Source organism: Patella vulgata, chromosome 5, assembly GCF_932274485.2.
Source record: "Patella vulgata chromosome 5, xgPatVulg1.2, whole genome shotgun sequence".
In the NCBI taxonomy this organism is placed as follows: domain Eukaryota; kingdom Metazoa; phylum Mollusca; class Gastropoda; family Patellidae; genus Patella; species Patella vulgata.
Window position 1 is genome coordinate 72,673,963 of NC_065883.2, and position 123,422 is coordinate 72,797,384.

At 36.5% G+C, this 123,422-nt stretch overlaps 1 protein-coding gene across 1 annotated transcript; it reads left to right on the forward strand.

Annotated features, from left to right (window-relative positions):
- Nucleotides 1–18,029: 18,029 nt before the first annotated feature.
- Nucleotides 18,030–96,959, forward strand: LOC126822341 (B-cell lymphoma/leukemia 11A). The gene is made up of 3 exons (XM_050551182.2): nt 18,030–18,893; nt 73,487–73,876; nt 94,777–96,959. The coding sequence occupies exons 1-3, from the start codon at nt 18,842–18,844 to the stop codon at nt 96,885–96,887; spliced, it is 2,553 nt and encodes an 850-aa protein (XP_050407139.1). The 5' UTR covers nt 18,030–18,841; the 3' UTR covers nt 96,888–96,959.
- Nucleotides 96,960–123,422: the final 26,463 nt, after the last annotated feature.

Below are 123,422 nucleotides of genomic sequence, written 5' to 3' on the forward strand. Positions count from 1 at the left end.
CTCGGGAATCCGATGGCATCGAGAGTTGATTGTGGTCTTGTCATGTTAATAAATTAATAATTTATATAACATTTAAAGAGAGAGAGATGGAGGAAGAGAGATATTTTGGGACTAACATGGTTCAATTTTCTATCAATAATTCGCTAGCGCGTAGGGGTCTTTAGCAGTGGGGGGGGGGGGGGGAGACTGGAGAATCTGGAGAAACCCCACGTTGTTGGACAGGCGACCCTACTCCTTGTCAGGTACAAGCGGGGAGTCGTAACAATGACGGACCTTATGATTTCACGCAAACGCGTGGTTGAGAGAGAGCGAGAGAGAGAGAGAGAGAGAGAGCGAGAGAGGGAGAGAGAGAGATATTAACGTCCACTTGACACAAACTAGGTCATTTCGGGACTAACATAGGGGTCTTAATTAGCTGTCAGAGGAAACTGGTGGAAAACGCACTAGGTTGGCGTATATTCCCGTCTTTATTAGCCCAGTCGGAGCAAAAAGGTAGGACGTTAAACTCCATTTCATTTCATTTCTTTAATACAAAAAATGAGTATTAGCCGGAAGCCTTTTTCCCGATCGAAAGTACTGTGTAGATTTATTTGTGATAGTTTAATGACTGGGCTGATATTTATGCAAATAAACTGAAGTTATCTATATGGGTCACAAGACTTAGCCTTTAATGCCTGCCTCTCAACCTCGAGGCTAACATGTACAAATAAAAATATCAACTCTACTTTCTATTGATCCGAGAGAGGTCTATGTCTTAAACTGTGGTCATAAATTATACAAGTGTCTACCTTTTATGCAAATATGAACGTTGCTGTATTAATCATGCGCATCAAGTGTGGGTATCCAGATTCAGTCATGCATGTATGAAGGTTGCTGGATTAGTCATGCGCATCAAGTGTGGATATCCAGATTCAGTCATGCGCGTTATAAAATAATCTGTAAATGGATTACATGACAGACGTCCAATAAAATTCTCCATTATTAAAATTATTGACAAATAAAGGATAAACATTATGATCTAAATTAAGCAGATTAAAACAAAAATCTGCTGATGTCGATGAAAGCGGGAAGATATTCTAAACTGAATTACAGACACATACAGGTTAAACAGTGGGGTCCAAATTAAGTTGAATCTCCAGTTGTACGTGACAAGGAGTAGGGTCGCCTGTCAAACCTCGTGGGTTTTCTCCCGGTCCTCCGGTTTCCTCCCACTGCTAAAGACCCCTACGCGCAAGCGAATAATTGAAATAAAATTAAAACCATGTTAGTCCTGAAATGACCTAGTCTGTGTCGAGTGGACGTTAAACCCCATTTATCTCTCTCTCTCTCTATGTCCCTTTAATACCTCCACCGAATCCAGACGATCTAACAAAAGATATGTGCGAGACAGAGAGAGAGACAGAGGTTAACGGTCATTTCTTTTATTTTATGGGGGATTGGATGGCCGAGTGGTTAGCGCAAACGCGCTGTATCATAAAGTCTGTCATTGAGTCAAATGGCGTGGTTTCGAATCCCCGGTTGTACGTGACAAGGAGTAGGGCCGCCTGTCCAACCTCGTGGGTTTTCTCCCAAGAAAGCGGCGACGAGCAGAGGGACGAACAAGCGGGAGGACTGCAGTATACCAATATTGAACACCGCAGGTATCTTTCGCTGCGCAATCCCAGACGAAGAGAAAGGCCCCAAGACCGCGAAGTCGTCGGGCGATTCCCTCACTAGGCGTACGAGAGAGAGAGAGAGAGAGAAATGGGGTTTAACGTCCACTCGACACAAACTAGGTCATTTCGGGACTAACATATGGTTTTAATTTTATTTCAATAATTCGCATGCGCATAGGGGTCTTTAGCAGTGGGAGGAAACTGGAGGACCCGGAGAAAACCCACGAGGTTGGACAGGCGACCCTACTCCTTGTCACGTACAACCGGGGATTCGAAACCGCGCCAGTCGACTCAATGACAGACTTTATGATACAGCGCGCGCACGCTAACCATTCAGCCATCCACCCCCCCCCCCCCCCTAGGCGTACGAAAGAATACGCCTAGAAAATCTGTTGATTTGAACTCTCTTCGAATTACGGAAGATTAGATAATCTACTGATGTCAATGCAAGGGGATAGAGATTCTATCTGCATGTGAATATCAGAAGATTAGGCAATCTGCTGATGTCAGGTAGAGCAACGAGGGGGTGGGGGGAGTGTTTTCAGGGGTGCTGTAAAAGTGTCGGACAATGTGTATCAATTTTTTTTTATGGTCGACAATTTTTTCACAGGGAGGACGAAACTTTTTGCAGCCCCCCCCCCCCCGCCCCCGTTATGGGCCTGAGGTAGAATTCAGATGACGAAATAATGTAGACTTACACCCTAAACGGTAAATAATAATTGATGATCAAGATGGGTTGTGTATTTATGGGGATGGTCATAACTGACATTAAATCTTGTATAGTCATTTGAGAGATTTTTAATCTCTTAGCAACTACAATCTTTATAAGAAACACGTTTAACTGAATTAAACTTGTCCCATATATTAGTCCAGAAATGTTACCCCTCTCCTCCCTCTCTCTCTCTCTTTCTCTCTCTCTCTCTCTGTCACTCTTCCTCTCAACGCTATCGATTCGTTTTGAGGCATGCCAGAAAAATAATTATAATCGTATTTTAGCCTAGACTCGCCATTACGTTATTAGAATGACAATTATTATTAATATATGTGTGTGGATGGGTGTGTGTGTGGGTGGGGTGTGAAATAGCTTTATGTAACATCCGCTTTCACCGAGGTGAGATTGCCGACATTAGTAATATATTAGTAATAACTATATATAGTGACGGTGTTGTACACAAGATACCCTTTCTCATTTAAAGGGACGTTCTCGATTTTAACAGAAATAAAAGTCCGTGTACGTATGAAATTAAAGCGCCAAAATATAGAGGAATGGTGTATTTAGCTTGTCTCAAAATTCCAGCTCCGGACACTACCCCTTTTAAGGTTTCGGGTCAATTTTTTCGTTGCGTGACCTGATAAGCTATTGCCGTTCCTTTAGAGGGCTATACGATGTATGACCCATGTGCTGTGCTTGATAAGGAAAGGTAAATTTCAACTACACGTTATTTTTATAAAATAAAAGTCTGGACCCTGTTTCTCGAAATCTTAACTAAAGATAAAATCCAAATTTTAGTAGATAATTCAATTTTGATTGGCTAAGCACTAAAAACAATCTAATATTATCCAATCAAATTACTAAAATTTGGATTTTTATCTTAGTTGAAATTTCGTGAAACAGGCCCCTGGTTTTATCCAGACACCGTATAATGCAGCTTGGGACACCTGTCTCCATTTCCATATGAAGACTGGCGGGTTTAGATATGCATTATGCAAGAGCTAAATCTGCCTAGTGCAGGTCTTTCTTTAGGCCTGAAATGTTATCTAAATTATTAATTAGACATTAATTAACCTATCCAGACCATAATCAATCCTGCGATATTTACTAGATTAGGATCCGATTTGCTGCTCAACTTTCATCCATGATTAAATCATGAAATGGATAATCGAGACTATGTTTTTTTATCGTACCGACTTTAGTAATGATGATCGAGGCTAGACCGAAAATTAAATCCTTAAATTCTCGTTTCAGAGTGAATTAATTTGACTGAAAGTGCCTTTACATGATCTAGTTTTTAACTATTATAGTGAGAACTGCCAGCTCTTTATCTAATCTCCCATAATGTATCTTTAAGCAGTTTTACTCTCCAAACAAAAAAATCGAGATTGACCCTTTAAGTTCACATAGGTAAATGTTACGGTTAGTAGTTCTACTGTACCTGTGTCGCACCTGAACAGAAACTCTGAACAAAATTATAACCAATGCAATAAAAAAAAATACCTGCAGCATATTGTGGATGACTCAGTCTACGTAATGATGCATAATATTCTGTTGTAACAGACGATATTGAAACCGTCTTATCGGTTCATCCATGCATATCCTATTGCTACAGAGGTAATGAATGCCCCATGTTGCAGCTTTTATAACATGGCTATAACAAGAGATGGACTTGTTGAAAGGCAGAAGGCTTAACATGGCTAAATCTATTTGTTAAGGCCAGCTCAATTTTCGTCAAGGTCGCTGAGATGTAAATAAGGTTAGAGTACGTGATTGTTGGCTAGATTGTAGGTTTGAGAATTTCGGGGAGAGGTTCGTGATATTTCCTAGTTTTATTAAAAATACATGCAATACGTTAGATTAATATACACAGTTGGTTTTCTTGGGGGGGGGGGGGGCGCTGATGGTCTTCCCTCGGTGTCGCTCGTGGTATTCTGGTATTTTGGTTTCTAAAAGAATAAATTTGAATCTCAGTGTGTTTCCTACTAAGGATTTGATTTTCTAAAAAATGTTTCTTATAACTAGTTGATTATATTTACTAAGGGCTAGGGTTTGATATATTCTTTGCTTTGGGTTAGGGTTAGTATTCCCCTAAATACTCATTTATATAAAGCGGCCATTTTGGACTCCGGAAATTCAGGAACCTCCCCAACCGAGAGGGGTTCACTAGTCAAAGGGTTCACTAGTCCGTCGCTATAAGAAATACTATAAAGATGGGTATCAAAAAAACCTAATCCAAACCCTAACCCTTATAATAGATATCGGTTGACTAATAATTCGTGGATTAGTGCACTCTAACCCCCCACCCCCGAACCGGCCTATAATTAGCATCTCCCAATCCCCCCAGTGCCCCTCTCCCTCACATTTATTCATTCATTCATTTTTATTTATTTATACATAGTTCATTTCTATTGAGTTCAAAACTCCATCTTTATTTGTTAAATATAGAGTTAAAGCCCTTATATTAAAGTCTTGACTATATATATTGGTTTACACAATATTTTATATGGAAACCTATCCATAATTTTTACATGATGTTTCAACAAATGTTGGGGTGGATGGCCGAATGGTTAGCATTCGATTCCCCGGTTGTACGTGACAAGGAGTAGGGTCGCCTGTCCAACCTCGTGGGTTTTCTGCGGGTCCTCCGGTTTCCTCCCACTGCTAAAGACCCCTATGCTCAAGTGAATTGAACCATATGTTAGTCCTGACTTCGTGTCGAGTGAACGTTAAACCCCATCTCTCTCTCTCTCTCCCCTCTCTCTCTCTCTCTTCAAAAGTGTTCTCGTGTCGTTTTCAAGCACGAATGTATAATAAATAGATATTGTTTTCCATATAAATAGAGTTGTGTTTTTAATGTAACCAATCGCTAAATGCCACTGAAGGCAGGGGCGTGGTGATCCATGATTTTGAATGAGGAATAAGAGATCCCCTCGGGTCCCTAAAAAACAATATGTATATGTGTGTGCGCGGGGGAGGGATCCCAGTGCCATCGAGTAATACTGCGCTGTGTAGAACATGCTAGAATCAATTGGTAGAATATCTGACCCACGATATAATGTTTGACACTGGTTAAACATACATTATGCAAGAGCTTAATCTGCCTATTGCAACTCTTTCTTAAGGCCTGAAATGTTTTCTAAATTATTAATTAGACATTAATTAACTTACCCAGGCCATAATCAACTCTCGATGGCATTGGATTTCTCCGATATTAAATAGATTAGAACAGATCAGTCATATTTTGAGTTAAGCTAAAAATGGAGGAGCGAGACTTAGCTTCGAACAACCAGTACGGTGGTTGAAATTATTGTACACGTCTTGGCAAACCTCCAAAGGCTAATATCTTCGCTCGCAATAGATTAATTTGAATGAAATTTTCAAATTATTCATTTTACATTATCTATTTTCGAACTATTATAGCAAGAATGGCTAGCTCTTTATCTAAATCTTGAATAATGTATCTTTAAGTATTATGATTATAATTATAATGTTGAAAACCGCATTGAAACAGTGTCATTTTTTGCCATGTGCAAAAACTCAAAACCATGATGCAAAGCTCGTCATTACACCTCTCTCACTTAGCCCCTGACTTAAAAGAGCTAAGACGCTAATATTTGGGATCTAGAAATTGACACAAATGGGTCGCAACGCATACAATAATGTAATATGAATGTATATAAATTGATTGACATTCAATCGTTTCTGTTTTTAGCGTCTGGTTTTTCCAGTCTACGCCGATAGTATTTATTGGGCATGCTCTCCAGATAAGAATATAGCGTCACCGTTTGACATGACTTGTGGAATATGCCTAGCCTCGTTTTTCGAGTCCCTTATTACAAATAGCGCTGAAACGCATTATGGTACACGATTCGTGTACCAATTGTAAAATGTTTATTTTGTCTTAAATATTGAATATCAGAAGCCCATCTTTTCCCGGTAAGATCACAACATCAATGTTGTTTTCAATGTCGAAGATTTTGGATGATATTGAGTTAGAGACTTAGCTACTTTAAGGATTATAATAATTTTCAAAAGGTCTCTCTTTCAACAACATATGTTTTATTCAGCATAACCAAAGACAATCGTGAATTGATATGGTTTGTGTTCAAAGCACATATAAATCTGTATACGAATCATTAAACTTGGTTTCAAACAAACAGATAGATTTAGCTTCATGGCTATTAAGGCCTATTAATACAAACAATGTGTGTAATAAGTACGAACACCAGTCCTTACATATTTATATCTCTTAATGTATATCAAATACATCATAGGATATACAATCTTTGATTTTATTCAATGGTAGGTTATCGTTTTGTTAGACGAGTACAGCCCATAATAGTAATTATGATCTAACGGTGACAGCTGGGCGGCATAAAAGGTCACTCAAGCGAATGACCTGAATATTTCTGTGATCGGACCGCCAGCATTCTCGATAACCAGAAGTTTTGGCGGCTGAAAGCGTCTGTTTAGATCGTCGTGTACTAAATAGGGTTAGTACTCCTCTGGGTGCTGGAAAAGGTATATGTCTGTTTGAAAATTGAGAGAGGTGAAAGCGTTACGCCATTATATCACACGAGTACAGTACGGTAATGGGGTCGAAAATAATAATAAAAATATAATATTTAATATCCAACAATCAATGTTTACCAGGGCGGAGAGAAGATTACATTTATTTCTGCTTGTATCGTACAGGTTAGACAATTAATACATGCATGAATAGTTTTATGAATAATGAACGACATTGCGCGCACATTAACCAATGCGCAGTTTACATGCAATGTAAATGGGAGAAAGAAATGGCACTTTGTGGATGAGCAACGCTGTTGAATATAGAATCGAGGAGGGAAAAAAAGGGATCATTATGATTATTGAATATGAAATGAAATGGAGTTTTATGTCCTACTTTTCTGCTACCCTCGAGATAAAGAAGGCGGTGATACACCAGTGTGCTATGAGGGAAATGTGTCCAGAGATCAGCACTAAGGTCTACTCTTATATCTAATTCCAACTGAGGTCACGTTAACATGACATGAAATGAAATGGGTGTTAAATGTCCTACTTTTGTGTTGCATCCAGGCTAATGAAGACGGGTATATGCTATGCAGTGTGGTATAAGTGGACATTTTGCCCAGATGGCGCTGCGACTTACTCTTATTTCGAGTTCCAACCGTCAAGGATTCTTTTAAGTGCATGGGTTGACGTTAATAACGATGATAAATATGGGTTGTGTAATGACGGATGTCGTGCATGACGCAAAGCACCTATTCTAAATTAACATACATGAAATTTAAAGTAGGCTACCCGGTAACAAAATGTCTATACTAATATTTGTGACTGTCGTTTGTTTGTCTGTCTGTCTGTCTATCTGTTTTGGGTTTGCGCCTACACTACACTCTCCCGAAGATGAAATTTGGTGTGTAGAGGTAGCTCGGACCGGGGAGTAACATAGCCCTAGTGGCAATGGCCTATCACTTCCGGTTTCGGATATATGCTACTTCCGGTTCACGGCTATACCCCTGCTACGCCGTGGTCAGTCGCTAGTTAAGTTATAAAAACCAACCACGTTCAGCCTTTTCATGGGGTTAAAACATAATATATCTTGGTCATCTACAAACTTACTATCGAATCTTACGGGGGGTTGGATGGCCGAATGGTTAGTACGTGCGCGCTGTATCATAAGGCCTGTCATTGAGTCAACTGGCGTGGTTTCGATTCCCCGGTTGTACCTGACAAGGAGTAGGGTCTCCTGTCTAATCTCGTGGATTTTCTCTGGGTCCTCCAGTTTCCTCCCACTACTAAAGACCCCTACTCGCAAGCGAATTATTGAAATAAAATTGAACCATGTGTTAGTCCTGAAATGACCTAGTTTGTCGAGTGGACGTTAAACCCCATCTCTCTCTCTCTCTCTCTCTCTATCTCTCTCTCTCTCTGTCTCTCTCATCTTACAAACCACAATACTTTGCTATTTTTGAGGCAGACATTGGTAATTCTTTATTCCTATGGTTACCTGACGCGACCTTGGCAACTTTGGACCCCATTGGAAATAAGCAACGGATGTTATATACGTCAGGCTTTATGGGCTATCCTAAGTAAAGGTCTCTTTATGACACCATAGCTATCATATTTCTCTATGCTTGTCTCATATGGCATCCCACATTACAATGTAGCACATAGTTCTTATTTTCATATACATATCTGTATTTATTGTTGTCACTTTCCCAGTCGTGTAATGCGACACTAGTTCTTATTATAATACATTAATTTATTGTCATGTTGTAACCTTTACTTGAAGAATAAATAAATAAATAAATAAATAAACCTATGGGTTACCTATGGTTACCTATGGCTACCTGTACAATGCGAGGTAGGAGAATTTTGCCCTGACAACGGCGTTTCCGCCTAATCGTCTTCGATTTCCAACTGCCAGACGTTCTTTTACGAAAACAATTTGGCAGAAATGCTTCTGTCCGAGAGAAATACACATCATACCAAACACATCATATGCCCTTCTAGATTGGCCCCGCCCCGTTGATGGAGAAAAAATGACGCTAAACCCCATTTCATTTATTTCTATATATTTAAATTTTCAAATAGATGTAATATTTTCACAAAAGTATTTTATATGTTGGAGAAATGGTTTATTTTTAGAAAAAACATTTGTACTAAAATATTTGTTCTCGTTGAAAGGGAAACATTTATTAAAAAGTGGGGGCAATGCAATTAACATACTAAATTCTAGGTAAGCATACGACATAATTATCAACACCGTTCGCAAACAATGGCGTGCTTCAAAACTCTGCAGGAAGGTCCAGCTCTTTGTTTTTATGAAAGGATGTCAGACAGAGAACAAGCTGCGCGTTGAACGAGAATGGCGGAACTCGCCAAACAGTCAATAATGTGGCAACAAATTGACATTCACAATAGGTCAGCAAATAATATATAAATATTAAAAAGGCCTAGGTCGACTGGTAGGATAATATTAAACATAATGGTCAAATAAGTAACACAACACTGAGCAAGATGAATAGAAGTCCTTAAAGCCAGAAGCCACAACCCTTCCTTGAATAGATCAGCCCACCGAGGCCTTTCAACAGAGCACACAAGTATAATTTTTATAGTGGACAATTTTAGAAGCGTCAAAATATTTATTTATTAAATTAGGAAAGATGGCAGATGTAAGAATTTTATTGTGCTTAATTTTATAGATTTTTTTTTTTTAGACGGGTAGTTATTTGTGGGCCAGAGCAGCAAACAGTGGCGGGGAGGAGGGGCGAGGGGCGCTCCCGGGCGCCTTAGTGACGGGGCGCCAATTTTCATCTGGGCTCTAGCCCATGATATACCCTTTAATTAATATTTAAACCCCCTCCCCTTTTTTCCAGATTTATTTTTGTGCTCCAATATAAGTGACAATATTCAGATTAGGCTTGTTATAATATATATAGGGACTTTGGAGGGGGGGGGCAGTGGTTTAATGCGTGCGCGTAAAACTATAAGGTCTGTCATTGAGTCAAGTGGCATGGTTTCGATTCCCCGCTTGTACGTGCCAACCTCATGGGTTTTTTCCGGGTCCTCCTGTTTCCTTCCACTGCTAAAGACCCCTACCCGCTAGCGGATTATTCAAATAAAATTGGACCATAGATTAGTCCCGAAATTACGTAGTTTGTGTCGAGTACCCCATTTACGATTGTGCGCTTAAATTAATGCCTAATTGATAATTCAGGATACTATTTAAAAATAACGGCACTTGTCCACTTTAGTGCACAGTAGGACGTTATACCCCATTTCACTTTATTGCACTATAGCCAGCGCCGGATTAAGGCTCTGCTGGCCCTAAGGCACATTTTGATAGGTGGCCTGAAAATTACAGATATGTTGGGCTCATTGACAAAAGGAATTAAGTTAAATTTAGCAACAGAAAATTTATTACAAACAATTTCAGAACATTGACAGTACTGTATTTACTATAAGTAGCCTACATATTCCCATTCACTAAATTACGACAAACGCGTAGATGAAGAAGGGTGCAATTTATTTACATAAAAATAAAGGCAAGCATTTTTGTCACCACCTGATAATTATCAAACAAGTTTTACTTTATTATTTTGTGGCCTGGATTTTTGGCTGGCCCTAAGGCACGTGCCTTATTTGCCTTATGGTTAATCCAGCGCTGACTATAGCATCCTCAATTTAGATAACATTTCAGGCCAAAAGAAAGACCTGCAATAGGCAGATTTAGCTCTTACTCAATACATCTTTACACCTGTTTAATTTCAGATTAAGACAAGGAAATGGGTTCTCGATGCAGGAACATGGGAGGGGTGGGTCTCTCTGGTGTATGGAATACAGCGACCAACAAATTGGTGGAACTCGATTTTTCTCCCAGAATTTATTGTATTAATTTGCCATGTTTGCTTATCCTTTTCAATAATTTGATCAAATTTATTAACTTTCTAAATAGATGTCAAAGGTCAATGAAAAATAGAATTTGTTGTCAACAGACGTGTCAACTCGGACCGCCATTTTACCGAGTTTTGCTGATCTCTGTTGACCAGTCAATGCCACAGGGAAATGATTTCGCTGAACAAAAAATAATTAACTCTTATTTGCCACAATCTCGAGAGATACGAAGCTGAAACCAAGCGACCTTTGTGCTCGGGAGAGCAGTGACGTTTTTTTATTTAATGATCACCAAAATGGTGGATGGAGATATGTGATTATAGATGGAGCTTACAAAAAAAGAAAACTATTTATCGCTAATATAGAATAATCCACCAGGCATCGAGTTCACTAAACATTCTCAGACTTAATTTAAGAATTTACTCAAAATTGTTCGCCTTATTTTAACTAAAGTATAGCTCTTTTATAAAACTTTTGTTGGTTTATTATATCAAATACATCAAAAAGAAACTATGTGCAATGTTTTGTGTTTCTGGATCAAAGATATTTCTCATAAACAGTGAGTGAAAGTTGAGTAAATTCTTAACTTAAAAATTCCCATGCAAACAAACTACAATGACTAAGGTTGCTTTCGTCATACATTTAGGTAATATTTTGTGCTGACGTTATGTTTACTTATTATACAATCTGATTAAAATACAGATCTATATTTCGTTTCGTTTTATTTTATACTTTCGATGGCCTACACTACATGAAGATCTGACAAGTTATAGCGATAGGTCACGTCAGGGTTTAAAAGACCGACTTATGACCCTATGACGTCAGACATTTGATTAACCAATCAGCATTGATGTTACTAGTGGATTACCCACAGTTCCGTGAAAAACACGCCTAAAGCTCGCCGTAACAGACCGTTTCATTGGCTTATCCCTGACACAATTCAGAACACGAGTTAAATAACAACTCTTCCAGATCAAAGTGTAGTAATGACAAGTAAAACGAAATTTTGAACTATAAAAACGAAACGAAATAGGATCTGTGTTTTAACCAGATTGCTTATTGTAATGTTCTGTCATCCAGGAGGTACGGGGAGGGGCAGGGGAAGTATAGGGCGGAAGGGACAGGGACGTACATGTGTTTGCAGGGGTAGGGGCAGAGGAGTCGCTGACCCCGGATATCCATTTCAAGGGCTAACCGGCTAAATTGAATAAAAAGTTTATTTCATCTTTATTCTTAACGTATTTAAAATGTCTTGCTTTGTGACATTTCTCAGTACAATGCCCTAAATACTTGAATTTTTTTCGGGTATATACACGCCACATTGACATCTAATATTTTAAATATACTTTGAATATATTATCCACAAATTTTGTATGAAAATGACATAAATAATGTACTTATGACACGTTTTAAACTGCTTCGAGCTTTATAATTATGTTTAAATAAACTTGGTATTTTGTTAGAATGCACTTTATATATTTTTGTCTTGATATCCTCAAAATAGAAAAGAATAAAAAGTTTGTTTCTATTACAACAAGTGAAGCCATAGTGGTTCGCTAAACTCGACGTCCCGTGTTCGATCCCTGCCTTGCCCAAGAATGTTTATCGGGATTTTCCGCGGTGTGGTTCCCCATTGTCAGTGGTGCAGGACTGCTGAGGATCTAGGACAATGTATAGTTGTTCGGATGGGACGTTAAACAGTGGTGCCTTCTTAACATTTGGCGTGCACGATAAAGATCCCATGGCAAAATTTCCCTCATAGCACACTGTATAGAGTACGCCCGTCTTCATTTGTCCAGTCGGAGAAGAACAGTAGGAATGTTGTCATCTGTTCAACTTTAAATTTATATACAGTATTTGTATTCACCAGATGAAGAAGCCTATTAGTATTGATTTCATTTAATTACTGCCAAGGATATTTGCCCTTGATAACTTTAAACAATCATGTAGATGCTCAAGATTAGTTTATTATTCAAGTGCCTTTATTTTTATACGGAGTAGGGTCGCCTGTCGAACCTCGTGGGTTTTCTCCGGGTCCTCCGGTTTCCTCCCACTGCTAAAGACCCCTACGCGCAAGCGAATTATTGAAATAAAATCAAAACATATGTTAGTCCCGAAATGACCTAGTTTGTGTCGAGTGGACGTTAAACCCCATCTCTCTCTCTCTTTATTTTTATACACTGCATGTTTATGCTTATAAACTAAGAAGTCTAAAATTAATGTCAGAGTTATTACCCTTGATCACTTTTCAAAATCTTGTGGACCCTCTAGTGGTTAAAGTTATTTTCCGGTTTATTTTGAAATGACTACCCAGTGTTTATGTCATGAAACCTATAAATTTTCAACAATGGTTTACTCGAACCGATAAGTTTTATCTTTGTTGCTGGTACGTGCGCGCTGTATCATAAGGTCTGTCATTGATTCAACAGGCGTGGTTTCGATTCCACGGTGGTACGTGACAAGGAGTAAGGGTCGCCTGTCCAACCTCGTGGATTTTCTCTGGGTCCTCCGGTTTACTCCCACTGCTAAAGACGCCTACGCGCAAGCGAATTATTGAAATAAAATTGAACCCCAAGTCATATTATCTCTCTCCGGTTTCCCCCCACTGCTAAAAACCCCAACGTCAATCGAATTATTGAAATAAAATGACCTAGTTTGTGTCAGTGGACATTAAACCATCTCTCTCTCTCTCTCTCTCTCTCTTTCTCTCTCTCTCACTTCCGCCTTTTCTCGTGTTTATCATTACAAAAATACCATCTAATTGATGGGTGTGGATCACTTTACTCTTTATTCGTAGCCTGGTTTCACTTGACTTCATCACTAAGATGTTACATATTATATTGCATATTTTTTTATTCGGCTTTGACCCCATAATATATACATGCATTAATATAATATACAATTCTACGTACACCCAAACCCCACATTTTAAGTGAAGCGTAACCTATGGGAAAAAATACCAGACCCTAAGTTGACAACAGCTACTCAGACTTAAAAGGCCAATCTCGATAATATTTTAGAGAATAAAACTGCTTAATTTTGTGTTAAAATCCCTTAAAATCCTCTACGTAATGGCCGAGCAACTAGCTCAACAATATGTTTTCCAACTTAAACCCGTCAGTCTTCATCTGGAAATGGAGACCGGTGTCCCAAGCTGTATTAATATACGGTGTCTAGATAAAACCAGACTTTTATTTTATAAAAATAACGTGTAGGTGAAATTTACCTTTCGTTATCAAGTACAACACATGAGTCATGCATTGAATAGACCTCTAAAGGAACGGGAATCGATTATCAGGTCACACAACGAAAAAATGACCCGAAATCTTAAAAGGGTTACGTGTCCGCATAAGCAGTTTTGACGTTCACGTCCAAACCACTCATTATTTTGAGCTGAAATTTTGAGACAAGGTAAATAAACCATTCCTCTATATTTTGGTGCTTAAATTTCATACGTACTCGGACTTTTATTTTTGAGACTCTGTTCAAATCGGGATAGTCCCTTTAAGTTAAGGATTTACTCAAAATTGTTCGTCTTATTTTAACTAAAATATATCCCTTTATAAGACTTTTGTTGTTTTAATGTATCGAATACATCAATAAGAAACTATGTGCAAAGTTTTGTGTTTCTGGATCAAAGATATTTCTCATAAACAGTGATTGAAAGTTGAGTAAATTCTTAACTTTAGTCTGAATGCTTTGTGAACTCCAGGCCAGGGGCCTGTTTCACGAAATTTTAACTAAAGATAAAATCCAATTTTAGTAGATACTTCAATTTTGATTGGCTAAGCACTAAAATCAAATTACTAAAATTTGGATTTTAACTTTAGTTAAAATTTCGTGAAACAGGCCCCTGGTTATCAGTTTTATATTTCGTGACTTCTGGCATTCTCTTTTGAATTCCATAATGGATTGATTTTCAAATTTTATTTTTAGGAATATACAACAGACCTGGGGCCTGTTTCACGAAATTTTAACTAAGATAAAATCCAAATTTTAGTAATTTGATTGGATAATATTAGATTGATTTTAGTGCTTAGCCAATCAAAATTGAAATATCTACTAATATTTGGATTTTATCTTTAGTTAAAGGGACAATAACACTCTTGCTGGCTTGAAAGCTCCAGAAAATAAATAATATCTCTATCTTAGTACTAGATGTTTAAGTGTCCTACCTGTTGTGTAAATTATCCATTACATCCTATTTTACTTGTCCAGAGGGTTAGAAAATATTTTTAAATCGAAGTTTCATTTGAAAAGGTTTACGTTAGACGTTTCAAACCATTATGTTGAATTTTTCAAAAATTTTAAATTAGGTGTGTTAAGATGAAATTTGTATCATCAATTAATTGGAATATTGTAAAATAGTACAATTTGTTGACCAGAATAAAGATTGGGACATATTATTCAGTTACAACAAGAGTGGTATTGAGCCTTTAAGATTTCGAGAAACAGAACCCAGAGTTGTAAAAATGAACTGAAATGGGGGTTGAACGTCGTTATACTGTTTTGCTCCGACTACAATAATGAAGACGGGCAGTATGGAGTACTCTTATATCGAATTAGGGGGGTTGGATGGCCGAATGGTTAGCATGCGCGCGCTGTATCATACGGCCTGTCATTGAGTCAACTTGCGGGGTTTCGATTCCCCGGTTGTACGTGGCAAGGAGTAGGGTCGCCTGTCCAACCTCGTGGGTTTTCTCCGGGTCCTCCGGTTTCCTCCCACTGCTAAAGACCCCTACGCGCAAGCGAATTATGTAAATAAAATAAAAAAAAACATATGTTAGTCCCGAAATGACCTAGTTTGTGTCGAGTGGACGTTAAACCCCATTTCTCTCTCTCTCTGACTGGAATAATGAAAACGGGCACTATGGACTACTCTTATATCGAATTATAGTACACGCAGATGTATAAACGGGACCTAGGTATTTCGTACCACCCGAACGACTACAGCTGTTCTTGTCAGACCCTCCGTCCTGCACCACTGACAAGGGGAAACCACGTCAGAAAATATCGATGAACTTTCTCGGACAATGAGGGATCGAACACGCAACCTCCAGGCTAGCGAGCAAGCGTCTTACCCACTTAGCCACCGTGGCTACTATTTAGAATATAATACCGTTATCTTGTACAGGGAGGTTGGATGGCCGAATGGTTAGCGCGTGTGCGTTGTATCATAAGGTCTGTCATTGAGTCAACTTGCGTGGTTTCCATTCCCCCGTTGTATATGTGACAAGGAGTAGGATCGCCTGTCCAATCACGTGGGTTTTCTCCGGGTCCTTCGGTTTCCTCCCACTGCTAAAGACCCCAACGCGCATGCGTACGTGTCAACCATACCCCCCCCCCCCCAAATGACGGGGGTTGGGGATGGGAAGCGGGGTGGGTGGGGTTCTTAAGCCGTTACTATATGTGCTTCCCACATTATGTTGGATATTCTTAAGAATGTAAGAGATAGAGAGATGGGGTTTAACGTCCACTCGACACAAACTAGGTCATTTCGGGACTAACACATGGTTCAATTGTATTTCAATAATTGGTTTGCGCGTAGGGGTCTTTAGCAGTGGGAGGAAACTGGAGGACCCGGAGAAAACCCACGAGGTTGGATTATTTAAAATAATATAAGTCTGTAAACGCTATATTATTAAAAATATTTCTCTTAAATTGTCGAACAAGTAATTGTAAATGAATGAATGAATGCATATATGTAAGAATGGATAAATGAATGGATGAATGAATAAATGAATGAATGATTCAATCAATGAATGGGTGAATGAATGAATGAATGACATCTAATTCGTTAAAAATATTTTTTGATAAATTATAAAAAATAAAGAACTTCGATAAAATGGATGGATAGATGGATGAATGAATGAATATATGTAAGAATGAATGAATGAATGACATATAATTCGCTTAAAATATTTTTTGATAAATTATAAAAAATAAAGAACTCCGACAAGATGGATAGATGGGTGAATGAATGAATGAATATATGTAAGAATGAATGAATATGTGTAAGAATGAATGAATGACGTATTTAATTCGATTAAAATATTTGTTGATGAATTAAAATAAAAATAAATAAAGAACTCTGACAAGATGTTTGTGTGTAAAATAAAATGCCCGTTTTCTATTTTTAAATGTAGGCCTAATATTACACGAATAGACGAAAGTACCCAGACACCAAAGAAAGAATAAAAAATAAAAAAAATAAAAAATATCTATATATTACAAAATAAAAACCTTAAAACCAAAACAACTCATTATAATCAAATTCCCCCAATACTGTGCAAATCCTTTCAACTCTTTCTCTGCGCAAAAGAATCTACTCAATTTTAGTGATTTAGAGGCCAGCCTGTAGGCTATCATTTAATTTATAAAACTTTTAAAGATGGTTCTTCAAGTTGTTAAAATGCACCCACTACAGATAAAAACATTCTGCTCGAGACCCAACTTGTCGTAATAACCCAAGTATGTGCATTCAAGGTCTACTCAGACAATCTATGGTTATCGTTTGGCACTTCAGCTTGTCTTGATTCCCCCGACTTCTGCAAGAAGAATGAAGCCGAAGTCTCTTCACGCCGTATGTATATGTAAACTGAGCTCCGCCCACATGCGATGTTAGAACTCTTTTTGTTGCGTGATCATCTTCTTAACACGAGATAATGGCGAAATTTAAAACTGCATTTATTATCTACCTTTGTTTATGTGTGAATTAAATAATTCAGTGATTTTTTGATAATTATTTAGAGTGTTTTGCCATCATTGTTGTCCCTTTCTACGACCCGTACACTAATGAGCTTCTCGTGTCAATGTTATCGCCTATATTAAGTAGGCCAAGCAGGCATACATACATGCATACATTAAGTCCGATGACTACTGCACTATGATAAGCCATACCGGCCTACATCACAGGGGGTCACTTTATTGACATTAACCCGATAGGGGTCAAGCGATGACCTTATCGGGACAGTAGGTTAGTGGGCAGTGGTGTTATGGTGGGTTACGTATAATCGCCGTAATGTCCTGTCGAACGAGACAGTACAACACGAACCGTGTGCCCTAAGGCTGAAATAGTAGACCCATTGATGCATGTTGCCTAATATTACCTACACTGTTGGCCATTCACCGTGCAATATATAAGGCTATTTACCTATAGTTGACTAGGAGAGCCGAGCAGATATATAAAGCGACGACCCGTATACTTCTTGTACAGGCGAGTAACATGAATAATCTATACAAGTAATGTGGCTCGAGTCGGGAGATCAACAAACAACCTCCAACCAGACAACATGTGTATAGACGTAATCATGATATAACGTTGTCCACGACTTACTCAACCTCTCACCCCCGGTAGAAATAGACTTGCCCGGTCTGCCGACGAGGTCACTTAACTGTAGAACGCATTATAGGGCAGTACGCATCGGTTGACCGCAGTATTGAGGCCGTTACACGACAGACTACCCAACACTTCGCGCCAGGGTTTTTTTAATGTACATATTTATTACATATAAACCGAATGGTTCAAGATTGTTGGACTTAGGCGTAAAGCTTCATAACGTGTGAACTACAACAGGAAGGGGGCACGGACAAACGCTCTATTTACCAGTTTTGTTAACTTTTTTTTGAAATATAAAGGATAATATTACTTATTAGTTCATACTTCCTGACTGTTTTTGTTTTGTAATGTTTGATTTTTGATTCAAGTGTTTGTTATGTTATATATTATTACGAAGAGTGTGGTCAATGGATTTACAGAGTGTGCGTTACAGATCGTAATCGCCTGACTGTGTTCTATTTATAACGCGCGGCGCACGGACACTGGTCAATCACGGCTAATAGGCAGGAGCGGGGCCGGTCAGTGGGTTGACCTTAGATGACCGTTAACTGCTCATATCATATGTGATAACTAAATTAACAGACAGAAAAAAGTGAGACAGGAAAAAACGAAGAAGCAGGTGTAGACTTTATTACTTTCCCATGATTCAAGAGAGGTCCGCCATATTTGTTGCTCTTTGTCCAGATGTAAGACGGACACAAGTATTGAGATATTAATGTTCAGGCCGGAACGATGTCACGGCGCAAGCAGGGCAGACCACAGCAACGGAAAACAATAGATTCTTGTGAGTACAATTCTCAATAATATTACCGATTAATTTTCACGTTATAACACTGCCATTTATTCACACGAGACGCGCGTGCTCTGTATATACCCCAGTCAGGTCCATTCCACCCTGGTCAGGCAAGGTATGAATACGGCTTGTTTTGTTTATACTATAGTAACTCGTTATTGAATATTATAATATTATTTCAAGTTCGGTAACTCTTATAAAATAACATTAAAGGTAATAATTGTTGAATAAATGGATAAGGGAGGAATATATATTTTTTGGGGCCGAGGTCTTGAAATAGCCCTCACCTTACTCGCAGCTAAATATATCCCACTGCATATATTATTACGACTTCGTAATCTCTTCGCCAGTCGCCTTCTCACGCGAAAACCCCGATAAACCGGCTGTTACGTAATGAAAAAAAAGCAGAAGTAGAGATTATTAATATTCCTGCATGGAGTAAGTAATCGTTTAAGGCTCACATCCTATAAATTTCGTTATTCAGGCATATTTCTGTTTTAAAATAACCCGGTAGTATTTAGACGAAGTGCAGATTAAGAGTCAGTCCGTCCCCTGTCAGATGAAAAACACCGATTGACAAATAGTAAATATTGTCCTTATTCAAGGTATCAAAATAAAGTGTGAATAACTCGCGTTATTAATAACTGCAGACGTCATTAATTAATAATTAATCAATCGGCAACGTTTTGTCGGATATTATTATAAGAATTTGAAATTCTGTGAGAATAATCTTGGTGAATAAATTCCCAGTATGACGAGAGGATATATACCACTCGGCACTCGCAAAGAGAATCAGAACACGTGATTACATGTTAGGTTCATGTGTACGGTTTTTGACTGTCAATCAAAAAATCGTTCCTCAAACAAATTAAGAGACTGAGAGAAAAATCTTAGCTTAAAAATCTTTGAGTTCTTGTTATTTTTTAAATTTATATTTGAAATTATTAATTGTTGGTTGTTATGTCTGCTACTTTTGTTTTTTTTTATATTTAAAAAAAAAAAAATTGTGGTCTTTTTTCTTGTCTGGTGAAAACAATACTCTTTTTTTGTGGTCTCTAAAATTAATGATTTCTTTCAAAATGATTTTTTTTTTAACATATTTATATAATTTTTAGTTGACATATTGTATTTGAAATATGAGTTATACATAATAATAATTGTGCAATATGAATTATACATGAGAATAACTGTGCAATATGCTATATACCCCACACTAATATACCACAGTAAATACACATATACCACAGTTGAAACAAAGATATTAGAATATAATCATGTTCTATTATTTATTACATTGTAACACTCAAAATAACCCTTTATACTCCTCTACCAAAAAACTAAATTTTGAAACAATGTAGGTATTATTTGTGGGGTACATTTTTTAGGAGGGGAACATGTCTCCAACTATTTTGGGTTTTAATTGTTTTTGTTAAATGGAGGTGGGTTGAGATTTATTTTGAGATGAATTGTCATTCAGACAAGATAATGCTTTTATGAGAATTTGCTTGTAGAAATTAATTTGGCTATTTCCTGGTCCTGTCCAAAATTAATGCCCTTGTGCATTATGAATCACTGCATAGATGAGTCTCACATTTTTTAAAAAATTGTTTGCTTATTGGTTTTATACTTATTCTATTTTTAGGCCAACTTAATAAATTATTTGAATGAATTTTATAAAAATGAGGCCAACTCAATTATTGATTTGAATGAATTTTGCAAATCATATAAATACATGTACTTCATTCTTATTTTTCAAGTGAAATTTGATACAGTGAATCAATTAGAGTCTATATTTATTCTAATGAAGGCAGTTAGGTAGGCCGATTCAAATTGGATCCAACACAAATATAATCAACTTTTTTTAATTTTACCCCAGAATTTTGATGAATTTGCTAAAGACCCCTACTTGAATTATTAAAATGAAATAAAATTGTACCATATGTTAGTCCCAAAATTACATACATGTAGTTTGTGTCAGTTAGACAGTAAATCTCCCCCTCTCTCCCCCCGCCTCTCTCTCCCCACCTCTCTCTCCCTCCCTGTCCCTCTCTCTCTGCCCACTCTCTCTCTCTCTCTCCCCACACCCCACACATCTCTCCCCTGCCTCTATCTCTCTCTCTCCCACTGCTAAAAAACCCCAACTATATGATCATCATTTTCGATTGGAATTTAACCTCATTTTTCCTTCCATTTCCTTGAAATTAATTCTTTGCCAAAAAATAAAGACCCCATCTGTCTTGTTAAGACACTACAATTTAAAATTTGAACTCTTATAAATTGTGTATCTACTCGAGACCACGATGGCTTACATACAGTAACATTAAGCCTGTTAAATTACAGATAAAAAAATAAGAAATAAAAAAAACAACATACAGTAGACATAAAACATATTACATTGCTGCTACACACCAGAGTAACTCCTCTCGGTGTTAATAAGACGCACACATTTTTTTTTTTCTCTCGCTGACAAATGACCAAGGAAAGATCTGACTCGTGTGACATTTGATAGATTAGACTGGTGTTTTTTTTGAAATAGATAAATGAAAGACTGAGTGTATATCGGATTACACAAGAAATGCCTGCAAAATGCAGCTTTGTTTTTTTTATTCAATTTGCAAGTGTTACTTCGGAAAGTGGTAATCGCCTGACTCACGAAATGGACATATATTATAATTGCATGACCTGGCCATGTGTTATGTTGTAAGGTTAATAATGATATATGTCACCCAGACGGCAAATAATAATTATTTTAAAGCGACTATCACACTTTTTGGATGTTTTGGAAAATTACTTTTGAGATCACCTGGAGATTACTGGTTGGTTGTCAGAAGTCCATTTTTTTTTTAAATTTGATTTTCAGAAATGATATTTGATCAGTTTGATGAAATGTTAGAGGTTAATGTCCTTAGGGGTGATTTTCTGGTTGTCAGTGGTGCAGGATGGAACGCCTGACAAGGACAACTGTCTAGTCTTTTGGATGGTATGAAAAACCAACGTCCCCCGTATTCATTGGCATGCACGTAAAAGATCCCTTGGCAGTTAGAATTCGATATAAGAGTAGGCCATATTGTCGCTGTCTGGGTAAAATTTCCCTCATAGCACACTGTATGGCGTATGCCCGTCTACATTAGCCCAGTTGGATATATACATATATCATTTAAAGCAATGATATCCATGTAATCTGTGCCAGGGATCAGACAGATTAGGCCTGGCAATGTCTTGTGACAGTTGCCTAACTACGAGGCAAGTAGTACCAACTTCAATATTTGGATGAAATTGTGTTTTGTATAGTCTTTCTTACCTGGGGGGTTGGATGGCCGAATGGTTAGCTCATGCGCGCTATATCATAAGGTCTGTCATTGTTAGTCCCGTAATGACCTAGTCTGTGTCAAGTGGACGTTTTACCCATTTCTGTTAGTCCCGAAATAACCTAGTTTGTGTTGAGTGGATGTTAAACCCCATTTCTTTCTCTCTCTCTCTCTTACCTGAAATTTTAAAATTCATTTTTTGGGGCATTAAAGTAAACTAGTCTGATTTTCTTATAAAATCATGTTAATAGGCTGTCTTAATAGATCAGAGATCCTATTCTCGAAGTAAGTAGTTCTCTGTGGGCAGAATGCTTCATAAAGGAACAGGTAGCTTGGACAACTATCACTCAATTACACACCGACGACGTCCACGAATACACCAGTTATATTTAGCGACCAGAATATTTACATTGGCTATTAAAAGATTAGTGAAAGGATTAAATTCACCAGTTATGATTTTTAAGCAGGTTTTGTGCCCATAGTAAATAAAGGTGACAGGGGCCATATTTTTCTTTTTAGCTGGGGATATTTGCTGTTGTAAAACATTGTTTGAGTTGAGCTCATTTTGAAAGACACTTGGGCAGTTGTCATATGGTGATACCAGTAAGGATGCTGCTCTGAACACATTTCCTTTATTTCAAAAATGACACTTAATCAGTTTACAATGGAGAATTCAGTGTAGATGCTGCCAGGGCAAAATTCTACCTATTCAGAAAAAGGGCCAGTAGTTATGAAAATAATTAACGTTGAGAATATGATTTATTTCATTTGAAAATAATTCTGACATTTAGAAAATAAATTAAGAAAGAATTCACAGAATACACTGCCTGGTGTATGTACATCTTCATCAGCCCGACTGGAGCAGAAAAGTAGGATGTTAAACTTGATTTCATTCATTGTAATATATATTTATTTAGCATCCCATGTGTATTATATATATAATACAATGTAATACAATGTGAATTATCCCTTGTGTATTGTGTATTATTGCGTATTTATATGGAGTTATTATCCTATGTATACTGTATATGTGTATATGTTATCTATTGTGTATTCTAATCTATAGAAGCATATAATGCCTATTTAACTAACATACACAGGTCAGTGAGGTCACAATTCTATAGAATACAATTAATCAATACCTGCTTATTTCTTTAGACCAGTGATTCTCAACCAGTGTGCCGCGAAATTTTGAACGGCACACTAAGAAAATGTTAAAAACCATGTGATCCCAAATGGATATTCACTGGTGTCTACTGATCAGTTCATATCTATGTTTTTCTTCATTTAGTTTGAGTCATTTTGTGTGTCTATGACTTGTCTCTATCTACAGTTGTATTGTTTCTATGACTAGTCTCTGTCTACGGTTGTATTCCGTCTGACTTACCATGTTTTTATTTTACAAAATTCAAATATATATTTAGCCAAGTGTGCCGCTATTTTTTTTTATGTGTTCCATGGTGTGCCGTTGGCAAAAAAAGGTTGAGAACCACTGCTTTAGACTAGCATGTATATATGACATTATTTCTGACTGAGCTCCTAGAAGAGCGAAAAAGTGCTTTAAAATGTTATTAAACCAGTGTTGAAATTAGTTTATGTCAGCATATCTTCTATCTTTTCATTGTTTTCCTGAATCAAAGTAGTACAGCTTTTAAGGTTGTGTTAATATTATCAGATATATATATATGTATATGTATATATATATATTGATTAATAGTTGGTCTCCTTTGTTTCTGTTTGTTTATGTGTGGTACGATTCCTCTGCACTTAGGCCACGGCAGTCTGATTTTCTGTTCCTCAGGAACACATGTAAAAAAATTACTTCTTGTTTCTTCTGGGGGGTTGAGAGAGAGAGAGAGAGAGAGAGAGAGAGAGTGTTTTACCTCCACTCTAGACAAACCAGGTCATTTTGAGACTAACATATGGTTTAATTTTATTTCTATAATTTGCTTGCGTGTAGGGGTCTTTAGCAGTGGGAGGAAACCGGAAGACCCAGAGAAAACCCACAAGGTTGGACAGGCAACCCTACTCCTTGTCACGTACAACTGGGGAATCGAAACCAGGCCACTTGACTCAATGACAGACCTTATGATACAACATGGCCATCCAACCCCCTTGTCTCTTCTGAAAAAAAACCTTTATTTAAATAAATAAAAGTACCATGCTTGGTTATACTATTCAAGAGCATTTAGTTTCAAATGTTTTAAGTTTTAAGTTTTTAAATAGAACATCTTTCACATGATTTAAATGGCTAGTTATTTATCAAGATTCTGAAAAACAGAAAATCAGATCAATGTAGCCTTAATATAACCAAATATATAAATAAAAAATTTACCTCGATAAGGGAGAGAGATACTAGTGACATATTCTTAGTTGAATTTGTTTTGTTTTTTTAGATTTTAGATCTATTTTAGATATGTTGGTATTATTCTAAATAAACAGAGTCAATTAAATAGAAAAAATGAAATCAATTTTCATGTCCTATCTTTCTGCTCTAAATACAAAGAAAATGGAATAAAATAGAGGTTTAGGTCCCACTTTTCTGCTGTAAAAAGAAAATAAAATGAATTAGGGTTAAGGTCCTACTTTTCTTTACTAAACAGAAAACCAGCAACACAAAAGCAGGAGAAAATTCATCTTACATTAACCCTTTAAATGTTAGACATCTATATGGAACGTTTTGCATGCTCATGAGTTTAGAAATAAATCCTACCGGACGGTTATGACAAAAAGATGTTAAATATTTTATACCATTGAATAGAGGAATTCAAGATCTTTCCAAAAATATATACTTTTGTATGATTTATTCTTAAATTTAAAGAGTTACCGGATATATTCTTAACTAAATATTTTTCCTAGTTGAAACCCCCCTGAAACAATTCGACAGTTAAAGGGTTAAAATTAAAAACAATTTATTACTAATGACAAGTAGACAAACAAAAGTAAAACACCTCCATTGGGGGATTCCTTTACCATATAATACCATAAACTACTCCATAAGGTGATGATTAATTAAGACTTGATTAGTTTAAAGTAGGCTTATCACCCCCTGATTGATGTGTTTATTCTAAATATCAGCATTGTGTCGCTTCTCCCCCATAAAGAACTGTACAGCTCCTCCCACTTTCCACTAAGCCCCTCCCACTATCTGTCTTGATTGACAGGGTGTTATGTTTCAACACCCCTTTCTCTGAACTGGTGAGTGGATCTATTGATATTACCCAGAACATGCCTTTCAATTATTTTTGTCTCAGTTTAAACTTGATATGTTATTTATCATTTAAAACAAGGCAGGTTTAGCCATTTTATTTCTGACATAATACTTTTAGTGGTTAGGACTTAGCTTCTTCCCCCTTTGTTTAAAATTAGCCATTATTTGTTGATGGCTGATGGTAGGTAATTGAAAACATTGTTCAATATTTCTTTCTACCAAAAAGAAAACAGATGTGGCATGATTTATTAATTTTTAAAAAGTAGAAAAATTAATAATCAGAAAAAGATGGTGTACTAGGCCTAAACTGGTGCTGCGTTAAGATGAAGATAGGCCCTGGGCTATTCAGCTTATGAGACTCCTGCCAACTCCCCACCATCACATAAGAAGAGCTCTTGACAATGTCAAATATATTTAAAACTTCACTGTCTTCAACAAGGAAGGAAAGAAAAGGATCCATCTTTCCTTGAAACTAATACGTTCCTGCTTTCTTGAAGTTGAGTCATTAATAACTTTTTTTTCGTTCTCTTTAATGTCATATGCCACAGTCCGACCCGCTATAACCCTTATTGTAGCGTTAGTTTTCTCAAGTCCAGCCATGAATATTATCTGTATCTATTATTTTTTTTTTGAAATGCATACAAATAAATCAATTAAAATGGAAATGTTATGAAGTAGTTGCCATGTTCACACCCAATTACTTCCTTGTAATGAGAAACCACGTTTCCGTTTGGCACAGTTTATGAATGAAAATATTTGTCTTTGATTAGTGCAGTCTTTGACATTCTCCTCGCAGTGTTTCGTTTGATTATACCTAATCCCACTTAACACTGCTGTAATGGAAGCAAATTTCTGTTCCAAATTATGTCCGATTAACAACCAATTAACAATATCATTACGCTTTAAACAGAGCTCCAAATTGGACCAAATATATATGTTTATATAACGTTGCGTCATGACTCACAATTTTATGATGTCCAATTAACCTTAAATCACTGTCCAAAGTTTTAGGGAAGACCTCAGATTAAACGAAGGGCTGTCATGTTTGCTGTACTTGGGATAGGCTAGATTGAATGGGAAGAATAGACATACTCACTCAAACATTTCCCCCACCCCCCACCCCCACTAGTATGTGACAAGGAACCGGCCTAAATAGCCTAGTTTGTGTCCAGTGTTTGTTAAACTCTCTCTCTCTCTGTCTCTCTCTCTCTCTCTCTCTGTCTCTCTCTCTCTCTCTCAGTACAACAATTTAAGGTGCTATAGACTGGAATGTTTGTATGGAGACTATTATTGAAGGGTTTAACGTCCACTCGACACAAACTAGGTCATTTCGAGACTAACACATGGTTCAATTTTATTTTAATAATTCACTACCGCGTAGGGGTCTTTAGCAGTGAGAGAAAACCGGAGGACCTAGAAAAAACCCATCAGGTTGGACAGGCCACCCTACTCATGTCACGGGGAATCAAGACCATGCCAGTTGACTCAATGACAGACCTTATGATACAGCGTGCACATGCCAACCATTCGGCCATCCACCCTCCCCCCTCCTCTATACAGTAATATATTAAAATGGTGAATTTATTCATAGGCTATTCAACAATCAATACTATTATTAATAACAAGCTGCATTATAAACTGTCAACACTAACTTTTTATTTTGATAAATTGTGTTGTATTGTCAGGGAAATTATTTTATTTTAATGACATAATAACGGAAATGAAAAAGGAATAATGATGTTTAAAGAAGTCATGTCTAAGCATCCGGTCATGGTTCGGTTGCTACTAACCAATATTCGTATTCATATCATACCTGACCTTAAAACCCAGGAATGGCAGCCATAAGATTGTTTTCTTTCACTAAAGAGCTATCAAAGTACCATACAAGATGGAGAAATGAAACATCAAGAATGAATGAATGAATGGAATTTGTACTGAATTATTGAAATAAAATTGAACCATATGTTAGTCCTGAAATGACCTAGTTTGTGTCGAGTGAATGTTAACCCCCCCTCTCTCTCTCTCTCTGCCTTTCTCTCTGACAAGGACAGATGGGACGAAAAACCAAGGTCCCGTGTACATTTGGAATTCGATGTAAGAGTAGGTCGTAGCGCCGCTGCCCGGGCAAAATTTCCCTCACAGCACACTGTATGGCTTATGCCCGTCTTCATTAGCCCAGTTTAGGAGTAGAACAGTAGGACGTTAAACCCCATTTCATTTCATTTCTCTCATTATGTAAATAATAAAGTTTTTCATCGGAACCCACCAATATTCAACGGTTAAATTGGAATACTACAAGTTAAAAATATTAACCACAGTCTGGAAAGTCTTCTATCCAGTAAGACAACGCGTTCCATCAATACCATCAAGATTTGCGATGTTGAGAAGATAACATAATTTGGTAATGACAATTCGAGCGGAAGAAAATCTAGATGATTGAGCGTCGATGAAAACATGCACATCATAAAGATAAAAAAATAACGTGGAGAATACGACGAGAAGTGCAATAAATAAACTGCTTGTCAATAATTAGCCAGCTCTTTCTTCTTGACTGCGTTTGTTATACGTGTAGGTTATTATCGATGTGTCTGACTGTCCAGTTTAGACACGCAGCATTCTGCAGTAGCGTTACTGCTTATATATATGAGATATATTATTAAGTCAAGAATAGTGAAAAAAATTGAGAAAGAGAGAGAAATTCCAACTTTCAAGGGATCTTTTACGTGCACGCCAATGACTAGACAGCTGTCCTTGTCAGGCCCTCCATTCTGCACCACTGACAACTAAGGGGAAACCATGTCGCTAAATCTTGATAAACTTTCTCAGTTAATGCGAGCCAGCATCTTACCCACTTATCCACCATGGCTCCCAAGAACAACAAAAGAAAAAAACGGGATGGTGTACAGTGCTATTCGTAATATAATTTTAGTAATATACAAAAGTATTTAAAACAATATACAATGTACAGATTGCTCGTTAAAGAACCCTTAGCAGTTGGAAATGAAATGGGGTTTAACGTCCTACTGTTCTTGTCCTAAACTGGGCTAATGAAGACGGGCATACGCCATACAGTGTGCTATAAGGGAAATTTTGCCTACTCTTATATCGAATTCCAACTGCCAAGGGATCTTTTATGTGCACGCCAATGTGTACACGGGACCTCGGTTTTTCGTCCCAACCGAACAACTAGACAGCTGTCCTTGTCAGGCCCTCCGTCCTGCATCACTGACAAGGGGAAATTACGCCGGAAAATCTGGATGAACTTTTTCGACCAATGCAGGGAACGTAATCCCCCACGTAGGTGGAAATGCCGCTGTTCAGGCAAAATCCCCCACATAGCACACTTCATTAACTCTGTTCGAACAAAAATGTAGGATATTAAACCCCATTTCATTTCATTTATTGGATGATTTTTGACATATTGAGCCTGAATTTTTAAATGTTTTAAAATCCCCCACCCATCCCACCTCTCAAATGTATTGTTTTTGCCAAAGAAGTGTAAAGAAGTTGATTAGGGGTGGGGGACGAGGGAATAGAATCCCAGACTTACCTAAAAAAACCTATAATGAAACAGTGGTTATTGAAAATTAACCTGTCACCTCCACGTAATGACCGGGGAGACCTCACAGTCTCTGAATGATATTTATATATTCATTCATCTTCAGCTGAAATTGAAATGGAAACCCAGTGATATTTTAAGATAAAAATATTGATCGGACTTCAAGAAATTAAATAATAAACTATTTTATGCTGATTGGCATTTAAAGATACATTATGGGAGATTTGATAACGAGTTGGCAGTTCTCAGTATAATAGTTAAAAACTAGATAATGTAAAGGCAATTTGCTGAAAATTTCATTCAAATGGATCTACTATGAACCGAGAATTAAGTGATTATGAACCGAGAATTAAGTGATTGAAATTTCCGTCTAGCCTTGATCATCATTATTGAAGTCAGTACGATAAACAGCATAGTCTCGATTATCCACTTAATTGTTAACTCGTGAAGGAAAATGCAGTAAATCGGCTCACAATCCATTAAAGATCGCAGGCAAGCGATGCCATCTAGAGTTTATTATGGTCTGGATAAGTTAATTAATGTCTAATTAATAATTTTGATAACATTTCAGGCCTAAAGAAAAACCTGCAATAGACAGATTTAGCTCTTGCTGTATTTTGAATCCCTTTCAAATACCCCGTAGTCTTCATTATCCCAGTCGGAGCAGAACAATAGGATGTTAAACCCCATTTCATTTCATTTCTATAACCACATCCAGTCTTCGTAACCACACCCAGTCTTTGTAACCACATCCAATCTTCGTAACCACACCCAGTCTTCGTTATCGCTGTTGACGCAGTATAGTAGGCAACCTCGTGAGTTTTCTCTGGGTCTTCCGGTTTCCTCCCACTGGTAAAGACCCCTACGCACAGCAAACAAATTATTGAAATAAAATTGAACCATGTGTTAGTCCCGAAATGACCTAGTTTGTGACAAGTGGACTTAAACCCAGTAGAACGTTCAACTTCATTTCATTTCTGTTAATAAAAATATATCATTTTAGTCCCAATGTAAACTAGATTGTGTTGAATGGGCAAAATTTCCTCATAGCACACTGTATGGCGTATGCCTGTCTTCATTAGCTAAGTCGGACCAGAACAGTAGGACGTTAAATCACATTTAATTTCACTTCATTTCATGTTTAAATTTTTTTTATACTAATCAATGAAACGTTAACATGATCTTTCATTAAAATTAGATGTGAAAGTCTGTTATTCGTAATGATGGAGTCATTTGTCCAAATTAAAATGGAATATATAACTCACTTTGCTAACGACCATTTGACGCCGACAAGACAATAACCAATAACAATACTAGGATATATTTCAAAATTCAATAACGAAACAAAATAATTGTGAATAATCAGTATTGTATATTGTAGAACTAGAAACTATATGTCACGGAAAATAATAATAAAAAAAAAAAAAATCGAGTCGGGGAAACAGAATAGGTGGATCTCGATAACACAAGATAACATATCTCACGCTGTATAAATTGGATTTAAAAAAAAAATACTCTTATTGATTTTTCTTTTGAAATTTTCCGTTTTAATTGTCTGGCAACTGGTATTGTATTTCTAGCTCTTGTTTCTCTCCTTGCGTCTCTCTGTGCGTATGTAATTGACTGCCGATATAATATTGTCAAGTATCGAGCCAACACTGTGCCATCTACGTGCCTGTCTCGTCACCCTGTGTTCTATTAGTATTAGCCTTGCATGGAAGATCGGCATGGACAATCTATTATGTTACGCTTAGGTGCAAGAATTGATTAGAGTTTGTTTATTATATTCTACAAAATAAATTTAGAAACCATTGTTGCCATTCACTTTAGGGGACAGTTTATTCACTATATCCTAGAAATAAATTTAGAAACTATTTTCGCCATTCACTTTAGGGGACAGTTTATTCACTATATCCTAGAAATAACGGTTGTCACCATTCACTTTAGGGGACATTTTATTCATTATATTCACAACAGGGATGAAAAACTGAGGTTCTGTGTCCACATTGGTGTGCACCTAAAAGAACCCTTAGCAGTTGGAATTCGATATAAGAGTAGGCCGCAGCGCTGCTGTCTGGGCAAAAATTTCCCTCGTATGGCACTGCATAGTGTGTATGGCCGTCTTCATTAGCCCAGTCAGAGCAGAATAGTAGGACGTTAAACCCCATTTCATTTCATTTCAATTTACCAATATGAATTGTTCCAATTGACTATATCGCTTGGACCTTTAAACAATAACCATATGTGTTGTTTGTATCATAAGGTCTGTCATTGAGTCACCTGGCGTGGTTTTGATTCCCAGTTGGTATGTGACAAGTAATATGGTCGCCTGTCCAACCTCGAGGATTTTCTCTGGGTCCTCTGGTTTCCTCCCACTGCTAAAGACCCCTACGCGCAAGAGAATTATGGAAATAAAATTGAACTATATGTTAGTCCCGAAATGACCTAGTTTGTGTCGAGTGGACGTTAAACCTCATTTCTCTCTCTCTCTCTCCCCCCCCCCCCCCCCCCCCGTCTTCATTAGCCCTCTTCATAAGCCCAGTTCGGAGCAGAACAGTAGGTCTTAAACCCCATTTCATTTCATTTCTCTCTCCCCCCTCTCTCTCTCTCTCTCTCATGTGCTGTTTTCCTGGTTCCTATCAAAGACTTAAGTAGTTTCCGAGCATTATCAAAAATGACCGACATTAAAAATTTTGAAGTTGAAGCCCTGTATGTGTTTTTTCCTCGTCCATATCAATGGCTAAATACTTTGTTTGTTTGATCAACGAGTGGACAGTGTAAATCTCCAGTCGCCTGTCTGTCGTAATCACGTATCACACAGACCCGAAATAATTCTCCGCCAACATTTTAAACAACTCACCGAGCGGCAAATAAAGACTGTGTTGATTTTACAACAACATTATGACTGACCAATCGGCCTTGTATAAACATAAATGACGGTTATGTCTGGGGAGGGGAAGAAAACCCCGTCCTTCCTTGTTCTTATGTGTTATGGTCGTGGACGTAAGATTATCGCTTTGAGTGAAGCCTGAATTCCTCCTTCGCATCGATCGGATTTTATTCTGTTTATTTTCCTCCCAACTGTCAAATTGTTCTCTTGCTTCTTCTCAATCAATTTAACGGGAATTTACCTGGATTCTGATTGATTGAATTAGGTAATGACACCTTTTTAGTAGATAATCTTTTGAGTATTTTACGTCAGTCTTTGTTTTGCAGACATTTGTTTACTTTGTCGAAACTTGTTCAATGCTTAGCAGTTTAGAATCAACAGATAACTGACTCAAATTGGCTCAAAGTTAGATACAATTCACTTAGAAATATTGTCTTTTTCTCAGGCTTTTTGTATTCCCCGCCACAAAAAACTACAAAGTACGCAGGATAGATAACACAATACGAATTTGACGTATTTTAACGATGCCCAGAAATAAAGTTGCCACGATTTGCTTTAGATTTTATATGAAGACCCTAAGAAAGTGTCGAGTGTTTTCAAATTTGAAATATTTAGAATAAAAAAAAAAATCAAAGAGAATAATTAATATTTAGAAATCAAAAAGAATAATTATTATTTGAACAATGAACTATAACACATTTTTATGGAAGAAAAAAATCATTTATGAAATATTTAGAATTAAAAAATCGAAAAATATTCCCTCAACGATTTCAAGCAACTACAGTAGTCCCAAAATGATCTAGTCTGTGTCGAGCGTTAAACCCATCTCTCTCTCTCTCTCTTTCTCTCTCTCTCTCTCTCTCTGTCTCTCTCTCTCTCTGTTATTATAAAACAACTAAAAATATTTATTCTTTTAAATAATTTTCGAAAAATGTTAAATTAAAAAAAGAATAAGACCTAAAAAAAAAAAAAAGAATCTTGTAAGTTGTAGTGTCTATTTTTATTATTGTAAAACAGCTAAAAAATATTTATTCTTTTTAATAATTTTAGAAACATGTTGATTTAAAAACGAATAAGACCTAAAAATAAATAAAAAATCAATCATGTAAGTTCTTAAGAAAATATTATGAACAAAATACTGATTTACTTGATTTAAAATCAAAGACAAAGAAAAGAGATTTCTTTGAGAGATTAGACAGAATCTGAGCTGAACAATCCAAGAATTGGCGATTACATTAGTTAACGTTCTTGGTAGTCAGATTAAAGAAAATGACGTTAATCTTGAAGTCTCGGTAATAGATGGATTAGCCAGTAAAGATTAGACATCTTGTCATGGCTGCCTGAAGATAATTCAAAGGGGTTTAAATTTTATTTTGAAAGGGCTACAATTTGTCCTGCTCAGTTTACTTAATAGCCTGCTTGGGCAGCCGTCCCTTTTGAAAAGTTTCAAAAAAAAAAAAAAAACTTAAAATTTCCTTTGTGTCTCTTTCAAATATGTTGTCGAGCAACCTTGTTGACCTTGATGGACTGTATAATAAACGGTCCATGTCTGTATTCAGGGGTGTGTCTTTGTATGATGGTATCCATGTTTGATTAGTCCATAGATACGACATTAGTTGTTATGCAACTGGGAGTTTATGTCACCATGGTGACCCATTAAAATTTTATGCATTTTTCTTTTTTTTACCGATATCTGTATCTCTCTTCATCTATTTGTGTATATTCAGCAAAGCGGACTAGAAATGTTTTTTTTCTTGTGTTAACAGTTTTAAGTATGTTTTTGTTGATTTTTTTACCTACAGTATGTTGAACTTGTGAATATAAAATAAAATGAAATGAAATGGGTTTTAACATCCTACTGTTTTGCTCCGACTGGGCTAATGAAGGCGGGCATACGCCATACAGTGTGCTATGAGTGAAATGGAACGAAATGAATTTTAACGTTCTACTATTCTGCTCCGACTGGGCTAATGAAGATGGGCATACTCGTTAGTGTGCCATGAAGGAATTTTGCTCAGGCAGTGGCACTATGGCCTACTCTTAAATCGAATTCCAACTGCCAAGAGATCTTTAACGTGTATGCCAATGTGTACATGGGACCTGTTTTTTTTGTCCCATTCAAATGACTAGACAGCTGTCCTTGTCAGGCCCTCCGTCTTGCACCACTGACAAGGAGAAACCATGTCGGACTGTAAATATATTATTGGTATCTAAAAAGTTAGACATGGGTTGATAATTTATTAATGGTGTTTTAAGTTTGTTAAAGATAAAATTCTCCAAGAAAAAATGTGAAATTATGAAGGAGAATCTTTTGTAGTTTTTAATTAATTGGTTTAAAGATACATTATGGGAGATAAGATAAAGAGATGGCAGTTCTCGCTATAATAGTTAAAAACTAGATAGTGTAAAGGTAATTTGCTGAAAATTTCATTCAAATTGATCCACTATGAGCCGAGAAAGAAGCGGGTGAAATTTTTGCATAGCCTCGGTCATCATTACTAAAATCATTAATATAAACAGCATAGTCTTGATTATCCACTTTTTCTGATTTAATTATCAATGGCCGTTAGCGGCACATAGGAATCTAATCCAGCCAACATCGAAGGCAAGCCTTGACATCGAGAGTTTATTATGGTCTGGATAAGTTAATTAATGTCCAATTGATAATTTAGATAACATTTCAGGCCTAAAGAAAGACTTGTAATAAGCAGATTTTGCTCTTGCATAATGCATGTTTAAATCTGGGTTCACATTTCTAAATTGTTTGGAGGGGGGGTTGGATGGCCGAATGGATAGTATGTGCACGCTGTATTGTAAGGTCTGTCATTGAGTCAACTGGCGTGGTTTCGAAATCCCGGTTGTACGTGACAAGGAGTAGGGTAGCCTGTCCAAACTCGTGGTGTTTCTTCAGGTCCTTCGGTTTCCTCCCACTGCTAAAGACCCCCTACGTGCAAACAAATTATTGAAATAAAGTTGAACCATATGTTAGTCCCGAAATGACCTAGTTTGTGTCCAGTGGTTGTTAAACTCTCTTTCTCTCTTTCTCTCTCTCTCTCTCTCTCTCTCTCTCTCTCTCTCTTTCTCTCTCTCTCTCTTAGATTTATCTTTCTTGGAGGTAAAAGAAAAAGTTTTTGACATTTAGATAGAGACATTGGGTACTTAATCCATTCTTTACTTATTTGTGTTAGTTGTTTCTACTTGATCCCCCACCCCACCCTTCCCTGCTCTCTCCTTACAGATTTATATTTTTGCTGAAAAGAAAAAGTTTAAAACATTAAGACATGGCAGATACTTAGTGTTTCTACTTGCTGTTCTCTGACACGTAAATCACAAGCAAAGCCTCGCCAAAAATATGAATTCCACATAACTGTTGGGATGGTTACAGCACTCGGTGATGGATTTAGGGTCTTTTCTAGCTTAGAACGAAAGGATAATAAGTATCAAATTTTCAAAAATAATTATTTTTTGGCTGGAGAAAAAAAAAATCTGGCAGCCATATGCGTGACCTAGTAGAATTATGCTCATAAAAAAAAAAAATCTGGTGTTGGGCAAGCGGTGATTTGGTCCAGTTGTTGAGGCGTTTAGCTTCTGGCTTCTCTTAATCGCCCTTGCAGTGTGTTGAATACACAATTGTTTTAGACTTCTGAGTAAAGTACCGGTACCGAAAAATAAATCTAAGGATGTAGTGAAGCTATTTTATTGTTTAAGTCACTAAGCTGTTAATAATTGAAGAATGTACGAAGGGGGAATAAGTTGAAAGCTGTTAGTTTTTAAAAGCTTTAAGTTTTCTTTTTTCATCGACACTATGTCCAATGCGTAGTCGGGAGAAAAAATTTGAAAAGTTTGTGGAAACGGTGCCGGATGTTTGAAAACATAACAAATTTCAAAACCAAGTGAGAAGAAATTATAAGAAATTTTTTGGTGTAATTGTATCTGGAAACGATTTTTAAAACATTTTGATGGTATAGCAAAAAAAACCTTGGCAGTCTACTATTTAATTCAAACTCTGACATATTTGATTATTTTTGTACAAGGGGTGTGTGGTTGGGGGGGGGGGGGACTGAATGGTTTAAAGCATGTACTTTAGATCATAAGGTCTGTCATTGAGTCAAGTGGCATGGTTTCGATTCCCTGCTTGTACGTGACCAGGAGTAGGGTCGCCTGTCCAACCTTGTAGGTTTTCTCCGGTTTCCTCCCACTGCTAAAGACCGCTACCAGCAGGCGATTTATTGAAATAAAATTTAACCATATGTTGGTCCCGAAATGACCTAGTTTGTGTTGATTGGACTTAAAACCATTAAAACTCTCTCTCTCTCTCTCTCTCTCTCTCTCTCTCTCTAATAGCAATGTTTGGTAACATGCTGGCTGCCACCATATGGTGAGGTGCTGTTTCTCTACTTTAATAATGATGTATGGCAATCTGATTCAAACACAGATCCTATTTCGTTTCATTTTACTTGTCATTATTACACTAGGATCTGGAAGAGTTGTTATATAAACAGCGTTCTGGATGGCGTGAGGGATTAGCCAATGAAACCATCTGTTACGGCGATGCACAGAACTGTGGGTAAACCACTAGACACATCAACGCTGATTGATTAATCAATATCTGATGTCATAGGGTTCAAAGCCGCTCGTACGAACCCTGACGTAACCTTTCAGTAAAACTGGTCAGATCTTCATGTAGTAGAGGCCATCGGTAGTATAAAAAAAAACGAAACGAAATATAGATTTGTATTTTAATCAGATTGGATGTATGAGAACCTTTCCCCCCCCCCATCTTTTAGTGTGCTATTTGTGTAAATAGGTTAATAATATAATACATTTATATAGGTCAGGTATAATTATTTTATAATCTTACATCTCGACTCCTGGCATCATTCCCACATCAATAATATAATAACTCCTACATATTAATAAACACTCCTTCGCTCTCTCTTAAACAAACTAATATATACTGAACATAGAGAGAGAAGCTGTCTAGTCATTCGGATAGTACGAAAAACCTGAGGTCCCTTGTACACATTAGCGTGGACTTAAAAGATCCCTTGGCAGTTGGAATTCGATATAAGAGTAGGCCGTAGTGCCACTGTCCGGCTTAAATTTCCCTCATAGCACACTGTATGGAGTATGCCTGTCTTCATTAGCCCAGTCAGAGCAAAACAGCAGGAGTTAAAACCCATTTCAATTTATTTTATATTCACAGTTCAACATACTGTAGGTAAAAAATCAACAAAAACATACTTAAAACTGTTAACACAAGAAAACATTTTTTTTTTAGTCTGCATTGCTGAATATACACAAATAGATGAAGAGAGATACGGAAAAGAAAAGACTGCAAACTTTTCCCTCATAGCACACTGCATGGCATATGCCCATCTTTATTAGCTCATTCGGAGCATTTTATTTCATTTATACTGAACATAGACGCTCTAGTTGTGTGTATGTTTGTCTTCCTGTATGATTTTGGGGGTTTAGGTGGTCAAGGCTTCAAACATGTGCTGAAGCTCTAGTTGTGTGTATGTTTGTCTTCCTGTATAATTTTGGGGGTTTAGGTGGTCAAGTTTTCGAACATGTGCTTTAGAGCATAAGATCTGACGTTGCATCAAGTGACATGGTTTTGATCCCATGTTTGACAATGAGGAGTAAGATCACCTGTCCAATCTGTACAAAACCCCTAGAGAGCAATCCAAAAAAGGTACAAAATGGATATCGACTACTATGATAACTCCATCCTTCCGCTTCCTTACACATTCTGAATTCGAGACCAAGAAGGGAGGCGCAAAATTCGATGTCACTTATTTAATAATAAATAATAAGTCCATTTGACACGGTCATTTATCAATTTCTTGGCCACAAAACATACGGTAACTGCAGGCTTGTTGAACCTGTGGTCATTGTGATTAGCATACCTGCGTGACACCAGTGTGTATATATATATATATATATATATAGCTTTTATCACCTGACCAATGTAGGTTATTACCTGAGGAATAGTAGACATTGTTTTATATATTATGTTACCTGACCGAGTATATTTATTTATAACTGAAACCGACTTACTGCTGTCAATAGTGATGGAACGGACAATAAAAATAGAGAATAGACGAGGAAGAGATTAATTATGGACAGTACAAAAAACTATTTTAATTGTAATGGTACTGATGACTGTCTATTGGGACCTGACTGTAAGCTAGTTTAGGACCTGACTGTAAGCCAGTTTAGGACCTGACTGTAAGCCAGTTTAGGACCTAACTGTAAGCTAGTTTAGGACCTGACTGTAAGCTAGTTTAGGACCTGACTGTAAGCTAGTTTAGGACCTGAATGTAAGCTAGTTTAGGACCTGACTGTAAGCTAGTTTAGGACCTGACTGTAAGCTGGTTTAGGACCTGATTGTAAGCTAGTTTAGGACCTAACTGTAAGCTAGTTTAGGACTTTACTGTAAGCTAGTTTAGGACCTGACTGTAAGCTAGTTTAGGACCTGAATGTAAGGTAGTCTAGGACCTCACTGTAAACTAGTTTAGTAGCTCACTGTAAGTCAGTCTAAGGCCTGACTAAGTCAGTCTGGGGTTTCACTGTTAGTCTGTCTAGGACCTAACTATAAGTTAAGTCTAGGATAGTGGATCCTAACAGTAGTGCTATTGTAAAGTCAGACGTCCTGCAGTCGACTCAAACAAGGTATATATCTGTTGGGCCCGAACAACAGAGCTGTAGTGAAGTCAGATGTTCTACAGTCCACATTAGTCGACCCAACAAGAGGACTTTAATGAAGTATATAGCATTTTATTGATTAGTAATTAAATTACCTTACATTAACAATCTACCTGACCAGGTATCAGAGAGAGTGAGAAATGGGGTTTAACGTCCCCTCGACACAAACTAGGTCATTTCAGGACTAGCACATGGCTCTATTTTATTTCAATAATTCGCTGGCACGTAGGGGTCTTTAGCAGTGGGAGTAAACCGGAGGACCCAGAGAAAACCTACGAGGTTGGACAGACGACCCTACTCCTTGTCACATACAACCGGGGAATCGAAACCACGCCAGTTGACTCAATGACAGACCTTACGATACAACACGCATGTGATACAACACACATGTGCTATACATTCGGCCATTCAACCCCTCGTGTATCAATGGAGTACAGGTACACCAATTAACGAGGTTCTATTAAGGCCAATTCATTTAGGTAGTTAGTTACCTTAAGGCAGTCAATATCGTATTAGGTTTTATTATGGCCAAGTGATGTAGGTAGTTACCTTAAGGCAGTCAATATCATATATTATATAGATATAAATATATCATCAGGTCACGTAGTCCATATCGGTCAGTTTGACCAACTTTCTCCTGACATAAATATACTTTTTATAATTAGATTTATAGGCTTATTATGGGATGACATTAGAGCACTATAAATGGACGATGTTGTGTTAGATTTATAACTAAAACATTGACCGCTGGCTGCGTTATAGGTTATTAAAGAAATAAAACTAAACAATTCGTACCGGGGGAAACTGATTGTGTCCGCTTCGCTTACTAGGGCTTAACAAGGAGAGCTATTCGTTCGGATAGGACAAAAAAACGAGGTCCTGTGTACACATTTGTATGCACGTAAAAGATCCCTTGGCAGTTGGAGTTCGATATAAGTGTAGGCCATAGTACCTCTCTCTGGGCAAAATTTCGCTCATAGCACACTGTATGACGTAAGCCCGACTTCATTAGCCCAGTCGGAGCAGAATAGTAGGGCGTTAAATCCAATTTCATTTCATTTCACCTGTGAATAGATACGAGTCCACTTGTGCATTCTCTGTAATCTCAAATGAAATTTTATGTGCAAAAGTCTTGACAATTCACGTCATCAGGCTTTATTCACATTCATAAAGTGCATAAGAAATTTTTTATCTGCATATATTAAACAAATCTTATCATACATGTTACCTAGTTGGTACGTACACCCTGCCACATGCATGACACATGTCATTATCTGTGGTTGAATAGAGTTCATGTAAATAAAATTACCCAGTGAGTAGGACATTGGCCTGCTAAATTGGAGGTTCCATATTTGATCCCTGTGTTGTCACCTAGTTTGTACGTACACCCTGCCCCATGCATGACATATGTCAGTATCTGTGGTTAAATGGAATCCATGTGACTAAAATTACCCAGTGGCTCAGTGATTGGCCTGTTAACTTGGAGGTCCCGTATTCGATCCCTAGTTGTCACCTAATTGGTACGTACACCCTCAGACCCTGCCCCATACATGACACATACATGGTTGAATGGAGTCAATGTAAATAAAATTATCACGTGGCTAAGTGGGTAAGACGCTGGCTCGCTAGCCTGGAGGTCCCATGTTTGATCCCTGTGTTGTCCAAGAAATATCATTGGGATCTTCTGGCGTGCTTCCCCCTTGTCAGTGGTGCAGTAATACGGGCGGGGGACAAAACCCAGCAATCCCGTGTAAGTCTGGAACACCAAGTAGCCCTTCTCCACATATGGAGGCTTTCAATGTACCTGTACTTCTAGGTAGATTGTTACAATTACCTACCTAGATAAATATTAATTATATTTGATTGGATTAGTCGGTTGTTGATTACCTGAACACACCTGGATCAATAGGTAGATATAATGAGGTCAGTTGGCCTATGTTGGTCAGACTGACCAAGTTCTATTCAGGTAGAATCAGGTATTGTATAGAGAAATATTGATTAATACCAAGTATATAGTCGTGTTCTTTCATCAACTCTATAGTTTATTACCTTTTAATAATCCAATATATAACAATTCATGTACCTGGCCAGGTAGATCTATATAAATATGTGTTGTGTTATTATACAGGGTTTGTGTTACAGGTAGTAGTGTTGACTGACTTGCAGAGAGGTAGGGGGGTGGGGGGTGGGGGTGTTGGGGAGGGGGGGACTCTCTCTATATATATATATATATGTGTTATTATATGGGGCTTGTTATAGTCATAGTAGTGTTGACTGACTTGCTGAGAGGTTGGGGGGTGGGGGGGAGAAGGGAAGGAGGTGGCGAGGGGTGTATTGGTCTTCTCTCTCTCTCTCTGTCTATTTATAAATGTGTGTTGTCTTATTATATAGGGCTGGTGTTTAAGTCATATTTACTAGTGTTGACTGATTGGCTGGAGGGGAGCGGGAAGTGCTGAGTGGTCTCTTTCTCTCTAAATATAAATTGTACTTTATGGTAGGGCTTATCATATTTACCAGTGATGTCATTCAGTCAATTGGTGTGGTGGGGGTATGGGGAAGAGAGGTAGGCAACCCTACTCGTTGTCACGTACAACCAGGGAATGGAAACCACACCACTTGACTCAATGACAGACCTTATGATCTAAAGTGCACATGTTAGGCCATTGGACCCCCCCCCTCTCCACCGGGCGACTTCATACACCTGTCCTAGTTTAAGAAATACTAATCAGTTAATGTATACCTGTATTGATTGTGTTATATTATGATAATACAATATTTATATCTGTACATGACATTGGCATATTTTACACATATCTTTATTAGTCAACTTTCTGAACAAATTAAGTTATAAACCACTTAAGAGAAAATATGTACATGTACATGTATGGATATATTTCTTTTTTTTATTCCATCCAAATTACAAGTACAGAGTTACATTGGAACAATCTGACATACATCTTGGCCCATGGAAAGATTGAAGCCTAGTACATAATAACAAGCCCAGTCCATAAACTATCTCCAAGTTAGAGAGAGAAAATTGGACAGGATCCCTACTCCTTGTCACATTGAACTGGGGAATTGTAACCATGCCAGTTGACTCAATTACTCAATGACCCTGAGTGATGAATAATATAGGAAGACGACAATACACACAACTAGAACTTCTATCTTTAGTATATATTGGCTACTTACAGAGAGATGAGATGGTAACGCCCACTCAATACAAACTAGATTATTGGGACTAACATATGGTTCAATTTTATTTCAATAAATCTCTTGCACGTAGGTGTCTTTATCAGTGGGAGAAAATCTCGGTCAAAAACCCACGAGATGGGTTTAGTGACCCTGTTCCTCATCACGTACAAGCTTCCGTGGCTGAGTACCTTTCAATATTTGATCCAAATTAAGTATCATATTTCAAAATATTGATATTTTTGTATTTGTTAACATAATATCCACAATCTAATATGAAGGTGCTATGTTTGGATAATGTAAAAAAAAACGACATTAATTGCACAAACAGAGCCGATAATAGGCTTGACTCAGTATTCAAATATCTTGTTTTAATGCATATCCAACCGACCATCCTTACATCTACATGGTTTGTGGGTTAAAAAGTTTATTTTGGGGTCAATTTGCGTAACTTTACTCCCTGTGTGTATAGTGCACTTTTGAACGCCCATGCCTGTCTCGTTTTTAGTTGTTCAAAGTTAGTTTACATTCGTTTGACTTCAGTTTACTTTTCCACGAGTTGTCCAACAGAGAAAAAAGTTTTTATACAAAGGATTAAATTATGTGCACAGGCATTTGTCGACCAGTTAGAAGAAAAAACAAATACAAATTTGATCTATTACATTAAATTTTACATAGAGTTTATTTTGTTCAAAATATGTTTTCTCTGTTATTTGAACCAAAAACTGTCCTCTTCAATTGTCGACCAGTTAGAAAAAAAAAAAAAAAATTTTTGTTAGAAATTGATTTTGTCGGTTATTTGAACCAAAAACTATCCGTTTCAATTTTTATGCAAAGGATTGAATTATTTACACATAAAATTTGTTGAACATTAAAAAAATATAAAATGTAAAATACAATTTTGATCTATTAAATTCAATTTTGTTTTGTTAGAAATAGATTTTGTCGTTATTTGAACCAAAAACTGTCCGCTTCAATTTTTATGCCAAGGATTAAATTATGTACATATAGATTTGTCGACCATTAAAAAATAAAAAAAATGTAAACTACAAAATTTGATATATTACTATAAATTTTGTTTTGCTAGAAATAGATTTTGCCCATTATTTGAACCAAAGATGGTCCGCTTCGATTTTTATGCAAAGGATTAAATTATGTACACATAAATTTGTCGACCATTAAAAAATATAAACTACAAATTTGATACCGGTATATTACTATAAATTTGGTTTTATTAAAAATAGATTTTGTCCGATACTTGAGCCAAAAACTGTCCACTTAGAATTTGAAAAAGATCTTGGAGTGTGTGTTCATGCTATCTTACTGTAAATATTAAATTTGATATCCGGGTTATATTGATTTGTGTGTATTACAAAATAAAAACAAGAGCTTTTGTCTAATATTGACCTCCGTAAGCAAATTAAATGTTTTAAAGTCTGTGTGGGTTATTTGAATTTTTCGAAAAATATCAAATTTTGCACGGTTTAATCCACCATGGTAAAATATATACTCAAAACTCAAACTGATTATTTAACATTTAATTAAGAAAACAAAATCATGATATCAATTAAAAAACACAATACAGTTTATATGGAAAACAATCACTGGTTTATACACATATAGCACGACGTTTCCGACAAGTATTCATTTATCGTTATCAAGTATAGATAACTGGTTTATTCATATATAGCATAAGTTTCCGACAAGTATTCATTTATCGTTATCAAGTATAAATAACTGGTTTATTCATATATAGCACAACGTTTCGACAAGAATTCTCTTATCGTTATCAAGTATGAGAAAAAAACAGTGATTGTTTTCCATATAAATTGTGTTGTGTTTTTTAATGTGCTCAATCACTAAATGCCATGATATTACATGATATTAATTGTAGACTGGAATAATAAAGACAAGCACCTTTTTTTTTGATTAAAGAACCAACAAAACTATCTCTTAAATATGTCTATTAACACAATTTTGGGCCATCAAATCCAATCAAGCGTCCATACGAACATTTTATAGATTTAACTGATCTCTCTCACTTGAAATAAAATAAACGGAATTGAACCAATCTTGGACTTCTGTTCTTTTATGAAATTCATCTATAGACCTTTCGATATTGAAAAGAAAATAGATATCTCGAAAAACAATCGGTAAACAGAAATAAACAGAATTGAACCGATCTTGGACTTCTGTTCTTTTATGAAATTCAACTATTATCTATATTTAAAAGAAATATATCTCGAAAAACAATTTGTAGCATTGAATAAAAAAATAAATAAATAGCATGAAATAATAAAACTCTTTAAAATCAATTTCTTACTCTTATTTTGATTTTTTTCACACAAAAGATGAAAGCCTATTATTGTCCAATATATTAGACGATAAAAATAAGAAGTTTTATTTGTGGAGAGATATAGACATTTTGATCAATTGAGGCTGTGGCAGCTGCTGGGTTTATTATTGTTGATAATGACCCAGTTGTCCGGTCATGGTTTCGCTGGTGTGGAGATTAAAGAGTCAAACTTTAAACCATGTGGTTCAACATTACATCATGTGACATAAGAGAGAGAGAGAGAGGGCTTTGTTGAGGCGGCCATCTTTGATTGTCCTCATAAGGTCAGTGCGAGATGGTTATTGATAGTGGTGTCCGGGACACAGGCTTCAGTCAATTTAGTAACAGACGGCCGGCTGACTGGCCATTATAAGTCCTGATGATGAGTCATAATGCACCAGGTTTCCCCTAAACCCCTTCTTTTTCTCTCGGGGTGCCCCTGCTATGAGTTGCAGGCTGTTTGGGGTCCAGAAAGAATAATGGATGATCATGGCAGATTTGATAGGCAGACCCTGCCTTAAGGTTACACAAGAAAATACGACATTATGCAGCTTCTGATAAGGCAGGGTCAAGTTGAGCTGACCCCTTCTCATCCTGCTTGCTTTGTACAACTACCTTATGCACATGTCTTATTGTGTCTGGTCTCGCTTACCCTATTTGGATAAAAAAAGTTTTTGCTACTGTGAGAAATCAGTCATGTGGAAAAATAAATGAGCAGACGCAATTTCTAATTTCTTACAATGGACATGCTTCACGTCCCACCTTGCCATGTTTTAAAAGAGTTCCTTGACGATGACTACCACGGCAACTAACACGCCAACTGAATAGTCGTATTGAATGCATCTGAAACCATAGCAGCCATAAAGGTCAACTACAGAGAGCGCGTATGCACGATTGTGATCTAATGCTGTGCAAGGATAAATGTATATATATATATATATAGATACATACATCTCTAACGCTCGATATGTATGTCAGCTGCATACTGATTGGTCAGTTATGTCAGTTGCGTGGCAGGATACAAGCCGTTGAAACGAGTGAAGCCATTAAGTGTTAAAACGAAGGGCTATTTTTTTTTTGCCTTCACACAAAGCTGTCTGCTTTGCCCTTACTGACCTATTTTAGTAAGCTAGCCAGATACTTGTCGAGCTGTTTTTATCATTATGTATGACTGTATAGATATATAGTCTACAGACAAATCTGACCTATCTCATGGCAAGACTCCAAATACCTCGGGTCTACCGGGGCTAAAATTAACCACTAATACACCCAATACTTAGAAACAGAAGCTGTCACTAATAGCTGATTGCTTTAGTTGATAAAATAATCGTTCATCTCTACTTGGTGATGGATTTAAAGGGGTCTGTACCCTTTAGCCTATTTCATTTACCCTCTACATGTTACTCTTTCTTTACCCTGTACCTTTTACCCTTTACCACCTTTTCAAATTTAAACAAAAACAAACAAACCAAAGGTTCAGAAAATTTGTTGTTAAAATAATTGTTCAACTAATGATGGATTTAAAGGGGTATTTACCCTGTATCCTTTACCCTTTACACATTACTTTCTTTACCCTTTACCACTTTATCAAATTTAAACAAAAACAAACCAAAGGTTCAGAAAATTTGTTAATAAAATGATTGTTCATCTCAACTGGTGATGGATTAAAAGGGTAAAGGGGTCTGACAGTATCATTTACCCTGTATGTTTTACCCTTTACCCCCTTCCTGTTACTCTTTACCCCTTTTCAAATAAAAACAAAAAAACTAGCCAACTTAAGTTCAGAAAAGAACCAAACCACATAATTTTTTTCTTTTAAGTAATTCTTTCATATTTATTTTATTAGTTTTATTTATTGGTCTAGAGGGTACACATGTTATTTAATTTATGCCCAATATTTTAAAAAAACAATGATCCTATCCCAATGTCTAGATTTCTAGGCAGCACCTGACTGGAGGAGATTAAAATAAAAGTGGGCTGTACTGCCACTGTCATGGCTAATGTCCTTCCCATGCACCCCCTCTACACTAGCCCTATTGATGAAAAAAAAACCCCCAAAACATACCCCCCCCCCACTGCACATATCCCTAGATTTCTAGATAACACTATAAAGAACCCTCGCAGTTGGACATCAAAATAAAAGTAGACTGTATTGCCGGATTGAGGGCTAAATTCCCCCCATGCACCCTCTCTTCACTAGCCCTATTGATGAAAAAACAAAACAAACCAAAACACCACTGCACCTCTCCCAAAAATATATCTGAAACCATTCTTATTTTGACTTTTTTTTTTTTTAGTATTTATCATATTACAGGTATTTTACGTCTTGTATTACATTAATCATGTTCAAGCATATCCAGGTTGACGGACAATCATAATTGAATATCAATTCAGGAGAAATATTTTTTATTTTTTAATTGTATGCTGGTCGTCTGTGTGTCATAATTGAATATATCAAATTTAGGATAAATATTTTTAATATTTTAATTGTACGCTGGTCGACCGTGTGCCATAATTGAATATTTCTATTTAGAATAAATTTTTTATTTTTTAATTGTAAGCTGTTCGACCGTGTGTCATGGCCGTTTGGATTTTATTGTAGGAGAATAAAGAAGTTATTATATAAAGTTATGAGGCCGTTTTTATCGCCATTTGTTGTTTCATCAATACAGATTATATTGACTCTTATTTTACAACAATGGTGTCAACATCGGCAGCGACAAGAATCGTTAATACAGCGTACATATTTCCTCTACTGACCCATTATATAATATTTAAATCTATAAAATGTTGGTATGAACCGTTGATTGGATTTGATTGCCCTGAATTGTGTTAATAGAGATATGTCATACAATGATTTGTTGGTTCTTGATCAAAAGTGAGTTTGTCTTTATTAGCCCAGTCGGTGCACAACAGTAGGAGGTTAAACCTCGTTTCATTTCATTTCATTTCATTTCATTTCATTATTCAGGTAGAGGTCACAATTGTTATCCATTTTTAGCTTGTGGAAATAAGTTGTTAGTCCAGATATGACCTAGTGTGTCAAGTGTATTTCTCTCTCTCTGGGACTTTAGACTTCAGGAGGGAGAGAGCGAGATGGGGGTTTTAACGTCCACTCGACACAAACTAGGTCATTTCGGGACTAACATATGGTTCAATTTTATTTCAATAATTCTCTTGCGTATAGGTGTCTTTAGCAGTTGGAGGAAACCGGAGGACCCGGAGAAAACCCACCAGGTTGGATCTAATTTATAAATTCAAGGGAGAGAGAGAGAGAGAGAGAGATAGGTCATTTCGGGACTAACATATGGTTCAATTTTATTTCAATAATTAGCTAGATTTAGCGGTTTAACACCTTTAAATAGGCCTAGAAATTGGGTTTTTGGTCGTCGGGTACTACTGAACTTGTATCAGATATTTTATATTTTGTGTCAGATAGAGTATTAATAAATCAAACCTGAAAAAAAAACCACGAAGTTGACAGGCACCAGAGGAATTACGCCTGACAATGTCTTGTGACAGTTGGCTTATTTCCAGACTTGCGATTAAAATTGAATTGGTTTTTTTTTTATTATTTGAATAAGTGTTGAAAAAAACTCATGTTACCATTAAATAGTCATTATGGAAGATTAGATAAAGAGCTGGCACTTCTCTAGTTAATAACTAGATACTGTAAAGGGAATATGCTGAAAATTTATATTTATATTTTAGGCCTAGTCTCGATCATCATTACTACGATAAAAAACATAGTCTCAATTATCCATTGAAAATCCGACACATAAGACGGCATCAAGAGTTGATTATGGTCTGGATAAGTTAATTAATGTCTAATTAATAATTTAGATAACATTTCAGGCCTAAAGAAAGACCTGCAATAGGCAGATTTAGCTCTTACTTAATGTAGGCCTATGTTTAACTTTTATGCTTACTGATTTTACTTTCATTTTTGGTGACGAGAAGGAAACGGATCAATTATATCTCAACAATATTGACTTCATTTATTGACCTAACATTTTCACGAAACAAATCGAGATATAAATTAAATTCCAATAAAAATTGACGCTTCTATTTGTGACCGTTATCAAAAAAGGTGTGCCATATTAACATAGAGTCTTAGTGCTGTTAACGGATCTTACGTTCTATTAAAATGAAAAATGTCTGACATGCATAAATTTAACTTCCGCGTTATTAACCTTTGCTGCATTATCAATAATGAACGATCGACTTGAAATAAACTGGTGTTGATAATTGACGTCTGGTTTACGACGACATTGTCTGCAATTTATCTAAAAGAATAAGATCAACGAATCATTTTAAATACAAATGAAATGAAATGAAATTAAATGTAGTTTAATGTCCTAGTATTCTGCTCCGAACTGGGCTAATAATGACGGACATATGCCATACAGTGTGCTATGAGGGAAATTGTGCCCGGACAGCGGCACAGTTGCTAATGTGTACACGGGACCTTGGTTTTCTGTACCATCCGAAGGACTAAACAACTGCTCTTTTTAAATACATTTGAATTTCTGTATTTATTTGTTTATGGTTTGGTTGACTAAATGATATGATGTGTGTGCTTTACATTACATTATCTGTCTAACCCAAATGGGGTGTTGGATGGTCGAATGGTTAGCGCATGGGCGCTGTATTATAAGGTCTGTTATTGAGTCAATTGATGTGGTTTTTATTCCCTGCTTGTACGTGACAAGGAGTAGGGTCACCTGTCCAAACTCATGAGTTTTCTCCGGTTTCCTCCCACACTGCTAAAGACCCCTACGCGCAAGCAAATTATTGAAATAAAATCGAACCATATGTTAGTCCCGAAATAACCTAGTTTGCGTCGAGTGGACATTAAACCCCATCTCTCTCTCTCTCTCTCTCTTCCGAACCAACACCTGTATGTGACAAGGAGTAGGTCACCTGCCTATACTCATAGTTTTTCTCTGCGGCCTCTAGTTTTATTCCATTACTAAAGATCCTTACGTGCAAGCGAATCATTGACATAATGTTAGGCCCCAAAATGACCTATGTGTTGAGTGGACATTAAAACCCATTTCTCTATCTCTCTCTCTAATTTCATTTCTAAATTTCTTTATAATTACGGTCAATGTGCAATTTGAATTAAAAATAGAAAAAATAAATTTTGTTTTCATCGACTTCGATTTTTATTGAAATAATATTTTAGGATTATAATTAAGAGCGGCCATTATAAAAAATAATACAAATTAAAAGTTACATAAATAAATCAATACTTGATGCATTTTCATCTTTAGTTTCCTTTATTGACTATTTTAAGACAAGAGTCTGGGGGTGTAGTCATCAGGATACATACATTCATCTAAGACAGACAGTTGGATGTAAGCTGTACGTTCTTAAGGAGAAGAGGGGTGGGGTGTAGATAGGATGGACACAGGGGGCTGAGGAGGGGATGTAGGGAGTACATCCTTGAAGATAGGAGGGGTGTGTCGGTGTACATGGGACTGACATAGGGGGATGGGGAGGGAGTGTAGGGAGTACATCCTTGAAGGGAGGAGGGTGGGGGAGTGTATATGACGTAGGGGGATGGGGGGGAGTACATCCTTGTAGAGCCTCACACCGTTAAATATTTACATAATGTTCTGAAAGTGATGTTATGGAAACGATCTGTTTATCCGAGTACTTGAATTCCTAGTAAGTGCCGTGCATTATTGTCGTCAATTGTCTTCCACTTAAACGTTCCGAATGTTAAATAAAGTATTGATTAATATTCGTAGAAGCGAGTGGAGATGCGAAGTAAGTGCATTAACACATTGGGGCAAAGTTGACTGCCTTGTACAATTATTTTTGGCGTGAGATTACGGAGTGATTGCACGCCATGATTGCACGGCTTGGCTGCCTACACCTTATGTATGTGACAGGCATGCGGTCTATATAACATCTTTCTGTTCATCTGATGAGGTTGCAGCTCTTGGCTCGAATTACCGACAACTTACAAACTTGGTCCGAGCCATACTACACTCACAGATAACACAGAGTGTAGAATGCTAATAAACCTTTGCTCTAGTCGGATCTTCTATGCACATGCTGCAGTCTAGACCTAGAATTGACGTGTTACATATTTAGAGATTATGGTAGATTTCGTAGTTATGTTTCCTAAACAAACGAAACCGGGGTGTAGGCGAACAATTCAATTTGTGTGTGCATGAAATCATACAAATTTAGTTTTAAATGCAATTAGTACACCGTGGAGACAAAAAAAATATTTAAATATTTATTGTACCATACAATGGACCTGGTTTTTTCTCCCATTAGAAGAGCTAGACACATTTTTATGAGAATTGACTGGACCTCAGTTTTCCTCCTATAAGAGAGAGAGAGAGAGAAATGGGGTTTAACGTCCACTCGACACAAACTAGGTCATTTCGGGACTAACATATGGTTTAATTTTATTTCAATAATTCGCTTGCGCGTAGGGGTCTTTAGCAGTGGGAGGAAACCGGAGGACCCGGAGAAAACCCACGAGGTTGGACAGGCGACCCTACTCCTTGTCACGTACAACCGGGGATTCGAAACCACGCCAGTCGACTCAATGACAGACTTTATGATACAGCGCGCGCACGCTAACCATTCAGCCATCCAACCCCCCTCCTCCTATAAGAAGAAATAGACACATTTAGTTACAGATGCATTTAGTACACCATGATCAAGCAACTAGACACAAAATATTTAAATGTTTATTGTACCATACAATGGACCTGGTTTTTTCTCCCATTAGAAGAACTAGACACATTTTTATGAGAATAGACTGGACCTCAGTTTTTCTTGGAGTGTAGGTAAAAAATGTCAATTACTTTAAATACAATTGTCTATATTTAATGTATTGATCTTGTTTTTTTTTTTTGTCCCTTTCAAATAACTAGACATATTTTTCCTAGTTGTCTGTATTTTACTCCTCACCAGTGAGATGCAGAAATCTCATCTTTTTATTAAAGATGGCTGCGAATACAGGAAAGGATTGATTTCAAGATTCTTTCACTGACCTATCAATGTCTTAATAACCTAGCACCATCTTATTTAACTGAACTAATTCAAAGTTACAAGCCTTCCTGGAGTTTACGCTCATGTGACCAAATACAGTTGGTGATCCCAAGGTGGAGAATGAAAACATTTGGGGCAAGAGCTTTTAGTTTTCTTGCTCCATCAAAATGGAACGATCTTCCAATGGACATCAAAAGTGTTCCTTCTATTGGGTGTTTCAAATCCAGACTTAAAACATAACTATTTCAACGTTATATCTAATTTAAAATTGTGTGTAGAAAGTGCATAGAGCATACTTTAAGTGTGGAATTGACGCTATATAAATGTTCATATTATTATTATAATTATTATAAAGACCCCAAAGTCCAAGTGAATTAATGGAATACAATTGAACCACATGTTAGTCCCGAAATAACCTAGTTTGTGTTGTGTGGATGTTAAACCCCATGTCCTTCTTTCTTTCTTTCTATGACCAATTCTCTTCCCCACCTCACATTAATCGGTACATTTAAATTAAACATGAATAGTATATATTTTGGAAATTTATTAAAGACCAGTAAATAAAAAGCTATAAAATTAGAATTATAGGTGTACAAATTTTATTGCCACATAATTCTTGTCGCTAAAAATGTCTTCTAAATAGTTGTAAATATCAATATTATTTTAAGGTTTTATTTAGTGTATAGAATACGAAAATCATGACCATAAAAATAGGTCATAGTTACATAAAATGCTCAGTTTATGACACATATTATTTTGAAATATAGTTTAGTGGCTATATTTTTTTATGACCATGGGGTACAAAATAATCATTGGACTGTTAAAAGTATGTAACTAAGACATATTTATAAAATAATGTGACCCAATTTGCTTTAATCTTAAAAAAGTAAGTGGTAAAGACTTAGCCGTTTCGGTGGGGTTTGATGACCGAATGGTTATCATGTGCGCGCTGTATCATAAGGTCTGTCATTGAGTCAACTGGCGTGGTTTCGAATCCCCGGTTGTACGTGACAAGGAGTGGGGTCGTCTGTGTCCAACCTTGTTGGTTTTCTCCAGGTCCTCCGGTTTCCTCCCACTGGTGAAAGACCCCTACGCGCAAGCGAATTATTGAAATAAAATTGAACCTTATGTTAGTCCCGAAATGACCTGGTTTGTGTCGAGTGATGTTAACCCCCCCTCTCTCTCTCTCCCTCTCTCTCTTTCTCTCTCTCTAGATCATGAAATATATTCTGAAATATATATGAAGACATCTAGTACGTTTTTGACATTAAAATAAATATTTTTTAAATTTAAAAAAAAAAATTGAACTCTGTACCTTACATAAGCTAAATTATTCTAAGCCTTAAAGCTAAATTTTACTGCGATAAATAACATTTAATGGATGAAAAAGATGAAATATTTAAAATATAATGAAATTTAAACCAAATAAACCTCAAAGAAAACCGAAGGTGACTAATATAGAGCCGTCACGACATCGTATTCCGGGTATCGAGCATTTTAATTGGCACATTTTGTAAATAAATGACAATAATTCGAAATATTAACAATTTTTATGAGGACGCGTTTAGTCAAAAATTTTAATGATTGCACAGCCTTGCCACTATCCTTGGCAACAGGTATTTATTTATATGCATATACAACATAAAAACCATCCAAGCGTGAAAACTTTTAATGCAAAATATAATTTTTTAAATACATATATATAGTCGTAGAATATGTCCTTTAAATGACCTTTGAATCCGTTCGATGTACTAGGTCAGTATGGGCGTTGTGCCCATTACGCACTGTACTCGCGTCAATGCAACTTTTTCTAACACCCACAAATTTTTAACGTACAATTTTAATGGAGAACTCTTTAAATGTACGCAAGACATACATTTATTTTGTATCTCAAATTCGCAGAGTAGTGTTTTTAATGGCCAGTACCGGTATCTGATGTTTTTTTTTAACGAAATATTATTAATCTACAAAACGTAGCTCAAATTCGCCGAGTAGAGTTTTTAATGGCCAGTACTGATATCTATGGGTTTTTTTTACGAAATATTATTAATCTACAAAATGTAGTATCATGGACCTAACCTCAAAATAGAATGTCTGCCCTTTGTTTTTATCCAAATTCCCTAGTTTTTTTTAAATCCAAATTCCCTAGTCTTTTTAAATCCAAATTCTCTAGTCTCTTTAAATCCAAATTTTTTAGGTTTTTTTTAAATACCCATGAAATAAAAGCCTGACTATTAGATATTGTTTGAAAATTAGCAAAATAAATTTCCGAAGATTTGAGTGAGTTTATTTATTAACATTTATTCAGGCAATTGAGATAGGCAAAAATTTAATCAATTGATATTAATTCTGATTTCAGAGATATTTATGAAGATTTTCAATATATCTTAGCCAGTTAGATTTGTTGTTTTGAGGTGGGGTGGGGAGGGGAGGGGAAGTTCTTGAAAAATATCAAATATTAAGGGAAATATACATGTATATAAACAAGGTGAATTTGATGTTTTCTATGTAACAGAAGTTAATTTGACTGACATCTTGGTGTAACATTATTTTATAATCAGAATTTATTGATCTTACCATTGTTAGGTTTGTCTGTCAAGTTGAAGTAGGGTTGGGGAGATGTTTTAAATTGAGATTCTTTTTTACTCTGATAATACCCAAAATAGGTTCGGACAGTCTCTCTCTCTCTCTCTCACTCTCTCTTACTCTCTCTCTCTCTCTCTCTCTCTCAAAACATTAATATCTGTGAACTTTGTGTTTTAAATTGAGATTCTTTTTACCTCATAATACCCCAAATAGATTCCAACAGTCTTTATTTTTATTTACTCTTTTCCCACCCCCCAATCTCTCTCTCTCTCACTGTGACATATTAGTCCCGAAATGACCTAGTTTGTGTCAATGGAGGTTACCCCTTCTCTCTCTCTCTCTCTCTCTGCCCCTCTCTCTCTCTCTCTGCCCCTATCTTTCTCTCTCTTTCTCAAAACATTAATATTTGTTAACCTGGTGAATGTAATAGCCCCTGGACATGACTGAGCAATAAAACATACTGACTAATAAAAATAGAGACCGTCTGCAATCTTGCGTAACCTACGATCGTGTTAGTAATATTACCAATGGTGACCTGACTATGTTTGCAGTTGGCTTGACTAACATATCCACCCTCCTAGTGCAGCTCTATTGACCAGCCTTCTCGGCCAGTTATATAGCTTGCCTTGTACTCTATAAATAATTGACCGCGTTCGGTTCGTCCTTGTTTGCCAATTGCAATAAGTCTGAAGTGTTACGGCCACACAATGGCGAGTAGTCTTGTGAGTGTGAGGTTGCCCCTGGCAATGCCTTATGTTGCCATATTATGTCACAGTGACGTTATTTGTTTAAGGTGGGCAAACATGCTGCTGAACTTCAACTGTGCACACACGGACAGCGTATTTACCCATTGTAACTACGCTTAATTTAGGCCCTAATCCCTCTCAACATGCTAGCCACCACTGAAGGGGAATAACTCCTGATTGTAAATTCTTGTGTAAACATGCAAAAATGGCATGCAGTTAAAATTGACAGATTTTCATTAACTGCATGAATGAAAAAAAATTATATTTAATCGGGCAAATCACAAATGATTAAATTTTAGATATTTCTTCAGAAGTTTCGAGTATAATTCTATTTTATACTTTGTATGATTAGAAAAATTTGAAATAAACTAAATGTAAAAAAAAAAGACTGTGACTACTATCTATTACTGACTGATGATATAATATCTGTAGATATAGGCCTGACAAGTAGACCTGTCTAGTCATTCGGATGGTACGATAAACCGAGGTCCCATGTACACATTGGCATGCATGTAAAAGATCGCTTGGCAGTTGGAATTCGATATATGAGTAGGCCATAGTGCCGCTGTCCAGGCAAAATTCCTTCATAGCACACTGTATGGCGTATGCCCGTCTTCATTAGCCCAGTTGGAGCAGAACAGTAGGACATTAAACCCCATTTTATAAAATTGAAGTTACAAAGTAAATATGTTGGTCTTCCCACCTCCTCTTCTGGTTCCTCGGTAGATAGAATTGGATGAAGTGTGGGCAAGATTGCCACTCTCCAAACAAAATTTCCTCTTACGATGTTTAACGTCCACCTGACACAAACCAGGTCACTTTGGGACTAACATATGGTTTAACCTTAGGGGTCTTCAGCAGAGGGAGGAAACAGGAGAACCTGGAGGAAACCCACAAGGTTGGACAGGCGACCCTACTCCTTGTCTCGTAAAACCGGGGAATCGAAACCACGCCAATTGACTCAATGACAACATGCACATGCTAAGCATTCGGCCATCCAATCCCTCTTTCGAAGAGGAAGTTTACAAAAGAAAGTTTTGAGAAAATGTTTGAATAGCCTAACCATTAAATAACTAATATTATTACTATTTACAATAAACTACTACCAATATAAAATTATTTAAATTATTGGAGTTGCCGAACCATAAAAATATTCCGCATCATAATGAGTAAACTACTGCCAATATGAAATTTGTTAAATTATTGGAATCGCCGAACAATAAAATTAACTAACATTATAATAATATTTATTGTAAATTGCTACCAATATGAAATAAGATAAATTATTTGCATCGCTGAACAATAGAAATATCCGACATCATAATGAGGAAACTACCAATAATATGAAATTAGTTCAAATATTTGCATTGTCAAATCAACGTCTATCATCATAATGAGTAAACTACCGCCAATTTGAAATTCATTAAATTACTTGAATCGCCGAACATCACAATGAGTAAACTACTGCCAATATGAAATTAGTAAAAGTATTTGCATCGCCTAACAATAGAAATATCATGGTGATATTTATAGTAAGCTACCAACAATATGAAATTATTTAAAATATTTGCATGGTCGAACCATCGTCTAAATGAAATGAAATGGGGTTTAACATCCTACTGTTCTGAACCATCATCTAACATCATAATGAGTAAACTACCGCTAATATGAAATTTGATAAAGATACATTATGGGAAATTAGATAAAGAACTGGCAGTTCTCACTATAATAGTTAAAAACTGGATACTTCAAAGGGAATTTGCTGAAAATTTCTGTCAAATTGATCCACTATGAACCGAGATTTTAGCGATTGAATTTCGGTCTAGCCTCGGTCATCATTACTAAAGTTTAAGTCGGTAGGATAAAAAACATAGTCTCGATTATCCATTTCATGATTTAATTATGAGTGGAAGTCGAACAGCAAATCGGAACCTTATCCAATAAACATCGCAGCCTAGCGATGCCGTCAAGAGTTGATTATGGTCTGGATAAGTTAATTAATGTCTAATTAATAGTTTTAGATAACATTTCAGACCTAAAGAAAGACCTGCAATAGGCAGATTTAGCTCTTGCATAATGTATGTTTAAATTACCTGAATCACCGAACCATTTAAAAACTAATATTATCTTAAATGATATTTATAGTATACTGCTAAAAATATAAAATTAGTTAAAAGAAGTTTGTTTACAAAATCATTTCCTTTATTCGTGACAAGGAAATCGTCCTTAAAAAAAAAAAAATATCATTTTTAAGAGGAAGAAAAAAAAAAGAAAGAATTTTTAAAAGGAAAGATCCAACTGATTATGTTTGCCGATTAAATAACAAAATGACCTCGTGGTTTGTTGGGAAGAGGAACATTGTTTGATAGAAGCAGGTAGCTCATTGGTCAAACACAAATACTGGACCGCATCATCGGAATATCGGATGGAATTCCTTGCGTAACAGTTCTGCAGCTCGTACAACAATTCACTTCATACAAACACAATTGACGTTTACTATAAAACTCGAGTATATATTTGGTAACCAGACGTGAATGTTTCGAACATACAAAATAAAATCGCACAGATGTCATTTTTGAAACCACGGTTCAATAATGAAACTTTTGTTTTGGAAGAAAAATCGAAAGATTCGTCTCTGATCAAAGAATGGTGGAAACAATTTTGGGCATGCACATTTTTTTTTTTGTGTTGAGTTGGACAGTTTTACCTTTAGATTGTAGACTAGAATTCTTGTTCAAGACAATTTGAATTTATAAATTACATCCAACCTCATGGGTTTTCTCTGGTTTCCTCCCACTGTTCAAGACCCCTACGAATTATTGAAATAAAATTGAACCTTATGTTAATCCCGAAATGACCTAGTTTGTGTCCAGTGGACAGACTTCGATATTTGTTCCGATCTTTGTTAGTCGGTGCAGAAAAATCTTAAAACCCCTTTTCATTTCGATATTTGCTATGACATCACATTTCCTAGACATCTTTGTCGGTTCTTGGTTGATGTAGTATGCATGTATTTGATGTTAAATTCAGTAGTTTGTCAGAATTGTGGAAATGTTAAATTCGTATACAGTAGAATTTTGACGAACTTCTGACATCATTTTTTCTATATAAACCCAATAATAGTTTCTTTAAATTTAGAATTTTGACAAGAAATAGTATTACTTATTACAAGAAATATTTAGAATGGACTTGTTGTTACAAAAAATATTTAGAATTGACTTATTACAAGAAATAGTTAGAATTGACTTATTATTACAAGAAATATTTAGAATTGACTTATTATTACAAGAAATGATTAGAATGGACTTATTATTAAAGAAATATTTAGAATTGACTTATTACAAGAAATAGTTAGAATTGACTTATTATTACAAGAAATATTTGAGAATGTTTGCGTAAGTTTTCCATTTGTCAAAATCATTGCTGTAAGATATCAGATATCAATGTGAAAAAACTAAAAATGCTCCCCCCCCCCCCCCCCGACTTAAATATGCATCGCAGGAGATCAGTGATCTATGTGAAACAGCCATGGTGATGCACAAAGCAAATTGGACAAACATACATAATAAGACTGAAGTTGACGTTAAGGAAACAAAGTTAGCGTAAAGTAGATATCTAGATATGTTTATTGACAAACAAAATCGGCAGCGAGTAATGGCCTAAACATACAAGCCATCATTCACCACGGATCATGTAATTGTTTGTCGCGGTTGTTCAATACCAAATTTGACTGCATATTGTGGACTACGCCTGAGAAAGTCGAAGTGGCCGTTTTCGGTAAAAAAAAATGTCTGGAATTGCCGTCTTGTTTTTTGTCTCTTGTTAAATAGCTGATGGCTTGAAAATATTGATGAGATAAACTCTGTAAAGAGGCGATCAAACTTTTAACACTTTATTATTATCTGTGGTATAGAAAATTTCAATTAACCTAAAAAAACAATCTGAATAAAACACAGATCCTATTGTTTTTAGAGTTCAAAATTTGGTTTTACTTGCCTTTACTACACTATGATCTGGAAGAGTTGTTATCATTGACATGTTCTGGATGATGTGGAGGGATTAGCCAATGAAACGGTCCGTTACATGGAACTATGGGTAATCCTCTAGAAACATCAATGCTGATTAGTTAATTAAATTCCTAGCATCATAGGGTCATAAGCCGTTCGTATGACCTCTGACACGACCTCCCAAAACAACGGATGTTAAACTAAAAATTACCGGGTGGCTTTAAATGATAATCCATTTCTCCCTAAATTTTCACCTGTCCAACCTCGTGGGTTTTCTCCGGGTCCTCCAGTTTCCTCCCACTGCTAAAGACCCCTACGCGCAAGTGAATTATTGAAATAAAATTAAAACCTTGTGTTAGTCTCGAAATGACCTAGCTTGTGTCAAGTGGAAGTTAAACGCTCATCTCTCTCTCTGTCTCTCCCTCTCTATCTGAATTTCTCTTTAAAGAAAACGAGCCCTTGTTTGTTTTGAATTTAAAAACAATGATCTTCCGTATTTGTATTGAACAAGATAAAAACTATCTTGGTGCATATTGACTAGTTTTATTTACAACTAATTGTTTATTGAATCCGGATCTTGCGATGCTTGAATTAGACAAGGAGATACATTCTCTACTTCCTCGTAGCAGGAAGGTCAGCTCAGTCACCAAACTGAAACAAGTATTTGCCGACCTGGAGATAATGATTTTAGTTGCACCTGACAAAGGAGCCGCTGTGGCTCAGTGTGTAGGGGTGCTGGCTCACTAACCAGAAGGTCCAGGGTTTGATCCTGGTGTTGGGCGAGAAAAATTCACAGATTTTTTTCAGTGTGTTTTTTTCTTGTCAGTGGTGCCGGATGGAGGGCCTAGAAACGACAGTGCCTAGTTGTTAGGATGGTACTAAAATCCGAGGTCACGTATACACGTTTGCGTGCATGTAAAATAACACTTGACATTTGGTTCCCCAGTTGTACGTGACAAGGAGTAGGGTTGCCTGTCAATTTCGTGGGTTTTTTCCGGGTCCTCCGGTTTCCTCCCAATGTGCAAGCGAATAATTGAAATAAAATTGAACCATGTGTTAGTCCCAAAATGACCTAGTTTGTGTTGAGTGGACGTTAAACCATCTCTGTCTCTCTCTTTAGTAGAACGTCTGTGACCTACGACTAATAATTGTCAGAATTATTGAATATTCGCTATCTTTATCGACATTTACTCCTAAATATGGTCTCGTATTTAATTCTATTACTAAATCATTTAACAATTTGCTGTGAATCAATTTAGATATTTAGTTAACATCTTTAAATGGTGGGAAGATAAGAGGGAGGATAAAAACCATATGGTTCTCAATCGACCTCTCAAGTGTAATTCGCAGATAATTTGTTTGGGTTCCCACTGCAACAATTGCTCTTATCTAAATTAGGTTGACTCCAAATAGCCAGTGGTCACTACTGGTCAACCTCCCATTGACTCGACTGTTTACAGTTTGTCGCTGGTCAGTTTCTATAATGACCACATCACAATTTAATGAAGCCCCCTTGACCAATTGACCAATGAATGGCTATAGAGCTTCGGCCAATTACCCTCGCTTGACCCCTAGTGGACAGGGATGTTTTCAGGTCCAGTAATGCCTCAAAACACCGAGACAATGGGTTAATCCATTAGAGTGTTTTTTTCTGTGATTGAAAAACAATGATGGACATGTATTTGTGTATTGTACGACCAAGGATAAACTCTAGACGAATAAAGAGATGCATTAAAAACAACAAAAAAAAAATCTCAGGGGGGATTTATGGATGGCCACTGGCCACGCTTGATTGGTTGTATTTATCAAAGATTCATCTTTCAACGAGGCGAGGACAAGATCGTGACCTCACAGTGGTCAGCGGTTTATTGCTTTAGGGGGCTGTCCTTAGCTTTGTGGCCTGCTCTTTATGATAATATTAATCGGTCAATTCAAAACACTTGTCATTTAGCCATGGTCAGTCGTTGGATATGGTCGCTGTTAACATTTATTAAAGATAGAATTATGATTTATAAAAATGATCAAAGATGTAATTATGGAGACCTTTAACTGTAAGTTGCACTTTTATTTATTGCCATGGCTTAACTTGTCTTCTTTAATTCATTTACGAGAAAAATACTGAAGATTTTTTGGATATTAATAGTTTTGTATTTTTTTTACCTTTTTTTTTTGTTTTACTTAAATGAATACATTTATCAATGAAGATTTTTCATTAATTTTTAGTTTCTAAATAATGGCTATCATAGAAGATTTGGATTTTGTAGTTTTGGCGAATTTTATTTTTTGAAGATTAAGCATATTTGTTTCACTTAACCTGAATAATGGCTATCATTGAAGAGATTAGGGTTTAGTAATTTTGACAAATTTTATTTTGGGAAGATTAAGCATGATTTGTTTACATAAACTGAATAATGGCTATCATTAAAGATTTGGATTTTCTGATTTTGGCGAATTTTTTATTTTGAAAAATAATTATGATTTGTTTCACATAGACTGAATAATGGCTATCATAGAAGATTCGATATGATTTGTTTCACATGGATGGAATATGGCTATCATTACAGATTTGAATTTTGTAGTTTTTGTGAATTTTATTTTTTGAAGAATAAGTATGAATTGTTTCACATAAACTGAATCTGGCTATCATTGAAGATTTGGATTTTCTGATTTTGTGAATTTTAGTTTTTGAAGAATAGGCCTGGGAATATTGTATCGGACAAAATGTCAGGCCCTAATGAACTAGTAGCTGACGTTTTTAAGTTTGTGTCAGATTAACATATCAATAAAAATACTAATGGAAGACAAATCTATGCCTGATAAAATGACAGGTGCCAGAGAGACAGCGCCTGACAATGTTGCGAAATTTGTCTTTGACAGGTGCCCTATTTCCTGATTTGCGTACACGGGACCTCAGTTTTACCTCCCATTAGAAGAGCTAGACACATTTTTATGAGAATAGACTGGACCACTGGGCTAATAAAGACAGGCATACGCCATACAGTGTGGTATGAGGGAAATCTTGTCTGGACAGTAGGGTTCTTTTACGTGCACGCCAATGTGTTCACCGAACCTCTGGTTCTCGTCCCATCTGAATGAATATACATTGTTCCTTGCCAGACTCTCCGTCCTGCACCACTGACAAGGGAGAACAACGCTGGATTATATCGATGAAATCTTTTGGTCAACACAGGAATCTAACATGGACCTCCCATGTTATCAAGCAACCACGCCTCCCACATTTCTATAAAAACTTCAACTTTTTAATTAATATGCTTAAACCTTAAAATGAGACTGAGAGAGAAATTTGGTTTCACTTTCACTGGACATAAACTATGCCATTTCGGGACAAACATGTTTTCAATTTTATTTCAATAATTTGCTTACAACTAGGGGTGTTCATCTGTGGGTTGAAACCTGTGAACCCACTAGGTGACCCTACTCCTTTTCAATTTTATTTCAATAACTTGCTTGCAACTAGGGGGTCTTCTGTAGATGGAAACCGGAGTGGGCCCACTAGGTGACCCTTCTCCTTGTCACGTACAAGTGGGGAATCGAAACAAGTTCTCTTGAGAGGATGACAGACCTTAGGCTCATCAAGCCACCCAATCCCCAACCTTAAAATGATCTATGTAATTAGTATGAAGACAAAAGATCATTTATTAAAGATTAGCAATTTTTGTGAATGTGTTCCGTGCCATTAGAATTTCTGTAAGTTTCATTAATTTTTCAAACGTCCCATTGTTCTCATTTAGTATTGAGTCATAGATGCGTAAACAACGTACTACCTAAGTCACTGTGACATAATAGCCGTACAGGTAATCAATCGATCATTGATTTTTTCTATTGTCAAGAATAGGTCATGCGGTATTAATGAGCGATATGCATGCGATTCTGCTGAAAACATATGGGTTTTCTTTTTGGTGTCGCGTCTCATTATGAACGGAACAATTACAGTAATAGTGTCATCATTAGTGTTATCACTATTTAAAATTGTTTTAACGCCTACAGGATTTCGTTTACATTAGCTTCCACTGATGATCACCTCTCTCGGACACTGTTGGGCACATATTCAGGCCTATTTTCTCATCAAAACTAGTTTCTAAAAATAAAAAAAAAAAGGTATACCGCCATTGTTGACCAGATCTTGGTTATGTCATAAGGAGGGGGTGTGGGGTGGGTGATATTAGATAAGGTACATCGCCATTGTTGACCAGATCTTGGTTATGTCATAAGGATGCATGCTGTAAATGTGGTCTTCACTTTGAAGATACTAAACATTTTTTATTGAATTACTCCTTATATTCCGATGCCCGAAATAATACAATAGATAATTTACTGACTATCCATCGAAACACAACTGTCTTATTGCACGGAATTGATGACATAGAAAACTCACTCAATATTTTTAAAATTGTCCTCTCGTTTTTCGAAATCACCAGAAGCTTCAATGGACAACTATAACGCACTCATTGTAAATATATTTTCACTTGTACATTACTTTCCTATTTCTAAAACGTAAATCCATTCCAGAGACAGCTATAACACTGTAATCAAACTTGCACTGTACATTGATTATTTATTTCTAAAATGTAAATACATGTATCTATATCTGACAGGGAGAGGGGTTTAATATAGGCTATGCCTGTTCCCCAATCCCTATTTAGATACAAATCTGAATAAAGATATTCCTTAAAAAAAAGATGTTATAACTCGAGATAGAGCGTGGTCGTTATAAAAATATTCCGCCACATGCACGTTTATGTAAACAATGTAATAATAATCAAAAAGAAGACGAATACCATTTCATATTTGACTGTAATAAATATAACAAATTACGCCAATTTTCAAAAGCAATCCGCACATCTCGTGCAATATGATAAATGTTTTAAATCCTCCAAACGAAATTGCTAGTCAGGTTGCTTCATATATATATATAAGTGTCTCCAAGAAAGAGCATCAGAGTTGCCTGTTAACCAACACCCCTGTTCAATATAATATGTTTATAATATACTAATACTTACGGTAGAAATAGTTTGTTTACTTTCCAGGCTAGTCTAGATACTTTTCGTTTTAGCTCTATACTGATTTTCGTTATATTGACTATCTTTTGATGCTTATAGATTTATTATATCACATTGTACATCCATAAATGATCACCCCAGATGTTATGTTATAATTGTATGATCAACTTTTGTTTAAACTGTGTATGCTGTCCTTAGTGGATGCAATGATACAATAAAATCTTATCTATTATGTATGCGCAATGCACAGATATGATTATAAATTAAACGATATCTTGTCACCTGTTAATCATGGAAGAGAGTATTTGTTAGGCTGGAATGACAGATTATTTTAAAATGAACTCTTTAAACAAATTTAGTGATGGGAAGGAAATTTATGAGATTTTTCTGGGAACTAAAAATCATCGTATTGTTCTAGGAATTAATCATCTGCCAGTCAACGGTCAGTAGGCTATAAACTCAACTTGATTTGTTCAGTGAGGGAAAAGTGGACAATGGTCATTTTTGAAAGAAATATTATTGAACATCTCACCCCTGACCTGCCCAAATGGCCAGATATTTTTCCATATTCTTCGCCAGAGCCGTGCTTAGGTTTTTACTTCGTTTCTATTGTCCAGTGTGAAGCCTGATCACCCCCAGACCAATGGTCAATTGAATAAAGACCCCTCTAGTGGACAGCTGGTCAAGCCAATGTTTTTTTTCCTGACCAACCAATTGTAGTCATGTAAACAGGTGCTGAAAGGGGTCGAAAAGGGCTGAAAGGATCCCAGACCTAAAACATAAAATCTTTTAATGATATTTTTTTGCAACCGATTTTCATTAAGAGTGAGGTTTGTCCTCTGGTGCATCACCTGTCCTGAAGATGTTTTTACGGCTGGTCTAGGGGTCAGATTATCCTTCAACAAAGATGGACAATAGAAAAAGCAATTGACCACAGGGCTGACCAGTTGTTGATTTATGCGTGGCTTGTTTTTGACATCAGGACCCTCTCGGAGCATGAGAAAATGGGAAGAAGTTATGAATCGATGATATTAAAATTAATTGACATATTAATATCTTTCATTCTGGTTTAACAAATTGTCGAAATTTTCATTTATCGATAATACACCTGCATGTCAAGAGAGAGAGAAATGGGGTTTAACATCTATTCAACACAGACTAGGTCTTTTTAAGACTAGCATGTGATCCACTTTTATTTCAATAATTTGCTTTAGCAGTGGGAGGAAATCAGAGGACCCAGAGAAAACCCACAAGGTTGGACAGGCGACCCTATTCCTTATCACGTACAACTGAGAAATTGAAACCATACCTTTTGACTCAATGACAGACCTTGTGGTGCAATGCACACACGTTAACCATTCAGCCATCCAACCCGTCTGCTTGAAACAACTCCGCATAACTCAGTGTTAGATCTCGTTACCTAAAGCACATGTTTTAGGGTTTTTTAGGTTTTTTGTTGTTTTTTTTTTTAAATGAAAGCCCAGAATATACCATACTACTTTTATCTTTAAAACAAATTATTATTTTGTCCCTTAAAGAACAGATACTTGACTATTGCTTTGATGTAACGCGCGGCTTCACATTCTATTAAAACAAACAATTCATTTTATATGATATGGTAAAAATAGCATATCATTTTGGACAAATTTTGAAATCAATTTCTGTTTTTTAAAAAAAGAAAATGTTACTGATCGCAAGATATCGATCCTAAATATGGATGAACGTCCCTTTTGTGATTACAAAAATATAAAAAAAAGAGACAATTATTAGATAATTCATTGTGAAACCGGATATGAAACATTCATATTTATTTTAAAACGATGGCTATTGTAACGTTTACATTCTCTTTTTTTTTATAACTTAAAGAAAAAATTGTGTATTTTTTTATAATAATTATGATAATTTCGGAAGATTTGTTGAGTTCGTGTGAAATAAAGGATGTTATTAGACTTGATATTACATCGAGCCCTACAGCACTAGAATCAAATAATGTGCTATCTCCTATATCTATATCGGCTTTAATAACACATTTTGCCTAATCTAACCATGTGAAAAGTTACTTTTGTCCTTTTTGATGCCCGCAGCCTTTTTTTTCTCTTGTTTTTTTTTTTTTTTTTCGTCTGATTTGTGTTGATTTGTACATGTTTGCATTAATTATAGTGTTACATAATGTATAAGGGTGAGAATTTGGGAAAGAGAGAGAGAGAGAGAGAGAGAGTAGGTTATTTCAGGATCTACATATGGTTCAGTTTTATTGCATTAATTATCTTTGGACACCACTTCATAGCACAACGATTTGAAATCCGGTTTTGGCACAGCTTCCTAATTAGGATAACTTGAAATCTGATTTTGGTTTCATAGTAGAATGACTTGAAATCTGGCTTCATAGTAGAACAACTTGAACCCTGGTTTTGGCTTCAACGACTTGATATCTGGCTTTTGGCATTGCCTTATGTGTTGTTTGTTTATTTTTACCTCCAAACCTCTCAATGATCATAAGTGGGGGTTGGATGGCCGAATGGTTAGCACGTGCATGCTGTATCATAAGGCCTGTCATTGAGTCAACTGACGTGGTTTCGAATCCCCGGTTGAACATGACAAGGAGTAGGGTTGCCTGTTCAGCCTCGTGGGTTTTCTCCAGGTCCTCCGGTTTCCTCCCACTGCTAAAGACCCCTACGCGCAAGAGAATTATTGAAATAAAATTAAACCATATGTTAGTCCCGAAATGACCTAGTTTGTGTCTGACCTAGTTTGTGTCGAGTGGACATTAAACCCCATCTCTCTCTCTCTCTCTCTCTCTCTCTCTCTCTCAATGATCATAAATCTATTCTGTATTGAAATCTTGTTGATGTCTATAATTCTTTAATTTTCACGCCACTGAATTCCACTAATCACACGTCTCAATTTCACGACTGCTCAAGCGGGACAAATAATCCCCCAAGGTGATCATCCCTGACCAATAAATGACCGTTCACTGACCAGTGGTTTCTCGTTAATCACATGACATTAGTTAGTTAACCCCTTGTTTGACCAATGTTGACCAGTCCAATTAGACGAAAGCCGCGATGAGAGGTTTTACAAATCGGATGACAATTCTATCACATTGAAGTTTTTTTTTATCTGGTCACTTGAAAATCCTTAATTTAAAAAATTCAAATGTGATCCATCATTTAAAAGATTCAAATGGGATCTATCATTTAAAAATTTAAAAAGTGATCCATAATTTTTAGTTGATATATTCACATTATTTCAAATGTGATCTGTAATTTGTAGTTGATATGGTCCATAATATGTAACAATTTTAAATTTTGGTCCATAATTTGTCATTTTATTTATAAAAATTTCAAATATGATCCATGAATTATGGCAAATATTTGTTTTATTTTTTTGCTTGAAAATTCAAATGTGATCCACAATTTGTAGTTTTAGTTATAAAATTTTCAAATATGATCTGGGAAATGTGGCAAATGTAATTGATTTATTTATAAACATTTCAAATGTGATCCATGAATTGTAGTTGATTTATTTATTTATAAAATGTGATTCATAATTTGTAGTTCTGGTTATAAAAGGGGGGTGGGGTGGCTGAATGGTTAGTGTGCGCGCGCTGTATCATAAAGTCTGTCATTGAGTCGACTGGCATGGTTTCGAATCCCCGGTTGTACGTGACAAGGAGTAGGGTCGCCTGTCCAACCTCGTGGGTTTTCTCCGGGTCCTCCGGTTTCCTCACACTGCTAAAGACCCCTACGCGCAAGCGAATTATTGAAATAAAATTAAACCATATGTTAGTCCCGAAATGACCTAGTTTGTGTCAAGTGGACGTTAAACCCCATTTCTCTCTCTCTCTGGTTATAAAAATTCCAAATGGGATCCATAAATTATAAACATTTCAAATGGGGTCTATTAATTGTTATTGATATACTTATTTTATTTATAAAATATGATTCATAATTTGTAGTTCTTGGCCCTGTTTCTCGAAATCTTAACTAAAGATAAAATACAAATTTTAGTAGATACATCAACTTTGATTGGCTAAGCACTAAAATCAACCTAATTATCCAATCAAATTACTAAAATTTGGATTTTATCTTAGTTAAAATTTCGTGAAACAGGCTCCTGGTTACAAAGATTCCAAATGTGATCCATAATTTTTAGTTAATATATTTGTTCTGTTTTTAAAAAAAGGTCAAACAAAAAAACCCTGCAAGACAACCTCTCTTATCTATTTTATCCATTTATTACTCATTAGGACTTGTGGTAACACCAGATTTTAAATCTTTCTATAATCTTTTAAATAAATATATTTATTTTTCATTTTCCAAAAAATATAAGATACTGGAAATAAATCTGTAATGTCCTGTAAAAATTAAAAAAAAAACCCATGACTGCCTATGTCCAATGTGTATTTAGGCTGTCGAAATTCTTTTTCAAAACGTTTTTTTTGTGGGGATTATGTGTGCCATAATGCTGACACTGAGGACTTAACATATAAATATTTTATTGAAAGACGATTTCAGATCAAAAGAAAGGAATTAAAAAAAAATAAAAATAAATATGTGGTGTACTGGTATTGTACACATAAAAACATTCAAAACAGAAATGAAGTTATTCTTAATTCAGAATAAATAAAGATACAAAATGAAAATATTTGAAAAAAACCCCAAAGAATTGAATATCTTATATTTCTTTCAAATTCAGTGATTGATTTGCAAAAGTAGAAATGAAACTGTTCATGATTCAGAATAAATAAAGGTTCAAAATGAAAATATTTGAAAAAAAAAGAAAAGACTAAGAATTAAATATCTGATATTTCATTCACATTCAGTGATTGATTTTCACTTGTTAAAGACAAAAGTAGAAATGAAATTGTTCATAATTCATAATAAATACAAAATGAAAATATTTGAATAAAAGACAAAGAATTGAATTTTTTTATATTTCATTGAAATTAAGTGATTGATTTGCACTTGCTAAGAAAACAAAAAAACAAAAAATACGAATTTAAGATTGTTTTCAGTAGAATGAATGATATTTAAAAATGATTTATCAATTTCATTTATGATTGAGGATAAATGTTGACATCATAATTCATATATGGCATGAAAGATGTCAAAAGATGGGATGTTAATTTCGGTATTGTACTCAAACATTTTGGCAGCTTGATCTTTGATCTTTTTACTGTTAGCCATTGGGGGTTTGATTTGCTGACCTGAACTGACCGGTTGACCTGACTCAGGACACTGGTCAAGCTTGATCTGATTCAATAGAAAATGACCGGTTTAATGGTCAGTGTGTACAGGAATTCAATTGGTCAGCAGATATATTTGAACTTGATCAAGGCTTGTTTAAGAAGTTCAACAGAATCCTAAACACGAAATTAGCCATCCATTGAATTATTGATCAGTTGATTGCCTTTGGTTATTTGAGCTTGACCATGAAGTGACCAAGCATGTCTGACTTTTTTCACCTTTCCCAGGACAAGTCTGGTAGTTTGTCATTGGGCGATGAATTACACCTGTCGATGTTTGAAGTCAATGTTTGCGTCGGTCACATGTTTAAAGAAATACTGACCACAGGTCAAACTCAGCCCATTTTTTCACAGGACATTTTCCATGGGTCATTTCCTGTCAGGTGAAGAAACAAATTAATTAATTTGTGAAAATTGATATTTGGTGCCATTTTTTTGTATCAATCATTAGTAAAATGTGACAAGTTTGATAAACAATTTAAAATTTGATAATTGAAAACAAATTCAGCCAGACTAGTGTATTCCACATTTCAATATCGGGGTCATTTGGGCAAAAGTACCAATTTATTATGATTAAAAATGACTAATCATATAAAATATTTTATTTAATTTTTTTGGGGGAGGTGGGGGCTAAAAATATGGTAATTTTACTTTTTGCTAAAAATAACGTTAGTTTTTTTTGTTACAGTTACAGTAGAAGTATGGTATCAAAGTTTTTAGGATGGGTTTTGGAGGGGGGGGGGTATTTTGGCATTTTGTGGGTTAATGAGTGGTCAAAACTTTATTAAAATATATTTAAAATCAATTTGTAAATTGGTCTTTTATACTTCAATGTCCACTATATTAGTGTCTAAATAATAATTGTACTATTTAAAATGTTGGGGAGTTGGATGGCCGAATGGTTAGCACGTGTGCGCTGTATCATAAGGTCTGTCATTGAGTCAACTGGCGTGGTTTCGATTCCCCGGTTGTATGTGACAAGGAGTAAGGTCGTCTGTCCAACCTCGTGGGTTTTCTCTGGGTCCTCCGGTTTCCTCCCACTGCTAAAGACCAATTGAACCATATGTTAGTCCCAAAATGACCTAGTTTGTGTCAATGGGAGGTTAAACCCTCTTTCGTTCTCTCTCTCTCTCTCTCTTTCCGACTGCCCTGTTAAATCTGTAAACCCAATGATGAGTAGGGGAAAGGTATAATAGCCTTGATTGGGTATCGGACATTTAAACACGCATTATTTAAGAGCTAAATCTGTATATTGCAGGACTTTCTTTAGGCCTGAAATGTTATCTAAATTATTAATTAGACATTAATTAACATGAAAAGACCATACTGGTAATCAACTCAAACTCCTTATTTTTTGGGGCCATTAACTGTCAAACCAGGTACTATTTTTTTTGGCCTGACGCACATGTTGTGTGTAGAAATCATGACCGATAGCAAAAGTATATAATGTAACCCTAAACTCTGCTATTATTTTTATTGGCCTGACACATGTGTTGTGTGTAGGTATAATGACCAGTAACAAAGGTAGGCTCTATATAATGTCATGTGATCGATATCCAGACATGTTTATTGACGTACAATATATGTATATTTATAATGAATTGTCTAGTCACTCGGCGTAGTACCGTAGAACAAGTGATCCTACATGGTGCTATTGAATTACTATAGAACTAACGATGATCGGCACAATTAAAACTGTAATGTAGATCAAGCAACTTGGCGTAGTACTGTAAAACTAGTGATCGTTGCAACTTGATCATACATGGGGCTATTAAACTACTGTAGAACTAACGATGATCGGCACAATTAAAACTGTACTGTAGATCAAGCGACTTGGCGTAGTACTGTAAAACTAGTGATCGTTGCAACTTGATCGTACATATTGAACTAACACTAGTAAATGAAGATCAAGCGATCATCCGAACTTGATCCCACGTGGTCATTTGTCATATTGATCTCAACTCTACTAACGGGGATTAAATTTTTTATATTTAACTTCTGATATACATGTAATAATTATCACTGTCTACCTGTTGTGTTAATCATTGGTTTAGGTGTTTGGTACAATGTTGTCCCAAAATAACTTAGTTTGTGTTGAGTGGACTCTTAATTCTCTCTCTCTCTGTAATCTGATCTCTCTCTCTCTCTCTCTTTCTCCCTCCTCTCTCTCTCTCTCTCTCTGTAATCTGATCTCTCTCACTCTTTCTCCCTCCTCTCTCTCTCTCTCTGTAATCTGACCCCCCTCTCTCTCTCTCTTTCTCTCACTCTCTCTGTAATCTGACACCCCTCTCAACTCTCTCTGTAATCTGACACCTCTCTCTCTCTCTCTCTCTCATCTCTCCCTCTCTCTCTCTCTCTCTCTCTCTGTAATCTGATTCACCATTGTTGATCCCCCCCTGGAATTATTTTACAATCCTGGAAATTAAGCACCTGTCACAGACATTGTCAGGAATAATTAATGGTCTGCTGTCATTTTATATAGCACAGATTTGTCTTGTATCAATTTTGATCAACATACATATTCGTACACAAAGTTCATAATGTTGGTTGCTAGTTCGATAACAGTAGTGCCTGATATTTTGATCGGAACAACTAAAATCACTGCTTTAAGGCCTACAATGGTGACTCTGCTTGGAGATTGATACATATATGTACTAGGTAACTGTGACTTCGGAAGTCATTGATCTGATTATCCAGTGTTTCATACAACTGAGTATGCTGACTTTCTGGACAATCTGATAACACTTCCCATCCCATTATTTTGTAAGGGGGGGGGGGGGCCGAATGTATCATAAGGCCTGTCATTGATCTGATTATCCAGTGTTTCATACAACTGAGTATGCTGACTTTCTGGACAATCTGATAACACTTCCCATTCCATTATTTTGTAAGGGGTGGGTGGCCGAATGTATCATAAGGCCTGTCATTGAGTCAACTGGCATGGTTTCGATTCCCCGGTTATACGTGACAAGGAGTAGGGTTGCCTGTCCCACCTCGTGGGTTTTCTCCGGGTCCTCCGGTTTCCTCCCACTGCTAAAGACCCCTACGCGCAAGCAAATTATTGAACTAAAATTAAACCATATGGTATGTTAGTCCCGAAATGACCTAGTCTAGTCGAGTGGACGTTAAACCCCATTTCTCTCTCTCTCCCATTCATTTGTAAAGTTCATAGAAACTCATGTTTTTATAATTATGTACATGAAGTGCCTTTAAATAAAGATTGTTCTGTCATACCCAGGAGGCAGTAGTGGGGTAGCAGTGTCCTCCATTAAAATGAGGGTAATTTCGAAGAGTAATTTCTTTATAAATGTCGTGTAAAGGAAGAAGATATCTAACACAAAAAATAGTGCATTACATTGTCATTGAAACAAACAATATAATTTCAGTAATTTAAAAAACAAAAAAAATTAAAATTTACAACCGAACAGATCCAACTTATCTGTGGCACACTTGCAAGGGCATCGTCTTCTGTCAAATTCAAAACATCCAATTTCAAATTCAGAACAGATGGAAGTTTTTATTTGATCTGTAGGCCACACTATCATATTAAGAAAAACAGATCTCGATTTATTTTGCAGGATGCCTTAAAAACATGCTATTATTTACATGCTCAAGAAAGAAAATTGTTAGGTTTAAAGTAAATTTTTTGTTCGATTAAAACAAAATATCCCTATTCTGATTCTTGTTATTTGCAAATTTTTTGTTTTTGTTTTCTTAGAGGAATTTATTTTTTTAGTTGTATTATGCCAGAGTATACAATAGATATATTTTGGTCTTAAGTTTCTTTCGTATAGTCACGACCACTTACATGAAAAACTATGTTAAAACCCCTGTGGCCTTCCTCCTTAAACTTCTGCTTGGATTTATAGATTAATCGTAATAGGCTGTTTTAAATTGAACTGCAACTTGTAGGTGGGTGGCCAAGTGGTCAAATGAGTGCACTTTAGATCATAAGGTCTGTGTGTTTGTGAAAAAGAGTAAGGTGGCTCTTCTCTTGTTTCCTCCCACTACTAAAAGATTCTTGCAATAAAGATTTTATCATAATATGTTAGTCACGAAATAGCCTAGTTTGTGTCGAGTGGATGTTAAACTCTTGCTCTCTCTCTCTCTCTCTTTCTTTCTAGGAGGGGGTGGGGGTGGATGGTGAATGGTTAGCATTTATCATAAGGCCTGTCATTTAGTCAACTAGCATGGTTTCGATTCCCCGGTTGTATACGTGACAAGGAGTAGGGTTGTCTATCCAGCCTCTTGGGTTTTGTCCGGGCCCTCCGGTTTCCTCCCACTGCTAAAGACACCTACGCGCGAGACAATTATTGAAAAAAAATGGAGGAAGAGAGTTGCAGCAGTTTATTACACCCAAGGGCCTTTCCCAAATTTAGTCTTGAGAAATTATATCAGGGCCCTTATTCACGAAAACTTAAACTAAGATAGAATCTAAATTTGAAGAAATAATGCAATTCGATTGGCTGACCAATATGCAAATTGGATAGATGCAAATTGATTTTACTGGTCAGCCAATCGAATTGCAGTATTTCTTAAAATTTCGATTTTATCTTAGTTTAAGTTTTCAGGAATTTTGATTTTTTTTCTTTGGTTTTTTTGGGTTTTTTTTTAGAAGTAGACCAAAGATGTTCTTCAGGAATTTTGATTTTTTTTCTTTTGTTTGTATTTTTCTAGTGGAAGAGGACAACGATTTATTGGTCTATGTTTTACATGAATTTTGATTTTTTCTTTTGTTTATATTTTTCAGTGGAAGAGGACAAAGATTTATTGGTCTGTGGAGACTGCCAAACTACATTTCCCCTGCATGACATCCTAAAATTTATACGGCACAAAGTCCATAGATGCAACAAAGAAAACATCGATGCATTGGACGACGCTGAATTCGACGATGAAGGGGCAGAACCGGAGATGTTGTTGGCCCGAATTGCTTCGAAACAGCAGAGCATTTCGGCCCCGATTAATCGGAAAGAAGCCCTGGACACACCCTCTCCACTGCCGTCCAAACCAACTACAAAAGAGATTAACGCGTTGGAAGAAGAAAATATAGAAGATGACGAAAAAACAGAAGAGAATTTCAAGGAACGAATTCCGCTGAAACCTAAACAGGTGGACGCTGAAACAAACACATCGTTAACAGGTTAGTTTATACTTTCGTTACATTTTGTCCATCTAATGTAAGGTCCTAAGGTCTGGCATTGAGTCAGGTGGTGTGGTTTCGAATCCCCGCTTGTATGTGACAAGGTGTAGGGTTGCCTGTCCAACCTTGTGGATTTTCACTGGGTCCTCTGGTTTCCTCCAACTGCTAAAGAACCCTGCAGGCAAGCAAATTACTGATATAAAATTGAACCATGTGTTAGTCTCTAAATGACCTAGTTTGTGTCGAGTGGACATTAAACCTCATTTCTCTCTCCCTCCAAAGCATTGTGTGCACTTTAGATCATAAGTTCTGCCATTAAATCAAGTAGCGTGGTTTCAATCCCATGCCTGTTGTACAAGCAGTGGTGTCACCTTCCATACCTCGTGGGTTTTCTCCGGGTCCTCTGGTTTCCTACCACTATTAAACGACCCTTATTCGCAAGTTTGTGTTCATTGGACTTTAAACCCCATCCCATTCAACCAGAAAATATGTCCTACGTGAAAGTTTTTAGACAGGTGAGAAATGGTATCACAGAAAGAAAATATTATATGTTTCATTGCTTTGATTAAAATTCTATATCTTTTTCTCATCTGCGATGTAATGTCAATCAATATACCAAACATTTACCTGTTCACTCATGTTCTACCTGATTTTGTTGAAATGTAAGTCAGTGGGTCAGATGAAAAAGTAAAGTGACCAGAACATGAAATAAAAATAGTTGTTGGATGTAAAAAACCTACATAACATTACTGGTTAGGGTGTAAAGATACTGAGGTTATATTGTTGTTGTTTGGTTTTGAGGGGGTTGGATGGCCGAATGATAAGCACGTGCATGCTGTTTATTCAAATAAAATTAAACCACGTTAATCCCGAAATGACCTAGTTTGTGTCGAGTGGAGGTTAAACCCTATCTCTCTCTCCCTCTCTCTCTCTCCCCATCCCACCCACACTCAAAGCTAAAATAAGAAAGATATTGGACAGTGTCCAGTTACTATCAATATATACTAGCATATACCTTATTCACTGTTTACACAGAAGTGACCTTTTTATATCAATATACCAAGCTAGGTTAGGTTGGTCTGTACAGATGGTGGTCTCGCTGGTCAAGTTATCAAAACACAACATCTACAACTGAAATGGGGTTTATCATCCTACATTTCTGCAATGACTGGACTAATAAAGACTAACTTGATGTCTAGAACTTTACTATTTAATTTCCTGATATTGTGGAGTTTATAGTCTTCCGTTTCTGCAACGACCAAGCTAATGAAAACGGAATCTAGACGTCCAGAACTTGGCTATTTAATTTCACGATATTGTGGGGTTTCTGCAATGACTGGGCTAATGAAGACAGAAATGAAATGGAGTTTTAACGTCCTACTGTTCTTCTCCGAGCTGGGCTAATGAAGACGGGCATACGCCAGACAGTGTGCTATGGGGGAAATTTTGCCCTGATAGCGGCACTCTTATATCGAATTCCAACTGTCAAGGGATCTTTTACGTGCACGCCAATGTATACACGGGACCACGGTTTTTCATACCATCCGAACGACTAGACAGCTGCCCTTGTCAGGCCCTTCGTCCTGCATCACTGACAAGGGGGAATCACACCAGAAAATCTGGATGAACTGTCTCGGCCAATGCAGGGATCGAACACCCGACCTCCAGGCTAGCGACCAGGGTCTTACCCACTTAGCCACCGTGACCCCCATGAAGATAGACTTGACGTCTAGAACCTGGCTATTTAATTTCATGATTTTGTGCAGTTTAACGTCCTACGTCGTACATTTCTGCCCTGGACATTTGGCTATTTGATATAATGATATTGATGGAAATAGTTGCCATTATATGGTTATGAATTAAATAATTTCATATCTATTATGTTGAATACAACAGCCAGGTGTGAATTATGGCTAGTTAGACCTGATTAAGTTACCTGTTGTTATAGGTAATAAAAGGTTATACCTGTATAAATTTCACCTGTACATTAAAAAACTAATATCACATTTTAATGGTGTCTTGCTTCTTAATAAAACAGGTGTGGAAAGGATTTTTTTATTTCTAAGTATTCTTGATTTAACGTGACTGGTCCTTTACATGTTTTGACAGAAATGTTATATGAAATATGGTTGTCATTGGTCCTTATCTTACCTTTTAAATGTTGTCATTGGTCCTTATCTTACCTGTTACATGTTGTCATTGGTCCTTATCTTACTTGTTACATGTTGTCATTGGTCCTTATCTTACCTGTTACATGTTGTCATTGGTCCTGGTCTTACTTGTTACATGTTGTCATTGGTCCTTATCTTACCTGTTACATGTTGTCATTGGTCCTTATCTTACCTGTTACATGTTGTCATTGGTCCTTGTCTTACTTGTTACATGTTGTCATTGGTCCTTATCTTATCTGTTACATGTTGTCATTGGTCCTTATCTTACCTGTTACATGTTGTCATTGGTCCTTATCTTACCTGTTACATGTTGTCATTGGTCCTTATCTTATCTGTTACATGTTGTCATTGGTCCTTGTATTACCTGTTACATGTTGTCATTGGTCCTTGTATTACCTGTTACATGTTGTCATTGGTTCTTATCTTACATGTAAGAACACGAGGGAACATTGGACAATTTTCATACCAATCCCTATGTTTATTTCTAAGTATACTTGATTTAAAATAACTGATGAAATTCCTGGTTAGATCAGAGTGGTCGTCATTGGTCCTTATCTGACATGGGAAGCATTGGACTTTATCTGACATGGGAAGCATTGGGCTTTATCTGGCGTGGAAAGCATTGAGCCTTAACTGACATGGGAAGCATAGGGCCTTATCTGACATGTTTTAGTCCTGAAATGATCTAGTTTGTGTTCAGTGGAGGTTAAACCCCATCTCTCTCTCTCTCTCTCTCTCTCAGCAAATTTAAATGAAAAATATGTCATATTTTTGGTGAATTCTGTCCCAAAGCACTTGTAATATTTTAAGTTGACAGACAATAAAATAGATTTATATATTAAAGTATATTTAAGGTATATATATAACTTCCTGTATCAATCTATGACTGACATGAACTGGCCTTGCAGGTATATGTTGTTAATGTCCTGCACAAAATACACATCCCCAGCCAATTAACTCTTTAAATTCATACGACTGATCGTGACACAATAATAAAATGTTGGATAAAATAAAAATTACAAAGGAATACTAAAAAAAAAAAATTACAAAGGAATACTAAAAAAAAAAAATTACAAAAGAAGACTGTGGCTTGAAACAATCCAAATGTCATAAATTATGACCAAATGTCACCTCATCGGCATTTTGGGGGGCGGATTTATTTTAGCAAAGTTGTAAATGTAAGCGAACTTCAAGTCCGCAAAACTTTATGTAAGGCATGCATATACTGTCTCAAATAATGACGGATTGAATGTTTTTCTCTAGTTTTTTGGGGTTGTTTTTTTTTGCGCAAGGACATATTGTGTGATTGATAGTTGTGTACAGAAGATGGATATCACCATTCATCATAATTTGATATTAAACTGTTTATTCTTGTTTTATGGTCATGATCTGTCTGCATCGACATGTTTCAACATGGGTTGTCCTTTTAAAATGGGGAGTAGGGTCGCCTGTCAAACCTGGAAGGTTTTGTCCAGGTTCTCTGCTTTCCTCCCACACATGTAAAGTAAATTATTGGAATAAATTTGAACCATATGTTAGTCCCAAACTTACCTAGCTTGTGTCGTGAGGATGTTAAACCTCATTTCTCTTGTCATATAAAGTTCAAAACAATATCATGGCCTTACCGATATACCATCCAGCATATTTCTAAACTTAACTGCTTTGTATTGGAGGGGGGGGGGGAAGTGGATAGCCGGATGGTTAGCGTCGTTTGTTCAACCGCATGGATTTCCTCCCACTGCTAAAGACCCCTACGCGCAAGCGAATTATTGAAATAAAATTAAACCATATGTTAGTCCCGAAATGACCTAGTTTGTGTCAAGTGGATGTTAAACCCCATCTCTCTCTCTCTTTGTATGGGAAAGGATCAAAAATAAGTTATACATCAGTTTTCATTTATTTGTGAAGTGCACAGCATGGAAATATTGTTAGTTATAGATTTGTATACATAGGAAATCACCATGAATCGTGTGGAATGTTTGATGCTCAATAAAATAAATCATTCGCATTATTTTGGTATTAGAAATAATGAAAAATTCATATGAATATTAATACACATTGTTGAGAAGATGTCAAAATTTTAGCAAATATTTTATGAGAATCTTTCTTGTCAAATATTCTTTTTTTTTTTTTCAAAAATATTTTTATCCCCTACACAAGTTTTTAAGTTTGAATTCTTTGTACTATTCAAACGAGTCTTGAAAAGTAAGCTTATGCCTAATCTGTGGTTTAAAGTTAAATAGTTGGAATTTAAATAAAAGAAAGGGTTTAAGGGTTCTATATCCAGAGTATTTGGCAGACGGACAGAGAATGATTTATCTTGTCGTGAATTTGTACCAGAATTAGTGTGGGTTTTCTAAATGTTTTGCGTCAGGCCGATTACAAAAGACGTTTTTGAATAGACTTTAATTTGAGTTGAGCTTGTTGAAGATCGTTTTATTAGTCGTGAGTTCTTTGTCCACTGAGCTTAGTTATCGTGTAAGAAAGAAGGCAGGTCTTGGCAATGCTTGATTGCCCCTTTCTTGCAGCCAAACAAGGGGGATGGCTGGGTCACAGAAAGTTGTACTTTTGTCACCCGACTGCAGGCCAGTCTTCTTGCACACTCTTGATATTTTTTTCTTTAAGTCAGCCAATGAAATGTGAAAGATAAAGTCGAATATATTTTCTGCTCATTGAATGCGTCCCCTACACCTGCTTATTGAAAACACATACAGCTGGCCGGCAGACATTTTTCCCCTGGCTGGCCACGAACCACAATTGGTATAAAATGTCTCTATCCTTCATGACATTACAGTTTCTTTCTTATTAACATCTTCTGTGAAAAGACTAAGTTAAGACCCCTGTAAGAAAATTTGAATCGGTCCAGTTGTCAACGCTGTGGTGGAAATAAGTGAAGTGGATGTCATAGTTCGTTTAAGACCAGACCACATGTTAACAATTTAGGGTCGGTTGAATATAGAGCATGATGAGAACTTTCTTTTGGTCTGTAACTTTCACCCAAGATGCTCTGAGAGTTGCGTCAGGTTACACGGCAACCATATGACTAAAAATTCTGTCTGTCTTCCTCCTGTTTCAAATATTTCCTGTCTCCTCTTCTCTATCTATCGACATAGCAATCTATATTGGGAGAGCCATGTTTAGGAGCCTTTGTATACAATTCGTTCATGTCTTTGTAAAATTGTGTATCTTTGTATAATTATGTCCATGTATGTATCCTTTGTTTGTTTCATGTATATTTCTATTATTTTTATTTGTATATGCACATAACCTTGTAAGGTTTTTTTTATACAATAAAGTTTCTTCTTCTTCTTCTTCTTCTATATACAATGATGAAATGTGACTCTCAATTTCTTCTATATGTAAATTGTTTCAATGGCATTTAGTAATTGAACTGGAATATACAGGTCACAATTCTACGAAATACAATTACTGAGCCATGTTTCGATATCAAGCAACGTTGCTCCTAAGTAAGCAGTAATTTTATTCCATAGAAAATATTCCATTTCTTCTGTAATGCATTTTTGCTCTTCTGTTGGAAGCATTTCAGCATCTCCACGAATGATAATTCCCACTTCGGACCGGAAAGCTTGCTATGGAAATGAATGTAACAAAACTACACACAAATGAAATAAAACGGGGTTTAACATTCTACTGTTCTGCTCCGACTGAACTAATAAAAGAACATACACCAACCACTAATGGCCATTTCTGTTTTTTTGTTATTAGAAATAATTTCAAAGGAAAGAAAAAATTTCAGACATCTTAACTTAAGCATACACTATGCAAGAGCTAAATCTGCCTATTGCAGGTCTTTCTTTAGGCCTGAAATGTTATATAAACTATTAATTAGACATTTATTAACAAAACAAGACCATAATCGACTCTCGATGGCATCGGATACTCAAGATTTTAACTAGATTAAAACATTTCACCATTGAAAAATTTAATTTAAAAATGGGAAAGCGAGGCTAAGTCCCGTTCATACCTGTGCCCTGGTTACCACTGTACACACATCTTGTCAAAACAACAAACAATGATAACTTGGCTGAGAATGAAGTAATTTGAATGAAATTTTCAATATTTTCTTTTTTTTTATCATCTATTTTTGAATTATTATAGCAAGAATGACCAACTCTTTATTAAACTGTTAAATATTTAAAGAAAATTCATTTGTTTCTTTAAAAGAAATTGAACCTGTTACGAGTCCCTAAGTTGTATATAAAGTTATAGCCAAATCTAACAAAAGAAATTATATTTTTCACCAATAGAGCATACCTCCTCTTTGTATCTCGAAACACGTTTTTTTGTTTCGTCTGGAAATAATTTTGTTTAAATGGACGTTTGGAGATAAAGAAGCAATTAAAAATGAATTTATCTTATTAATAATATCATCTGTCAAATCATGGAAGTATGTTTGCAAAACAGTTGTGAAAATATCTCTTCGTTTTTTTCTCATCTTTAATTTGTTTTCAATGGCTATTTTTTTTTGTGCGCGCTGGTTTCACGAAATTTTAGGAGGGTATAATGCTGCACAGTTTGTGGTGGTTGATATAAAACACTCACTGGTGTAACGTGAAGTGCCAGACTAAAGTTAATTAGTAAGCGCGGAGCTGAAACTCGAATGATGTAATAGGTTTATAAGTGACTTGCTTACCACATGGAGGGTAAAGCATGGTCATAGAGCAGAAGATAGATGCCACATTGCTCTTCTTAAACCATCTACACTTTCATTAATGTTCTACCGTAAACTGTCCAAAAATTCACACAGACTGTAAGACAATCTGTTTCACAGCCGTATCGCAAAAGGCTTCTTTTAACTCTGTAGAGAGAGAGATATGGGGTTTAACTCCACTCAACACAAACTAGATCATTTTGGGACTAACACATGGTTCAATTTTATTTCAATAATTCGCTAGCGCGTAGAGGTCTTTAGCAGTGGGAGGAAACCGGAGGACCCAGAGAAAACTCACGAGGTTGGACAGGCGACCCTACTCCTTGTCACTGCTAAAGACTCGGACGCGCAAGTGAATTGTTCAAATAAAATCGAACCATATGTTAGTCCAAAATGACCTAGTTTTTGTCCAGTTAAACCCTCCCTCTCTCTCTCTCTCTCTCTCTCTCTCTCTCTCTCTTTGGTTGTTTCCTGTATAGTTCTTATTATTCATATCGGCACATAACCTTGAATAAAGTTTCTTTTTCTTAACTAAAGTTGTCTTAGACAGTAAAACACCACGAAACATATTGAAATAAAATTGTGCTGTTTGTTAGTCCTAAAATGGCTTAGTTTATGTCGACTTGAAGTTAAACCCCACTTCCCCTTTTCTCTCTATTAAACATCTTTCATCCAAGCTGTAAAACTGTTAAAATATGATTTTGTAAGACTTAGAGATAAATACAATGGCAAGACACTTCAGTTGCTGGACTGCTAAAGTAAAAAAAATCATCTAGAATGAGACAACTATTTTTAGATAAAGATGGTTGGGTAAGTTTTAAGTAACGTCCCCACCAATAGATTATACAGTGCAATTCTTATTTATTACTTTGGAAAGAAGACAGACATTTTTTATTTGCTTTGTGACCTAATACTTGTCACTTTTAAGTGATATATCCGTAAATGACCTGCAGTGGTTGAAAAATGTTTAAAGGAACAGTTTATATACAGTACAAATGAAATGAAATGAAATTGGGTTTAACGTTCTACTGTTCTGCTCCGACTGGGCTAATGAAGACGTGCATGCGGCATAGTGTGCTATGAGAGAAATTTTTCCCGGGCAGCGTCACTATGGCCTACTCTTATATCGAATTCCAACTGCCAATGGATCTTTGACGTGCAAGCCAATGTATACACAGGACCTTGGTTTTTCGTCCCATCTGAAAAACTAGACGGCTGTCCTACACAATAGTCCAGATCACTGTCATCATTACTAAAACATAGTCTCAATTATCCATTTTTGGATTTAATCATCAATGAGCATTGAGCAGCAAACCGGATTCAAATCCAGGGAAAATCGGACACATAAGATGACATTGAGAGTTGATTATGGTTTGGGGGGGGGGGGGTGGATGGTTAGCACGCGCGTGCTGTATCATACGGTCTGTCATTGAGTCAACTGGCGGGGTTTCGATTCCCCGGTTGTACGTGACAAGGAGTAGGGTCGCCTGTCCAACCTCGTGGGTTTTCTCCGGGTCCTCCGGTTTCCTCCCACTGCTAAAGATCCCTACGCGCAAGCGAATTATTGAAATAAAAAGATTAAACCATGTGTTAGTCCCGAAATGACCTAGTTTGTGTCGAGTGGACGTTAAACTCTCTCTCCCTCTCTCTGATTAGGGTTTTGATAAGTTAATAAATGTCTAATTAATAGTTTATATAACATTTCAGTCCTAAAGAAAGACCTGCAATAGACAGATTTGGCTCTTGCATAATGTATGTTTAATTGAAATCTTTCAAAACAGTTTAAAATGATAAATCAAATAGTAATGATACAAATCAATAAAATGTATATTGAAATTAAAAATGTCACTTTAAATGACCTGTATATAGCAGAGAGAGATAGTTAAAATATTTGACCCCACGACCCCAAGTTTACTTTAGATACTCTTATCTAAGTAACATGGCCACTGTTAGATCATTGTGACATGCCGTGACCTTATTACGCTAGACGAAGGACATGCTAGTACTAAAATAAACAAATCGTTTACCTGTCCCAACCAGGGTTTTTAATACTCTTGTTTGTTTTACAACAGTTTTGTGCAACGCCCGCCTAAAACCGCATATTTTTAAATGGTGCTGTGCAGTTTTAGGTGTTCAAATTTAAAATTGAATTAGTAGTATTATGATCACGAAAAAAATTAATTTATAGTTAAGAATAGAATTGAAATTTTACAAATGAGTTTTGCCTGTGATAAGAAAATGTAACTGTTTTTTTTTTTTAAATAAAATGCGAACCGATATAAACTTTATAAATTATTTTTGCCAGCTCGAATTTAAAATTGTGATAAGAAAAATGAACTGTTTTGTTTTTAAAAAAACAAATTAAAAGAGAATATACACTATAAAAATAGTTAAATTAAGGAGTTCTTATAATAAGATCTATTTTTAAACACATTTTCTATTTTAATTAAAAAATATAGATCACCATATTTCTAATGAACAAGAAGATATTTTATTGGGGAAAAAAAATCTTTCAAGGTTATGAATAGGAAATAAACTGACAAATATAAAAAAAAAAAGCTATTAAATGAAATGGGGTTTAACGTCCTGTCCTGCTCAGACTGGGCTAATGAAGACGGACATATGCCATGCAGTGTGCTATGAGGGAAATTTTGCCCAGGCAGCAGCATTATGGCCTACTCTTATATCGAATTCCAACTGCCAAGGGATCTTTTACGTGCATGCCAATGTGTACATAAACCTTGGTTTTTTGTCCCATCTGAATGACTAGACAGCTGTCCTGCACCACTGACAAGGGTCAGAAACCACGTCGCAACTGACAAATATACAAATATAATTATAGATAGACCTACACAAAGATATAGTTACAATAACATTCATATTCAGAAGTTGGGAGGTTGGATGGCCGAATGGTTAGCGTGTGCGCGCTGTATCATAAAGTCTGTCATTGAGTCAACTGGCGTGGTTTCCTCCCACTGCTAAAGACCCCTATGCGCAAGCGAATTAATGATATAAGATTAAACCATATGTTAGTCCCGAAATGATGTAGTTTGTGTCGAGTGGACGTTAAACCCCATTTCTCTCTCTCTCTTATACAAAAGGTCGTAAGCATATTTTTTTTAAATGCCCTGGTTGTATGTGACAATGAGTAGGGTCGCCTTTCCAATCTCATAGGTTTTCTCTTGGTCATCCGCTTTCCTCCCACTGCTAAAAGACCCCTACACGCAAGCGAATTATTGAAATAAAATTGAATCACATTAGTCGAGTGGATGTTAAACCCCATTTCTCTTTCGTTCACTCCCTAAGCATTTTAATTGTCCTATATTTTCGTACATCAGCAATATTTTATTTTGTTTGGAATCGTTCAATTTATACCAAATAAAGGCTTTCTCAGAAACAATTTATATAATTATGTTATTTAAAGACTCAATAGGGCTACTAAAGGTAAATAGGGTTTCCAAAAACAATATTAAATCCAAATTACAGGTAGATCTTTGTTTTCAATTGAAATGAATATGGCGTTTCAAGGATTCTTATCATAAAGTGCTAGGTCAAAAACCGTGAAGAAAATATTGGGCTGATTTTTTTATATCAAAATAGATTTATCAGTCAAAAAAAAATATATATTGGTATTTAGCCTACTAAGAATTTTGAATTTGAATTTGCATAAATATGGTGTTTATAGGATTCTTATCATAAAGTGCTAGAAAATATCTGGCGCTGAGTTCACAAAACATTCATAGACTTAAGTTAAGAATTTACTCAACTTTCCATCACTGTTTATGAGAAATGTCTTTGATCCAGAAACACAAAACTTTGCACATAGTTTCTTATTTATGGATTTGATACATTAAAACAAAAGTTTTATGAAGGGATATATTTTAGTTAATATAAGACGAATAATTTTGCATAAATTCGGAACTTAAAGTCGGAGAATGTTTTGTGAACTCGGGCCCTGAGCCTATATATCGGTCAAAAAATTATAAAATATAAAATATAGGTATTTTGCCTAGTAAATTAAGGTAATATATTTTCCTTTGATCTCTATCTAAATTATTCATGTTAATGTAGAAGTTTGGGTGTGTTTATTGGTCAAAATAGCGTGACTGGTGCTACTTGAACTAATTCTGGCTATTATAAGAACCCCCTAGGGCTATTTGGTCAGTTTGATGTTTGACCAAATGATCTGAATGATATATGAGGTCAGCGATCCTCGTAACTAGGTTATGAGCGATACAAGAGTTATTATTAACTCGGTAATTTTTTTTGTATATTCGCCAAATCCTCTTACGAGTTGTCGAGATATAATTTTGTCTGAAGTAGATACATATATATATATAATAAAATATGTGAACATTGATTCAAGATTATTAGCTATGTGAAATTTCCAAATGAATGTCTGGTTTCCTCTCACTGCTAAAGACCCCTACGTGCAAGCGAATTATTTAAATAAAATTAAACCATGTGTTAGTCCCGAAATGACCTAGTTTGTGTCGAGTGGATGTTAAACCCCATCTCTCTCTCTCTCTTCAAATGAATGTTAGTGGCCTTGAGTGTTCCGAAAAGCTTTTTGAAAATTAATTAAATCCTGCTGATCATTATTTTAGGGATTGCGAATTCCTTACGAACAACAGTATTGTGACGGGAATCAATGTAATATCAATACAAAAATGGCCGAAATCCTTTCATGAATTGAAAATATCTCAATTTTCGACATTCTCTGCAGACATGAAAATGAAATGGGGTTTACCGTCCTACTGTTCTGCTCCTATGCTGGGCTAATGAAGATGGGCATACGCCATACAGTGCTATGAGGGAAATTTTGCCTGGGCAGCGGCACTATCGCCTACTCTTATATCGAATTCCATCTGCCAAGGGATCTTTTACGTGCATTCCAATGTATACATGGGACCTCGGTTTTTCGTCTCATCCGAAGGACTAGACAGCTGTCCTTGTCAGGCCCTCCGTTCTGCACCACTGACAAGGGAAAACAAGTCAAACAACGTCGGAAAATCCTGGTGAACTTTCTCGGCCAATGCAGGGATCGAACACCCGACCACCAGGCTAGCAAGCCAGCGTCTTAACCACCTAGCCATCGTGGCTCCCTGCGCCACCTATAAGTGTTAGATAAAATCTATAATGGTCCTTTCTTTTTTGTACTTTGATTGAATCCAACCAAGAATTATTATCTACCGCTGTAAGTTTTGGTTTCTTTTTGTAATTAAGTGCTACATAATAAATTTAAGTACGTTTTAACGCAGTAATTAAATCGTAAAAAATGAAATATCCGAAAAAAGAAGATGACGATCAGTGATTTAAGTTATTATTTCTTGATTTCTGCATATATTTCCTCCTTTTTGTTGGAGCCACAGTGGCCTACTTATTTGTTTATTCCCAAGAACTGTGATAAGCAATAAAAATTCAGATTTTAATCTTTTTACTATCTTATCAAAATTAATCGGCAGCCTTGACCATATTATAGTCTGTAATAATCAGTACAATGTAATACAATAGTCTTCCATGATTTATCTTATGAAACATAATATTCACATTCATTTAAAGAGAGAGAGAGAGATTTTAACATCCACTCGACCACAAACTAGGTCATTTCAGGACTAACACATTTAAAACCTTGTTGAAATTTTAATTTGGTAGCTGTAATATTTAGATTCAATAAGGAAGGTTTATGAAATTGTTATGGCCACAATACCAGTTTAAAACGGTATTGTAAAACTTTTAGCATGTTTACATTACATGGCCTGAGATGGCCGGCCAGCCAACTGGTGTAATACAGATGGCACAGCACGCCATGTAAGGATGTGCAATATGACATAACTGTGACCTAACGCCCTCTGGTGAAGGATAGAATTTCACTTCTGCCTTTTGTAGGTCAGTTCACATAACTTTAATCTTTGCACTGTGTACTCGTGGGGGATTACTTGGACCCTCATAGCGGCATTTTCAACCAGAAAAGATTTTGTTATTCAATAGCTATTGTTTTTTAAAAGCTGGCCATGATGGCTTGAGAAGTTTTACAGCAGTAGATGTCAAAATATCTTGTAGAGAAAAAACAGGAAAAAACTTTTAAACTGACTTTTCTGTTCCTCAGCTAACTCGGTTTATCTTGATTCTATAGCCTTTGAATATTGCCGTAGCATATATATTATGGTAGAAGTTAAAATAAAAGGAATATTGTTATAACAGCTGTATGTATTAGATACTGATACATAGTTAATCTTAAGGGACAATAAAACATGTTGAGTGGATGTTAAACCCCATTTCTCTCTCTCCAATAAAACATAATTTGATTGCAGTAAATAAACACAAACCATCCAGATAATAAAAACCCTCTGACGGAACTAGGAACCAGCCAAAGTAATGGATACTCTCATTATGCAACCCCTACGCGCAAGCGAATTATTGAAATAAAATTGAACCATATGTTAGTCCCGAAATGACCAAGTTTATGGACGTTAAACCCCATTTCTCTTTCTCTCATTATGCAATGGTGAATTAAAGAGGGGTGCTGACCAGGCTGAAGCCAGGGGCTCCAGGATTTAGTGGGGTTGGGAAAAAAACAAAAACCCAGAGGCTCTATTACGATTAATACGAAACAATACTTTTTAAAATAAAACACGACTTTCAGATGTTAATAAGTAATAATTGACCTGTATGTATTTTATTCCGATTACGTGGCAAAATTTAAAAAAATCTCACTTGCTTGATTATCATTATTTTGTTGAAACGGGGGGGGGGGGGGGAGTGGGGGGGGGGGTTATAATAGTGGTCTAAGGTCTGTCCTTGAGTCAAATGGCGTGGTTTCGATCCCCAGCCTGTGAGGTTTTTTTTGGGTAGTCCCGGTTTCTTCTCACAGCTAAATACCCCTACGCGTAAGCCAAATATTGAAATAAATTTAAACCATGTGTTAGTCCCAAAATGACCTACTTGTATTAAGTGGACATTGACCCCTCTCTCTCTTTCTCTATTTTGGTGAGGTTTTTTTTTGTTATGTCTGGTGAAGGTTGTGAAATTCGGCTACTGGGCAGGTAGTATCATAATTTACAAACACTAAAACCAGTCAGACCACACATGTATGAACTGGTTAGACGTTTGGCCTACATCTACTCTTAAATGTTACTGTGGTTTATTTATAACTTGGCTGGAAAAAAATTGGGGGGAAAGTATTCATTACCAAGAAGACTTAATGGCCAGGGATATAGACTTGACTGTGCAGCCCAGTTTGTTCAGTGCAAACACTCAAAGTTTTATCAGGCCAGCAGTTGTCAGAAGGAATAACCTCCTGTCCGCAAAAATTGCGTCCTTGGCTCCAATTCAAAATAACCCTGTCTGTAACTGCAGACCAATCAACATTTTTTTAGTGTGAGAAAAAGAAAAAAATGTTGGGGCTGATTAGTGATTATCTGCTTGTGCGTATGGATAGTTTATCATTACGCTATTTACCAAGATATGTAATGTAAAGGATATGTAATGTAAAAGATTATACAATGCAAATGCACAAAAAAAGAAATAAAATTATGTGAACATCGCATTGGTATACAAAAGCTTCTAAGCATTCTGAAGTCTTGTTATTGAATATGTATTATTGAATATGAATATCTCTCTCTCTCTCTCAAAATGCCACAATAACCTAGTTTGTGACAGTGGACTTAACCCCTCCCCTCTCTCTCTCTCTCTCTCTCTCTCTCTCTCAATGCCACAATAATCTAGTGTGTGTCAGTGGACTTACCCTCTCTCTCTCCAAGATAAGTAATGAAAAAGATATGCAATGTAATAGATTATTCAATGCAAATGCACAAAAATAGAATAAAGCTTTGTAAACACCTCAGTATAAAAAGTGGAATGAGATGTTGTAGAAAAAGTAAGCATACCATGCCTTTTGAACAACTCTCTTCACTATAGGAGAAACTTCTATATTGGATAAAAAAAACATTACAAAAACATTTACTCAAGCCGGAATAATTTGTCATCATTTATCAGACCTGAATCACACTAATGGTTGAATATTCATATTAATTTGTTTGGGGTTTTTTTCATGTATATTTTTGGGATTTTTTTTTTTTTGTGGTGGCGGGGGTGATTATATAAAGGGTTGTGCTGGTAACTCCTGGAAGTGGTAGTCCATTGCCACCAGGTTTATGTTACTTCCCAGTCCGAGCTACAGCCCCCTAGTGTAGCCTCCAACCCTGAACAGACAAACAAACGACAGTCACAAATATTAGTATACATAGATTTAAATAAATCATTGTATATCTCTGATACATAGCGTATAATTTATGTTGAATAAATCCTAATTTAATAATAATAAAAAAAACTTTATTTAATAAAAACTTTATTTAATAAAAGAACTTTTTTAATAAAGATACATTTGAATAAAGCATAGTATATCTAAGATACATAGCATATAATTTATGTGGAATAAATCCCAGTTTAATAATCAAAATAAAAACTTTATTTATTGAAAGAACTTATTTAATATAGATAAATTTGAACAAATCATAGTGGAATAAACCCTAGTTTAATAATAATAGAAACTTTATTTAATGGATCGACTTATTCAATATAGATAGATTTGAATAAAGCATAGTGGAATAAACCCTAGTTTAATAATAATAGAAACTTTATTTAATGGATCGACTTATTTAATATAGATAGATTTGAATAAAGCATAGTGGAATAAACCCTAGTTTAATAATAATAATAATAGAAACTTTATTTAATGGATCGACTTATTTAATATAGATAGATTTGAATAAATCCTAGTATATCACTGATACATAGCGTATAATTTATGTGGAATAAATCATAACTAAAAACTTTATTTAATGAAAGAACTTTTTTAGTTTGCAACAAACTAACCTTCAGTAAGCCCCCCCCCCCCCCCACTATATTATATTAACGTATAATCAACCTTGTATATTCGTTAATTTGAATACCATACAAAATTATATTCCCATCTGCAGGGTAATATATATATTTATATACTCCCGCAGAACGACTCGAGGGTTGTTGTTTATTAGTTCATTACTCGTTGAACAGGAGGGGGCTTTAAAATGACAGATAGTTAGGTCATTTTAGGATAAGTCCTCCCCAAACTGACTATTAGTTTTATGTTACCGCTTAAACCACAACAATAAATCAACACTGCTGAATAGTTTAGGGAGATATTTGTTTTTCACGGGTGACCAGAGAAGCTGTCAGAGCGAGACCAACTGACCTGAAGGGGTTGATTTAAGGTGACCTTAGTCCAAATCATGGGTTTTGGTTCTCTTTATTTTTCCTTTAGCTCCGTTTCCCACATCATATAATTAGGGGTCTAATCCCTGATCACAATCATCCAGTATCAATTAAGGTTTTGAATTTCAGTTTTAAAAAAAATTTAATCCATTTGTAATAGGAGTAAACTAGCATTACTATTAATTATTTATTTTCTGTTAAGTCATGCATGTTTTTGTTTTTTTTTACGCCAGCTAACTGTTCCATGCAAATAAAATCGGCCGCACATGTCAGGTCATGTGATCTCATCTCTAGATTTCAGATTCATGACCGCAGTGCTTTTCAGGTTTTCCGGTTTTCTCCTAACTGCTAAAGACCCCTGCACACAAGCATATTATTGAAATAAAAATTGAACCGTATGTTAGTCCCGAAATGACCTGGACTCTCTCTCTCTCTCTCTCTCAAATTAAAACAAGAGTCTTCTTTGAGACTCTTATTCATATCCTTCGAAAAAAAATGGTGAAAGTCACTTTCTGGTAAATTTGAGTAAATGATTGCCTGATGATATATTCGGGTAAAAATAAAGAAATTCAGGCACCCTCCACCCCCAAATTCAGTTAGTGCTCTTCTAAACCTGAGGCCCCTTCTACCCTCAAAATCAGTTAGTTTATTCGCCTATGTTCCCATCATTATATAAAACCTTTTTTCTTTAAGTAGATATTTGGTGGGTTGTGTTTTTTTCTGGGTGACTTAGCGAGGTTGTTAGAGTGTAACCAACTGACCCGAAGCAATTGTAAAGGTGACCTGTCCAAATTATTGGCTTCTATACATCTTGTGGTTTAATAGACGCTAAAGGCTATTCAACTGAATAAATTTAACTACTTATATCGTAGAGAATTATTTGGGTCATTCTTTGTATGTATATATGAAACTAGAAGTTGATTTCTGTGCGTAACTCGTATTAGATATATCAAATATTAAGAGAGGTTATTGGACAGTTTCAAGGACATTCTCAGGACCTCGTAACCCACATTTTCTGCTAGAAAAAACAAGTTAATCGTGTAATCTCGTTAGATGTTATTGATGGACAGCAGACCATCCCTAAATTAACGATTTTAATATCAAATTGACCAGTGATATATAAAATAAGGTTTTATTTTATCAATACACCCATTAAGAGCAGCATACATATTATTAAAACAAAATGGAAATTGTTTTAAAAAAAACAAAGAAAGCATTTGTCGTTGTAAAACAGAAATACATTAAAACAATACAGTGACCTATGGGACCACATTATTATCGATTTATTAAAATTGGGATTATTTTTCTGAAATATTCTTACTAGGGTTTTTTCAGTATTTGAAGATAGTATTGAAACTGTTTGGGTCAGTGACCCAGTCATTGTAGATTAAACCTTAATTTTATAAGTTCTATTCTGAAATCTGTACTAATATTTGTGACTGTCGTTTGTCTGTCTGTCTGTCTGTTTGGGGTTGGCGGCTACACTAGGTCTGCCCCGAGTCTGAAATTTGGGGTATAGGGGTAGCTCGGACCGGGGAGTAACATAGGCCAGGTGGCGTTAGTCTACCACTTCCGGTTTTGAGGTTATGACCCCCCCGAGCGAAGCCGGCATTCTTCTAGTGTCTTATATTACGAAAAGTTTTCAGCGTTGCCTCACAGCTTCTTTTATGTTGGTCTAAATTTTCTGTAGTAAGATAACTTCACTATGTATATATAACATGTAATTGTCTACGATGGAAGGGGATGTTAAATAAAGCTATTTCACACACACATAGAAACAGCATCAAAAAATGTTTAGGACAGTGACCCATGCGATTGAATTTAATTCTGTCAATTCTTCATTGGTATAAATGGTCTGTACTCTGTAGATTATATATGCATTGGCCAAGAAAGTTCATCGGAATTTCCCGACATGGTTTTCGCTTGTCAGTGGTGCAAGACGAAGGGCCTGTCAAGGACAGCTGCCTTGTCGTTCAGATGGGACAAAAATCGATATAAGAGCAGGCCATAGTGACGCTGCCCGGGCAAAATTTCCCTCATAGCACACTGTATGGCATATTCTTATCTTCATTAGCCCAGTCGGAGCAGAACAGTAAGACGTTAAACCCCATTTCATTTTATTTCATTTCTGCAGATAATAGAAACAGCATTCAAAGACAGCATGAGCTGGGGGGTTGGATAGCCGAATGGTTAGCATGTGCGCGCTTTATCATAAGGCCTGTCATTGAGTCAACTGGTGGGGTTTCGTTTTCCCAGTTGTACGTGACAAGAAGTAGGGTCACCTGTCAAACCTTGTTGGTTTTCTCCGGTTTCCTCCCACTGCTAAAGACCCCACTACATGCAAGCGAATTAATGAAATAAAATTAAACCATGTTAGTCCCGAAATGACCTAGTCTGCGTTGAGTGGGCGTTAAACTCCATCTCTCTCTCTCTCTCTCTCTCTCTCTCAAATAGTAAGTGTAGAAGGACTGCACCACACAAAATTTACACAAAAAACAAATACACGGACAGGACATCATACTCAGGAAAACACAAACATACAGACAATTCAAAAAAAGTGAATGGATCCGGGGGCTAGCCGTAAGCATATGATGTTTGGGTCAATAACCCATTTGACTGCAGAATAAATGTTAATTTTATCAATTCTTTTTTTCTGAATATTTGTAAGGAAAAAGTTTTCAGCGTTGCCTCATTTCTTATATAACACCCGTAATGGTCTGTAGATAATACAGTTGAAGTAGATTAAGTGTTGGAATGTAAATTATCACCATTTTGCTCTAAAGATTGCCGCTAAAGTGGTACTTGATTAACGGTCCATGTTATGGCATCGCTGACTTACAGTGAAAAAAAACAAGGTACCAAAAATCTCAGACAGGCTATTTCCAGACTTTATCTCTTTTGTTGAAAACCACTGATACCCCACAGAAAATATGTGTCTGGCAGACCGGCTGTGAGAATCTATCTGTCTGTTGTCTGATTTTTACTATACATCACTTAATCTCTGACATAACGAGCGCCCATATTTCACATTTCTCTTTCTTTGTGTTAGAAAAAAATTTGGTTTCATACAAAAAATAAAATAAAAAGTGTGCCAGTTATGAATTTAAAGTAGTTTTATTCAATATTGTGGTCTGAACCCTGTTTATTTCATTTCCTTTCATTGAGAAATGTCAAGGCTATCTTATTATGGTCTATTGTAAAGTTAAGCGTGTACACGTTGTATCATAAGGCCTGTCTTTGAGTCAAGTGGCATGGTTTGGGTTTCCTCGCTTGTAAGTGACAAGGAGTAGGGTTGCCTGTCCAACCTCGTGGGTTTTCTATCGGTCCTCCGGTTTCCTCCCACTGTTAAAGACCCCTACGCCCAAGCGTATATTGAAATAATATTAAACCATATGTTTGTATGTCCAATGGAGCTTAAACTCTCTCTCTCTCTCTCTCTCCCTCTCTCTCTCTCCCTCTCTTTCTCTCTCTTTCTTATTTCATGTCCTTGAACTAGAATATGTGAAATTGTATTATTTTTCACTGATATTTAATGTATTGAAATTTACAAAATGTTTAGAATGATGCAGTTCAAAAAACCATATTTATTCCATACAATTTTTACCATCATTATTATACAAGATCATTATCAGATCAAATTCCAACATTGTAACATTATTCCTAGGAATAATTAGAACACTGATTTTAATATGACATAGGTAATATTACAGTGGAGTCGAACGTCCTACTTTTTTTTATTCCAACCCAGGCAGATTATTTAAATAAAATTGAACCATGTGTTTGTCCCAAAATGACCTAGTTTGTGTTGAGTAGACCTTAAACCCCATCACATTGGTGTGAAGGTAACTGGCAGTTTGAATTCGATATAAGAGCAGGCCGTAGCGCCGCTGTCCGGGCAAAATTTCCCTCATAGCACACTGTATAGCGTATGCCGGTCTTCATTAGACCAGTTGGGGCAGAACGGTAGGACGTTAAACCGCATTTCATTTCATTTTATTTGTTATGTGAGTAAAGATATAATACTTCATATAATTTCATTTCCTGCAGAATATTAGAAATCAAATAAAAACAAATATTTTTGTAATTAAAATATTTATAAAAATTATTCTGTGTGCGTAATATTTTACACACGTAACGTTAGCTTTCAATAACTAATTTGCACATAGTTAAGAGGAAACCGGAGGACCCCTCCTTGCTTTTCAGACACACAAATTGAATTCCAGTTTGGTATTTAGTCTGCTGACTACAATTATTATTTTATTTTTAGTTTCCGAGATTCTATCTGGATTATAGTGGGAGGTTGGATGGCCTAATAGTTAGCCTAATGAGGCAACTGCCGTGGTTTCAATTCCCCGGTTCAAGGTGACAAGGAGCAGATTGCCTGTCCAACCTTGTGGATTTTCTCTGGGTCCTCCAGTTCCCTCTCACTGTTAAAGACCCCTACGCACAAGTGAATTATTGAAATAAAATTGAACCATGTGTTAGTCCCGAAATGACCTAGTTTGTGCCAAGTGGAGGTTAAACCCGCCCTCCCCCTCTCTCTCTCTCTCTCTCTCTCTGGATTATAGCCCTTATTGTTAAAATTATTTGACATTTTATCTCATGACTATAGTTTAGTGGATGCTTACAGCTGGCCCCCGCATCCATTCACTTGATTGATTTGATGTTTGTTATTTTTTTCTTGCAATATCTTTGTGGTTTATCTTGTCGACCGCAGGTTTGTGGTTTCGGTTTTGTTATGTGTGTTATGATATCTAGTTCAGGTATTTATATTAATAAGTTACTTCTGTTTGTATTTTCAGAGCCTTCCAAGGTAGTATGCGATACTTGTAAAGCACCATTTCATTCTGCCTGGAGTCTGGTACAACATGCTCAAAAAGAACACGGTATGAAGATCTACACAACCCCTTCTCCAGAGATCTCCACACCATCACCACGACTCAACCTGGAACACAGAACTCCCCCTTCGTCTGGACCCGAATCCCCGTTCCCTCATCCCCCACACATGTTCCCTCCATTCCGAATGCCAATGGAGAGGCCAAATCCACACGGAGCTCTGAGTCCTTTTAACCGTCCACCCGGTTTAGATTTCCTGGATGTGAATCCGGACCCGTTTCAGCTTCGACACAGAATGATGATGCATCATAACCCTTTTGCGACCACAAGCCCCTTCGATCGCAGTAGGGCAATATCACTTGAAGATTTTTATTCTAAAAGACTACAACAATTAGCATCAACTACAGGATCTCCTCCACGCCCGAATCAAACACCACCCCGACCTCCCTACTCCCCATCGGCAGCTCCTAGGGATCCAAGAGATTTTAGGGACACATGCAGGGAACCACGAGAAAACATCCCTCCTCCTCCCCCTCCTCCTCATCATCACCACCACCAACCCCCTGTCTCTAGCTCCCAAGAAATTGCCTCCGAATCAGGATCAAATTTGTCTCCGAGACTAAAATCTTGTGAATTTTGCGGCAAGTCTTTTCGGTTCCCTAGCAACCTCATCGTACATCGACGATCCCACACAGGGGAAAAGCCTTTTAAGTGCCCGCTCTGTCCTCACGCCTGCACGCAACAGAGTAAACTGAAGAGGCACATGAAGACCCACCTCAACAATAAATCACCCATGTCCGCAACATCGCACGGCTCAAACCCTTCGACTTGTTCCGATGGTAGCGTAGCGTCCACGAGCAGCACCCCAGACAACAACCGAATCATCTTGAATAAGCTGGGAGAAGCCGGCTACGAATTCGATGATGAGGATGAAGAAGATGAAGATGAACTTGATGAAGAAGAGGAGGAAATGGAGGAGGAGATGGATGAAAATGAAATGGAAGAAGAGATAAGCTTAGACTTAAAATATAATATGAAAAATGGGGAAGCTCACGATACAGAGATTAAAAAGTTCGAGAACAAACCAGGGGATCAGGAATTAAACGGAGACCATGAAAGGGATGTGAAAACTCCACGATCTCGTTCCAGTACAGGAACTCCCGAGAAAACCAGTTTATTGAGTGAGGTGATGGTTCATTCAGGTCTCAATAATATTCAGACTTACAGCGACGCCTTTCAACAGGCGTTGAAAGAGAACCGAGACCATCAAGATAAAAACAAAGACTCCTCGGACAAGGAGAAGGACAAGGAGGCTGAAAAGATGGACCGATCTCCGACGGGATCCGTGGAAAGTCGAAGTAAAGAGAATATCAAAGTAGAGGAACATCGATCTCCTATCACACAACTCCCTCATAGTAACCATGGGAACCATGGAAACCATGGCAACACCTTATATAGTAGCCCAGATTATAAATCGGTAAAGAGAGAGCCGAATGAACCACACCATAATAGCATGGACGCCACAATATATTCTAGGTTCTGGTTTCCGGGCGGTCCGCTCAGAGACTTCTATCCTAGTTTCGCTCCATCATTCGGAGTGAATCACGATTTTCGCCGTGAGCCGCACGTTAATGGCTTTGGCTTGGCAGCACCTCAAGATAGTGCCTTGAAATCAGTTGGTTTGCCAAAACCTGGGCCCAGCATACCAAACACATCCTCCAACGGTCCGTCACCGATATCTAGGAAAAATTGTCGCAACGATACTTGTGAATACTGTGGCAAAATATTTCGGAATTGCAGCAACCTGACTGTTCATCGCAGAAGTCACACTGGCGAAAAACCGTATAAATGCGAACTGTGTAATTATGCATGTGCCCAGTCGAGTAAATTAACTCGCCACAAACGCACACATGGTCGAATGGGAAAGGATGTGTATAACTGTAAATTTTGTCAAATGCCGTTCTCGGTGGCCAGCACGTTGGAGAAACACATGCGGAAGTGTGTCGATAATCGTCAAGCTCGCTTCCTACACGAAGCAGACACGGACACAAATAGCACGACTGCTTCTAATCATTAAAATTTGCTCAGTTTTAAAACAAAAAACGTAAAACACATTATTCAATATTGTTGACTTGTGTCTAAACCAATTGTTGAAATAACTTTCTTTTTTTTTTTTTTTTTAAATATTTCATTTTATTATGGAACTGTTGTGGAAAAAAAAAGACTTGCAAAATACTTTTAAAATACTCATATATGCAGAAATTGTTGCCGCAAATAGTACGGCCGACGCAAGCAAGGACTCGTATGAAGAGTGAAAAGTATCAAGAAAGGTGCATATTATTGGAGACGCAGCGTACAAGTTTTTTGGAAGTGAAAATTGCAGTCTTAATGGACCGACCGACCTAATATCGATCATAGGTTTTTACATATATATTTACGTGATTGATACAAAAAAAATATTATCAGCTAACTCACTAACAAGTATATTACGATTATTAGTAGAAATTGTTACTGTTTCCCCCCTCCCCCCCACCCCCCCTTTACTAATAGTAATGTACATTTCACCAATTATTGGTGTCCAGGGTTGTTTTAAATATTATTATTATTATTATATTATTATTAACTTTCTGATGATGTAGACGACCTCAAGTCTGCGATCGATATCGATGTCATGTTTAAAGTGTTTTTGACAATTTTAGTGCTAGTTTTTCTAATTTTTTGGGTGCCATGACTCTTATTGGGTAAATAATTTTAACGTTGGCGATTTGATTGGTGCATTTTTATCAAAAGTTAATGTATATTATTTGTTTTTTGATGATTCGTCACCCGTGCGGCGTTTCCGGGCGGGGTTTAATTATTATTGTATTATTGTTTTGTTAATGTTTATTGAAAATTTGCAAGCCCAAGAGAGACATCTGTGTCCGAGGAGCAAGGTGCCTGTGGGTCATGTTATATTTGATTGTGCCATGTGATTTAACAAACCCATATGTGCTGTGTACCAAATAATTAATTAATTAATTATAGTTAATTAATAACTTATATTGTGTTATCAGTTTGCTTTTGTCAGCTTTTTAAGATGACTTTAAACCTTCTATGTATAAAAGTGCTATTAATGTTTTTTTTTTTTTTTTAGCTACAAGCTTTTTTTTTGTCGGATTTTGTCATTAAGATTATTATAGGTTATTCTTTTTAGAATATAAGAAAAAAAAGACAAAACTTTTTACAGCTTCAAAAGCTATCTTGCTACAAAAGCTTCCAAATGCTTCTTTTTATTTTCCTGCGAAGTTTTTATTACGATTAATATATATAGTCTTTACTTATTATTATTATTACTACTACTATGGCATATTGTATTACTGCGTTCGAACTTATTCTAATTAATTATGCGCATATTTCCAACAATTATGTTTCTATTACCCAATGACTGCTTACAATTTACACCTGATGTTTTTTTTTATTATCGTAAATCCATGAAGACTGACTACAAAACTACTACAACCAACAGAAGGAAGGTCATATGCATGTGATGGCAGACATAGGATGACCTTGGCTGAAGGTCATCCACAGCTTTCACAAAAATGGCAGGCAGCAAAACATAGAAAAAAAAAACAGAACCGAATGCCTTTTATCAGGAGATATTTTGTCAATAATTCAATGCAATCTGAAAAATAATAAATGATGTCTCATTGTTGGAGGTCGAGCATCAAGTCATTTAGAAAGTTTGAACGGAAATGTAAGGAGCTGGAAAAAAAAGACTAATCGGATACGTATATATATGTGTTTATATAGAGATATATTGAGATTACGATGGACGCGAGCGCAGTCTGTCTGTAAAGGAGGATGACATCGTATGCGCTGGTGCTGTGTTTTAAGACTGGGGAGTTTTTACCGATCGTAATGCCCTCTCTCTATATATAGATATATATATATATTTTAACGATAGACAAAGTGATATTGAAATATTATATTAGGACTGGATGCCAATTCTACCAGTATAGGGGACTGGATGCCAATTCTACCAGTTTGACTGGATACAGAGCATAATGTGAACGGTGAACAAATATAACAAGGAAAAAAAAAAAACTCAGTCGGCTTGTTCCAGTAAAACTCGGACCAGGATTTGACCGTAGGCTGTACATTGAACCGGTGTGATGTTTGTTTTTGCAACTTTTTAAAAAATGGCAGCTAAAAAAAAATTATAGATTTAGATGATAAAATAAAACTAGAAAAATACAATTGGTGAGATCATCTTCTTTTTTTTTGAGGGCAAAAAAAATGACAAAGCTGTTTTCATATGAATTTAAAATAAAGGCAGTTCTATATTTACATATATTATTATATTTACTATTTGAAATATCTTGAATTATTTAAATTGAATTACTGTTGAGCCTAGCAAAGTGCTGAGAGTTATGGCCCTTTAATACTGTCTTAGCCTAACAGTCTAAACACAAGGAAACATGTACTAGATCTTGCGTGCAATACAGAATATTTATTGCATAGTATTTTGACGAGCTTAAAAGCTGTTTCGATAAACGTAGACTGGAGTGAATGGGCAATTATTTGATCAGCCTGATTATTATCTAATTAACAATACAACTAATTATTATTAACTAATTAACTAAATATTTCACTAATTATCTTTTCTACTCATCAGGTGCCATCTTAAAACTCAATTCAATTCAATTTAATTTAATTATTACATCTTTGAATTGATATTTTTAATTTTTGTTTGTTTGTTTGCATTCTAATATGATTTCACCATAAGTTTGTGATGTTTGAACATTTATATGAATGGATTTCTCTGTTGGATATTATGTACCATTATTTGTCTGGTGTGACAGAAAGGGGATGTAACATTTTCGTTGGATGGATTTGGTTGTCATGGAGACTCACCTGGGTGCGATAACCATCCTCCCTAATCTGTTATCCCAGAGAAGTACGAGATCTCTCTGTCAACTGTAATTTCTTCATTTGCTTATAAATATTTTTATACGTGTAATTCATGCCCGCTGTAGTTATTAGTCGGGGAAAAAAAACTTCTTCATAGATGGCGTGACAGTGCTAAATGTATTATTATGGATGTGTATTCCTCGTTGGTTAGCGTATGTTAGTATCCCCAGTGTTAAATAGATTATATACATACTTACGTATTAACATTTAAACATTCGCAATTGAAATCTTTCAAGTCTGTTTTTTTTTTTAATTATAAAAGACAAACAGCTCCATGGGTTTATTGTACCGCACAGGCATCCTTCAGGTTTATTTCCCCTCTTAGTAGCTTATCATAAAGCAATTATTGTCAGATAACTGCAATTCTGGAAGCTATATCTGCTGAATGATGTTGCTGAACTGTTATCTGGTGGATGATCAGGGATGTCTTGGCAGTTTATTAAACACAAGGGCCTGAAAGAATATTTTCTCAGTGGTGAACTTTTGAAAACTGTAGTCTGAAACAATTCTGAATGATACATTTGAACCATAAAATGTCTTAATTCTTCCATGTAAACCTGTCTATAGAAGCCTTTAAATTTAAATCGATTTAAAATTTTCGTATTTTTATTGTGATATTCACAAAATAATTAGGAAATTTCATTGGTGCATATCCAAATTTTATTCATCGCAAAACCAATTTAACAGATCCTTTGCAATATATAAACATCTCAATTTTTCAAATTTGTACAGTTTAAATTGAAAAGTTCACAATTGAGATAAAACAGGCTTGTTATTTGTCTCATTCTAACTTACTGTAACTCACTTTTCCGTGAACCGGTGACAGTTTTTTTTTTTTTAAAAAAAAACTTTTTTCTTATGTATGTGTATAGTTTACTTGCGTTTTCAAAACCTTGTGTTATTTCATATATTTTACCGATATCAAAGAATTAAAAAAAACAGGACCCTTGTTTTTACTTTGTGTGTGAACACAGTCATTGTCATTTGTTAACAAAAAACACAGAAAAATTTGTTTAAAAAAAATGAATTTATGAATAGTTATGGTAAAGTTTTTTAATGAATATTTGACAAAAATTATACATATTTTGATGTCTTTATCCATGAATTTTGATTTTAATTGTTAGAAATTTTTGGCTTGAATGGTGCTTTGTTTTTATTTTTTCGTATAGTTTGCTATGAAATCTGTAGACAAGATAGCCACTGTTACAATGCTCAAATTAGGGGTCATGACCCTTTTGTGACAGTGCTTCTTAATTTTTTAAGCTGTTTTATTCGTCTGAATACTATTGTAAATTTTGATTTTTACTTCAAATATGGTCAAAACAAACCCCACCAAAAAAATGGATTCTCTTTTGAGTTGGAATTTATATTAGGATTTTTGAAAACTTTGATTTAAAATACACATCTATTTGGAAAATCCTCATTCAAAATATATTGCAACATTGTTTCTATTTTATTTGTTAAAAAAATTGATTAAAGATACATTATGGGAGATTCGATAAAGAGCTGACAGTTCTCACTATAATAATTTAAAGGGAATTTGCTAAAAAAATTCAGTCAAATTCATCGACTCTGAACGGAGAATTTAGCGATTGAATATTAGGCCTAGCCTCAACCATCATTACTAAAGTCGGTACGATAGTAAACATAGTCTCCATTATCCATTTTTTGATTTAATCATCAATAAGTGTTGAGCAGCAGATCGAATTCTAATCCAGTAAATATCGCAGGCTAGCGATGATATCGAGAGTTGATTATGGTCTGGCTGAGTTAATTAATGTCTAATTAATCATTTCATTTCAGGCCTAAGAGAGACCTGCAATTGGCAAATTTAGCTCTTGCATAATGTATGTTTAATAAAGAAGTCGAAAAATTGACATCTCACATTTTATAGAAATTTTGACCAATTTGAAGTAATTTCTCAAAATGTATTAACTGTTAAATTTCTCATCATTTCATTCATTTGTAAATTAAATACAGTAAATGAAGACTTAGAGATTGAAAATTATAAAATTATACTGTTCAAATGTGTTGACGCCCATTTCATAGAAGCCGAACTGAAACTATAGAAATATTTAATAAAGAAAGTTAAGACCGTCCATAAACGGAGATAAATACGAAATAAGATAAAAATTACAAAAAACTGAGTTAGAATAAAACACTCTAGTGTCTTCCAGCTTTTTTTAATTGAAAGTAACAAAATCTGAAGTTAAATATTTTTTAAATATCGTTTTTTTGAACTTGGCCCATTAGTGCTATCTGTTATTTCTTAGCCTTATTACCTGAAAAACGAAAATATTGTATATAAAATCGATTTTTTCGGCATTTTGTAAAATATTAAGGAGATTTGGTGAAAAAAAATAAAAATAAAACACACCTAGAGCCTTATTCCCAAATAATTAATCTAAATATTTCAGAATAAAGCGTTTTCATTAGCTAAGAACTAAAAATCTTAAATCTTGGCCAATGAAAATTCTGAATCCTTAAACTAGTTTAGTTCAGTTGAATAAGGCCTCTGGAAAATCACATTGGCTTTCTAACCAGCTCAGTCATTACTAATCCATTCAGATTTGAAATTCAAAAGAAATATTGAAATCATGGTAAAACATGAATTATTATGAATCCATTTGAATACATATTTTCTGTTTTGGTTAATAAGGCTAAAAAAATAAAGAAAATTGAGTAAAAATTACAAATTATAGACCACAGCGAAATAATAATTGGGTTGTTAATAATTGAAGCTTGGCTTAATATCCCCCACGCCCTCCTCCTATTTATTGTATTTTAGATGTTTATGAAATAAATATTTTGTGAATTTTATTCTCAGATAAAATCTATTGTTTATATTTAAATTATTTAATAAAAATGAGAAGTACTACATCTGAACTAAACGGGCGAATATGACATCATTTAATCAGCTATTTTAGGCAGGACTAAACCAACAACGAGCATCACACGATGTATATTTTTTTTTTTTTTTTTGTTTGCAGCTCATCATATTATTCAAGTTTTTTCATTGATGCAAATTTTCTGGGGTTTTTTTTTTCTTTTTTCATCTTTCATTGTTATTCTGTGTATCATATGCATTAACTAAAACCCAGCACTGTACAGATAATTTTCTCAATTTCATGTTTTATTTAAACTTTGTAATAATAATTCTTGGAATTAATTTAGCCAGTTGTTGCCATAATTGTGATTTATCTGATTGGTTAGTTTTGAAATCTGGTCATGGATAAAAATAAAAAGCAACCAATCAGCAATGTGGCCTTGATAATCTAATCTCAAGGCTTATATATACACAAGTTTCTGATTGGTCTGAAGTGTTTCTTTGTCATCCAATCGCAGGATATGAGACAAATGATAAATGATCGCGGCAAATGTTCTGGCTAAGTTATTTTAGGGCATCTTGAATTTTACTGTTGAGTTATATTTTATCGTTAAATGCCATGTACGACGTATTTCTGGTGGATCATATATTTTATACCAGATTCAGTGTTATGCATTTTTATCAAAAATTGTCAACGAATTTTCCCTTGTACGCAATTTCGCTTCTTGCTCTGATTGCATTGCTGGTGATTTATTTTATCCCACTTTCGACCGACGTTTCAGTTAGCTTTTTCTGTCAGATCTTGTGTTTAGGATTTATTCACAGCACCAAACGAATCTTTATTTCTGTCTGAATCATTCCTCTGATCGATCTCAACATTTTTCTTTGTTTCATTTCTCAGATTAGATAAAAAAAAAAAAACATAATCACTACACATTGCACTTTGTTTAGAGTTGGTTAGATATGTTAGTTTTCAGTCAGTATGTTTAGGGGGTTAATTCAGGTTTAACTGTTATGAAGGGCAGATTTACGGAGTTAATTCTGTTTTCTCAGAGGGTTGGTTTAGGGGGTTAATACAGGTTTAACTGTGTAGGTAGGTTGGTTTAAGGGGTTAATTCATGTTTAACTGTGTAGGAAGGTAGGTTTGGTGGGGGTTAATTTAGTTTTACATCGTAGATTTAGGAGTTAATAAAGTTTTAACTCTATGTGAGGGTGGGGTGGGGGTGTAATTCAATTCAGATCAGATTATACATGGCTAAGTGTGGAGTGGGGGGGGGGTGCGGAGGGAGGGGATAAGCTTTAGGGTAATTCAGTTTTCTCCAGTAGTTATCTGGCTTTAACCCTTTCATTCTAAGGGTAATAAGATTTTGTAGTAGGGTGTTTTTTCTGTAGCTCAATATGGTCTGATCCTAAGTTTGCTATTCTTCATTCTGCTTTGTAAGCGTTTAAGTTAAAGAAAAACCAACATGATTTTAAGATACGCTTCAAGCAATTTCTGCTTTGTAAGCGTTTAAGTTAAAGAAAAACCAACATGATTTTAAGATACGCTTCAAGCAATGTTAAGAGTGTTTTGAGCTGAGTAACTAAATAGGGTCTTGGTGTTTTCAGTAGCCCAGTTAGTGCAAAAAAGTAAGACATTAATCCCCATTTCATTTGTGTATTTTAATAAGGTTTGTGTAGGTTTCATCGTATTGCACCGTAAGGGTTTAAGGGATTTAGCTAGGTTCTTGCCTTGTACATAATAGCTTATTAGGGTTTGGGGGCTAAGACTAGGTTTTCAAATGTAGCTGCTAAGAATAGGTCTGTCACTTTTCACCACCTGACTAGCATATTGAATACTCTGACCAAGCTATCTGGCTAGAGTATCCAGAGCTAATCAAGCTATCTGACTCTTGAGTATTGAATACTCTAATCAAGCTATCTGACTCTTGAGTATTGAATACTCTGATCAAGCTAGCTGACTCTTGAGTATTGAATACACTGATCAAGCTATCTTGACTCTTGAGTATTGAATACACTGATCAAGCTATCTTGAGTATTGAATACACTGATCAAGCTATCTTGAGTATTGAATACACTGATCAAGCTATCTTGAGTATTGAATACACTGATCAAGCTATCTTGAGTATTGAATACACTGATCAAGCTATATGACTTAGAGTATTCAATTATCTGATCTGATGAAGCTATCTGACTAGCGTATTGAATACTCTGATAAAACTATATGACCAGAGTATTGAATACTCTGATCAGGCTATCTGAAATGTCGGTCACTTTTTATTTCTGTGATTTAACTTGATTATTTACTGAGTGTCATTCTGTGGTACAAAAAAATGGCTAAACCGTATGCGTCACTTTCTTAGCTCGATTTGTTTTGTTGTTTTATGAAGTAAAATGTTTATTTTTGTCTTGTAAATCTTTGAGATATTGTACAATAATTTAATGGCTACTTTCAATTTCTTTTGCTCTCAGCTTGATGTACATTGCATAAAACGGCTGCAGTAGATAATTTTATTGTATATGAGTCATGTGAATAATAGCTATGAATTGCAATTGTGGTAAATTATACAAAAATTATCACATTTGTGATGTGATTACATATACATAAATATCACATTTGTGATTACATGTAAAATACAGCATATTTGTGATTACATCTACATAGGTATCACATTTGTGATTACATGTACCCAAGTAGCACATTTATTACATATACATAAATATGATTACATGTACACAGTATCACATTTGTGATTACATATACATAAGTATCACAAATGATATCAATTATCACATTAGATTACAGTATACAAACTTCATTTGACTTCATTTAGAAAAAAAGATTTGATTATTCAGTAAAATTATGTTTAATAACTATGAGTTATAAATTTGTAAAATTATCAAAATTCATTACTTAGTAAAATAATCCCAAGATTACATGGTTACGAAATGTCTTGCAGTGTGATTAGCCCTCTATTGGCTCAAATTTAGAATATTATAACATTTTCTCTCAAAAATACAGGTTAACACACTCTGCATAAACTGGTGATTTAGAGATTTATGTAAATTTCACCACTTAATTTGCATATTTGATGACATGATAATTCTAAGACGATTAAAGACATGATAAAACTTTTATGGTCTCATCGTGAAATTCTGACTGCTGCGCTTAGTGGGTTAATGTAACTTACTGTAGGAGTACTGTAAATCAATACTGCATTGTGCATCAACCGATTCATGTACATACTGCAATGCATACAGAAACAGTAAAGCACTGATATCCTACTATTATCTCTAATAAGGCGCGTTCACACTATAAGATTCACAGCAGATTCACTAGAAATTGAGCACTCCACCATGTGTTTGGCACAGGGATGCTGTTTCAGATGTATATGCTGGACATGTCCTGCATGGATTGGCAGATATTTGACCGGGAATATGTCCAACTTCGGCAAAACCCATCAAAAATCTTGCAGTGTGAATTCGCCTTAATACTTCTGATTATAATCATGCACATGAAGCAAGAAAATTAATATAGTAGTAGGATTTGTTCAGTACAGGGATATGAATGAACTGTGCTGTATGAGATTTCATTGATAAATTGCTTGCATAAAAAATATGAGTGCATTGCGGCTTTTTTTGCTTGATTATATATATATTATATATATCTATATATACCCTTTTGATCTCATTGTATACATGTATATATAATAACATAAATTTACAGAGTATAAAAATCAGCAAAAAATTATAAATAAACGACATATTATACATATTAACCTTGATACATTCATAACACAGGGGCCAGTTTCATGATAATGTCAAGACAGGTAGTTGCTTTTAACGACGCAATGGGTACCGACCTATACACAAATTTTCACTGTATCATACCCCTGTGGTTAAGATAAAAAATTTCCATGCCATTTGTTCATATTTGTGAACGGTTGCATCATGCCCCTGTGTTTGCAGTTTGAACCAAACGGGGGCAACCAATGTACAAATGCATGAATTTCCATTGGATGATACTCTGTGGTTAAGACAAAAACTTGGTGTATGATTGTATCATGCCCCTGTGTTTGCAGTTGGCAAAAGGTTGTATCATGCCCCTGTGTTTGTACATTTCATGAAACTGGCTTCTCGGATGTTAATTGCTATGAAATTATTAAAATGTATGTACATGAATTGGTCAAGTTAGCCTCCGTGCCTTTATTTATTTCTCTGGGCTGTGAGTACATTAAATGTACATGCCCCTATGTTTTTATCTTTTAAGTTAATGCTTGGTGTACTATTATTATTATCATTATTATTATTATTATTATAAGATGTGAACTGCGTATATTGAATGACAGTGATGAAACAGTACATGGTACTAGTAAACTTTTAATAAACCTCTGTCCACAAAAAATATATCAAAATCTTGTCCTTTTTTTATCGCTTTAATCGCCAGATCCCAAGCTTGTACGTGACAAGGAGTAGGGTCGCCTGTCCAACCTCATGGGTTTTCTCTGGGTCCTCCTGTTTCCTCCCACTGTTAAAGACCCCTACACGCAAGCAAATTATTGAAATAAAATTGAACCATGTTAGTCCTGAAATGACCTAGTTTGTGTCTAGTGGACATTAAACCTCATTTCTCTCTCTCTGTACGTGACAAGGATTAGGGTTGCCTGTCCAACCTCCCATGGTTCATCAAGTTCCTCCACTTTTCTCCCACTGCTAAAGAAAACCTATCTTATCAAGGCCTTCACGTAATACCCTGCATATGTCAGCACTAATTTCAATTGGGTATTCACCCTGCTTGAGAACCTATCAGATTCATCGATCATCGCGAATACCAAGTCTCGCGCTCTTCGGGTAAAATGTCTATCTGTGATAATCGAGTTGCAAAGTTCAAGATTCGTTCAATGTCAAGGTTTCTTTGGGGTTACTATATTTGATTTGAGTGAGTTTGTGTAACAACTTGTGATTGGAAGCTACTGTTCACATGTGTGCAGTAAATGGAGATAAGGTAGCAATAAGTTTGGGAAGTGTAAAGCAATCTAGCAATGTCCAGATGTTGTAAAACTCGCAGTTATTGCTTCAGGAACATGAACAGGGGATCACAGTGGGTAAGACGCTGGCTCGCTAGCCTGAAGGTCAGGTGTTCGACCCCTGCATTGGCCGAGAAAGTTCATCCATATTTCCCAGCGTGATTCTCCCTTGTCAGAGATGCGGGACGGAGGTCCTGACAAGGACAGAAGTCTATTCGTTCGGATGGGACGAAAAAACCGAGGTCCCCTGTACACATTGGTGTGCACGTAAGAGATCCCTTGACGGTTGGAATTCGATGTAAGAGTAGGCCTTAGTGCCGCTGTCCGGGCAAAAATTTCCCTCATAGCACACTGTATGGCGTATGCCCGTCTTCATTAGCCCAGTTCAGAGCAGAACAGTAGGACGTTAAACCCCATTTCATTTCATGCCCTCCTTCTCAAAGGAGATCAATTGGTTTACAGTCTGGAAGGTTGGGGGGGGGGGAGGGGCAGGAATGGTCTCTATACAAAACCACAACCCCTTTGTGGTCTAGGGTTAGGTTGGAGTAGCAGAGACTTAAAGAGAGCAAAGAGACGGTGAGTCCGGAGACCTTGGCAATAGAATTTTACGTAATAGTGGCAATCCTAACTATTTTGGTTCTGTGTCATTTTTATACATGTGGTCGTATATTGTCGTCGTCACCTCCGCACGTCCGTCGTCAACAATTTCTTTAGAACACTCTTGAGTCTATAGACTACATTTATCACCCGATCATTTTGAAATTTATATATGTTGTTTACATTGGTGGGTTGAAGAAGCCTATTTACCCTGCACCGCCAACAGCATACGGATAACCCCAAACAGCGTTTAACGGCGAAAAATATCAAAAATCCGAGACCCGAATAACTTGCACTCCAATATACCTGGAATCACCTACAAATTTCTCACTGATCCGGAACACGTGTTATGGTATTCTGTATATATGATGCCAAGGTATTCCTGGAGTTCTTTGATCTTCTGACAACATTTTGACTCTTTAGATAAATAAAACAAACATAAAACACTTCTAAATATACAAAACAACAATTTGACAAAAATCTGGGCTTCTTCGTCGTTAGTGTGTTTATGGGTTAATAATGATACGTAAAAAAAGGAATGTGTTGGTATGGCAGCAGTGCCGACTTCAAACAATTGAACTAATAACGTCCAAGAAATATTGCTCTTAGCCCCATCCATCTTTCGTCATGGTAAAATAGTGCGGAAAAGATCGAGTTTCAGAACGTACAAATGTTTCCACTAAGTGAGGAATGCGAAGCTGATTGGCCTAGTTTCTCTCGGTCTTGTAGAATATTTGTAGCGAGTATTAATCTCGGCAGTCCTTCGTGTAAAACAATGCGCCGTGAAGATCGGAGATGCCGCGGTGTTGGTACAAATCATCTAATCTTACATCTGTAACGTTCAAGGCACACTCGTCCATTAATAATACAGAGAGGGAGAGAGATGGGGTTTAACGTCCACTCGACACAAACTAGGTCACTTCGGGACTAACACATGGTTCAATTTTATTTCATTATTGCGCGTAAGGGTCTTTAGCAGTGAGAGGAAACCGGAGGACCCGGAGAAAATCCATGAGGTTGGACAGGCGAACCTACGCCTTGTCGTGTACAAGCGGAGATTCGAAACCACGCCATTTGACTCAATGACAGACATTATGATGCAACGCGCACGCGTTAACCATTCGGTCACACAACCCCCTTAACAATACAAAATTGTTAGCTATTATAGGAATTTTACAAATATATGGAAAGTGTCATCAGATGTTCTGGAAACAGAACTCATATACTGCCCCGTGTACGAGTCATATTACTTCATAGACACCACGGTGGCCCAGTGAATATATCGCTGTGGCTCACTAACTAGGGGGTGTCAAGTTCGATTCCTGTGCTGGCTGTGAAATTTACTCGGGATTGTGTCGTCTGGTTTCCCGTTGACACTGGCTTAGGACGGGGGCCTGGCATGGGGGATCAGTCTTGGTAATGACGAAAAACTTTCCAAGCCAACATCTAGATCCAACCCTGTACCTTCTGTTTAGTCAGCAAAAGCGATACTCACCGAGCCACCGTGGCTCCTATGAAGTAAGGTGAATCGTAAATGGTAGCAATATATACCAGTGTCTGGTACACATTGGCAGCACGCAAAAGACCCCTTGGCAGTTGGAATTCGATATAAGAGTAGGCCGTAGCGCCACTGACCGGGTAAAATTTCCCTCATAGCACACTGTGCGGCGTATGCCTGTCTTCATTAGCCCAGCCGGAACAGAAGAGTAGGTCGTTGAACCTCATTCCATTTCATTGTCTGGTTGTGTGAACGTACCTTTAATCACTACTGGCTGTTGGCGAAACGTCAAACCAGTCAACTGGTCACTTTACGCCCGATAAAAATTCGCTCTTTAATATCAATCACCGAGTTATAGGTAAATTGTTTTTGGCTAAGTTCCTACTATAGGTACATGGACTTGATTACTTACTTTCTTGACTTTCTTTGACTATAGTTCGTGGGTTTTCTCCGGGTTCTCCGGTTTCCTCCCACTGCTAAAGACCCCTACGCGCAAACGAATTATGGAAATAAAATTAACCATATGTTAGTCCCGAAATAACCTAGTTTGTGTAGAGTGGACGTTAAACCCCATCTCTCTCTCTCTCTCTCTCTCTCTCTCTCTCTCGATTCCCAGCATGCACGTGACAAGGAGTAGGGCCAAGCTCGTTGGTTTTCTCCTAGTCTTCCTAGCGCTAAAGACTTCTACTTGCAAGCGAATTCATAAATTAAAATTAAATAACCCCAACGTACTTTCTCGCCCAACACGGTGGTCGAACCCTGAACCTATTTCTGTCCGTCTAATTATGAAAAAAAGAAACAAAGGCTGAAATTTCTAGAAAATAATTATGGATATTTTTATGCTTTGAAATCATTCTCCAGGAATTTTTATCAACATTGGCGTCATAGGATAAATCATTGGAATTCTTTAGTTGGTCGTTTCCTTGTTTAAATGTACATTATTTAAGAGATAAATCTACTTATTGCAGGTCTTTTTTCTGGCTTCAAATCTTTTAGACATTTATTCACATGACAAGCCTCTAATCAACTCGCTAGACCATGGGATGATCGAGATTTAAATGGATTTAAACACCCACGAAATCTAAAACTTTAACGGTAAAATGGATAATCGAGACTTATTCTCGGTTGTCAAGTGCCGTTGCTATGATAATAAACGATCAACGCTTTATCTTTAAACATACATAACTTCTCTCAGAATAAAGCAATTTAAATGAAATTTTATATATGGTATATCAAGAACGGAAATGAAATGAAATGGGGTTTAACGTCCTACTGTTCTGCTCCAAACTGGGATAATGAAGGCGGGAAATTTTGCCCGGACAGCGGCACTACGGCCTACTTTTATATCGAATTCCAACTGTCAAGGGATCTTTTACGTGCATTCCAATGTATACACGCGACCTCGGTTTTTCGTCCCATCCGAACGACTAGACAGCTGTCCTTCTCGGGCCTGTATCACTGACAAGGGGGAACCACGCCGGAAAATCTGGATGAACTTTCTCGGCCAATGCAGGGATCGAACACTCGACCTTCCGGCTAATCAAGAACGGACAGCGCTTTATCTAAATCTTAAATAATGCACCTTTAAACCTGACCAAGAAATATGTGATGGTTTATTCAGTAAATTTAGTAAATTTATTGTTGTATTTATGTCCTAATAAAGGTAGTTCTTTGTGTCATAAGTAATTACACGAATACAATGCTAAATGAATTATTCCGCTTGAAGAATCACTTATAAAATTGTTCCGCATCAATAAATAGTTCAGCGTCTTTAATATGACTGACAAGGAGCTGTGGTGTTATCGCCAGGGCAGAGAGAGAGAGAGAGAGATAGAGAGAGAGAGGAGGGTAACTCAAGGCAATGCTTCGGGATAGAGAGAGAGAGAGAGAGAGAAGAGGGAGAGATAGACTATGTTTTTATCGTACAGACTTTAGTAATGATGATCGAGGCTAGACCCAAAATTCAATCGCTAAATTCTCGGTTCAGAGTGGATCAATCTGACTGAAATTTTCAGCAAATTCCCTTTACATTATCTAGTTTTTAACTATCAGTGAGAACTGCCAGCTCTTTATCTAAATCACCCACAATGTATCTTTAATACAAAAAAAAATCTAGCAAGAAAACAATAAATAACACTCCCGCAACTCTTTAGTGTTCTTATATGGCGAAGAGAGAAAAACAAATCTTGTTCAATATACAATAAAATGATAACAAGTCCCCGCATCAATGGACAATAATAGCGTATATAATTAGTCAATATTTTATTAGCGTTGGTATAGACAAGTCTTTCAGAAAATATAAATGGCTTAAATTATTCATCTTGGGTTTTTCAGGTCATACCGATTGTCTACTTATAATTCTAAAAACAAAAATCTCAAACATGACAAAAGCCATTGGTCAATTATTAATTAAAATTATCCGATAATTACGGATTTAATAGAAATCCACTTTGCTTTTATTTTTGTTTTACTAATGGACAAACGAGCACAAGAGAGTTGTAAGACTTAGTCGATATTTTTCTAGGTTTAGCTAATTTCGTAATCTATTGTTGTCACTCTTAGATTTGAAGAGCTAAAGTAGAAGTGTCCGATTTTTTTTTCTAATTTTGGTTCGACTTTCACAATGAACAAAATGGTTACTTGTTTTATTAGTGCAGGAGATAGCAAATATTTAATTAAAATCTGGAATACAGTAGGTTTGAGTTCTGGTATGAGTAGATATGCGAAAACGCAATTCTTAAGTAATGCTTATAATGGGGACACCGCAACTAACGGGCCGCTGTTCAGATCACCGCCACAATTGGTTTTGTAACATATTTCGAGTACATCAACGAAATGAAATGAAATGAAATGGGGTTTAACGTCCTACTGTTCTGCTCCTATACTGGGCTAATGAAGACGGGCATACGCCATACAGTGAGCTATGAGGGAAATTTTGCCCGTGCAGCAGCACTATCGCCTACTCTTATGTCGAATTCCAACTGCCAAGGGATCTTTTGCGTGCATTCCAATGTATGAAGGACTAGACAGCTGTCCTTGTCGGGCCCTCCGTCCTGAATCACTGACAAGGGGGAACCACGCTGGAAAATCTGGATGAACTTTCTCGGCCAATGCAGGGATCGAACACCCTACCACCAGGCTAGCGAGCCAGCGAGCCGAGGTATGCCGTTGGCAAAAAAAGAATGAGAATCACTGATCTAGCGCTTCGTCATGTGGAGGTTAGGATGGTCTAGTGGTAAACAAAAGTTTACATAATTATTGATTTAATGACTTACCTTGTATCTGATGTATTATTTCATCAATGTTGTAATTTATCAATGCTTTTGTTTGTTGATTCATGAATCTATTTATTTTATTTTCCTTTTCTTGTTTTTAAGAATAACGAAAATAAAAAACAAAACAAAAAAAAACCATGTACATAAACAAAAATATTGCTTTTAATTAAAGATACATTATGGGAGATTAGATAAAGTGCTGGTAGTTCTCACTATAATAGTTACAAACTAGATAAAAACCATAGTCTCGGTCATCCATTTTTTTGATTTAATCAGAAGCAGCAGACCGGATTCCATTCCAGTAAATATCGCAGGATATCGATGCCATCGAGGGTTGATTATGGTCTGGATAAGTTAATAAATGTCTAATTAATAATTTATATAACATTTCAGATCTAAAGAAAGACCTGCAATTGGCAGATTTAGCTCTTGCATAATGCTTGTTTAATTTTTGTGCCATTCCAAGATTAAAATGTATCTATTATGTTTAAATATTTCATGAATAAACATCGTGACAAGAAGAACAAAATGTCGCGCTTCGAGCTCTAGCTGGTCGGCCACATGGTCGGCTTGCAGCCGTGGTTTCGATCCCTGGTATCAGCGCATGTGACTTAGAGATAGGGACGCAGGACAGCTGTCTAGTCCTTCGGATGAGACGAAAAACCGAGGTCCCGTGTATACATTGGAATGCACGTAAAAGATACCTTGGCAGTTGGAATTCGATATAAGAGTAGGCGATAGTGCCGCTGCCCGGGAAAATTTTCCTCATAGCACACTGTATGGTGTCTTCATTAGCCCAGCATAGGAGCAGAACAGTAGGACGTTAAACCCCATTTCATTTCATTTCATTTCTAAACCTCGTGAGTTTTCTGCGGGTACTCCGGTTTCTTCCCACAGGAAATATCCCTACGCGTCCGCTAAGATAATAAAAATGAAACTAGCTCTAATAACACACCATTCTCGGCAATAACCACGTGCCCTAACCCTGTTTACATCTTGTGACCTTGACGAAACCGGCAGGTGGACTTAATATTTAGACCTAACTCTCATGCAGTGCAATAGAAATTTTTCGAGAACCAGGTCGGGTGTTTCACCTTGAATGCCTTTCTGGTGTATACACAATAATCTACGCTCTGTAATCGAGCTGAACGTTCAGATCTGCCCCTTGTGCACTTATCGATAAAACAGCGTAAAACTAACAGGCAGTACACGACAATGAGTTCTCGTGTTTTGGATCGCTGATCATCTGTTTGCACATATTGTTCGTTTGTAAAATTTTTAAAGACATAGTGTGAAATCGATGTTTTATTTAGCGATGTTGTTTACCTATATGTAACTGTTGTTTACCTGTATTTATCAATGTTTACCTGTAACAGGTACTTGGTTATGTTTACATAAAGCCTATGTCACACATTTTCGGTAGTCGAACGGTAACTCACGACAGTGTTTCGGAAGAGAGAGAGAGAGAGGGAAATGAGGTTTAACGTCCACTTGACAGGCGAACCTCACAAGCGGGGAATCGAAACCATTCCACTTGACTCAATAACAGATCTTATGATGTAAATGGCACGCGTTAAACCACCCGCCCCGCCCCCCCCCCCCCAGTGCTACGGTCATCGAGGGTCATGCTGCGGTGCCACCACGATGGCCGTAGCACTGCACCAAGTTTTAAAACCACCTTAGTGACCTACGGATCAACACAGTTCTCCTCGGACTGCGACGGATCTCCACGGATCCTAACGGGTGGCTTCGGTTTATTCAACCTGGCGTCATCGGCATCAAATACCCGGAAGGTGTGACTGGGGCTTAAGACAAATGGTTAATGCAGGTTACAGAGATCAATGAATAAATAATTATGAAATAAAACGCACACGGGGATAACTGCTCAGCGCAACCATGTTTGTTCCGTTGTGTTTGTGTCTTTTTAGTTAGCGGCTAATTTCTAATTAAAAAAAAAAAAAAAAAACAACAAAAAAAAAAAAAAAAAAAATTATCACCTTACAGAGGTCATTAAACACTACAAGATTTATATGAAAGGTTAAATTATAACTGGGCTAATGAAGACAGCCATACGCCATACAGTGTGCTATGAGGGAAATTTTGCCTGGACTTTTATATCGAATTCCAACTGCCAAGGGATCTTTTACGTGCCCGCCAATGTGTACACGGGACCTCAGGTTTTCGTCCCATCCGAACGAATGCTACCCCCCCCCCCCCCACGCACAAACGAATTAATGAAATTAAAATTGAACCATTTGTGACGAGTTGACGTTGAACCCCATCTCCTCTCTCTCTCTCTCTCTCTCTCTCTCTCTCTCTCTTCCTCCCTCCCTCCCTCTCTCTCTCACCATTTCTGATCTTCGAATTACAACTGTATGGTCATTTTGCATGACTTCGGTTTTCGTATCATCCGAAAGATTACAGGTATTTTCCTTGTCAGACCCCCACCACCACGCCGCCGTCCTGCACCAATGACACGGTGAATTCATATAAACTCCCTCGATCGTCACCTGGAACGAATCAATGAATTAATCTCTGAGCCACGGCGACATCCTATTCAGAAAAAAAAGGGAAATGATATATTCAGCTGATGAATAAAATATCATCAGGTCCAAATTAAATAGTCGGTTATGCTCGAGTTTTTCCATCGGTTTATTCACAGAACAACAGTGCCATAGAACCATAAAAAAACGCATAATGGAGGAATACTTGATCTAAGGGTCGCCAAAATACCAGTTTAAGTAGAAATTCGATCCACTTACCACCACGGCTGTAATCTGAAAAGGGATATTCGCAAATGATTATACATCAAGAGTTAATGACCACATTTGTTTGCAAGTTATAAAATCGACAGACATTATTCAGAATCTGAGAAAACGGAACATAAGAATGCGAGGCATTTATGGTAACGGATTTCTCTTTTAAAATGACATTTTGTTTTGTTGTGTGGGCAGAATAATAAGTGAGTTGAATTCTAAAGTTTTCTGGACAGCCCAGTAATTTTTATTTTGTCTCTTGAATAAAGGTGTCAATTAAAGGATGTTGATGAAACGGAAGTAACAGGCCCGCAGATAATGACGTTGTTAAGATGGCGTGGGGTTGTATAATTTAACTGGACAGTTCCCACATATATCATGTTACATTGAATGGCTACTGTTCTCAACCCTAGTCGTCTTACCACACGCTCTTTCAATTTGCGTCTTAAAGTGACGCCCATCGTTCGCGAAAACAAGAGAGGGAGAGAGAGAGTAGGACCTTAAACCCTATTTCATTTCATTTTCTATAATTTCAAAACACCTCAATTGTGTGTAAGAGAGAGAGGGAGAGAGAGAGAGAGGGAGGGAGAGAGAGAGGGAGAGATGGGGCTCAACGTACACTCGATACAAACCAGATCATTCTGGGACAAACATATGGTTCAGTTTTATTTCAATACCTTCTCTTGCGCGTAGGGGTCTTTAGCAGTGGGAGGAAACCGGAGGACCCGGAGAAAACCCACGACCTTACTGCTGGTCCCGTTCGAACGGGGTATCGAAACCATGCCATTTGACTCAATGACAAACCTTATGATACAAAGCGGTAATCATTCGGCCATCTAACCCCCCCCCCCCCCCGCCCCCCCCCCTCACTTCGCGAATGAAATGGGGATTAACGGTCTATTTTTCTGTCCCAGCCGAGTTAATGAAATCGGTTATCCGCCATGTAGTGAGCTTAGAGTATTTTCTGTCGAATTTCAACCGTCAAGGGTTCTTATGTTACGTGCACACCAACGTGTACTGGTGGTACCGCTGTCCGGGCAAAATTTCCCTCATAGCACACTGTATGGCGTATGTCCGTCTTCATTAGCCCAGTTCGGAGCAAATGGGAGTATCGGTGGCTAAGTGGGTAAGAAGCTGGCTAGCTAGCCTGGAGGTCGGGTGTTCGATCCCTGCATTAGCCGAGAAAGTTCATTCAGATTTTTCGGCGTGGTTCTTCCTTGTCAGTGATGCAGGACGGTGGGCCTCACAAGGACAGCTGTCTAGTCGTTCGGATGGGACGAAAACCGAGGTCCCGCGTACACATTGGCGTGCACGTAAAAGATCTCTGACAGCTGGAATTCGATATAAGAGTAGGCCGTAGTGCCGCTGTCCGGGCAAAATTTCCCTCGTAGCACACTGTATGGCATATGCCGATCTTCATTATACCAGTTCGGGGACGTTAAACGCTATTTCATTTCATTATATTTCGTTAAATTCGGTTCATTTATTTACAAATATTTGATGAATTGAAAAAGTTTTGAGTAAAATCTTTCAATGGGACTCCTTTTAATCCGATTGCATCCAAGTCGGGAGATTATTTCCCATTGATAGTTTGTTTTCTTAATTAAATGTTAAATTAAAAATTAGATTACATTTTAAAGGAGCTAAATCACTAATATTTAGGACCTAGAAATTAACACAAATGGGTCGCAATGTAATATGAATGCATATGAACTGATTTCTGTTTTTACTCTAATTTCAAATCAGTGATGTTCGGCGAAATATGCCAGAAGTCTTAATCGAATGTCCAGAAGTCTCAATCGAATGGCAATCTCTAGCGTCTGGTTATTCCAGTCTACGCCGATGGTATTTATTGCGCATGCTCTCCAAATAAGAATATGACGTCACCGTTTGACACAACTCGTTCTTCGAGTCCCTTGTTACAAATGGCGCTGAAACGCATTATGGTACACGATTTGTGTACCAATGGTAAAATGTTTATTTTGTCTCAAATCATGCATAGCAGGCAGCCATATTTCCCGGTAATATCAGAAAATCAATATTGATTTAAATTGACAAATAATTCGTGTTTTCAATGTCGAAGACTTTGGATGATATTGATTTAGAGATTTAGCTCCTTTAATATGGATAAAGTCAGGAAAAATTAGATATTGACGATCAGCTAGCTACTTTAAATAATTAACTAAAAAGTATGATGAAATCTGGACACCCACAACGTTCTCAGAAAGCCAACAAACTTGAAGTGGAACTTTAAAGTAACCCATGGCGCTTCTTGAGTCATCGTTTTTGTATAGTAGCCATTAGTCAATTTGTTTATTTTTATTAAAAGCTATAGGTTGTTTACAAAGAGATAGTTTACGGTAGTTTTCATGTAGAGTCACATTCCTCTTGGCCACGATAACCCCGTTTTTAATGTATTTTATACAAGTTGAGGTCATCATCTTATGTTTGTGTCTATAGCCTCTTGCTTCCAGAAAATCTACTAATATGTTTGTAATCATGAGTAAAATACATTGATGTTATTCTATCTTCGTATATGATTACACCAGACACTGAAGATGTTTAATTCGGTGGGAAATTTGGTCCGAATAATAATAAAGAAATACCCCATGATGTTTTCATGAAATTAAGACCTTAAAAGATGTTTCGCAATAAAATTAAAATTAAATTTAATACTTAAATTTCGTTTCTTTAAAAAGGAGATAGAAAAAATAACTCCTGGATAAGATAATGGCCTGGGTCAAGGCAAACCGATGAGAGAGAGAGAGAGAGGGAGAGAGGGAGAGAAAGAGAGAGAGATGAAATATGGTAATGTCCAGGATCAAGGCGATTCGATCGATCGAGAGAGAGATCTGCCTCGGAGTCTAGCTGCGTGGTTTAGACCCCGTCTCCCCCCTCCCCCCCCCCTCCCTCTCTCTCTCTCTCAGGTGTTATTGTGGATGGGGTTTAACGTCCTAATGTTCTGCTCCGACTGGGCTAAAGAAGACAGGAGAGAGAGAGAGAGAGAGATGCCGCTGAGGGTAGCTGCGTAGTTTCGAACCCGCCCCCCCCTCTCTCTCTCTCTCTCTCTCTCTCTCTGGCTATCGTGAATGACAATCAGTTATGTCATGTTGCAAGTGTGCACCTTCCTCATTACATATAAAAACAAAAACTGCGACTTTAAATTTCATTTTCAAGGAATGGCAATAAAATAAATTGCAAACTAAACGTAGGAAATAATGACGTTATACCAACCCATGCTTAACTTGTCATTGTTGAGAAATGCATTTCTATCTAATGACCAATTCCGTTTTTAATGCGTCTGCAGATTTTTTTTTATTTTTGAATTTGAAAAAACACAGACCTTTTTTTTTTATTTCATTTTGATTTCAATGACCTAAATCAGCCATTTGTCTTTTTTTTTTCTGTTTTGTTTGTAACATTACGCTGATCAGACTGAAGACAAAAACAATACAATAAGACCATTTTTAAAAGAATAAAAGCACGACTAGAAGATTAGAAATTGTCAAGGGACTAAAAGATAAATCATCTTTCGTTTCGTTGTTGAAACGATATACAGTGGATTTTTTTTTTCAAAACGGCGATGAACGTTCGCAATCTGATTAAAATACAGATCTATATTTCATTTCGTTTTTTTTTTACTTTCGATGGCCTACACTACAGGAAGATCTGACCGGTTGTTGCCATAGGTCACGTCAGATGTCATACGAGCGGCCTTGAACCCTATAACGTCAGACATTTGATTAACCAATCAGCATTGATATTACTAGTGGATAACCCACAGTTTCGTGCAAAACACGCCCAAAGCTCGCCGTAACAGACCGTTTCTTTGGCTAATACCTCACACCATTCAGAACACGTCAATGATAACAACTCTTCCAGATCCTAGTGTAGTAAAGACAAGTAAAACGAAATTTTGAACTATAAAAACGAAACGAAATAGGATCTGTGTTTTTATCAGATTGGAACGATCGATTCCAGCAAGGTAAAAAACATTTGGAGTGGAGTTGTCCAGGAATTTGAGCAGGGCGGGGTCAGGGGTGAAGACAACGTCCATAGTTTGGCCTGAGGTTTGAGGATTATTCGAGAAACTTATAAAACCAGAAGCTCTGATGGTTAAATCTATTTGATAAGGCCAACTTCAAGTTTGGTCAAAGGTCAAGAAATGTAATTCCAACCCTAACCCTGGACCTAGGACATTCTTCGAGAAACTTGTAAAACCAGAAGCTCTGATGGTTAGATATATTTGATAAGCCCAACCTCAAATTTGATCAAAGGTCACGAGATGTAAACAGTACTAGCGCTTATCCCAACCCAAACCTTGGACCTAGCCCCAAAGCTTAACCAACCTACAATTTCGCCAAATATCACGTGCCTTAACCTTATTTACATCTCAGCGACCTTGACAAAAATTGAGCTGGCCTTAACAAATAGATTTAGCCACCTCTGAACCACCGACTGTTTATAGGATCTGTTCTGAGTAAATTAGATTAAAAAGTGCAATTTGTTACATCAAAACAGTTTGTGACATCTTATTTCCGTTTCATGTTTGCGCAATATTGTCTGTTGATTTCTTGCCGATAGGTGGAATCACCGATCATTCCCACCGGGGCAAGAAATGAAATGAGAAATGAGAGAGAGAGAGAGAGAGAGGAGAGAGAGAGAGAGAGAGAGAGAGAGAGAGAGGGGGGGTTGACGTTCACTCGACACAAACCAGATCATTTCGGGACTAACATATGGTTCATGTTTATTTCCATACTTCGCTTGCGCGTAGGGGTCTTTAGCAAAGCGGGGTGAATCTGGAGGACCCGGAGAAAACCCACGAGGTTGGACAGGCGACCCTACAGAAATGGGGTTAAACGTCCTACTGCTCTGCTCCGAATGGGCTAATGAAGACGGGTTCGGGGCAAGAACAAACTTGAGTGAACCGAGCCAAATTATGCTTGTCCTTTGATATATACAAATATACATTCTACGTTTTTATACAATAAAGAATATTCAGACTGCGTTGATTTATATAATATAGGCCTATTGACAAGTCATGCAGTTAATTGCATATTCCTTGGGTCAAAATAAGTCGTGCTCACGTAGTGGATTTAGGTACAGGTAAACTACTTTAAAGCTTGTCGAAATTTCCGAGTTTTCACTGAGTCCTACGTGAGAGAGAGAGAAATGGGGTTTAACGTCCACTCGACACAAACTAGGTCATTTCGGGACTAACACATGGTTCAATTTTATTTCAATCATTCGCTTGCGCGTAGGGGTCTTTAGCAGTGGGAGAAATCCGGAGGACCCGGAGAAAACCCACGAGGTTGGACAGGCGACCCTACTCCTTGTCACGTACAACCGGGGAATCGAAACCCCGCCAGTTGACGGAGTCCTACGGAAAATCATTCGTTGTAATAAATACATGTAAGTGACACGACAGTATCAGGTTCGATTCTGGTGTTAGCGCAAGCGAATTATTGAAATAAAATTCAACCATATGTTGTCCCGTAATGACGTGGACGTTAACACCCCCATCCCTCTCTCTCTACGGGGGTTGTGGCCGAATGGTTAACACGTGCGCACTGTATCATAAGGTCTGTAATTGAGTCAACTGGCGTGGTTTCGATTCCCCGGTTGTACGTGACAAGGAGTGAGATCGCCTGTCTAACCTCGTGGACTTTCTCCGGGTCCTCCGGTGTCCTCCCACTGCTAAAGACCCCTACGCGCAAGCGAATTATTGAAATATGATTGAACCATGTGTTAGTCCCGAAATGACCTATTTTGTGTCGAGTGGTCGTTACCCCCTCCCCCTCTCAACTGACCCCCACCTCCCTCGACACATATACACAATAACAGTCAGACCACATTACAAGGGAGTTGAGTCAAGTGCTTATCACACACCATGTGTTGGCTTTACCGTTAATCTACCGGACAGCAGACGACAGATTAACTAGAGAAAATGATTAGAAACCTAACGACCAAAAACCCGTGTCCACTATAGGCCCTGTCAAAACCCATCTCGTCAGAATACGAGTCAAAGCTATCAGGGGTCCACTGGTTCTTTGTATTGAGCGTAATCTTATATAAAGGGCAGATGGCGGCCATTAACTACCCTGGTGATATTTGATATCGCCATTAGCAGACGACAGATACAATGTTAGGGGTTAGTTTGTCATATAGAAATTAAGTGTGTTTAAAAGTTATTTTTTAATTTGATTTAGTTTCAATGGAGGAGTCGAACAATTATAATTACACTGTATGTGGACCGCACCACACATAAACAAAGCTTGTAAGACAAACCCCGGGGCAGAGGTATTTTTTCAAGTTGAGTGAATGGATATATATCAACTGTGCTGTACAGTACCGAGTGCACGTTTGATTCTATCGGATCCAGGCAAAATTACTTTTCTTTTCAAATCTCTGGTAAAATACCAATACCTCTAAAGTTAAGGTTGACTGGCACCCCTTCAAGTAAATGTTTAGCGCAACCCCGTAAAGTAAATGTTTACAGCAGTCAGCAACACATTAAAGTAAATGTTTAGCGCAACTCCGTAAAGTAAATGTTTAGCGCAACATCGTAAAGTAAATGTTTACCGCAACCCCTTAAAGTAAATGTTTAGCGCAACCCCGTAAAGTAAATGTTTACAGCAACGCCTTAAAGTAAATGTTTAGCACAACCCTGTAAAGTAAATGTTTACAGCAACGCCTTAAAGTAAATGTTTAGCGCAACCCCGTAAAGTAAATGTTTACAGCAACACCTTAAAGTAAATGTTTAGCGCAACCCCGTAAAGTAAATGTTTACAGCAACACCTTAAAGTAAATCTTTACCACAACCCCGTAAAGTAAATCTTTACCGCAACCCCTTAAAGTTTAATGTTTAGCACAAACCCGTAAAGTTTAATGTTTAGCACAACACTGTAAAGTTTAATGTTTAACACAACCCCGTAAAGTAAATGTTTACTATAACCCCTTCAAGTAAATGTTGACTGGCACCCCGTGAAGTAAATGTTTAACACAACCCCGTAGAGTAAATGTTTACCATAACCCCTTCAAGTAAATGTTGACTGGCACCCCGTGAAGTAATTGTTTACCATAGCCCCGTAAATTAAATGTTGACTGGTCCCTATAAAAGTAAATGTTTACGCAAACCTTGTATAGTAATTATTATAAAGTTAATTATGAAGGTATTTTATTATTATCTTTTTATTTTATTTTATTTTATTTTATTTTATTTTATTTTATTTTATTTTATTTCATTATTTTATTTATTTTATTTTATTATTTTATTTATTTTATTTTATTTCATTATTTTATTTTATTTTATTTTATTTTATTTTATTAGTAATTGTATTGAAATGTATAATTTAAATGAAGATGAATTTCTAAAATTAATAATTGTGTAGAAATATAATAATTTAAATGGAGATAAATTTATAAAAGTTTCGGCTTGTTTATCAAATCCTTTTTATCAGTATTATAAATACGCATGTTGTAGTCGAAATAAAAATATTGTTTAAAGATACATTATGGGAGATTCGATAACGAGTTGGCAGTTCTCACTATAATAATTAAAAACTAGATAACGTAAAGGCAATTTGGTGAAAATTTCATTCAAATTGATCCACTATGAACCGAGAACTAAGCGAATGAAATTTCTGCCTAGCCTCCGTCATCATTACTAAAGTCAGTACGAT

What these genes read in the sequence shown, in the direction of transcription:
- LOC126822341 (XM_050551182.2), top strand. Translation starts at nt 18,842, where the DNA reads ATGTCACGGCGCAAGCAGGGCAGACCACAGCAACGGAAAACAATAGAT. An exon ending in ACGGAAAACAATAGATTCTT is followed by an intron (nt 18,894 to 73,486) that starts GTGAGTACAATT and finishes TATATTTTTCAG; the next exon opens with TGGAAGAGGACAAAGATTTA. An exon ending in AACAAACACATCGTTAACAG is followed by an intron (nt 73,877 to 94,776) that starts GTTAGTTTATAC and finishes TTGTATTTTCAG; the next exon opens with AGCCTTCCAAGGTAGTATGC.